This window comes from Thunnus maccoyii, chromosome 5 (assembly GCF_910596095.1).
Source record: "Thunnus maccoyii chromosome 5, fThuMac1.1, whole genome shotgun sequence".
NCBI classification, from domain to species: domain Eukaryota; kingdom Metazoa; phylum Chordata; class Actinopteri; order Scombriformes; family Scombridae; genus Thunnus; species Thunnus maccoyii.
Genome location: NC_056537.1, coordinates 3,908,229 through 4,022,573, shown reverse-complemented (window position 1 = coordinate 4,022,573; position 114,345 = coordinate 3,908,229). Strand labels below are relative to the sequence as shown.

Sequence of the window (114,345 nt, the reverse complement as noted above, 5' to 3'; positions counted from 1 at the left end):
ATTAGCTACAGCTGATCAATCTGTCTCTCATTTTAACCAGAGACAGTTAGCTAAACACGAGAAGCTGCTACCTGCATGTTTTCTATTGATCTTTGCTAATAAAATACAGTGAGGAGACATAAAAGCTTTGATGAAGAGATATTATTTATTTTACAGGTCCCTTCGTTTTATACTGATTTCCTGGACATTTTCTGAGTAATTTGCTGGTCTATAACTGTTGATCTTTGGGACATTTTTACAGAGAAGATGCTACAATTTGGTACAAATTATAAGGAAAAACAGAAAAAAGTGTTTAGTTGTTCCCACTCATTATGTTTGGGTTCATATGTAGTCGTTAATTTGAAAAAATCTTAATAATGTAGACTTTTGACAACTCTTTGACAGAAAATACTCGTACACTTATGTGTCAAACGATATATTAGCACATTATTTTTTTTCCCAATAATTTCCTTAAAAGTATCTGCGGTGTAACTGTTAATTCTTAGGACATTTGTTGTTGTGCAATTTCAAAGTTGTGCAATTTGGTGGCGTTTTGAAGGAACAACCTAATATGTAGTTTGACACAAAAAAACTACACACTGAAAACTTACCAACTAAACCAACTTAACACTTTCTTCTGTTTTTTCTTATCATTTGTACCAAATTGCACCAGCCTCTCTGTAAAATGTCCTAACAATTAACTTTTAAATACCTGATAATTAATCAAGGAAATTAGTATAAAATTAAAGGACCTGCAGCAAGAGATTTGTTAGTGTTGGACTGGAACCAGCTATCAGAGTCGATCCTTATTTAAAACTAATTTGTATCAAAGAATATCAGTTTATCACCAGGTGGGACGCTCACCATCATGGTCTTCCACATCCACCTCAGGGATCGGTGCTGAGTCAGCGATCTGCACCAGCCGGTCCGCCACTGTCGTCCGCGTTGTGTCCGGAAATTCATCTGAGAACACATTAAACCCTCTGTTTTCCTCAAATATTACAATAGGAACTCTATAACATAGAGTAAATGTGAGTACTAATACCAAGTGTTTTGATATGAAATTATCCATGTGGAAAAACTCAACTAGTCACTAAACAAATACAACATATATGTTCACGTGTTCACTTACCACTTTGCAGCACTAGTCTCTGAGGCTGGAAAGTTGGCTCTGTGTGGTCAGCAGAAACAATATAAATGTTTTGGACACATTGATCGAAGCAGAACATCGTTATCATCATAACGTACACCACTTCGTTACTGATGAGAGTTCATCCAAACAGACAGATACTTGCAATTTGGTTTTACAGCAGAACCAAAGTACAAACTTTGACTGTTTAAATCTTCTGTATACTGCTCTGTAATACGCCAACAAACATCAATAAAGAAGAACTATCACACTACACTGATATTTTTGAATTATAACCCTAATTATATACTTTCTATATTCTATAATGTTAAAAAAAAAAGAATAAAAACTGCTGTTTACCTGTCCGTCCTGACCTGAATTCCGTCTCTCCGCTTTCATGATCTGTTTCTATGTGCGTGTGATAAGCGCCGCTGGATAGGACTAACCCCGCCCTTAACCTCCGCTGTGACCTCTGCTGTGACCTCTGCTGTGACCTCCTGGAGCAGTACTCCTCGAGCAGCAGCATCACGTCACTCTTCTCCATGCCCCCCGCAGCCAACCTCCACGCCATTTTCAACAGCTGGAACACAGAAATGACACCATGAAGCTGCTTTTACTCAAAAAGTCAAGTCAACCAAGATGCTTTACAGAGAAATATAAATATAATGAAACAATTAAAACTAAAATAAATAGATGACTGTAATGACTGTAAAACTAAAACAACTGTATCTTCATATTTGTAACGTCAATTTCAGTTTGAGTCACTTGGTCGCCTCTTTAGTTTGTAGTTTTAACACGTTTCTACAACCCACTGAAGGTTACCCAGAAATCCACTCAGATCAGATTAATCGTTTGTCTCTACAGGTGGACATGAGTAATCCTCCTTATAGACAGCAGGAACGTATCTCACATACTAAAATACGTCTGTAGTAAACAAATGTATAATCCAAATAAATGTATTCCAAAGGTCTAAATTAACAACCCAAAAAGGCTGCAACACCAGCAAGGCAACCTCCATCCTTCAATAACTGCTGAATAATGAGCTTTTTACATCTGACCTCTACATTACAACACCAGGAGGCGCTCTTTACCAATAATGACATAGTAATACAACCACAGTATACTAACAACTAACCGCAAATACTAACACAACTAACTTTAACTGTAATTTACAGAAAAAATATTTCACAAGATTCAAGATTTGATACAATAGTTAATATAACAAGCTTTTAAAATACAACACATTGTTAAAGATGAAACCAGTGGTTTCCAACCTTTTTGGCTTTTGACGTCTTACAAAAAGCAGTGTGTAGTCGGGGTCACATTTCACATGTCTATGAGTTGTTAACAGCTCCACCAAATAGTGATTTTTCCCTCTAAACTTCTCACATGCTTTCATTTCAATAAATGTTCAAATGATCCAATATTTCAGCAAAAATCAAAGATTAGAGAAAAAGTCCAAAAACTGAAAACAGATTTGTGTATCAGAACTTTGTTTTTTCTTCTTTCCTCTCCCATTAATCATCTCACGACCCCTCAGATTTATCTGCTGACCCTTTGGAGGGGCCCCGACCCCTAGGTTGGGAACCACTGGACTAAACTAGCTAACTGTATATAAAGTAGTGTAAACTAGCTCCACCTCCAGCAGCTACAACAGTAACATGCTGCTCTAACACTGATGCTTCACTATTAATAATCTAATGATGTCATATATAATAATATATCAGTCAGAGGGACCAAACCACTACTTTTACTGCAATACTTTAACTACATCAAGCTCATAATACTTATGTACTTTTACTGCAATACTTTAACTACATCAAGCTCATAATACTTATGTACTTTTATTTAAGTAGGATCTTTAATGCAGGACTTTTACTTGTAATGGAGTATTTTTACTTTGCTGTATTAGTACTTTTACTTAAGTAAACACCATGTGTGTTACAAGCTGAAACTTATCTGAAACATTAATTACTTTCACTTTACTCTGTGTCAATGAAACTGACTGTTGCGTTAAACTGAACCGCTGAATGTCACGTCTGCAGTCTGATAACTAACTAACAGCTCAAAAACTGTCAGCAGCACCGTTCAAATCATTTCCAGAGTGTTAAAAACGATATTTTTAGGTTGCACTTACGTTGAGTGTTTGTCGCCGCAGCTGTTTCCTGAACTCACAGTTATATCTGAGACAGATGCGGAAGTACGGCTCGTAAATCAAACCAAATACAAAGTCGATAGCGGCCGTTTAATCTGCAGTTCATTAACTGACGGTTACTGCAACAAAGGTTCTGCTTCCTGGGTTAAAAAGAGAAAGTGTTTACCGCGCAGATAAGAGGTGTCCAGGGGCGGATTTACTGATTAGGGGCCCGCGGGACAATGCGAGCACAAAATAAACTTTCACCTCAACATTAGCACCAAATAAAATAAGTAAATAATGCAATTAAAATAAATCCATTTACATAAACATATGGTTTCATTTCCAAAGTGTCCATTTTCTGTTAGAGGTAGATTATGTCCATCTTTGCTGTCTGAACATCAACTTGTATTATTCTGACTAACTGAATGCAAACCTCATTTGGAAACTTTTGGGAATTGTTTATAGCATAATTTTTGTTGGCAGGTGAGATTTGGCCATCTTCCATCTAAATGCACTCCTGAATCCTTGCTGAATGGTGCTGTGATGATGCAAGCAACCACAACACGAAATGCAACAATTGGTCCAAATCACAAGCGGTCTGTTGATTTGGTCATTACATGCGGAAAAGTTGCGGTAATTTAACAAAATTGCAAGCTCTCACAAATATTGTGGAGATTTCTTGAATTTGTGTTAATTATTGCAATCACAAAATTGCGATCTCCTGGAGGGACTGATATGGACTGTATTTCTGTCATTAAGCCCTACCTGTTGTTTAAACTGCGCTAACACCAACATATAGACAGGTTTCTGAGTGACATCATGAGATTTACAGGAACTACTAATGTCACTTTATTGTTTTCATTCTAACGTTACTTTATTGTTTTCATGCTGTCACTTTATTGTTTTCATGCTAACGTTACTTTATTGTTTTCATGCTGTCACTTTATTGTTTTCATGCTAACGTTACTTTATTGTTTTCATGCTGTCACTTTATTGTTTTCATGCTAATGTTACTTTATTGTTGTCATACTAGTGTCACTTCATTGTTGTCATGCTAACGTTACTTTATTGTTTTCATTTTAACGTCACTTTATTGTTTTCTTGCCGACGTTGCTTTATTGTTTCCATGCTAACATTACTTTGTTGTCATGCTAACGTTACTTTACTCTTTTGATGCTAACGTTACTTTATTGTTTTCACTTTAACGTCACTTTATTGTTTTCTTGCCGACGGTGCTTTATTGTTTTCATGCTAACATTACTTGTTTTAATGCTTCTGCACTTTCAACCTGTGCTGCTGATTGATGGTTTGGGACACTTACAGTTCATTTCACACCTGTAGGGCTAACTTTATGTAGTCTATGTAAGCACTATCACTGCTGCTTGTTACTTAACTGTCCGACAGATGTCTGTCTCAGGTGTGTGGCAAAAAGAAAAAGTTTCATAAATGCTTAAGTGTCATACAAATTCAAAACAGTAATTTTCCTGGTTTCCAGCAAGTTGCTTTATTTCTAAATACTGAAAATGTCTATATATAAGCTATTGGCTACGTATCTTCTGCACTCCTGCTGCACAAACATCCTAGATTGTAAACAGAAACCCATCTATAGACCTATTTGGGAACCAACATGATGAGAGAAAAATAAAATCATCAGAAGAGCAAAACCCCATAAAAGCTTATCAATGTGCTGTTGTAATGTTAGCTACAAGTAGGTGCTGCTGTTCTCTTTCAGACCTGTTTTTAGCTGATATTTATTTACATTTTGGCAAATTAGCTCTATTAAAAGTGCTGAATTAGCTATTACTAGCTCCTGTTCGCAATGTACCCACGGATGTACAGACAACTCTCACTGGCTTACTTTGACACTGAAGGAAACTTAAATATGTGCTGTTTCTTAGGCAAGTTCTGAAGCCTCTTTTTGCTCTAATTTCTAAGTGAGAGCTGATAAAATGCAGTAGAAGGACAAGAGGAGCAGCAAGTTCACTGAAAAACAGTGATGTTCAAATTACCACATCTACAAACAGGCATGCAGCCTGAATGGGGCTTTAAAGCATCTTTACTAATACCGAGTTTGACTGCACATCAAATAGGCCATGAGGACAAAATCTGATCCATTAATGCCTTGCTGAAGTGTTTTAAAGCAAAACCCTGCACCTTCTACCTTAGCTGCTCCGGATAAAAACATCAGGTAAACACAGTATGTAAATATAATGTCAGAAAATGTCAGCCGCTCCCTCACAAGTGCAGCTTTTCCAGAGACATTTGCATGCTGGAGAATGTTTCACAATCAGAAAACAAAGAGTCCACCTCCACCCACAAACAAATGGACCACCACTCTATGCAAAGTTCATCCGGGAGGGTCTCGTCGTCTCTCTTTTTCAAGTGTAAAGGATGAGGAGGAGTAACAGAGAGACTCTTCACAGCACAGAACAGACATCCATCTTCCTCCTGAAGGTCAGTTCGTGCTCAGGTTTCTGCAATTTGTCTCAATAAACAGACCGAGAGTCAACTAGATGAAATACTAAAGTTTATGGGGATGTGAGAAGCTGCATTTCTGTCTGTAATTGAAGACACATTCTGGATTTTGATGGTAAATCTGCCACCACATCGTGTCATGACAGATTGGAACATTAAGATTGGAGATTGACAGGTTAGCAACAGTAACAATTGACCTTAACGGAAGGTCAGTTGTTGAGAGTCAGAGAAGTAGATCTGGGAGTCATCTGCATAGAAATGAAAACTGAGATGATTTTTATACTGTAAATTGCGATTTATCTGCTTTAACTACATATAATAATGAGATGTTTAGTTTCGAAACCACGTGTGTTGTTTACAGGGGCTTTAGAAATATCACCCGAGCTCCAAATATGCTAAAAAAAGTTCTGCATGTATGTGTTGATGTCTTTAACTGCATAGTGCGGAGCCCAGGAGCTGTCACGGCAACTCTGTCTCCCAGAAATTACGTTCATATACGATTAATGTTTTCTTAGAAACGTAATGTAATTAAGTTTTCTCTCAACATAATAAGAAAATGTTTTTAAGTAATGTATTTGGCAAGTTGCAAAAATGTTGATAGTGGATGTCTGAAATGGTTTTTTTATACTAAAATATCTGATCTTGCAGTACAATCTCTGCCAGTAGAAACAACAGCAATATTAAACTTTTTATGGTTGTGTTTAGACACTGGCAGCAGGTTAGAGAAAGATCACGGACTTGGTTCAATACAGAAAAAGTCTACAGTGACTTGAAGCAGGAGACATGACGTGTTTATTAATATTCAAGCCACACCACCATCTTTAACCTTAACCAAACTGCTGTTATTGTTTAAAGAGTGCTGGATCTTGCATCTATCTATGTTGGATTTAATATAGTTTGATTTGGCCTTAGATCTGTGATATACTTCAGGTTTTGGTTGTTAAACACAATCTTGTGTTTCATATGTGTAGCATATGTGTAGCATATGTTGTAGCATCTTGTGTAGCATATGTTTAAGGGATCTTCGAGATCCCTTAAACATATGCTACAGAATAACAGACTCACAGTGAAAACTTTGATCATACTGCGGATCATCCAGTTCATAAAAATGTAGCTTCTGGAGCACTTTATGAATGCTTTGTTCATCGTCGTCTTCAAACTAATGTCTGACTGAATGCGCCACACCAAAGACATTTGATGAGGGAAAAATATATAATATAATATTACTGGAAATCAAGAGAATGAATTACCAAATCATAAATGATTATTGTGCCCTATGGAGAAACTCTATAGTGAATAAATTAATAACTCCCTCTTCCTTCTAGGAGACTCATCACGATGGGAAACCAAAGCACAACATCAGTGATATCGTCCAACAATGCGAGCAACATCAGCATCAGCGGCAATGATACTCTCGGTGGAGGCCAGGCACCATTTGGCATCCCCTCTTTTTGGTCCTTTGTTTTCTCTACGGCCAGTGTCACAGAGGTGATGAGTCACTGTCACTTACAAAGTGGCAGAATGAGCTGGTTCGGAATCAAGATCTTCTTGCTGGTGAGCGCCCTGCCGGCTAACGCAGGTCTGATGTGGATGCTGATGAGCAGGAAGGGAGCGATGACAGCGTCTGAGGTTCTGGGCGTCAACGTCTCCGTCATGGACATCCTCTACTGCCTCGGCCTGCCTCTGGACATTTACACAACCGTACACGAGAGCTCTGAGACGACCCACTCTGTCAATGAAGCCCTCTTCGCTCTGAATATCTTTGGCTGCCCGCTGCTGTTGACCTTCATGTGTTTGGAGCGTTACATGGCGGCAGCTCGCCCCGTCGCCTACATGAAACTCGGGAGGCGGGAATACCGTGTCGTCTTGTGTGCTTGTGCCTGGCTCCTCACCGTGGCCGTGGCGCTGTTAGGATATTTTGTTGGCGTGCTCACCATCGCTCTGTACCTGTCCATCGTTATCTCTGTGCTGTTCCTGGTCATGCTGCTGTGTCTGCTGGGTATCGTGCGAGTGTTGTGTCAGAGCGGGCCGGGCGAGGGTTCAGGCGCCAACGTGCCGCTGAAGAGACGAGCTCTGAAGAACATTGTGGCTGTGATGGTGCCGTCAGTGGTGGCGTATTCTCCTCTGATAGCTCTGGTTCCGTTCATGGCGATGAATGTGTCCAAACATTCGGAGAACATCAGCCCTGAGCAGTGCAACATCCTGCAGTTCCTGCTGGCATTCCCAAACTTCGGCCTGTACATCGGCCCGATGTTCTACCTGTCCCGCTTCAGACAGGTGAGCTGCTGGAGGAAAGAGAGGCAAACACCAAACTCCAAAACACAGGCAGAGTAGAAATAATTCAGATCATAACCTCCGAAATATAATATTATATAATGCTTTGCTTATTTAATTCAATCATATTATGTAAACCAGTAGTCATTTTAAAGGAATTGATCAACATTTTTTGAAATACACTTGAGAGTGACATGAGAAGATCAATGTCATGTGTGTGATCAGTACAAAGTTGGAGTTAGCTTAGCATAAAAACTGGAGACAGCAACTCACTGTTTAATCTGTACATAGTCAGTGGTTAGCCTAGCTTAGCATGCCACTCTGGAGGCAGGTGGAAACAGGTAGCCTGGCGTAGTCTAAAGTGAAAAAACGCCTGCCACCATCTTTATAGATCATTTATTTACATAATGCATCTTGTTGACTTGTAAAAGTACAGATATTTATACTAATTTTTTATTAAAAAATAAATAAATAAAATAAAAATATGCAAAATGGCCCCAGAAGATAGATCTAATTTGAACAATTTATACTGTTGGTAGTCTAATCTATGACAATGCATATTTTATAAAGTGATGTGTTTTACGTATGAAGTAAAGTAGAAATATCTAAAAACTGTACTTAAGTACTGTACTTGAGTACTTAGTTACTTTCCACTGCTGGTATTTGACAGATTGATAATAGATACCAGTAAATATTACAGCACCTTAATCTCTCTTAAACCAGAAACTGTCTTATATGTGTTTATGTACGAGTAAAATAGATAACATACATCAGGCTAGCTGTTTCCCTCTGCCTCCAGTCTTTATGCTAAGCTAGGCTAACCATATCCTGACTGTGAGAGAGAGGAATAAAGTGTAACAGTCACTGGACCTCAAACAAAGATGGAGAGAAGTCACGACGAGCTGAGAACAGATCACTTTAGAGATATTATACATAGAATATTATACATAGATAACAATATTCATAATATATACATAACTATACAATATGTATTATTTATAAATGATAGATATGGACAACAAACAGAAGTAGGTGTGATATGACGATGAGGCTCATAGTTAAGTTTCAAAAACAGAAATTTTCTTTTTTTCACCATGAAGTTTGTACAGAAAAACTTTATTTAACATCTTAACAACCTACAATATAAATAACCTCAATGTAATGTAAATGTACCTTTGTTTGTGTTTGTGTACATTTTAAAATAAAATTAATTATAACTGAACTTTAACAGATTTTATTTTATGAGCCTTTTTTTTAATTCATCCTTTAATTTTTTTTTTGTGTTTTATTTCTGAGTCAGGAGGCAACGGACCTGGAAAAATGTTTTACATGTAATTCAGGGAAAAAATGCGTCATCTCCGACCTGCTCAGCTCACAAAACCAAACATGCAAATATTTCCTCTGTAAAACACAAAGTGGGCGTCATGTTTCAGGCTGAGCTGAAGTCAGATGAGAAAAGCTGCAACAAAACAAACTGAGGTTTAACTGTGGCGAAGAAAAAAACAGATTATTTTATTACCTAATAAATGTTTGGTTATTCAAACTTCTGTAACGGTTTATTTTACAGGTACTTTTTTTATACTAATGTCCTGGAAATGTAAATGTTTTTCAGTTACTTGCAGAACAGTTTGGTGCAATTTGGTTTTAAGTTGGTTTGGTTGGTAAGTACCCAAAATATATATCTGGGTTCATATGTGGTCCTTAATTGCAAAAAATCTTAATAAAAATAGATTCTTAAAGGATTTGGCTGGTGATTTATATTTTTTCTAATAGTCAACAAATCTCATGTTTGGATCCAAACCAACAATGAACTGATCTACTAACAGGTATTGTGTGTGTATCCAAAGCCTGATATATCTGATTCCTCTGTGCCGTAGACCTCCGTTGTTGTCCAGAAACTGTTAGAAACACGTCAATGAGACAACGCCGCACTGGGTGACATGTTCCTTCACCCTGAAGAGTGTAATTACTGTAGTCTGTTTAGAAATGTCTACAAACAGCACTTGCACTGGCTTTAGCTGTACTATCTGTCAGTTAAAGAACTGTTCAATATCTGCCAATTACACAGAAACTTCCTCCCAGTGAGTGTCTTTTCATGAATTGTCTTCGGTTTCAACACTGGCTGACTTAACAACACGTTTATTTAGACATTTCTACATGAATAAAACATCCCTTTTCCTCAGATCTCATCTTAAGTCAAGTCAAATATTTCTTTGACCTCTACGCGTCCGTCCTCCATCACCGTCTCCTGCAGCTGGGGTCGACACAGCGCCGTCCACAGTCGCTGCTTCAGCTCCAGCGTCCGTGCGACGTAGTCCTTCAGACGAGACAACGTCAGACTTTAATGTTCTCTGCTGCAGGAGCAGTGACAGCAGAAACACTCAGAATGACAACAGAGCTGTATCATAGGAGACTCTTTTCAGCCAGAATAGATATTTGTGGGCGATATAGCAGGAAGTAAGTGCAGAACCACCACACAGCATGGTCCCAACACACTTTACAGTTAAAAAGAACAACATACGGCAATCAATTAACAATAATAACGATTAAAAGTGGAACAACCACAATAAAAACATCAATGTTAAATAGATGTTAAAAGGTGATTGGCCCGGCTAAGATTTAGGGGAGGCTGTAATGTAGTGAATAAAGGTAGGTTTTCAGTCTTGATTTAAAGATTTGTACCGAACGTGCTTCTTTAACATGTAATGGAAGGCCGTTCCAGAGATATGAGGCACGGCAGGAAAAATGCTCTGAAGCCAACTGGTTTTTTTTGTTAACTGAAGGAACGACCAGGAGACCAGCGTTGAGAGAGCACAGAGGGCGTGCTGGTGTATATGGAGTAATTAGCTCTGATAGGTAAGGTGGTGCAAGTCCATGCAAGGCCTTATAAGTTAAAAGAGGAACCTTAAAATCAGCTCTAGCTTGCACCGGTAACCAGTGAAGAGAGGCCAGAGTGGGTGTGATGTGGTCAAATTTTCTGTTTTTTGTCAAGATTCTAGCTACAGAATCCTGGAAGGCCAGAAAAAAGGACATGACCATAATCAAGTCTGGAAGATACAAATGCATGGATTAAACTTTCAGTGTCACACAGTGATAGAATAGGTCTGATTTTGGCAATGTCACTAAGATGGAAGAATGCTGTCTTGGTAATAGTCTTGATATGAGACAGGAATATGAGACGAGAATCAAAAATCACTCCAAGGTTTTCGACGGTCGAGCTCTCAGAGATATTGATATATCAATATTGACACTCAGGTTCTCATGCTGATGCTCATGTTTTGCTGGTCTAACAACTAATAACTAATAATGGGGTAAAAACAAGGAATAAAAAGAAAAATAGGGCTGCAACTAATGATTACTCTCGGTATCAATTAATTGGTTGATTATTTTCTTAATTAATCGATGAGTTGTTTAATCTATAAAATGTCAGAAATTTGTTGAAAACAGTCCACCACCCAAAGATATTGAGTTTATTATCATAGAGGACTAAAGAAACCAGAAAACATTCACATTTTAGGAGCTGTAACCAGAGAATTGTCAAAATGATTAATCGATTATCAAAATTGTTGGTGATTAATTTTCTGTTGATCGACCAATCAATTAATGGACTAACTGTTGAAGATCTAAAGAGAAAAATTACATTAATCAAAGCTGAAACAGGCAACTGTTCACATTGATTTTAACAATAAATAATATATGAAACAGTAAAATGTTAAAAGTCTTAACTGCAGGTTACAGTTTTAAAGGAACAGTTTGACATTTTGTGAAATCTGAGAGTTTGATTCCGCTCTCCTGTCTGTACAGGAAACAAACAACCAGTTAGCTTAGCTTAGCATAAAGACTGGAAACAGGGGGAAACAGCTAGCCTGGCAAAAGTAGCAAAATCCACCTACCAGATGAAAGAATTTAAACTATTTTGATAATCGACTAGTTGTTTGTCATTTTCCAGGTTCTCAGGCTGGAATTTGCTGCTTTTCTTGGTCTTACATGATAATAAGCTGAATATTTTTGGACTGTTCCTCAGACAAAGCAACACATTTATTGATGTATTGTGCTCCGTGATAATGTGATGGGCATTTTTCACCAAAAGATGAATCGGTCAATCGGGGAAATAAGCAGCAGCCTGACATTTTTACCTTAAATGCTCATATATTTATATTTTTAAGTCTGACTACCTTGTAATTTTTCTATAAGTTGGTGTTTTTACAGTACAGAGCAGGTATGATGACTGAAAAGTTGTGTTTTGTGGCTTTCAGCAGAGTAAATTTGGTTAAAAATAAAAGGCTTACAGCGTTCCCACATGAGGACAGAGCAGAGAGGACGGACGGCTCCAACACAGAGTTGTAGATGGCTCTGTAGCGCTCCACGCTCAGGCCGTGGATCAGCAGAGGCTGTTGGTCGTTTGAGGTCGTTTCTGCTTCTTCGTTCACATCCAGTCTCTGCTTTTTCCTCAGCTGTGCTGAACAGCCGGGACACGTCCTCCGTTTAACCTGCCGCACAGGTTTAAACCTGCTCGTCTGACATTGTGATGTCCCTTCCTGTTCAGTGGAGAAGCAGAAGCAGAACATGCCGGTGAATGAATGAACTACTCTATAAAAAAACAAACAAAAAAACCCCAAAAACAAATAAAGTCTACACATGCAGCCAAACATGACCACACGTGTGCTGACAAATGACATCTTCACACGCCAGACTGCTGCTGCTGCTTCATTTAAACATCAGCTGAAAACACATCTGTTTAAACTGGCTTTCAGTATCATACTAGTTTAATTGTTATTTACATACTGCACGGATAATTCACTCTTAGTGGGGGTGTGGAGTTAGAAAGAAGTGAGATTACCAGACCTCTGTAGTAACTAAGTACATTTACTCAAGTACTGTGTTTGTACTTTACTTGAGTATTTCCATTTGGTGTTACTTTATACTTTCCACGCCACTACATTTATGTGATGTGACACAATGGATAATATAACAAGCTTTTAAAATACAACACATTGTTAAAGATGAAACCAGTGGTTTCCAACCTTTTTGGCTTTTGATGTCTTACAAAAAGCAGTGTGTAGTCGGGGTCACATTTCACATGTCTATGAGTTGTTAACAGCTCCACCAAATAGTGATTTTACCCTCTAAACTTCTCACATGCTTTCATTTCAATAAATGTTCAAATGATCCAATATTTCAGCAAAAATCAAAGATTAGAAAAAAGTCCAAAAACTGAAAACAGATTTGTGTATCAGAACTTTGTTTTTTCTTCTTTCCTCTCCCATTAATCATCTCACCACCCCTCAGATTTATCTGCTGACCCTTTGGAGGGGCCCGACCCCTAGGTTGGGAACCACTGGACTAAACTAGCTAACTGTATATAAAGTAGTGTAAACTAGCTCCACCTCCAGCAGCTACAACAGTAACATGCTGCTCTAACACTGATGCTTCACTATTAATAATCTAATGATGTCATATATAATATTATATCAGTCAGAGGGACCAAACCACTACTTTTACTGCAATACTTTAACTACATCAAGCTCATAATACTTATGTACTTTTACTGCAATACTTTAACTACATCAAGCTCATAATACTTATGTACTTTTACTGCAATACTTTAACTACATCAAGCTCATAATACTTATGTACTTTTACTGCAATACTTTAACTACATCAAGCTGTTATAGGAGTGAAATGATAAATCTGTTTTATAAAAATGTCTTATCCAAATAAAATTTTTATCTCTAAAATCACCTGAGAACAAGACTAAGTCTGTGCAGCCATGTTAGCGGCTCTCTCTTGTTTCCTGTCTACATCTGTCTGCTATCCATTAAATACCTATATAAAAAAAAATCTATAAAAAGTAAATTAAATAAAGTGTGGCTTAAATGGTGAGATGTATGATGTGTCTGACCTGCGGCGGCTCACTGGCAGCTGCTGGCTGCAGGTCACAGGAAGCTGCAGCAGGTTGGACTTTGCTGTCGGTCTGTTTCTGTGGAGGGAAATTATATTCAGGTGTGTTTCAGCTGCCATTTATCCTGCTCGTCTTCATACAGCGAGTCACAACGATGAGCCACCGTCTCACCACGAACCACCACAGTGAGAACTCTCTAACATTAATATTAAAAAATAACAATAAAAGGTGTTGGCAATTTCTTTCCCACTGCATTAACATACATGAGTGGGACAAAATATTAGGAACACTTTTCAATATAATGCACTACAGTACAACAAAACCACCCACTATGACCTCGATAATAAACATAAAGTAGAATTATCACCTTTCCAAAAACTGAACATATATAAGCTTCGTAAAAGTATAATTTATGGCAGAGCTGCTGTATTAGATTGAATCAGATTGAGCAGGTGTTCCTAATAAAGTGCTCTGTGAGTGTGTGGTTACATACTGTACACACACACTCATACATACACAATATCACACCTATATGTCTGTGCAGTCACACACAACACACGTACATTATCTGATTTATCTGTCTTCTTGTTTTTATCCTGATTCTGTTTGTTTTTTGGGTTGTTTTTGATAGTTTGAACGTTTTTTTTTTTACAGTTTTGGGCTGCAAATTAGCTTCAGCTAGACGTTGTAGACGTAGAGTTTCTGTATAGTTCCTGTTAAATAAACTAATAAAAATAAATTAATAAAATACTGTTAAGCTTTAAGCCTACAAATAATCATTGTTGAAGTTTGAGCACATGTTGTTTAAATATTTTAGTTGACTGTCTTTGTTGTTTTTAAATAAAAACATATTCTGACTTTAACTCAGGTTAGACTAGTTACCTCTTGTACCTTATTATATATTATATTTAAAATAAAATAAACGTATATTTCCCTACTTTTTAACATCAATTTATAATCTATATGTTATCATGTTTACTTCACGTGTGCACACTATGTTGTTATTTCTTAAATTTCAGACAAACTCATACAGTTCCTCCCTGAACACAGCTGCTTAACTTTTAGTGAAATATATTTTTATTATCGTTTTATTAGAAAGTTAACCAGAGAAATCACTTCAGTGTTGTGTTGAACAGTTAATTAAAGACTGAAGGACATGTTGTCTCAGATGATACAGACACAAGAACAAACAGATAATCAAAGTATATAATGATATTTAGCTTAAATCACTTTGACATCACAAAATCTCCATTTCCATGTTGGTTTGTGGATCTCAAGCACGATTTCACGCGTTCGTTATCGCTATTAGAAGATTTTTGCTCAAATTATAACATTATTTTTCTTACCTTCTCCATTTTCTATCACTGCCTGTGAAAATGTGGCTGCTTGTGTTTGACTGATTTTATTTTTTGAAAAAACACAACAACAAATAAAAACATATAAAAACATTCCTCACTGAATGTTCTAGAGAAGCCTGGTAGTAAAAGTTGTGTGCAGACTTCAGAACAAAGATTCAGGATTTCTGAGGACATGAGACAAAACTCACAAACACAACAATCATCTAAACAGCTAAATTAACACAGAAAAGCAGGCAGCAACAGCCTTTTAATGGAGTTCATTGTTGTGACAGAGCGCAGAGCGGCGCAGGATCTCTGAAAGTAACAATGCACCGTATCATTTAATCAATACTCTATTGTCAGGAGATCCCCGCACTCTTTCATCCTCCTCAGGACACGGCGGTGAAATATGAGGCAGAGAGGAGTCTCCAATAATGTCTGTATTCTCCTCGGCAGCCACAATGAGGCAGAGAGAAAAACAGGTGAATTAGGCTTTCAGTTGGATCAATAAGTGCCACCGCAGAGGAGCTGGCTATCTGTTATCTCTGCCCTGTGGCCATCAGATGCCATTGTCCTGGATTTAATGAACTCTATAGTCTTGAGTGTCAATGTGTGAGTCCTCTACACACACACTCAGACACACACACAGAGAGTCACTGATGGAGATGCACCAGCAGGGGGCGATCACGCACAGAGCACTGCACCCAATGACATGTGTCCAAAAGTATGTGGACGCCCTGATTTAACATTATAGTCAAATTTATTCCATCAGGATAAACTGTTGCTTCGTTTTAGAGAAACTCATTAACAGAAAAACAAAAAGAAAAGCAGAACAATCCAGATTTAACAAGCTGGAAAAGCTCTATTCTCTTTTTTTCTGTCATAATTTGATTTTGTTGATGAATATACAAGTAAAACATTCAACACCTGCCTAACTGCATAGTGAAAACTTTAATAAACTCCTGCAAATTTACATCAGTACTGACATTTTGTTTTGATATTAGCATTTATTAATTATTATCTTTTTTGTATAAATATTTTTTATTTGTTTTTAGCGGTGAAGTAAGACAAACAACAGGTGATAAAACAGGAATAGACATAACATAACGAATATACAACAACAATATACAACAGTCCTGAAACAAACAGAGAGTAAAGCTGACATTGTGTAGAGGCAGAGTGGATGTGCATTTACTGTCATTTCTTTATATGTGTGGTCGGTATAATAATAATAATTTGCATAACAACAGAAAGAGATGTTTATGTATTATTATCATGCTGTATATACACTCAACAAGCATTTTTTTTATTAGCAACACCTGTGCAATCTAATGCGATCCAATAAAACAGCTGTGACGTAAATTCTACTTTATGCAGCTTAAACATTTTCAGTTTTTGTTGACGTTGTCAGAAAGGTGATAATTCCACTTTATGTTAATTATTGAGGTTGTAGTGGGCGGTGTAGCACAGTACTGGAATACAATATTTTGCCCCCCTTCATGTATGTTAATCAGGTGGACAAAATATTAGGATGCTTTTTAATGTATTACACACCACCTCCCACTACGACCTCGATAATAAACCTCAGGTAGAATTACCAACCAATCAATCAGTCATTTATTAATGAAAGCACGACCGGATTGGTGGAATTTGCTTTCGGTACAGCCTGGAGAGTAAGTTCATTTCAACAGTTATCAATAAAACCAAACAGACAGATATCAGCATCATATTAAAAACTCACGACCAGCACAACAGATAATATTCACCGATTACCACAAGACAGAAACCGCAGATGTCACGAACTTGCTCAGAGTCAGCGACAAAAGAAAGGGAATCACACATGACGAAGCCTCTAACATGACATGTGTTGTCAACTTGAGAGATAATATAACAATATCAGTCGGCTAAATCAGTAAGGAATGCAAATTTGTGGACGAGTGAAGTATGTGATACGTGCAAATGAAACAAAATCTGGCTGGTGGGAGACCTGGAAGGAAGAGAAGAGAGAAGAGAGGTTAAGAAAGAAGACACCTAAATAGGCTGGAGGCCCGAAACTACCACCGGGTGCAGGTAGTTCACTGACGTCCTCTCCAACCCCGCCCACTGGTTCCTGAGCCAAGAACAAAGCAAAAGGCAGAGAGAGAGACACAGACAACATTTACAAGACTGACCCACAGGTTTTAAGTGCAGGTACACGTGTCAGGGTCAGTGAAAAGAGTTCAGAGTCCTTATTTGCAGGATGATTTGGTGGGCAGAGACCTGTAGCGCCTCCTAGAGGGTGTCAGCCGGAAGAGGTTTTTTGCTCTTTTGATTGTGTGTTTGTGATAGAGTGATTCAACTGATTGGAGTCACCAGTAATCTTGGATGGTTTATTGACCGTGTGCAGCAGTTTTTGCGCGTGTGTGACTGTCCGTAACAGACTGTTATGGATGACTGAGTATGCTCTCAGTGATGGCGGTGTAAAACTGAAAGAGGTTTTGTTTTACTTTGATTTTTTTTTGAGCTGTCTTAGGAAAAAAAAAAACAGTCTTTGCTGGGCTTTTCTGATAATGTAGTCTGTATTGATGTTCCATTTGAGTGTGTTTCCTGATGTGTGTGCCAAGAAAGTTGAATGAATCAGTGATGGTTGTGGGTTCTCCAGAGATGTGAACGTGGGGGGGGGGGGGGAGGGTTGTGCCTGAAGTCTATAATGAGTTCTTGTGTTTTAGATGTATTGAGCTGGAGGTTGTCACCAAGGCACCAAGTGACTGCTCAGGCTTCCTGCTCACCGTATCCGTCTTTGTTGTTGACACTTATGAGTCCAGTTATGGTGGTGTCGTCTGCATATTTAAGAAGGGAGACTTTAGCTGTGGTGGGATGTGAAGTGGTTTGTGTAGAGGGGGGAACAGCCAGAATGACAGGAAACCTGGGGGGGGGGGGCTCCAATGCTGAGGGTCAGAGGTCAAAATGAAGGCTATTCATCTTAAACCAGTCGGTTAATCCAGTGGCTTACACAGGGGTCAATATTCATGTCCAGCTGTTTATTGAAGAGATTGTCCGGGTCTATTGTATTGAAGGATGAGCTGAAGTCGATGAATAGGATGCAGGCTTAGGGTGACTCTAATTGTTGTAGTGTCTGGTGGAGAGCTAAGTTAACAGCAACAGCAACAAAAACTGTAAATGTATAAACCTTGTAAAAGTAGAATTTATGGCACTGGATTACATTTGATTGCACAAGTGTTCCTAATAAAGTGCTCGGTGAGTGTATGATCTGGAAACTTGACTATTGTTAAAACAGAAAAGGGACAAACACAAACCTTTTGCCTACAGTATGAATGTATCCCTCCACCGGAACTAAAGATGATAACCCATAAAGACACATAAAACAGCCACAGACCAAAAAATACACATAAATAAACAGACAGGCTTTTGTCCATACAGTATATATAATGCATGTTTCTAATACACATGGTGTGAAACATATATGAAAAAATATACAGCTTAAAACTCCTCATCCCTCCTCATCCCAGTTTGTAGATGACATGGTAACTCAACACCGCTCTGTTTACAGTTTCTGAGAAAGGGCGTGCAGGTTTGGGCTCGCAGCAGCAGGAGAAACAAACAGAAGCAAGTAGAGTTGATGACCTTCTTCAGGGGGCATGAGCAGGTTGTTCCACTTCTTTCTGAGAACATTTGCACCAATGTGGAAAGCTCAAAATCACACCTTTTTCTGTAAATCTTTGTCAGGCTTAGTGTGAAAAAAGCCTCAACAGAAACAGCTACACACCAAAATGTCAGTCTAAGCATTGTTTAGTTTGAATTTCACCCTGCTGTATCTTAGACAATAAACTGATAGTGAAGCCAAGAAAAGTGTTGCACAACATGTTCCAGGACTTAATCCAGGACATAATAAAGTTTGTCATGTTAGTCACCACCAGTGTGCAGTTTTCAGCTAATGTTCCAGTCAGAGGGTAGATACATGACAGAGAACAATGAAGTCTTATTTTCAGCCACAGAAAGCCGTGAGTAAACACTGTAATGTAAGATAACAACAGCAAACACACTGCAACAACATGAAGAAGAAATCAATACAACAGCAGACATGCTGCTGATAGTCAGTCAAGCCAGCCAGGTACTGAATAACAAGGTCACCTGCAGTACAGTACAGTACAGGAAAGTACAGGACAGTACATTACAACACAGTGTAATACAATACAATACAATACAATACAGTACATTACAGTACAGTACAGCACAGGACAGAAGAGGACAGTAGAGGACAGTACATTACAGTACAGTACAGTACAGGACAGTCCAGGACAGTACATTACAATACAGTACAGTATAGTACAGCATAGTGCAGGACAGTAGAGGATAGTAGAGGACAGTACATTACAACACAGTATAATACAATACAAAACAACACAATACAGTACAGCATAGTACAGTACAGTACAGTACAGTACAGTACAGTACAATACAATATAGTACAGTACAGTACAGTGCAGTACAGTATAGTACAGTACAGTACAGGACAGTAGAGGACAGTACATTACAGCACAGTTCATTACAGTACAATACAATACAGTACAGTGCAGCATAGTACAATATAGTACAATATAGTACAGTACAGTACAGTACAGTACAGTACAGTACAGTACAGTACAGTACAATACAATATAGTACAGTACAGTACAGTACAGTATAGTACAGTACAGGACAGGACAGTAGAGGACAGTACGTTACAGCACAGTACAGTACAGTACAGTGCAGCATAGTACAATATAGTACAATACAGTACAATACAGTACAGTGCCGGACAGTACAGGACAGTAGAGGACAGTTGAGGACAGTACATTACAGCACAGTATGGTACAGTGTCTGATTGTACATACAGTAAAACAATGCGTGTTGGTCGAGTATTTAATGTAGTTATAAAAAATCTAAAAAGTAAACACCATTTATCTTCATGCTTGGCAGTTAGAAAACAAACTGTAAGCAAATCTTCTAGCAGAACTGAGTTTCTGTCTTTGAATGGAAATATTATTAAAAACAAGAAGCACAGAAATCATGTTATTTTTGTTTTTTAATCATCTTCACACATTAATTTTTCAAATTTTTATAAACTTTGGAAAAACCATTTTGAAGTATTTCCCCCGCAAAGTGATTAATATTTATCCACATGAATCTCATAATTGTGTTAGCAAAATGTTTTTAATGTATTTTTATTTACAATAAACAAAACCAACGATGAAAATGTCAATAAAGAAGAAGAAAGAAGAAAGTAAGATGGACGTGTGCAAATGGCAGCTTAAACACAGACATGGATTTAATTGACATTAATTGATCTTCTCCCTTCTTATCCTGCAGGCTAATTAAATTCTTCCACACCAAACCAGTCTTTTGTAATATCACACACGCTGGAGTTTATTTTTCTCTAAATTATCATCACTCAACATTTAATATTAGGAAATCTGCAAGTTCATGAATTCATATCAGTGTTTTTTTTAAAAGTATTTTTCATTTCATAAGTGCCGCTGGGAGTCTCTGAATCTTCTGTTTCGGGTTTTATTATCATACTGCTGGTGATGTTTCAGTCTTCTCTCCGCTCCGCTGCACAGATCTGAGACGCTGCGAACATCCACCTGCCGCCCGCCTGCATGCTCTCCTCCCCGGCTCTCTGAAGCTCTGAGCGGCGCCGCTGCAGCGGTGTCGGCGGCACGGAGGTCCCCGGGGACCGCCGGTAAACAGCAAGAAATAGAAACAGGAGGGAGGAGCACACACAAACACACACACACACACACACACACACACACACACACACACACACACACACACACACACACATACACACACACACACACACACTGCTGCTGCTGCTTCGTGCGTATTGAGTCAAGTCAGCCACAATGAGAGAAGACGTTTCCGGTCATTAGTTCGTTTTCCTTTGATAGAAATAAAATAAAGATAAGAATGTATTTTTAATAGAATTCAATTTATACAAAGATTATTTGAAAGTAACGAGTAACTATGTTGACATGTTATTCCAGTATTAGTCTATTATGACTATGGGAGCAGAAGAAGTAGTAACATATCTAACACTATACTGCATTGCATTAAAGGACCAATGTGTAAGATTTAGGCGGCTCTATTGGCAGGAATGGAATATAATATTCATAAGTATATAGTACATAATCACCTGAAACTTTCTTTTCACTATAATTTCATCAACAAGTAACACAGTGATAGAAACTGTCCTATCTATGTGGGGTGAAAAGTCAATGTGCAGTAATAGCTGCAAAATATATTAAGTCTTGTCATAATCTGAGAGAAATAAGCTCTGTAGTAAATGTTTCTGTGTGATTACATCTGTAAAAATGCCTTTTATTATATTGTATTTAATATTATTGTTTATATTTACATATTATTGTATAATTATTAATCATCTGTCAATGTTTATAATTTTCTGTACTGCTTTGGCAATGTAGATTTCTGATCTGTCATACCAATAAGGCTTATTTGAACTGAATTGAATTGAATTGAATCTAACTGACAGAATGTATGGCTATTTTGGTCGTCGGTTTCATACACTTTCTGTAATAAAACATCTAAAAGCAAAAATCTTATCAGATGGGGGTCCATGGTCTAATTTGTGTCAGTTTAAAGGTCCTTGACTTGAAAACGTTTGAGAATCACTACCTTGGAATGAGCCCTTTATATCTACAGAGGGAGCAGGTTCCCTTCCACAGAGACCACCATGTTTCTACAGTAGCCCGGAACAGACAAACCAAACACTGGCTCTAGAGAGGGACTTTTGCATTTTTTGTGAGTTTCACAGCCACCATATTCTCCTACACGCTTGGAAGGGAGGGTTAGGGGAGGGGAGAGGTATTCATTTGATTGCAATCTCCAACATCACCGCTAGATGCCACTAAATCCTAAACACTGGTCCTTTAAAACAACAGGTGTACTTCAAAACACGTGAGTCAGATGCTTTCAGTGTGCCTTCTTATTTCTTATTTTCGTGATAATACACTAATTAAAATATACTTGTGAATATAACATTCGATTTCAGTGGAGTCTAAATTCTACACACTGCTCCTTTAAATAGTCTAAACATTGCAAATGCATAGTTTTATTTTGAAGGCAGGGAGTTGAACTTCCGGCCTTCTTCTTCTTCTCCTCCATGAACTTGACGCGCCATCTTGCCCGCTCCGCCTCGCCTGTCCTCAGTAACTCAGTTGCGGTTCTCTGCCCGCAACTTTGGGCGTTTTCTCTCCCCTCCTGTGCACTTTCATCCCTCAAAGCCTGACATTTCAACGTTTTTGTTTTAAAAAAAAACACGTTAACGCCTCCGCCCGCTCGTCTTGTCACCGGTTTGCAGCCGTTATTTATTTATGTATTTTTTTGTCTCGAGAAAGCGAGGTCAACAAACCCGAGAGGAGCTGAGTTTCCAACGGACCGGTAAACTCCGCCGCCTGCGTCCATGCTGATTTCCACACAGGTGAGTGAAAAAGGGAGAAATAATCATCTTTGAAACGTTTCTTTTTGTTTGTTTGGTGCTTATTTTTTTTTTTTTATCCACAACAGAGATTAAGTTCACTTTTCCCCTTTAGCTAAAAAAAATCGCCTCCGCTCAATCTGCCCACATCGTTTTTAACGTGAACTCTTTCCATTTGGCATCCTCCGGTGTCCCGTTAGTCTCCTTAAAAAAAAAGGACAAAAACGTTCCGGTAATATTTGTAGGGGAGTGTGAAGAGTCTCTGCGGTGCTTAACGGGCAGTTTCTAGTGATTTTTATCTCAGTTAATGGAAGCTGAAAGTGAGTTCATGTTGACATAATGGTGCTTAATTGTGTTGTTAATAATTAGTTAATATGTAAAACCTGCAGGCTCAGGTATACAAGTCACCTGTAGTTATTAACTATGTGATATTAATGTTTTACTCCAGCATGAGATAAGCTTTCATTTGTCAAACCCAGTCTGCTGGTAAAAAGCTGTGTTTACACTCACAGGTGATGCACATTTGTTGTTTTTTTCTGGTCGTTGTTGTGTTGTTTTATTGTTGAGTCATTGCTGGGTTGCAGTTTTGAATTTAGTCCCCTGATTTTATACTTATTCTCTGTAACTTTTTTGAGTAATTTGCAGACATTTAATTATTATTTTTTGGGGACATTTGGTACAAATAAGAAGAAAATGATAAAATGTTAATTTGGTTAGTACCCATTCATTACAGGCAAATTGGTTTCATACATAGATGAATAATTAATACATTTCTTATTAAATTAGACTCTTGACAATTCTTTATCTGTCTGAAAAGACTGTTTTTTCAGCTCAGAGTAGTTTTATGCTTTTTCACTAATTTCCTAAAAGTAGCTGCTGTTAAGACATTTCTTTGACAGGGTCATGTGATTGGGTTGTACACTGGGAGATGTGCTTGTTTTAGAGCTTTTAATATGCTAATATGTAGTTTGACACATAAAAAACTACACAAAAAAAACAAGTATTTTCTGTCAGTCAGAGAAAAAATACCAACTAGACCAACTTAACGCTTTTAAAAGTTATAATTTCTACCAAATTTCACCACCATCTCTGTAAAAAATGTCCTAAAAATTAACTGTTAAACATCTGCAAATGACTCTGTTTTAGATTTTATACTCATTTCCAGGAAATGAGTTGTAAATTTGCATACAGGGAATTGGAAGCTTTGATAAAACAACAACACAGAGTCACTGGACTGAACCAGGCGGGTAAAGATAATATATATAAGAATATAAAAGCCCAAACAGAGCAGATCTGTTGCAGTGTTTGCATGTTTCTCTGTGTTGACTGAACAGATAGAAAACTACTGAGGAGGAAAATCAATATAAATCTGGAAAACTGAAGCTGGTTTTGATTGTAACAGTGCAGGAGGAGATTGAAGCTGTATATGCTGGATACCAAGTGCTGGATAAAAATAAAAAAAAATCCAAGTGGAGAAGGTAAAAGGAAGAGTTGTGTTGGATGATTCTGTTTACATGCACAGGATACGACAGCTCCACCTGTCTGCTCTTAAACCAATTATTTCTGATGGTTGCAGCTGCTGGTTGCAGCTCAGCTCAGCTGCTCAACAGTCTAACACAGTTTGAGTTTTTTGTGTGCAGTGCGTCGTGATAAAACCCTCATATGTCCAGAAATAGAGAGAAAATGGAGGCAAAGTTGATTTGTCTGAACTCGCCGGTGCACATGTGAAGTTGTATTTTGAGCTCAGTTGGAAATGACTCTTCAAATGATTTCTACTGTAGAGCGGCTCTCTCTCTCTCCCGGTGGAGTGGGAGTCAAATGTGCTCAACCATGACTGTTCATCATTATCTCCAATTTTTGTAAAAAAAAATAGATGTCAGAAAATAGTGAATAATGTGTATCACAGTTTCCCCGATGAATTCAAAACGCCTGTTTTATCCATCCGACAGTCTAAAATTAGATTTCCCCAAAAATCTTGAAGAAAGAGCAGAAGTCTGAACGTGGTCGGAATAAATTTACACTTCAGTTTGTAACAAAACCTGAATGTGGAGCTGCGTTATACAACTTAAAGTCATATTTAGTAGAGCTGCAAAGATCAGTTGATAGAAATTTAACTCACTGGCAAATGTTTTAAAGTGAAAATGAAAATAATTGTTAGTTTTAAAGCTTTCAATTAATCTGATGATTGTTTGCTTGATTAATTGTTTTGTCTATAAAATGTATGAAATGAGTGAAAATGCTCGTTATAATTGGAAGGAAAGTCTTTAAATGTTTTCTTTAACCAACAAAGACATTCAGTTTACACCTGTGAAGCTGAAACCAGCAACTTTTTTTTGACATTTTTGCTTGAAATATGAAAACAGTTGCCAGTTAATTTTCCAATAATCACTACAAGTTCACTACTAGTTAGTTGTGACACTAACATTCATTCATTCAGTCGTTCATTCGACCTTTATTTATACAAGGTGGACCAGTGAGAGCAGGATCGTTGTATCCTGTTCACACAGGACAGTAAAAACAAAAATGTCACGAAGCAAAAAAACCAAAATAAAACATTAAGACAACCATTAAAATGTAAAAATGCCATTAGAAATAGAGATATAAAGGTAAAAAAGATAAGAACAGCAGTAAATGTATTAAAATGCAACAATAAAGGATAAAAACCAAGTTAACACTCAGATCTGAGCAGAGCAGGTTACTTTGAAATCATAATGTTTAGAGATGAATATATACACACACACACACACACACACACACACACACACACACATATATAACATACATATATATACACAATACAAACAAAGTCTGAAAAGTCTGAGTTAAGGGATCGAACTCAGTATCAGCAGATAATCGACATTAAAGGACTCATCAGGACATTGATCGATAAAATAATGAGATAAATTGATGATGAAAGTAATCGTTAAAGGGGAAATATTATGCTTTTTGTGATTTTTCTGTCATTTATATTCTGTTATGATGTCGGATGCTAAACATGCTCAAAGTTCCAAAACTTGTGGTGAATATATGTAGAAATGTTCCCTGCAAGTCAAAAATCAGGGTTTCAACCTGCTGAATGCTTCGTTTGCATCGTTTTCTTTCTACCTTGCCGACGAGCTGACGTCGGCTCGTCACACATGCCCATAAATGGCTGTCTGTTCTGTAGCTTTGGTTGCTATGGTTGTTGCTAAGGTTGTTGCTAAGGGTTTTCCATGTGTTGTTCATGTTGTCCACTCATATTTAGGCTTGAACGTGTAGGGATGTTTTTGAGAAGCTGAGAACAAGAAAAAGTAGTGAAATCTTGCTACTGTAGCTTGTTTCATGGTTTGTTGATGTAGCCGTGACGCAGCTTCCTGAAGCTGACCAATCAGAACAGAGCTGGCTCATCGGGAGGCGGGTCTTAAAGAGACAGGAGCTAAAACAGCCTGTTTCAGACAGAGGCTGAACTGAGGGGCTGCATAAAGGGCCAGTAGAAGATAAATAAGGAGTTTTTAACTATAAATCATGCAAAGATGTTCCAGTAGAGCCCCAGAATATAAATATAGACCTGGAAATGTGCAGAGTATGTCCTCTTTAAGTGCAGCTCTGATATTTGGAGACATACGATTGAAGTCCGAATCAAATCGTCAGGTTTCATGGATCAAACATCACGAGACATGACTGTGGATTCCCCCGATCGTCTTTATTCAAGAGTAAAACATCCACAATCTGCAAAGTGGGTTTTTTTTTCGAGGCAGCAGAGGATTGAGCCTCATATCCACCTGTCACACCGAGAGGAGGAGGAGGAGGAGGAGTAGGAGGAGGAGGAGGAGCAGCAGGACTCATCTGTTGGTTCCTCCTCATCTCTTCTGTCAGAGAGGAGGTGAACGAGCTGCTCTGCGATCGCGCTGAATTATTTCTCTCCTCGGAGCTATAAATAGCCGACTGTCCCGAGCACCTCGCAGTGAATCAAAGCAGCTCGTCGTCACCGCCCGCAACACACATCTTCCTCTACTCCTGAAGACCCTCAGTGACATAATCCATCTCCTGAACCCCTCAAACCCCAACCTTCATCTCTTCCAGTAACGAGGATGACTTCTCATTTGGATTCAGAGACAAACTTAAATATTGTCAATCACTCTTTATGGTTATTTATTTTTAAAATCATCCCTCTAGTGTGTTTATTCTGGTCTGAATCAGTGCAGGAGTTGGAAAGATTGAAGATGAAGAAGCTGAAAATCCTGCGGCGTGTTGAGTCTCATTAAGGAGACAATCAGCTGTAAAATGTGCAGAACACACACACACACACACACACACACACATAACCACCTGCCGTTAACGGAGGGAAAGATTGTCTCCAAAAATGAATTCCAGCCATTCCTGATGTAAATCTCCATCCTCTGGGAAGCTTTACATGCTGAACAACCAGCAACACTTCCAGTGTCTCGAAGCTACAACACTGTTGGCACTTCAGCTGCAAATTTCAAAATTTCAAATAGCCTTAAAACGACCGAGGAGATAGATTTGAGTAATTTTACATCACAGGAGGCTCCCACCATCACCCTAATCCATCCCAAAGCTCTTTTTTCTTGTTTTCAAACATTAACAGCCCTTTAATTCCTGTGTTTGCAGACTGCAAACATTTATCTTTAAAAAGAAAGCAGTGACAGACGCTGAGTCAGAGCGAGGACAACTGTTAAAACAATAAAGTTTTATTCACTTTAGTCCATTAATTCATCATTTACCAGCCTTGAGTTTCTATAATGGATGATAAAGTGGTTGAATCTCACTGTGTATTAGACTGTAGCCTACATTACATTCTTACATACATTTATTAAGCTTTAATCTGACGGAGACAAAACACACGGGGCAGCAACTGAAGGTGAAAAATATAGTTGGATATATGATTCACAAAACTTAAGATGACATCCAGTCCACAACCCAAAGATATTCAGTTTATTGTCATTTAAGACTAAAGAAACCAGAAAATATTCACATTTAAGAAGCTGGAATCAGAGAATTTGGACGTTTTCTTCTCTTTAATAATTGGCAACTAATCAATTAACCGTCACAGATCTATATATATAATAGATATACAATAATAATTATAGTGTAACAGAATATACAGTGATACATATAGGATTAGTAGGATATATATAAAAAGTGACTTTATAACAGTTGTTTTTGTGTTACAGCAACAATAGTTAAAGTGACAAAGACTTTTTCAAAGGATGTTACACAAAATATAAATATGATGTTTGACTTGATGTGCATCTGTACAATTATATAAACCACTAAACTTGTGTTATAAAGGCTTTATATTTATCTATACAGCTGTTTCTATACTCTAGGCGTAGTGTGGTACTGTGCTCATGGTGCCCTCTGAAAACAACAGTCGTCATGGTAACAACAACAAGAGCAATTATTACCAGGGCTTTTATTATCGATTACTCTTAATTATTTACTTCTTAAATCGATTAATCGTTTAGTCAGTGAAATGTTAAAAAGTGAAACAATGACATCACGACGTCTTTAATTAGCTTGTTTTGTCTTTTTTAACAGTTTAATTAGCAAAAGTCTGAACGAGGAATAAATTCATCCAAACACTTCAGTTTGTAACTAAATCCAAATGTTGAGTTCCTGTTCAGTTGTTTTATACAACGTAAAGCTGCAAAGATCAGTCGATCAGTCAGTTGATAGAAATTTACTGGCAAATATTTTGATCATTGATTCATCGTTACGAATGTGAAGATTTGCTGCTTTTCTTTGTCACGTATGACAGTAAACTGAACTGATTGTCTTTTGGTTGGAATACGTCTCCTTGAGCTAAAGGCCATTATATCACTGTACTATTCTGACAATTCATAGACTAAATGATCAATCAAGAAAACAATCGTTAGATAAAAATAACAGTTAGATTTAGAGCTTTCAGTTAATGTGACGGTTGTTTTCTAGATTAAGTATTATTGAGTTGAAGGTTTCTGTTTGACCAACAGTCTAAAACCAAAAGACATTCAGTTTACTGTCATATGTGACAAAGAAAAGCAGCAAATCTTCACACTTGTGAAGCTGAAAAAAGCAACTTTTTTTTTGGCATCTTTGCTTGAAAAATGACTTAAAGATGAATCAACTATCAAAACAGTTTTCCACTAATCACTACAAGTTCACTACTAGTTAGTTGCAACACTAATAAAACCAAAAGATATTCAGTTTAGTGTCAAGCAGGGACTTTTTTGGCATCTTTGCTTGAAAAATGATGAAACAGAGATTAGTTTATTATTTAAAACAGTTGCTGATTTAAGTTTGGACTGATCCTTGCAGCTGTGGTTCTTACCTTTAGTACATTTCACCACTGTTTACAGTAAAACTTAGAATATCAGCACACCTGGTATAAACACATATGTGACATTATAATAATAATAAAGTGTGAAAGCAGTGTGTGTGCTGCAGTAACCTGCTCAGCTTAAGTAAAGGATTATACAGTACGACTATATCTCCTGTTTAAAAGAACGTGAAGCGTATCACGGAACGTCCTCGTGAGCAGGACCGGAGGCTCCGTTCCAGCTGTACTCTGTGTGAACCGCTCCTTCACTGAACCAGTATTAGGATTCAATTACCATAAGCACCTTTAATCTGAACATACAGAGGAAACACTATCCCCTCCGCCCACGCTTAACGAGTAAGAAACCACACTCACCCTCCGTGTCAAATAATCTACAAAGGGTAGTTATTTCTGGGGTGGGACGCATTAATTATACATTAAAAAAAAAAAAAAGACACCTTTGCTTCCAGAAATAAAGGAAGTGGTGCTGCAGCTTTGTAGACTTTCTTCCCCTGAAGGTCACGGCTGTTTGTCAGCTCTCTCTCTCTCCTTCTCTCTCTCTCTCTCTCTCTCTCTCTCTCTCGGGTCGGCGTGATGTTGATGTGACTTGGCCTGTTATAGATGGATGTTTGTAATGACTTCCTCCCATCTCCAAAGAAACCGGACTCCAGGGACCCCCCACCATGCATCTTTTAGCGTTATGCTAATGGGAGCGTAGATGCTTTTTAAAACAAGCGGATGTGCAGCAGTTTGGAGCTCTCTCTCTCTTTCTCTCTCTCTCTCTCTCTCTTCTCGCCTCTCTCCTGCAGTCTGAGGCTGCGGTGTTAAATATTGTTATTTGAGTCGGATCTGTGAACGACCTCCGAGAGCTCAACTGGAGAGAGAGAGAGAGAGAGAGAGAGAGAGGAGTCTGGGAGCATGAATGGGGGCCTTTGTGTCGTCTCATTTAGCAGGCGGTCAGCGCTGCACTCATGGATAGGTTATCAAGGCCCCTAATCAGTCCACTTACATTCCAGTCATGGAAAACTTTGTATTGATTAACGCCGCCATCAAATATTTGGTGATTAAGAGGTCATCTGTCGCCGGTGTGCTGGAAAAGGATTAGTGACGTTAATGACTCGGCTCGTTAGTCGCTTGTTTATGATTTTGTGATTTTCATTGTGTGGATGAGTTTTATTGTGAAAGGACAAGATTTTTTTAAATGTTTTTCTTATTGTCCACTAATCTCATGTGAACTGATCTAGTATTATGTGTGTATCCAAAGCCTGATATATCTTATTCCTCTGTTGTTGTCCAAAAACTATTAAAAACACATCAGTGGACTCTATTGTTACACTTATAATTGGAATAATATCCCAGTCGGAATAAAAGCGGCTCATGTGACCACCTCGATCGGAAGAGACGTTTGATAATCCGTTGAATAGGAAAAATGTTAGCGCCTCATAACCATGTAAACCTTTAATCTGATTGTTTCTCTCTCTGGTTGGAATAAATATATATTCTTTCTGTGCATGTTTGCCCCACGTGGGGGTAACAGAGAGAGAGAGAGAGTGTGAAGTTAGCAGCTGTGAACGTAGCACTGCAGTGTGTGTTCAGTTATAAATGCTACAAGTCCTCAAGACTCACCTGCCACCTGCTGATTAAAGTGAAGGGAGTTAGCTCTGAAGTTAGCGACAATGTGTTAGCCTAACCTGACCAGTTCACTTAAGGTGGACCAGAGCTATATATACACTGTTGTCACACAGCTGTTGTGATTAAATTCATCGGCTCATGTAAACACATATTAGATCACATCCTGTGTGAACAGTCGACCCCGAAATCTGCAATCGCAAGGATTTCAATCAGTATGAATGAAGTGAGCATGTAACCGCCGCACTGGGTGACTGAGGGGGGGGCTGAGGTTGTCACTGGTCCACCTTAAAGGTCAGTCCACCTTAAGTGAGCCTGGTCAGGTTAGGCTAACTCACCTCCTTCACTTTAATCAGCTGGTGGCAACAAGACACAGTAACTTGGTTTGTAGCATTTATTCACTGACAAACAGCCGAAACTGTGATGCTGTTCACTTCATACTCTCTGCTCCGCTCACCAGTCTCACCATTACTCATGATACTCTCTCTCTCTCTCTCTCTCTCTCTCTCTCTCTCGCTCGCTCGAATTCAAATTCAAATAAGCTTTATTGGTATGACAGATCAGACATCTACATCGCCAAAGCAATACAGAAAATGATAAACATCGACTGATTATTAATAATTTTACAATAACATGTAAATATATATATAATATATATAAAGTAATATATATATATAAACAATAATATTAAATACAATATAATAAAAGGCTTTTTTTATACAGATGTAATCACACAGAAACATTTACTACAGAGCTTATTTCTCTCAGATTATGACAAGACTTCATATATTTTGCAGCTTTTACTGCACGTTGACTTTTCACCCCACGTAGATAGAGACAGTTTCTGAAGATCAGGGAGGAGGATAAACTCTCTCTCTCTCTCTCTCTCTCTCTCTCTCTCTCTCTCTCTCTCCACAGCACACTCACTCTGCACACAACCTACGCACTGAGCTACCCCTCAAAGCAGCTACACTACTTGTACAACACTATAGTAAGTTAGTTTAAATCATCCAACAGAGAAACGGCGATGGACTCAGCCAGTCGCCAATTACTGATATATCCGTCCATTTGCCCAAAACCCCCCCAGTACATAGATCAGACTGACACATCTCCCAAAACATCACACAACTGACCGTTTACTTTCTGACAAAATATCTTAATAAAGTGTCATAATCTCCACCATCGCCACTGGTTGGATGTGCAATGCATTGTGGGATATGTTCTGTTACTTTTCAGGTAATGTGCTCATTAAACGCACACACAAAAACACATCCAACAGTAATTCTTCCTCCTCTCAGATATACAGTATTTGTTAATAAATTGAATTCAAATGCTGCTTTTGAGTGAAATGAAATAGAAAGAAAAATATAATAATTAAAGGTGTTAAATTGATGCAACTACAAGTTAATTACGGTGACAAACATGCAGTTTGTAAAGTCGTTTTGCTTCTTTTAGGAGCAGTGAAGCCTGTTTGTGTTGGAGTGTGAAGTGAAATCGTTTCTAAACACAGATGCTTTTAGACAGATTCAAAGGTTTCGGCAGTAATATCATCATAATCATCACTGTTATAGCGACCGTGGTGCTTTCTGTTTGAAAACGGGGGGGAAAATGTGGCTTTCATTTTTGTTCTGCAGCTTAGCAATAAAGAAAGAAGGAGCATAAAGAAGGAAAATGGGTTCTTTTCACCGGCTGTAATGGTTAGTGAAGACTCAAGTCACAAAAGGAGAAGCGGAATTTGCTGAAAATGATTTGGCAATAAGTCTTCAAGAGTTCAGGAAGAGGCCAAGGACGTTTACTTTGAAGCCGCTACTCTTGAGAGTCGTGTACGCCGGGAAACGTAGCGTCCACGGCGGGAAATTAGAGAGAGAGAGAGTAGAGAGAGAGAGAGAGCTCCGGGGACAAAATGTCCCTCATTGTCCCTGAAACTGAGGTGACCTGAAGAAAAAAAAATGAAAAATTGATTAACTTTTTGCAGCTTTGCACCAGTTATTACACACAGCTGCATGTCTATTGGTTTTTTTTTTCTATAATTGCTGACTTTGGAAAACATGTTGTACTCATTTTATATCAAGGACTTAATTAACACAATAACTCCCGACAATTTCCATCCCTGGATTTCAGCGACTACAGTTTCTACATCAGTTGGTATTAATTTGTTGTGTGGAGTGAAAGTAATTTACATCAACAGTTAAATTAGCCTTTCGCTTCTTGCTTATTTCTCCCCTTATTCTCATAAAATAATAATAATAATGATTATGAGACGGAGCTACATGTCCGCTCCTCAGAGGAATGTAGTTTCTAGGTCAGCGCTGAAGACGCATTAAAGAGTCATACAGTCGACACCTCAACACGGTTTAGATTCATCCAGTTAAAGGAGCAGTCTGCTGTTTCTCTTCTTGACAACTAAACAACAACGTGTTCGTCCGTCTCTCACTTCTGTCCTACTCCAGCTCAAAGCCCTTCGGTTCCTGCTTAAATCTTTAAAAACACCTCACAAATGTGTAGTTTCATGTTTAGACTCTAGCGGGTATATGAGGCCGGTCAGAAAGCTGCTAGTATTTGTCATTTAGGAATAATCGAGGCGTAAATCTTCTAGTTTTATCAAACAAACAGGAGGAAATGGTGCATTTTTTTGGGGGGACTATTTTCAGCAGCGGATGAATCCATGTTGTGGATGGTGTGTGTGTGTGTGTGTGTGTGTGTGTGTGTGTGTATGTGTGTGTATTAGGGATGTGCAGAGGGTCCAGTATTTGTATCTGTATCTTTATTTGTTGAGGCAGCAAAATTATTTGTATTTGTATTCGAATAAAAGTGGAAAGAGGCTTAAAATCCTGTTTCTGTTTTTGTTTTTATTACACTTTTAATTTTAGAAAATTAAAGTGTTCATGAATAAACTACCTTATGACGGAGGTACCAGAGTCTACCAGATCATAGACGACTCTGCTGACTACTGAGCTGAAACTTAACTCATCACCTTATTGCAGACAGACCTCTAACTAACAAATACTTATAAAATATTTGCATGAAACAAATATTTGTAAAAAAACCCCACACTATTTGTGCTTTGCTGAATAGCGTATTTGTATTTGGGCACACCCCTAGTGTTTGTATGTGTGTGAGTCGAAACTACAGTGTGTCTTCATGTTCACTCAGTCTAATGGTGTTTTTTTTTTTTTTACAAATAATTGATTTGTTTGGACAGAAAAGGAATCAGGAATTTTATTTTTATTCGTTTCAGCCATTTTTGTTTCTAGCAAATATTTAAAACTCTTGTTCCATCTTCTCACCGTTGTGACAGTAAACTGAATATATTTGGGTTTTGGGACTTGGGTCGAACAAAATAAGACATTTAAAAACGTCATCTTGAGTTATAAGACATTTTGTTAGATATTTTCAGAATTTTCTCACATTTTATGCACCAAAAGATTGATTGAGTTATCGAAAAATTGATTGAGGATGGAAAAAAAATCATGTGAGTAATTGTTGCAGATCGATGGAGCTCTGCGTCACAGAGGAATAAGATCTATCAGGCTTTGATACACAATACTTGTAAGTAGATCAATTGATTGCTGGTTTGGAATTATTGATCTTAGATTAGTTTACAACCTGGTTAAGTCTAATTTATTTATAGAGCAAAAGGGGTTGACCAACGTTCTTTACAGAGACATTTAAGATGGTTAAATAATTCAAATATAACAAAAATAAATAGATATACAAAGACAATATTATCATGATATTAAGAGGTGATTTTATAACGGTGGGTCTTTAGTGACCAAGAATTTTGGTGTTTTGGATCCAAATAATCTGAAAAAGTTTTGGATTTCAACAGTTATCTCACCACAAGGTCCATTTAGTAGCTGTTCTGGAGCTTTTGATTGTATCACATGATCTTCTTGAGCCGATCAGAGCTCAGCTTTGAATCCGACGTGGAAGAAAATGAAAATTTAAACAGAAAAAGTGGAATTTTCTACAGTTTTATGACAACCGGGCTTCTCCATTCGCTAGTGAAGATCATGTGATACAATCAAAAGCTCCAGAGCAGCGGCTAAATGGGTCTTCCAATTCATTTTCCTCTCCTGTTGAAAGTTACCTTGTATATTATTATTATTATTATGATGATATATATTTTTGGAAGCATTGTTTCAGGGCTGCAGTTTTCTAATCTTTAATGTAGCACCTACATTATAAGTCCTGCCGGATGATTGCAGAGGACAGACGTACAAGAATAAAAAAAAATATAATATAATCAGGAATATAATCTGTAAATCCGATGAGTTGATAAGCCACCTCCTCCGCCACAATAAAGGGCCTGTAGCCCCTTGGACGTGAGCTAAGTAGATTAATCCCCTTTTCATTCCCTGATGAAAACATAATCTTATTGGATAACGTATACTGAAAACTCGCTGTGTATTTGTTTATTACGATGACATCCTGTTGTGAGGCTTCAAGGTGAACAGAGGTTGAGTGTTGAACAGCTGAATCAGAGAAGTGGGGGGGGGTTTGAATTAGGTTTAATCAGTTTATAATAAAAAAAAAAGGTTGAATTTATATTCATTTTCCTCCCTTTTTTTTTACTCTGGTGTGTCTGTGTTGTACGTCGCTGTTTGGAGGTTTTTATTTAGTTTGTTGTGCTTCAGTCAGACAGGTGATGATTTTCTTAGACATATATATCAGTTAATTTAATATCTTTTGCTCTTAAAGCAACATTCAGGCTCTCATATGAACATTTGAACAGGTTTTGCTCGCTATAATCATTCTGCTGCTCATACCGACCATTAAGACTTCCTAATATGCTTCTAACATAAGTAACCGAGGCCAAAATGAGTCAAATGAAGTTAATTTGAGGCTTCAGCAGTCTGGTCCTGGTCACAGTGTTTCTGTGTTGTCATGGAGAGAAAAAAAGACTTTTCAATGCATTTTCACACAGATTGAAGGCTGAGGATTTTGTTTTCTATCACTTCTATTGAAAGCACAATAAGAAGGGTTCATCCATTGATCAGTATGAACAGGAGGAGTTATTACAGCGAGCAAAACCTGTTTCACTGCTCATTCAGGCATCTGACTGTTGTTTTAAGACATGCTCAGAATAATTGTGAACCTTCCTTTTAATGCAAAACCAATGGATTTTATGCAGGATTTTGTGTGACGTCATTACAGAGCGAGTTTCTCCGTGTCTCTGAACGTCTGAAGGTAGCGTTAGCTGTAGCAGACTTCACCTTTAAAAGACGGGTCGGCCATTGAAGCAGAAGTCAGCGGACAGCGGCGAGCGTATTGTGATGAACGACTCCCTGGCTGTGTAATTTCCTCTGACCCTGTTAGAACAGAGTACAGTATCACAGCCTTCTTCTCTCTCCACCTTGCAGGCAGCAGCCTGCTCGGGGAGCGAGAGGAGAGATAAGCTCCAATCCTTTCTGACATTTTTGGGTCTCCGAATGTTTGTCTTTTGTTCAACTTTACACAACTTTGTGAATATTCACGGCGCGTCGCAGCTCCCGGCCGACTCCCCCCCCCCCCCCGGTGTGTTATGAAAGCGGGGGAGAGCTGCAGTCACAATATTGATACAGCGCGACACGTCTGAAGCGGTTCAATATCACCAATCGTTTCCTATTTCAGAGCGCTGATGAGCCACCTCGGGGAGGTAGCGTTTGTGGATAGAGTGCGAGAGACGGATGACGCTCCGGCCTCGTCCCGTGTTTGTCTGCAGGTCGTCAGACACACAGACGGAGCGCGCTGCAGACAGATATTGATCTCCGAGTGAGTTCTCCATCTGTCATGTTAATCCAGGCACCGCGGGACTCTCAGCCGGTAAAAACCTGATCAAAGTGTCCTGGGGCCCCGGCGCAGCCACAGGCTCTGAAAGGTCAAAGGTCAACAGGCGATATGTTTGACTCAACGAGGACGCTGAAACCTGATTCTCAGACAGGATTACAGACGTCCATCGCTTTGATTATTTTTCCAAAACTGTGTTGTGGAGCTGAAACAATTAGTGGAGTCAGTTTATTTACATAAAGACGAGAATGACAATAAAAACAGACATAATTATAAAAATCAATAATTAAGTGTAAGAAATCTTGGATAAAACCATAAAACACAAAAGACGCTTTACACAGAGAACAAATAAAACGTCTTCATGTTGATAATCAAAAGGCTGAAGACAAGAAATGAGTTTTATTTGTTTGGATTAGTAGATTACTTGATTGACAGAAAATTAATCCCCAACCTCTTTGATAATTGATTAATTATTTCAGTCAGTGTTTTTGTGTTTTTCAGGTCCTGAAGGTTTGATGCTTTTCTTCTTCGTCACAAGTGACAGTAAATCAGGCGACGTATTCAGACGTCGTTCTGATCGACCGACAGTCAAAATCTAGAGAATTTACAATCATATGAGACAGAAAAGCAGAAAATCTTCAGTTTAAAAGACCTGAAAACAGAATATTTGGCATATTTGCTTGAAAAATGACTATTACAATTATTGTAATGGTAATTCTTTGTCAATCACCTCACATGAATTGACTGATTGTTTCAGCTCTATATGTAGCTGCGAGCTCATGTGGTGTTTTATATCACTGTAAATTGAATATATTTTGTCATTTGAAGACATCGTCATCATCATGGGAAATATGGAGGCCATTTTTCACATTTTATAGGCTAAAATAATTAATTTTTTTTGGTTATGTGTAAAGATTTTCCTGACACTCTTTCTTCTTCCTCCTCCGCCACGTCTCTCCTTCTCTCTGCTGCACTTGAGGACGGTTGAGATCAGCGACTTTACATTGAAAAGGTCAGGTGTGAGCGTTGTCGGCCGCACCGCCTCGAGAATCAAACCACTCACATCCCCAAGAAAATGAATATGATCACAAACTAGGCTTTGATGAAAAAAAGAGCGAGTCTGCCACTAAATTTAATCAGGACAGTGTTTTGATCCTTGTCTGATCTCCATCTGGTCATCAGTTTGGTGGATTGAGTTGCTAAATATTTATAATATTATTAATACTCTTTTTACACCACAATTAGCGCGTATATGCAGGTTTTTTGAACGTAAACCTGCTAAAAGTAGGTAATTGACTCCTTTACCATTGCCATAGACCGCAGGGTTAGTAAACAGTAGAAAGCAGCATGGAGGCCAGTGACAAATGTTACGGTGGTTACTTTTTATTTCTTTTACTTGAGCCTGCTGCTGGAACGGAGACGGATGGGATTTGTGGCTGAGACTGACTGTAAAAAACAATAATGTTCCCGTCTATTTACACACCAACGTCCAACGTCCAGAACTTCAACGTGCGTCATAGCATCGTGCCAGAAAAAGGGCGAAAATGAGCGTTTCCATCCGGGTGTCATGTTTACATTACTGCCGATCAGAGCCGGAGCCGATAAATACCCGAGACTAATGCAGAGTCATTTGACCCGGCAATGAATGCCGATTGTACCCTTTACTACTGAGGACAATAGCCAGATGTTAGTGGCTTTTTGCTCAGTGTTAAAGAGCCTTTAGACTTATCTTAACTACCAGAGTCGTCCTGTTTTGTCGTTGTGTATTGTTGAGTCTTACTGTGAGTGTTGAAGTTGCAGATCAGTACTTTTTGCTAGTGAATGATTGTCTGCAGCTTGAAAAGATTCTCACTCATCAGGTTGACTTTTTTCTAAAAGTAGCTGTGATGTGAAATTACCATCACATTTACAGAAAGAGGTGCAGGTCTAAAAGGAGCTTTGATTGGATGTTATATTGTCTTGTGGGTAGTCAGATCAATAGACAAGGCAAATGTATTTATATAGCACCTTATCCTGCACGGAAATACAGAAAAACAGTAGTCTGTGTTGCTGTGACTCATCAGTCAAAGATATTGTAGGAGGAAAACCTGCTGCAGACACATTGTAAGAGCTATGAGGAAGACACGGGATGCTATCGGACGTGTTTGTGTCTGGCGGTTGGCAGAGTTTTGTATTTCCTGCACGTTACCTCAGAAAGAAGCTGCATCTTCAGTTTGAGCTGTTGTGTGTACCTTTGAGTGCTGAATCATCACAACTCCATCGCGGATTCACAGGTGGAGCAGAAAAATGACTTTGGGTTGTTTTGAGAGCAGATTTGTGTGATTTTTGTGGAGAGTTATTGTTTTTCTCTCTGGTCTGTATTTTCCTCTCTTGAGCGTCTTGGATTTACGCAGCCAACATTACTCGTTAATGTCAAGTAATGTTATTAGTGTGAGAGCTCGTTATCTTCATTCTTTAAGATACACACACACACACACACACACACACACACACACACACACACACACGGTGTCATTTCCAATTTTTTATCTTTTTATCTTCATCAAAGCAGGAAAGTCAGAATGAGCCAGGCTTTCAAAATAAAAGCCCCCAACAATCACTGTATGTTAATAGGTAACTAGGGATGGAACTGGTTTTTTTCAAAATAAAAGACAGTAACTGTATCTTAATAGGAAATTGGTGAGTTTTAGGTCTGATATTTATACATGGAATTTCTTTTTTCACAGTTAAAGTCATTTTATTTCTCCTTCCAGCTTTGACATCATTTCCCTTTTAGATGTTTCAGCAACGTTTCAGCTCCCAGCTCCAGTTTTACATTTCAGCTTCCAAGTTTTCAAAGCAATGCGTTTCAGTTGATATCACCTGGTTTTTCAGCCATTTTCAGCATTGCTTTAGTAATTTCTTTCAGCTTTCAGCTTCCAGTGTATTTCAGCTTTCATCATTCACAGCAGCTGGCAGCAGCTGGGAGATGCAGCAGCAGCAGCAGCAGCAGCTAACAGCTTCCACCTCTCACACGCATTTTCTTCAGGAAATGCAAATGTTCCAGTTTAAAGATGTTCTCTCTTAAAGTCATCCAAAGCTTTTCAAATGACAAAAACAACATCACCCCCCCAAAAATTTTACAAAGGTTTTGATGCAGCATCAAAAAACACACAAAAACAGCAACAATAAAACAAACAATTTAAAATCATGTGCAAAAAACAAGAAAAATGAAAACAAATCAAATATAAAGATCTGAAAATAAGTGAAATAACTCAATATATTAAAAATTAGACAGTAGAAACTTATAATAAAAACAAAAACAAAAGTAAGCAATAAGTAAAAGTTGCATCTATGCAAGAGAAAAACAAGTAACTTAACAAGTGTGGTGTGTTAATTAGGGATGGGCATCGATAGGATTTTACTCTTATCGATACTCTTCATTTAATGGGATGTGCTCTCTATCAATTTATTTTATAAAAACTGTGAAGTGAACATGGACGGCTGTTAATTGTTGGTCACTGGGAGGGAGAGTGAATTAAAGGTTGGTTTATGGTTGTTGTTGATTTATTTAGTGTGTTTGAGATCTAGACTGGTGACTGACTGACCATCAACCCCCAGACAGGAACTCATGTGTTAACAGCAGTAATTCAATATATGCACACAGGTAGTGTTAGCGTTTAAACGTTAGCTGGCGCTGTAACTTTCAAATGTTAATGTTAGCGTTTAAACGGTAGCTGGCGCCGTGACTTTGTAAAGTTAATGTTAGCGTTTAAACGTCAGCTGGGGCTGTAACTTTGTAAAGTTAATGTTAGCGTTTAAACATTAGCTGGCGCTGTAACTTTGTAAAGTTAATGTTAGCGTTTAAACATTAGCTGGCGCTGTAACTTTGTAAAGTTAATGTTAGTGCTTAAACATTAGCTGGGGCTGTAACTTTGTAAAGTTAATGTTAGCATTTAAACGTTAGCTGGGGCTGTAACTTTGTAAAGTTAATGTTAGCATTTAAACGTTAGCTGGGGCTGTAACTTTGTAAAGTTAATGTTAGCGTTTAAACGTTAGCTGGGGCTGTAACTTTCTAAAGTTAATGTTAGCGTTTAAACGTTAGCTGGGGCTGTAACTTTCTAAAGTTAATGTTAGCGTTTAAACGTTAGCTGGGGCTGTAACTTTCTAAAGTTAATGTTAGCGTTTAAACGTTAGCTGGGGCTGTAACTTTCTAAAGTTAATGTTAGTGTTTAAACATTAGCTGGGGCTGTAACTTTCTAAAGTTAATGTTAGTGTTTAAACATTAGCTGGGGCTGTAACTTTCAAATGTTAATGTTAGTGTTTAAACATTAGCTGGGGCTGTAACTTTGTAAAGTTAATGTTAGTGTTTAAACGTTAGCTGGCGCTGTAACTTTCTAAAGTTATTGTTAGCGTTTAAATGTTAGCTACCTGATGCTATGACTTTCTAAAGTTAATGGCAGTGGAGTTGTTGCATCTGATAAAGAGAGTTACCTTGACTTGAGGTTGACTCGTTGCATTAGCCTGTTTATAAATCAGTCACCAGTTAGAGCTGGGGGGAGCAGACTGGACTGACTGTGAGGAAGCAAGCCTCTCAGAAAATCCAAAACACTGCAAATACAATATAAACCAGTTTAAGACTGGTCCTCAATAACCATTGCAAGTATTAATAGACATTACACGTAGCATGAATAACAGAGGCCTGGGTTTTAATTTAGCCTCCGCAGTTAGCCGTAATAAATGGTCATGCGTCTCTGTGATATGACATGAAAAAAAAAAACAACACATTTTGTCAAACAGGCTCAAGATCAGAAACAGCATTAATTCAGACTCCTGATGGAGCACAGAAAACAGACAAAATGTGGATTTGTGTCCCACTTTATTATCATGCGCATAGTTTTCAATAGCAACAAAAGAGGATCCTTATGAAACCAATACAACTGTGATAAAAGACGTTCTCTATTTCACTGCACTGAGAGCAGAATCCATGTCAGTCATCCCAGAGCAGCGCCGAAGCTCCTCTAAAGTTTTTATCTGAGTGTGAAGTCGAGGCTGAGAGGAGCCGCTCATCCCCGCAACAAAAGAGCTCCTGAGACTCGCTTCATTCCATCACACAGTAACTGAAAGCTGGTAATTAGGTTTCATGAAATATTTTGGTTGAACAGAGAGACGAGCTCGTCTTTTTAAATGAACAAAGTCATTATAAACTGACTTTTAGTTTCAACTGGAGACTGATGATACTGTTGCTGCTTTTAAAGCTGCTTGTGTCAGACATGCGTAGGAATTAGTTATTGTTTATTGTGGGTTCAGTTAATATAATGTGAGTGTTTAATCCTTTCATTTATTTAAGTAATTTTTCATTTAATGGTTCCAGGTTTTCAAGTGTAAGAATTTGCTGCTTTTCTTGGTCTTGAAATTTTTTAATAAATATAATATTTTTGGGGTTTTTCATTGTTGGTTGGAAAAAAACAACATTTCATAAAGATATTTCAACACTGCAACGGGCTTTAGGAAATAGTTACAGGCAGTTTTCAGTGTTTTTTGACGTTTTATAGACCAGATGATTAATCAGAACAATTATCAGCAGATTAATCGATGATGAAAATAATCATTAATATATTAACAGACAGTGCAGAGGACCAGTTTGGTTTTAATAGTCAGAAAATGAACTGTAGATTTGCTGTAGTACCGGATGTCTCTTACTGTTAAATGAGGTGGAGTTAACAGGTGTGTTGGCTGACCGCATGAACTATAAAACGAACGCACCTCCCTGCCGTCCGAGGAAGGAAAAAAAGTTGTGGCGTGCGTCGCTTTGCTCACCGTGACAGTCGTGTCGATGATGAACACTGCAGCATAAAAGGAGCTGTTGTCTGGCGGCTGTCCAGTCTCCCTGAAATTCAGTATGAAACATAAATGGCCGTTAAGATAAACGATCATGACGAAGGTCACCCCTCAGCGTAGAAAAAGTGCGGGAAAGCCATCATTGTCCGAGACACTGAGCAGCTGAAACAGACAGCCGGTTATTTTCTTCCCTCCACCAGAGTTGATGTAATTCTTTTAAGTGCTGCAGTGTGTGATGGTCAGCCGGTGTCGCTTGTTACTGCTGGAGATCGCTGCTCTGCTCCTTTAATGTTAGTCTCATGTACTTCACGTTCATCTCGCAAGGGTGATTATTTAGTCATTAAATTTAAAAAATGCGCCTAAATGCCGCTGAACTACAAGATAACTCTTTCCGTGGAAAGGTCAACTTTATTAACATTTTGAAAATTTTTGATACTTGTGAATTGATTGTAGAAGATAAAGATTGCAATTTTGTGAATCAGTCTTTTTCACCTTCCCCTAATTACCTACTTCCAAATACTGAGAGTTAACTGAAGGACTTACAGCATTAGTGTGACTCTCTAGGCAGTTCAAGCCCCCAGGAGGCGCGCGCCATGCTGTGAAGCCAATTTGACATAGTGGCACAAAAAGCATTTTTCCTGCACACAATCATTTGAGCAGCTGTTAAACCTCTGCGAAATGACTCGTTTCCATTTGGTCCGATCACATTTGGAAAGTCTATAAGAGTCGCACGATTAAATCATTTTATCTCCATTCCAGTTGGCGAAAGGCTAAACCGGACGTTAGCCGGCTGCGTCCAGGTGATTTCTTTACAGCAGGAAGTGGCTGAAAAGTATTCGTTTTTTGGCTTCCACTGAGCAACTTTCATAGGAATAAACGCGGCCCAGTCTCCATCACTGTATCCAGCTCTCTTCATACATCCATGAGGCTGACACACACACAAAGGGAGTGGGTGAAGTGGAGGATGCTGAATCCACGGACCGGTCGGAGGTGTCAGTGAAGCTGAGAGTGGATCCGATGCCCAGAACAGTCAGGAAAGAGAGCCGATGTTAGGAGGTAGCAGAGAGCAGACAGGTAGGGAAACAAATGAGGTCATGCAGAAAAACATGATGTAAGCTATTTCTGAATATATGCTTCCACTAGCATCAAAAAGTGTAAACGTTAGCATGTTGATAAGCCTGCGGTTAGCATTATAACATGGATTTCATGAAATATCCATCAGGTATTTGTTGATAATGATGTTAAACTGACAGACGCTGCTAAAAAAATAGTGCAACACGTGCTGTTTTAGAAGAGCAGCTAAAGGCAGAACAGGAGCATGCTCAGAAAGGTCGGCTCTGTCCTGCTGTCATCGTACATCATAAGTGTGCACTGAAGTAATCAATGAGTTTATGAATCACTCAGCTGAACGAACATTGATCAGAGACGTGAGAATGAATCGTCCTCTGCCTGCCAGGACCAACAGGGGGAACAAATCAGTGCCAGAAAGAAAAGAGATCCTGGATTCCAGTCAACAGGATGAAGCTGAATAACAGGTGGAGATCAGCTGACTGACTCCAGTTATGGTCAGCTGACGTAGTGACTGCTGAGCGAGCGTGTGTGTGCATGTGTGTGTGTGTGTGTGTGTGTGTGTCAGTGTTGTTGTTGGAAAGATTGTGTCTGTTTTTAGCCACTAACACATTAGCACGACAAGACACCTGCCATAAAAACCTCAACCTGGCTCCAATGAAATTTGAAGCTAAAGCTGCAACTAATGATTAAAGATTTTCATTATTGATTTTTCTGTTGCTGAATCATTTCGTCTAAATGTCACAGATCTAAAACATGAATCTTAAGCATCGATTGGTCGATGAACAGAAAATGAATCTGCTATTTGAAGTAACTATTATGTAAAAATGTCAAAACATTAGTTGGTTTCAGCTTCTTAAATGTGGTAATATTATGCTGTTCTTCATCAAAAATGATAGTAAACTGAATATCTTTGGGTTTTGTAGTGTTGATTGGACAAAACGAGGCATTTGAAGACGTCACCTTTCACCTTTTTTGGGAAATTACAACTGGCATTTTTAAGAAAATGTATTATATGAGGATAAACCGCTTGAGATGTTGTTTTCAAGGGGGTCCTTGAAACACTCACAAAACAAGTTCAAGTGTATTATATGTCCCAAGTGGGCAATTTATGCTGCAGCGAGCATAAAAACACACAGCAAAACGTTAAAAAAAAATACAATACGGCACAAAAACACACAACAGTACAGAGATAAGTATCAACCATAAGCCCTCAATTCCATGCAAATCATAATGTACTGCCCCTCAACATTAATAATTGTCTTTGTATCATTATGATCATCATCATCATCACCGAGGTAGTGGGCTAATCATCATCAGCAGCATCTCCTGCCAGCAGCATTTAAGGCTCAAATGGAGACAAGGATGAAGGAATTTTTGACCTGTTTATGTGGCTGTTGAGGAACTTAAACGAAGGTCAGATGGAAACATTAAGAGGACGGACGGACGCTCTCTGAGTGAACGGTCATAGTTTTATTAAGCGCCTGCTTGTTGAATATGTGAATCAAACTACCAAACTGTGCTCCCACCATCTTAATTGCCACTTTCACAATCTTATCAAGAGCATTTTTCCCGTTGGTACCGAGGTTGCCATAACAGCAAATAATAGAAAATGAGATAGTAGACTCAATAAAAGCTTTAAAGAACATTAGAGGCATATCAAACTAATGGAACACAAAGCTTAAAACACAATAATACATAAAACACAACATCACAACAGAAGAAGAAAAAAAACCGGACAAAAACAGAGCAGAGTTACAGCCAGTGTGTCCCCTACCATTACCTCGGAGGGACGGCCCGCCAAATAAAAACAAATGTCACGTATACCACGTGCGAGCGTGATAGGCTCGCACGTGTTTATATGTGTGTGTTGCGTAGACGTATATACAGCTGTTAGCTGTAACTCTACAGCAGTTTCTGTTGTAGCTTCTAGGAGCGCTCGTTTTGTTTCCCGTTTGAACATTGAGACGTATGAGGCTGTTACTGTTAACACGGACCAACAAACCGCCGCCCACTCGTGCTACGCCGGTTTCAAAACAAACTAACCCTCCGTGCTGAAGCTAGCAGGCGGACCGGAGCCGCCGCTGCTGCCATCAGAGGATCATATATGATATTAACTGACATGTGTGGTATCAAATCATAATGTCAGACAAAAGATCACAAAGTAAGCAGCTCTACAGTGAAAAGCTTAAAGTTTTTAAAATTGACTGACTTGACTGCTGCTTTCATTCCCACTGTGTGTCCTTTGTCCACAATTACTGTTATTAAAACGTTAAAGTTCTGCTTCATGCTTCACTCAGACTTTTAAAAGGAAAAGCTTTTTATATTTTCAGAGCGAGTGAGTGAAGGAATCAGGAGAGAGGAAACAGAAGCGATGAAGAATTGCAGGATGTAACGGTGTTGAAAGAAAAACAAGGAGAAAGTAAAGAAGTGATTCAAAATGTGCAGCTGATTCAAGATTTAAAGAAAACGTTTAAGCAGCCCAGACGTCAAGTTGATGGAGAGACATGATTCAAACAAGGTCTGACTTCCACCTGTATGTAGATGAATTACTGCTCTGTAAATATCTTTAAAAGCACAATCTATTATCCAAATGTAAACTAAAGGACATCCTAACAAAATAAAAGTCAAAGCACAAGATTAAAACCTGCAATAACAGATCTTTGAATACCTGCAATAACATTACACAACACCTCTATTAACACGATGTTTCCTTCAGCTGTTAAAAGGTCGTTGACCTCAGTAACTGCACTAAAACTGACAGATAGTTTCAGTTATTAGGAAACAAAATGCTGATTCATCATTCATCTGACTGTTTCTTCTGTTGGCTTTAAGTTTGAGTAAATTAATTCCTCCATAAGTCAGTTTTGTTATTTTGTTATATTACAAACATTGATCTATATTAAGGACGATATAGAGACTGATCGGTCCATCTATCATCTATCAGGACTACGTTTATTTATGTGTTGTAACTTATTTATGTCTCCTTTCAGCTCAGTGTAGAGAAATACACCGATACAGACAACTTATTATTTATTCTCTTACTTTTATTCTCTTGTTTTATCTGTCTTATTCCCTTTTTAGCTTCTTTTTACTTCCAAATGTAACACTTTTTAATTGTTTTTATACGTCTCTTTACTTGTGTTGCTTTTATATTCTGTTTTAATGCCTTTTATGCTCTTTGTAAAACACTTTGAATTGCCTTGTTGTTCAAATAAACTTGCCTTACTGCACGCGTCTATGGAAACACTGACAGCTTTAGGCTACATACAAGAAAAATGATCTATAAAGTAACAGTCAGTGGTAGCGTTGTGTTTCAGCATAGAGCAGCCAATACTAAGTACAAAGCTGTCATTAATTCTCATGTGGAAGCGCAGGGAGCTTTTTATATTTTTAGAGAACTGGAGACGCATCCGTCATGCCAAAATGAAAAATAATAAACTGTCCAACCGCTGCTTCATGGGTGGAACCAAACCCAAAAGGAAATACAGATGAAATCTTCCATACTACATCAACAATCATTGATGTTTTTAGACTAATACACTGTGTGTATATATATGCACAGTGCGTCTCATTGTGTTCACAGCGGCTGTTTAGAAATATGAAGTAAAGCAGCACTATCTGTTACTTGGCTTTTTTTTTTAAAAAAAATCCAGAATAATATGATCTGATAGAGTCACTGTTTCTGTGCCTTTTTAGTGCTTGATGGAGCCTTAATTAAAATAATTAATCAATCTGCGGTCGTCTTGACACTTTGTCTGGCAAACAAATGATCTCAGAGCGGCGAGGTTCAGCTCTGAGGGCTTAATAGAGTGAATCATAAACAAAGATAACTTCCTGTTTTCCTCTGGTGTGACTTCAGTCAGAATTTTTTTTCCAAACTGAAAAGAGAAAAAGCTGCGTTTTATTTTAGTCACTCTGAAATCTTATATTCCCTGTGATCCAGAAGTTATTTAGATCTTTGATTTTATTAAACGACACATTTGTTAGTGTTTATTTCCCAAACTGGTTTTAGACTCGTGTTTTCTCTCCTTCGATTTCTAATGAGAACGCGCGACCAGCTGAGATCAAAACGCCGCCGAACGAACCAGGAGAGCATCATGAAGCCTCGGAAATTAATATCAGCACAGCCTGCAGTGTGAACGTGTGTGTGTGTGTGTGTGTGTGATTAGAAAGAGAGAGGTGTGTATGTGTGTGTGTGCCTGCAATGCTTATTTCCATAGCTGTAGTCACACCTGCTGAGAGAAGCTGTTTGACTGCACTCCTGAGAAACAGATGTTCCTTCCTGCACGGCCTCATGGGAGCAGGAAGCCTGTAGTCAGCAGAGTAAAAAAAAAAAAAACAAAACACACAGATACAACAGCGCGTTAAACACTGTCCTCCTCCTCGCAGAGCGGTTTGTTGTATCATCTTCCTTTACACAGCGTGAACCTCTCCCTCGGCTCGATGTATCGCCGCCCGTCATAAATCAGGGCGATGTCGAGCCTGCGGTTTGACTCGCCGTCTCTGCTCTTCCGTCCTCCATTAGTCTCGTAGAGCGTGATCCGCTCGGTCACGGCAGAGCAGGACGTCGGTGAACTGCTGCCAGACACCATGAGAAGAAACTTTAATGATCCCTGTGGAGAAAAACGGGGTCAGAGCAGCAGGATGTACACAGGATTTACTGTATATATGATACAGCACAAGAAATGTCACTTAAACTGGCTGTAATCTATATTTTTATAATAGAGTTGTGACACAGGAGACACCGCCTGTCTGTCTGTACTTCCATTTAAACATTTTCTTTAAACAATCTCCTGAATGTTACTGAACACAGAAACTCTCACAGATAATGTAACGATCCTATAAGTAGGTTTCTTATTATGACCAGTTTCCATTACTTCAACTTTTGTTTCTCAGAAATCACATTTTGTCCGTGATTTGGGTAAACGGCTAACAAAACCCATGCCAGTCTGAGCGGTGATGAATTCAAAAACGCTTTGTTGTTGAAGTTGTAAACAAAACGTGACGCCAGAGTCGCTGAATTCACTCAAAAGTGACACAGAAATGAAAACAGAATCGATTCACCCTGCAGATTGTAAAAAACTGTAATATTTAGCTGCTGCCAGCTGTTAGCAGCACACCTGACTAGATTTTAAGCTCAGTGATTGGATGTTTTTTTTTTGCTGAAATGCACCTTGGGAGCTGTCGTTAACTTTTGCACCAAATTTTTTATGTCCACAGTCCACTGATGATTTATTTGGGAGAGTTTCCTGCCAATCCAAGCTGTAAAAGTGCTCAAACTGTGAGTCACTTAAGGTTGTTTATGGGAAACATTAATGAGATTTTTACTTCCAAAAACAGGAGCACCTTAAACAGCTCCTCTTACTTCACAACTCATCAACTGTAAAATAAAGAGACAAAACCGGAAATGGAACAAGCAAACAAAGAGGCTGTCCGCATGAGGTCAACAACACTGTCTGAGCTGTCAGTGTGTAATGTGTTGGTTGTGGTTCGTAGTGATGAACCTACAGAGAATTATCAGTGACTCTGCAGCTCCTCACGGCTTTACGGAGCTTTATAGTGAGTTTCAGCTCATTGTTTATCTGTCCGGCTGCAACTTTACTGTTTTGCTTCACTCTCAGCGTCTCTCATAGAGTCATTTCAGCCGCAGCAGGCAGCTGTTTTCAGAGAAAAAGCTATAAAAAGCCGCTGTTCACTACCTGCTCAGCACCAAACGGCAAACAGACACAGTTAGCTGTAGACTAGCTGGTGAACATAGTGGAGCATTTAGCAGCTAAAGAGCCTGATATTTCCCTCAGGAGTTGGTAGAGAGTAAAAACAGAGCTAAAAGAGAGTGAATATTGGACTTATATTCACCAGAATTTCACAGAAATTAGCTACACACAAAATTAGCTAAAAAAAGATTTTTTTTTTCATAATTTCCTGACTTTTAAGTATCTTTTTATTTATTTTTAATCAAGTATTTCATATGGTAAAATATTTCAAACTTGACATGCACAACAGCATTTCCATAAATCTCTTTTACTATTTAGATTTTTATCAGAATAAAAGATCAAAATGAATCCTGACTCACTGAACACTACTGAAGAGAAAAGTTGATCAAAAGTTGAAACAGTTTATTGATTAGTCATATGACGTAAAATGAATCGGCAACTATTTTAATAATTGATTAAACATTAGTAATTTTTTCAAGCAAATTTGATAAAAATTCTCTGGTTCCAGCTTCTTAATTTTGAGGATTTTCAATGTTCTATCATCACTTAAGGCATTTTTGACAATTTTCTGACATTTTATAAACCAACTGAGAGCTAACTGAGAAAAGAAATCATAAAAAGTCAGTATAGAAATGCTTATCTGTGTGAGACAGTCGATATATTGTTTATAGATGAGTCCTGAGGTCTAACTCTCTCTCTCTCTGTCTCTCAGGCTGTGCGGTCAGGGCTGATCTGGGATGAACCAGGTGGACTTTAGGCAGCTGGAGGCTGCGTGTGTCCGGAGGAGGCTGCTGTCTGCGGTCATGAAGCTGCCCTGCTCCCTCTACTGCTCGCTGTGGTTCCTCCTGCTGCTGGGAGCCGGATCGCTGCTGCTGCTCGTCCGCCTGCAGGACCTCACGGAGATGGTCCAGCAGCAGACGCCAGGTCAGTGCAGCTGACGTAACGGTGTCGCAGTTTGACTTTTAGTTTGTTTTTAGGGGTTCCGGTCGGGTCTCTCTTATAGCGTTTAAAGTCCCCTCAAACAGAAATATGTCTTTTTACTTGTTCCTTCAGTTGGATGTTTGAGCTTCGCTGTACATAATAGGGATGTCACGTATCAAGTCATTTGTTTTAATTAATTTGCACACAAGTCATACACTGTAATGTGTTGGAGATACAATTTACTGTGTGGTGTTGTGTCTTTAGATTGCACTGTGTCAGACAAGGTTGCAGAGTTGATGTAGCTCTGTTCGTTGTGTGGTAAGCTAGCTGCTGAGTCCTCGGATTTGTTGTTTGTCGGCAGCTACTTTATACAAAGTTGGCAAACAGCCTCATCTTTGCTGGTAATTTTGCCGTCTACAGCGCGGAAGCCAAACTACTTCCGCACTCTGCCTCTCAGATGCTTCGGTGTGTCGTGATTTTCCGATCAGCACGGCTTTGCTCGCTAGTTTTTATTTATTAGCTTAGTTTACTGACAGGTCGAAGAGCGTGCAGCAGGTCAAGCTGGATCACGAGGCGAGGTTAGACTTATATACTGCATGTTTTGAATTCAAGCAGGTCATTACAGTTTGAATATTTAATATTTCCCTACATTCGAACAAAAGTGAATAAAAAGTGACAGCCAGAGTACAGAATCATGTATGTGTAGACTTTGTTTTCACATTCATCTGCTGAAATATTCAACTTACACAAGTGTGATGTGGAAACGTGAAGCCTCCAGAGCACAAACACTGAGAATTGGACTTTACAGAGAAGTGTCCAGCAGGAAAACTTCTGCAACTAAATGCATTTGCATATTTATAGACTCTGGAATTTTTAATTAGGGAGAAGGAATAGATGCCATTTTAAGGAACGTTAACGTTGTTTGTGTCAGACACACATTATTATTCCAAGCAGAGTGTTTTTACATGTCTTAATACATGTCTGGAGGGGATCTTTAATATTTTTTATTTCTTTTAAATAGGTTTTAGTCAACCGTCACAGAGGATGCAGGCTTATTAAGAAACAACACTTAACAATATACACTCGACACACCGGATTAACCTTAATGGCAAAAAAACCCCAAACAGCAAAACAAAATCTTAAGGCAATAATAATAATAATAATGCATGTGTGCAAAATGTGTTTATAATCCCCCCCTAAATCCCACAGCCTCTGAAGAATACTCCAAAAAACTCAGAAAATAGTCAAATTAAAAGTTCGTTCCAGGTTTTCCCATTTAAATAACAGCCTAATGGTTAAGGTGGCGGACCGGAGCACCTTTTGTTTCCTTGCGTTCCCCGTCTCCCTCTGCACTGACTGTCAAATAAAACCCCAATAAAAAGTTTTTACTTCCAAAAGTCAGCCAGTGAATCCAGTCTGGTTTTATTTATCTGCTGGTAGCTTGAGAGCTGCTGACTTCCTGTAAACAAAGCGGGGAGAGAAGACTGATAGGTGGGAGATGGGGGGGAGTTGAACCTCTTGATGTGAGCGACAGTTGCCGAACTGTACGAGGGATTAAACAGCCTCACTTTTCTTCACTATCGCCGCTAATGTCTTCTCCTCTGCACTCAACTCTCTAAACTGAATGTCAGCCAAGATAAAAGGAAAATGGTTTTGAATGCTGGCGCGTACCAAGGAACAAATCAGTGATAGACGACCCTGCGTTTACTAAATAAATAATGTGACCCTGAAAGGCACAAGTGATGGTGACGGTGGAGCGAATTTATCAGGGTCAGCGGTAAAAGAGAGAGAGAGAGACGCCTCACAGACTTTATAATCAGGATGTAAAATGTGACTGGTGATGGTTACTCTGTCTGCTCTGCATGTGACCGCTCGTCATTTAGAAGCAGGAAGATCAGATTTCATTGATAAGCTGATGTGATGAACTGTCTCCCTTCAAGTTGTTTGTCTGTGTTTTGTCTGTTTTAATGATATAATCTAAATAGGATCTGCTTTTGTGTTGAAGGATGACTCGTCTGCGAGTCTGGGGTGTGTCGAGGACTTGTTTCTGTGCTACAGTAGTTCATGAATAATGCAGTTATTGTTCGCAGTCTGAATAGAAGAGATTCTTTTCTTCAACAAGAAATGAAAAGCAGTGAAAGTGTTTTAAGCGGCGGGCTGAAACAGTCGCAGTGTGGCAGGACCGACGCTGTTTTCGAGGTTGTTTAATCTTGAGTCGATGCTGCGATTCAGACTTGCAGACACACGGCAGCTTCGTCAGCAGTCGTGTTGCTGCTGGATTTTAAAGAGTCATTAAGGACTCTTTTTAAAGTCCTGTCTTCAGAACCCCGTTCAGACCGAGGTGGTGTGATGTCAGTGTTACCTTTGCTGGTCAGTGACTAGTTTCATTATTTTCATTCGATTATTTTCTCAATCAATTAATTAGTTGTTGGTTTCTGAAGAGCGGTTTTGAAGCTCAAAGCGAGCCGCTCCGGCCGTCGCCATCTTGGCAGCGCGTGACGCTGCCTAACTCCCAGCCAATCAAAAATGGGCAAAGAGGCGGGCCGAATGGCTGAAACAAGCCACCTAGCGGCTGGCGGACCTGTCACCCATGAAAGGGGAAATTAGCTATAGAGACCAAAACTGTTTTTTGTACCAGGCTGTAAACATGTTTATTTCTGCTGTAAAGTTGGGCATTTTAACATGGGGGTCTATGGGGATTGACTCGCTTTTGGAGCCTCAAGTGGTCGTTCAAGGAACTGAAGGAACTGCGGTTTTTGGCACTTCCGCATTGGCTTAATTTTTCAGCCCCGGAGGTTACCGCTTGGCTAAAACGGCCTGTTTCAAACAGAGGCTGAACTGAGGGGCTGAATAAAGGGCCAGTAGAAGATAAATAAGGAGTTTTTAACTTTAAATCATGCAAAGATATTCCAGTAGAGCCCCAGAATATAAATATAGACTTGTCCCATTTAATGTTTTGGGGTTTCAACCTTATATAGGAGATCTATAGTTGGCGCAGCGTCATTGTCTGTTACAGGAGCAGCTGCTGTAGTTCATCTGAGGCTGAAAAGCCAGAATCCAGAACTTTAATTATGAGAGAGGAGGGTAAATATTTGATTCCCCACCCCCCTCTGTGATATTAATCCTGTCTGAATGGGCCTTTAGATGTTCTTAGTGCTGTAATTTGGACTAGAGGCTGATCGTACTGATTTACTTTTTGTTTTAGTTGTTTAAAACCAAAAATACAATTACTATATACAGCATGTAATACACATATTTCATCAATAATATACAATACAGACATTTCCAAGAACTGAAAAAGAAAACCTGGTGAAAAAATTAAGATTTAGAACGTGGATGAGTTAGTAAATTAGATTTCACAGATCAATATCAACAAATAAAGTGCTGAGAGGTTGTTTTACATGGTGTTCGTCTGTGTTTCCATCAGAGCAGAACGTGTCACGTCTTCATCGGCTGTTGGCTCGGTTTCCTTCTCTTCACGAGTCAAACAAATGCAGATTTTGTGCTGTTGGGAGGAAACTGGAGTGGAGGATGTAATTGTTGGAGTGTGAGCGTTCAATAATAACAGCTGCCATTGTGTGTGTGTGTGTGTGTGTGTGTGTTCATATGAAAACTGTGTGCTGTCAGCAAATCAAATGATGCAAACAAGAGACTCGGAGAGAAACTGCTCATCTGTTTATCAGCACTGTGATGATGAGAGCCGGGTAATAAGTTCAGTGTGACACTCACACAGTCATTATAAAGACTATTAATAGTTATTTTTATCTTTTGAATAATGTGAGTAGAGCTGCAACAATTACAGAAACTTTACATGCAACTATTTTTATAATCAAATAATCATTTTAGTCATTTTTTTTTAAGTAAAAATGCTAATTTTTTTCTGGTTTCAGCTTCTCAAATGTGAAGATATGAAGCTTTTCTGTGTCATACATGATATTCAGGTTTCTGCCCGAACTAGGGCTGGGCGATAAAACAATGTTGATACGGGATCGCAATAAAAGTAATGTAGATTACGATGATAAACTTAGGACATTTTTAACTCAATATGGATAGATCTAACAGACACCGCAGAAATAAATGTGACAACAGCCGGTCAGTCTCCATTTTTTTGGCTTGCACGTCAAAGTACGCGCCCATTTTCTACAGCAAAGCGTTGTATAAGCCACCGGTAAAATGAGTGGAACCGAGTGGCACAAAAGCGATATGTCGGAGTCCGTCCCCTGGGTGAACAGTGAACCCAGGCTAGCGAGGAGGGACAAACGCCGCCGCATCTGCTGACAAGGCTACGCTAGTGCTAACATCAGCGGGACTACAGCTTGGAGTGCCTGTCACGTCTAAAGTAACCCTCGCCGAAAGAAGAAGAAAGAAGCTGTGCTAACTCATGGACATTTTTCTCTAGTAGAGACATCCTGTCTGCAACTGCTAACTGCTTAGCTAACTGCTAAGCTAGGTAGCAGTTGAGAGTAGCAACGTATGGCTAGTTACCCGCTAGCACTAGTGTTGTTTCATAAAGAAAACTAGCTGATCAAGTGACGTGAACTAAGCACAGAAAATAACGTAGTCAGTAAGATAAATGAAGAGGTTTATATATATATATATATATATATATATATATATATATATATATATATATATATATATATATATGTATGTATGTAATGTAATGGCTGGTTTACAGTTTTGCCCTTTTTACTCAGATTTTTACCTCTAAAACTTAGAGATGTCCAAAGGAATTTGATGTGATTGTAGTCCTAGCTTTTAGTTTTATTTACAACATATATAATTTATTATCAAATTATAAATCATACCCTACATTGAACTAATGTTCAGACAGCTACGTTTGAACTTAATTATCTGAACATTTCAAAGGTTGTGGTGACTGGTGTTGCTCTTTCTGATCATTCCTGTGTTGTTTTCTATCTCCGTGAAACACAAATGTTCAAACAGAGATAATCTGAAAACGGTATATCACTGAAAACACCAGTGAAATATTTATTCAGGCTTTCTCTTCCACACCTGCCCTTTATTGGGTCTCAGTCAGTGAGCTTGTAGATAATTCAATTCTAAAATTACAAATGTTATTGATGCCATTGCTCCCACTAAGGTGAAGATTGTCTCTGGTAAGAAAAGATCTCTATGGAGAGAAAAGCTCCACGCTGGTCAGAATAGAAAAAAAAGAAGAATGAATGTCTTTTTATATTGCCTTGTGTTGCTTTCACATTCTGTCTTGATGCCTTTTATGTTTTATGTAAAGCACTTAGAGTTGTCTTGTTGTTGAAATGTGCTATACAAATAAACTTGCATTACATTCATTCTTATTTATCAGTAAATCAGATGAATACCAACAACTGCAGGTCTTCCCGGGAGCTATGTTGGATCAGGTCCAAATTCTACTCTGTCTAATCCGGCCGGATAGAGTTTTATTGTTTTACTGATGAGAATCTTGGGTCTTTATGTCAATATGTCCAAATGCATGAGTGAATCCAAATGGAGCTGCGCGTACGTCGTATCAGCTCTGATCATGTGGTCACAATCACTGTGGGGGGAAAGCTGTGTGTTTTGAGGCGAGAGGAGAATATTAACTGTGGAGCGAAGAGAAAGATTGAGGTGTTCTTTGTCGACGTGAGGAACAAGCCTCTATTCTTTGTTTATTTTTATTTTTTCCCATTTTTAACTGAGGGCTAATGGTCGCCATCTTGGCTACGTAGCGGAAGGGGAGGGACCACTTTTCAAACTGGAAATGGCGGCCGGGGGCGTTGTAACTACGGTGAACATCGCCACATTATACAAATGTAAGTTATACATGTGTTTTTTAGCACTAAGCACCACTATACTGTTGTCAGATATAAGCCATCAGTATGTTTATTGGGTTAATTTATCAGTCTGTAATGATTTGGTAGCGCGAATGATAACGCGAATGCTAACGCTAGCTAATGCTAATTTGCGATCATCATATCCGGTAAGTGCACAACGACTGTGTTTGATTTGAGACGACACTACCATGTCAAAATTCACACACTATGTCAGTAATGTATAGTGTACACAGTGTACTACATGAAAGTGTACTAACAGAAGTATGTGATTTGAGACACAGCTTAGACGTCCTTTATTTGTTAACCACACATGATAAACAGTAGATTTATGGTTGGTTGAAAGTTCTGTTGTTGTTGTCTTAGAAAAAAAAATGGCATCAACAGTCCAGTCCTGTTAAATTGCCACCTGTTTGTGTTTGTGTTGAACAAACTTGTAGCTCAAATAGACTAAAGTTGTAGAATTACATCAAGAATTCACACATTAAAACTTCAGGAAGCAAAAGATTTTTGCAGGAAGTTCGGATTTGATATACGTCATCATTTATTCACTAAGTCTGTTTATGTTGCACTTTGTCTCATTTTACTTTTATCTTAACATTAACTTTTACACTTCTGACAAACGTTCAAACTTTTTTGCTCTATATTAATTATATCTATGTGCAAATTGAAAATGTGAATAAAATCATGTGGAAGTTCGTGTGATATTTTGCCTTCCTTTCAGGAATATAAACATGTTTCTCTACAAAACCCTTTTCACTGAACAAAAGAATCAAACGAATGTTAAATGTGTTAAACACAAGGAGCCACAATAGCTGGAAGAAAAAAAAAAAAACTGCAACTACTTTGATAATTGAGTAACTGTTTAAGTCATTTTTTCAAGCAGAAAGGCCAAATATTCACTGGTTTCAAGTTTATTGTTGTTTTCTATCGTCGTAAACTGAATGTCTTTAAGTTTTGGACTGTTGGTCGAGACACATGAAGAAGTCACGTTGGGCTTTTGGAGGCTGATGAGCATTTTTCCACTATTTTCTGACATTTTATAAAGCAAACTATTAATCAGTCGATTGTTAAAATAATCAGCAGACTGATGAAAAGAATCGTTAGTTGCAGCCTTGATTTTTCTAATTAAAATGGAGACTAAAACTGAAATCAGGAGCTGTCTGATCAGTGAAGATGATGATGAATCTGATGCTAAAGACACTACACTGAGCTTTGACACTCAGCTCTGACTTCTACACAAACACACTCTATAAACAGGAAATGCCGCAATAGGCTACACATGTTTTGTTCTTTGTTTTGATGTGTGCTGTCTGATGTTTATTATATTAATTTATTCAGTTATTTTTGAGCAGCTCTGATGTTTCTCTGTGACAAAACTGAGTTAAAAATAAGAATCGGCTCCGGACTTTGATCCAGAAACATCTAAATGTGAGAGGAGCGCTCGCTTGGGCCGCAGCTGTCCAGATGGTGGGAGGACGACAGTGATGAGCCGGTCCAGAGAGAGATCGATACGTTATCCAGCCAGCGGACTCTCACCGCCTCAGACTTCATTAAGTGTCTCTCTTGAATGTGCACAGTCACTGTGGAGCAGAGAGGTGCAGCAGCAGGAGGCCTCTCCGACACATCAGATGTGGATCAGATAATGAAGGGAGCAGCGTTTCATCCCACAGTGATCCACTGAAGCCTCTTCAGACCTGATATGATTTATTGAATATCAATGTGGAACAAATCAGCATTTTATAAAAGTTAACTCAGCCACAGATATACAGCTTAAACCTGCACACACACAAACACACATTCACCCACAAACAAGACCAACCAAGAAGTTTTTGAGAAAGTTACATAAAAGTACTTAAACTCTGTCTGTTAATTTCACGTGTGAACTAACACCAGTCACTTTATGTAAAAGTCTCCCTCAGTGAGGCTTGAAACATTTCTGTAATATAAAAACAGCCAACTCCATCTCCCAGAAATTACTTTTATACTTCTTCATTTCCATCTCAAATACATTTTGAGGGAAACTTAATGCCAACAATTTGAAGTTCAAAGCTTCATCTCATATCAGATCAGTCTATAAAAAAACTATTTTCTCCTTGTGAGGCGACCGCTGCATTTTTACGATCGGCTAATTTCATTAAAAGGCCCATTGACTGGCAGTTTTAGTTCGTAGGAAGATACTGATTGATTTGTTTTGCTCCTGGGTGTTTACTATTTCAGCAATACTAAACATTATTGGTCAAATCATTCAATCCCTTAAATTTATGAGCGCTGTCTGTGTTTACTGAGCAGAAAGGAAACTGGAGTTCAACCACATTACTCCTGTTATTGTTACTGTGGTGGACTTTTAGTTCTTTAAAGTGAGCCCGTTATCCATGAATGTTTGTTTTTTGACCCATAAATAACTTTTAACTATGATGAGAGCAGGTAAGATGCAAACTCTTTACTAGGGCTGTAGTCTGCTGGTCGACTGGTCGATTAGTTGGTCGATGTGCTCTCTAAATTGGTCTCACTGGTCGAATAATCTCCGTGTTATTTTCATAAGGATAAAAGTGCTACATCAGTAGCTTTCCAGGATTAATCCATTATTTCCTGCGGCGGGAGGAACAGACTAACATATTACCTGTGGAAACAACGGGGGTGTATTCAAAACACCCCCGTTGTTTTCACAACTTTGAACTCGCCCAACCAGATGGAGACTGGTGGGTCTAACGGTTCTCAACGTTCATTGACCGTTACTGAACGTTTACCGAATCTGTGTTTCTCTATAATGACACAACGAGAACCCCCGCCACGCCAAAAAAATATTTTTTAATATTTGATATCGACATCGTTTGGGAATCGCTGTGCAGCGCTGTTCCGGTACGTGCGTCAACCTCTGTGTCGTTGCCTGGGAAACCACTGGTCGCGTGGCTCCGTTAAGGAGTATGTTTGCGTAGCGAGTAGGAAAGAGCGAGGGGCAGAGAAGTGACGGTGGATGCTAGCGGGCAGAGGAAAAGGTTAGTAGTAAGTTGTCAGTCTGGCAGTAAATGTACAGTACAGACTACAATGTGTCAGTTAATAAATGCTAAAAAGTCACGTCTGTTGTTTCGCTAAGTGCTGGAAAAGTAAAGGAGGTTAGCTCCAAAGTTAGCAACAATGGGTTAGCATAACCTGAAGACACAAAACAGAGAAATACAGAACAGAGAAATGTGTGGCTATTTGAAGATTATGTACGATTTTAGTCGACCAAGATTTTCTTTTGTTGACTACAGCCCTACTGTTTACTGCTGGTAAGTTTCTATGTCGTAAATCTCATCACAAAATATTCTGTTTATTAAAATATTAATATGAAAATATGAACATTCGGTTGTGGTGCATGTGAACTTTATAAAACTCTCTAATATTGTTAAAAGTATCAGTGGATTCGCTGTCTTCATTAAGACTTTAACAGCAAAATAAGTTTTAAAAAAATCCATCAGTGTTGCAGCCTGACAGAGAACAAAGACACAGATTTACTTTTATATCTTAAACCCTCAAATGCGGTTTATATTCTGACCCCTCTCAGTATCCTCTCATATTTAGTCTCTATACTAAACTTCTGAACTTCAAATTTATATTTAATTCATAAACACCTCATCAGTTATTAATAAATGTCTGATTAATCCTTAATGAAACTTTCAGAACAGAGCCGTATGTGAGGGTTAAACTTTTTAATTATCTGATCTCCAGCAGTGTGTCTCTTTCTGTCATCGTCTTAATGAAGCTGTGAAGATGAAGCAGCAGTGCAACATGTTCCACGTCTAAAAAAAATGGATTCACGCATCAAAATCTGTGAAACTGAACACGTATGATTTTCTGATTGTTCTTTGAACATCGCGTTCATGTTGTCTTTCATACAGATAAGTTGGGCAGGTTTCATGTCCATTCACAACTCAGAAGACAGTTCAAACATACATGATCGTCAACCTGAAAGGGAGCCTTTTTTAAAAAAATCCTTTAAAGTTTGATGTCTTTTGATCATCCAGCAGCAGCAGCAGCAGGTCTGCTGTTTTATGTGCCGTCGCGCTCAAACACTGAATCGTAGTCGTCCTTCCAGAGACATCAAGTGTCATAAAATAATCATAAAACATCTCCTTCAACCTGCAGCTGCACAATCCATCAGAAAACTCCTGAAACTGGATTATTGATCACGGCAGAGCTCACATGTTTCAGGTTTAATCGTTTGTTATTAATTGATTTTCACACTTCAAGTCCTCCTCAGTACATAAACATGTAATAAACATTATGACAAGGACATTTTAAAGTGTTTATTAATGTATAATATTTGTCAACGATTATAACTTCTCCTATGAAGACATATTTTATATTATTACAGCTGTGTTTTATTATAGTCATTACTTCTGGGTGTCACAGGAAGAGTTATAGTTGTTTACAAATATTTTAATGTGAATTTAGCTCCTTGAGAGGTAAGAGGGTCCTTAAAAAACACAAAATACAGAATATAACAAATACATACAAAGTCATTGTTACATAACAAACATACACTACAAATACACAGATACAGAGAGCTCACTCACCGTCTCCCACCCACACCCCCAACCCTCAGCGGTTATATAAGAAACTAGATACAAGAAATGAGAAATGACCCGTAAAATCAGATCAGTCTCATCAGCACACAAAATAAAAGCATGAACAGGTTGTTTTAAGTCCTGAAGCAGCGGAAAGAGTTAATAGATCTAAGAGAAAGAGGACGTTTATCTGCAGACAAATACATTACATAGTGTGTTATAAACCAATTGTTTAATGTTTATATACTGATTATTTATGATAAATAGATGGAAGTAGTATTTTTTAGTTCAGATCTTTATTGTCCCACAAGAGGAAATTCTTTTTTTTGGGTTAAAAACACAAAAACATGAAACACAATGCTGCTGCTGTGCACACAGTTCAGAATAAAATATAATATATAATACACAAAGAAAAAAAGCAACAAGAGGAATAAAGAAGATTCAGTTTCATTGCAAAGTCAATCTGTATTTTTCTCCTTCAGACTATAAAAAGCTTGTTTTCAGGTATTTGAAGTGGATTCCAGTCTGTTTGGTTTAGTAATGTCTTCCTAACTATTGATTTTTGTTCTTTTTTATAAATATATTAAATAACACATTGATTGAAATATTATGTTCCTCTTGAACTAAAATTAGAGCCGGCGTCCTCTGTCATTGATCTGCAGCTCGTCAGCTGTTGCGTCTTCTTCATCTTTTCTTTCAGAAATGATTGAATATCACTAAAACCCGATTGAATAGCAAGCTATTGATTTCAGCGCGCACAGAGTGGAAGAACTGCACTGTCAGATTACAAACAGCTGTGATAATTTACACGGCGTTTCGGATGATTGTTCTACTTTAATTAAATCAGCGGCTCTCAGTTAAAGCCGTGAAACCGGATCCCCCACTTCCCTTCTCTGCTCTGTAATAATCTAATAATGTTTAAGTTGCACTCCAGTTTCTGCCATTCAAGAGCGGGAACAGAGATTATTCCCTCGCAGCTCTTAATATGAAATGTATGCCACAGTTTCCTTCAGGCAGAATAATACAACAAGAACATCCTCCTCTACATCACTAAAAAAGGATATAACACTTGAGCACACTTCTGTATTTAAGTGCAGGTTTAAGGTACTTCAAGGGGATATATCCTGCTTTTTGTGATTTTGTGTTGTTTTTATTCTGCTCTGATGTTGGATGTTAAATGTGAAAATGCTGCCTGTGAGACAGAATCCAGGGCTTCAGCCTGCTGTGAACTGTGGATGTATTAAGAACGGGATTCTGCATTCAAAGTTGGCACCCGTGCATTTCTATGAAAGCTGCTCAGTAGCGCAAGAAGCCAAAAAAAGTCTTCATGTTTCCGTTTTGGGCCAATAGAGCATGCTCAGTAGAGTCCCTCTCCAGCCGAGCCAGCTGACTTCCTGTTGGTACCTCGCTCACTTGAAAGGGGAGCTTGTTTAGACTTTCCAAATGTTATTGGACCAAATGGATCCTTGTGATGGCATCAGATTGCTTGTTCCCACAAACTGCCGTCCGTTCTGTAGCCTTTGTTGTTGCTGATGTCGTCGGCGTCGTCCACTCGCATATTTCAGATAAGAAGTCTGCGGCTTCCTGACGCTGGCACATCAGAACAGAGTGGGCTCGTTGGGAGGGCGGCTCTTAAAGAGACAGGAAGTAAAAACATCCTGTTTCAGACAGAGGCTGAACTGAGGGGCTGCATAAAGGCTCAGTATAAGATAAATAAGGAGTTTTTTTTTACTGTAAATCATGCAAAGATATTCCAGTAGAGCCACAGAATAGAAATATAGACCCCTTTAAGCAGATATTTGCTGGTTTCAGCTTCTCCAATGTGAAGATATGAAGCTTTTCTGTGTCATACTTGATAATAAACTGAATATTTGAGGATTTTTGGACATTTGAAGATGTCATATTGGGTACTAGGAAACTATAACGGGCATTTCTTTTTAAAAACTTTTTTTACTTTCTCTGCGCACTTTACAGGTTCAGAATTTAATAATTTTAGACAAAGTGTATCATCATGACAATTTTGCAGATGAATCAATAATGAAAATAATCATTAGCTGCAGCCCTACACAGTATAATGATCATAAACTGACAAAAATAAGACAACATGCACAGACAGTTTATATTATGGCTTTATACTCCACTACATTTCATGGAGAAATGTTGAACTGTTTACATTAGAGCTGCAATGATTGTCAATTAATGAAATTTATCTTCAGCTGTTAGAAGTTGTGTCCTTAGAATGATCATATATGTACACAGCAAACAGCCTTTAATCATTCATTAAGTTCTGAAACCTCCAAATTGATTATTTAGAATATGAATGTCACTGATACAAACACCAAATGAGCTGAAAGTCAGTGTTTTATCTTGTTTGAACTCAGTGAAAAGCAGATTTTTTTTTTAATTACACAGTTAGCACAGTTGTTAGCAATAATTAATGTTATTATTAGCGACTTAAGTTACTGTGAGGACTTAAAAGACGACAGCGATGAAAGCCAAAAATGTTAATATGTGAGGATATGAGATACATTTAGGCAGCTCGCTGCTGATTTTAACTCTAACAGCTGCTGACTGAGTTTGTGTCTGTTTAACGTTTACAGACACAGCGATAAAGTCAATTTGAGAGCAGAGAAAGACTCTGAGAAGAAGAACATCAGACGGAGAGACGGCAGCAAAAAAACACCAAAGTAGAACAAGGAGAGAAAATATCAGCAAATTAATGTAGAAACATTTTTGGATGTTCTTTATAATTGTCTTTAATTTCCTTGTTGGTAAAACTTTATTATCGGTTCAAATCTGTCAGCGAAAACCAAACGTTATGTCTTCATTTAAAACATGCAGCTAAATCACCCCCAAATGTCCAATTTGCTTAAATTCAACTGAATCATCACTTTCTGTGAAGCCTCAGCTGATCTCAGATCATCCAGAGAACTTCATTAAACCTGTCAGGATTTTGATATTATATATTTAGATTAATTTAAGGGTGTCTGTTATTTTGACATATAAAAGAAAACTCTACTGTTTATCTGTTATAATAACCTGAATGTCAAAACTTTGAACCTCAATATATCAAAACCACTCAGACTGCAGATATAACCTGATAATCCAAGGTCACAATCAGTCAATATTCTCCGACGTGTCTGTTTTCTATCATTATAAACTGATAATATTTGAGTTTTCGTACAGAACAAGACATTAGAAGACGTCACTTTGGACTCTGGGAGATTATAACAGACATTTTATTTTAACTATTAATTTAAATGATACTTTAACTACATGAAGCTGATAATACTTGTGTACTTTTACTGAAGTACCAGCTTGAATTTAAACTTGTAATGGTGTTTTGTTACACTGTAGTTTCAGTACTTGTACTGTAGTAAAAGATCAACACAACACAAATAAAAGCCAGAATTCAACTGGAAATAAAAAAACTACTTTAACCGTGTAGTAATCCCACAGAAAGCTTCTGTCAGACTGTTTTATTTCTAGTTTAAATTAAAATAAATTATGTAAAATTGGTCTCAGCCTTATCGTTGTTGCCCCAGAGAAGACGTATGTAAATATGCATTTTGTAAAAAAAAAAAAAAAAAAAACGCAGCAGCTTCCAACAAAAGATAAGTTGAGCTTGAAAACATTTTTTTTTTTTTTTTTCTTTAAACGCAGGATGAAGAGACGCAGCGTGACGAGCTCGCTGAGGGAAAGCACATTAAATTATATCAGAGCTGCTCTGTGTGTGCTGCAGATTCAATTTCCTCCCTTAAGTGACCTAATGCAATTTGAAAGTTTGGCTGTGGGTGTGTGACATTTGTGATGTGCGGCCTATTTCAGTCCAAACAAAAACATGTCACAGCAAGCCAACGCCTGATTTGAACAGTGCACTTTAATTACTGTTCTCAGGGGGAGGTCTAACAGTAGCACAAAGCTGCTTTAACAATCACTCCGCCTGCTTTCCTTCAGAGAGAGAAAGCTTGTTTATGTCGGCATAAATAACATAAATAAAAATGCACATTATTCTCTTTGGTCACAGAGTTTCTACTTAAAGCTCTGCGTTGTTTTACATGAGTATCATTTTCTCTGAGAACCTTATTCCTCTGCACTAAAGAGGATGTTAAAGGCAGAGGATAACTGCAAATATTTGTCTTGCCACATCCAATCAGCACTTCCTGTTTCCCACTGGGAGACTGGATGGACTGCTACAACCTGCCAGGTGATGCTCACGTGTACCGAGACCCGAACCTGGCTGTGCAACCCGAGACAGAGGCTTTATTTGTCTTATGTCTTTCTTCAAAGACAAAAGTTATCTTCTTTGGTGAGGAAAAGACTTTCTCACACACAGAATATGTCACAGACGCCCTCCAGCGCCGAACATATTTAAATTATACCAACTGATTAGGTTTAGTGACGACACACGCTGCAGTCGACTACCAGCAGAGTTTAACGGTTATTGTATTTGATCTTTTGTTAAAGTCACCCTCAGTTAAAAAAAAACAAACATTTTTCTTGTTGTTCTCTTCTCTGAGCAGAATGATGTATGTGCAGAGTTTGTTTTTTCTCATTCGTCTGCTGAGAGGAGGAAAGTTTCTCTGTGTTCGTCTTAAATCTCAGTTTAACACCTGGACGTACCAGCAGGATTTATGACATTGCAACTAATTTGGAGCCTCTTCCAGTTGCACAAACACTGAGAACGGACTTTACAGTGAAGGAGGAGACATCTCGTGTCCAGCAGGGAAATAATATATAGTCATAGATTCTGGATTTTTACATGAAGGAGAAGGAGGAGATGATATAAGATTTTTAACACAAATTATCATTCAAAGTAGAATATTTTTATATGTCTGTAGGCTGTCTTTAAATAATCATGACTCCAAAATTAAACAAGGAAAAGAAAAGGGAATGAGAAGCCGGTCAAACTAAACAAAAAGGAAGAACCTGGGCGATCCCCCCCCCACATCAGGCTGAACCAGATACAGCTGAAGCAAAACTGCACATAACACCCATTAAAAATGTAAGAGATGCAGTTTATGACCAGCATGGGGGGGGGGGCACAAAACACAGTACAAGTAACAAGACTTACCAAAACACTGATGCTTCAGCTGTTTCTGTCGGTCATGTGACCCGCAACTTGTAGGTCGTAGCGGTCCGTCGAGAGCCTCCCTATTTAAATCTTTGTTAATTTACAGTCGTGAAACATTCGCACACTATAATGAAACACATTTTTCTCTACCAGCTGGTCTGAAATTGAATTTGTCCAACAGTTTTAGAGCTGAAGCAACAATGAAGCAGCAGAGCTGTGAGCGTTTTAACAAACTGATGATGATGATGATGATGATGATGATGATGATGCGTCCGTGCCTCTCTGGGAAACTTAATTAACAGCTGACAGGACAGGACGGCATCTGCGGATCAGTTGGAGATCTGTGACCTTGTTGGTTTGTAGCTTGTAGATATAAACTCAGTTTATCTGAAACTGGATGTCGCAGCTTCTTTACTGCAGCTTCTGCTCTCTGGGCCTCGTAATAATTCTGTGAACAGACACATTTACAACAGAATCAGTGGTTTAACACACCGCACACATGAACTTGTTGTCCTTTCATCTCTGTATGTGACATATTTTCAGTTTAGCTGCTCTGCCTTTTTTGTTTGCTTGTTTTGGACACTTAATTTGTGATTGTCATCTTAGAAGAGACAGTGAAGTGGTTATTACGACCAATTCACTTAACATGGATCATGTGAATCAAAGAAATCTGCATATTTAGGTGTTGAAACTCCACCATCTAGTCAAGTCAATTTTATTTGTATAGCCCAATATCACAGATTTGCCTCATGGGGCTTTACAGTGTGTACAGCAACAAACATCTCCTGTCCTTAGACCCTCAATGCAAATAAGGAAAAACCCCTAAAAGTCCCTTTAACACAAAAAAATGGAAGAAACCTCAGGAAGAGCAGCAGAGAAGGATCCCTCTCCCAGGATGGATAGACGTGCTATAAATGTGTCTACAGAATAGAGCACAAATTACAGAATACTGTATTGAACAGAGTAACAAAATTACAATGGATTTATAACATATATATATGAAGAATGTGATGAAGAGGATGTCAAGCAGCTTTCAGGTGCCACCAGAACAGAATAGGACCTGACCTCCATCACCATGGAGACCTGGGAGGAGGATAGACTACACTTGCACACAGGGGAGACTCACATCACACCTTTCACACACACGGGAGACAAGAAAGGACATCATTCACACACAGGAGAGGAGAGAGAGAAGGATAAAGACGTCATTCAGAGAGAGAGAGAGAGAGAGAGACAGGAGGCGAGGCTGAACTCCTGCAGGATTGGGGGAACCAGATCCAAAAACCTCAGGAAGTGCCGCCGACAGCCCGGGAAGCAGAGCGGTTCCAGGATGGGTGCCGGTGTCCAGCAAGAGACGCCTGAAAGACAAGAGAGGACAGGAAGAGGAAATAGGGAGAGAGAGAGAGAGAGAGAAATCAGAGAGGGGAACACAGCTCGGATGCTCGTGTGCTTGTGGAGCAAACAAACAGAAGGTTGAAGAGATGCAATGAAACCAGACACTTACAGAAATAACAACCTGTACAGCTGCAGTGAGCTCATCCCACACTTTGTCTCTCACAGGAAGATGACATTCTTATTTTACTCATTTTTAAGTTCCTTCATTTATAGACTCATACCTTAATGCTCAATTCCAATTTTTTTTGTCTTTATGGTTCACATTCATGTTTGTCAGTTACAAGTTACAAGTATCTGGCTCTGGCTCCACCGTTGAGGTCCTAAACTTACAAAGACAAACTAATATTTACCTGAAATGTGAGCCTCATGCGTACAGGAATAGCAACGATAACATGAAATCATAAACATGCATGACGTGACAGTGCCAGCACACACATCCAGGATTATTTGTTTTGGATGTCGGCAGACAATACGGATAAGGATGATGTCGCTGTTGTTGATCCCCTCCATGTTTATTTTTACCAAGCTGTGAGGTGTCGACACTGAATGATGATGACAGGCGATATGTGCGGAGAAGTGAGACGTTAAAAAAAAACAAAAAAAAACACATGAATTCCAGTCTGACCGTTCTGACAGCGGTCGCAGAGCCAGAGATCACATATGAATCAGATCTAGGACCACATATGCAAGTGGCCCAGATGTGATGTGAAAAAGTCACATTTGGTTAGTGAGAATCAGCCATATATACTATACATGCTCTAGGAGGGAAAAAAATGGAAATAGAAATGTAATTTCTTAATGTCCAGATGTTTTCAATCCAGCACAAATCATCTCCATATCTGAATGGATAGAGGTGATTATCAGGGTGTTATGTGTTGACAGCAGCTGGGGAGGCGTGTCGGTGTCTGTGTTTGGTTGACAGCAGCTGGGGAGGCGTGCCGGTGTCTGTGTTTGGTTGACAGCAGCTGGGGAGGCGTGTCGGTGTCTGTGTTTGGTTGACAGCAGCTGGCAGGCTACTAGTGTTACACCGTACAAATGGAGACAAAGTAAACAAACCGCTGTAGCTACAAGTAATAGACAGACAGCGTGTCGCTAACAGGGATTTTGAAGAGCAACGTGTCATTTGCAGGTATGTTTACATGCTGTTTAGTGTGCTGCAGCAGCTAATTAGCTGTATAGCTGCTAACTGACATCAGCGGTGCATTTTTCCCCGGTGAATGAAAGCTAAGCTGCAGAAAAGACGTGTGTTTATATTTGTAAGTTAGATACGAAGGAGAGTTTAGCAGGAAAGCTGTTGTTGTTCTAAAGAGTCTGTGTTGTGTAGCAGGATGCAATCAGGCTCAGTGTGACCGTCTGCTCTGCCGATGAGAAAACGGCACGTTATCGCTTTATGCAAGATTTGATTTGCTGTATCGTAATAAGGACTCCAGCTATGTAAACAGATGATGGAACAGCGCTGGTTTCTGATTTCAAAGGAGAACAAAGGACAAGTGATTTACAGAGCAGATTTGTTGCTGTAGGGGACAAAAAAAAAGCAATTTAATTTCAGTCGGACTTTAAGGAGACTGTCCTCTAACAAGGAGGTCACAGGTTCAAAACATACAACAGAAAACATGTCAGTCAGCAGTCACACGTCCTGTCAGAGTGTCCTTTATCAAGACACTGAAAACGTCCCGAACCTGATGTGTCAGCTGAACGCCTGTACGTTTAAAATGTAAAAGATAAACAATAATGTTTCCAGGAGGTGATGATGTGTGAAAGAAGAAGGAGCCTTTGAAAATGAGTTTCTGATACATCACACAGACTTGGAAATATATTGAGGTAGAGACCTCATTTACAATATAGCCGAGCAAAGCGCAAACAACACATCCTAGATGCCAAGAAACACAGATTACATACTTAGATAAAAAAAAAGTCGATAAATTAAAAAAGAAAAAAGGCAAAAGGAATAAAAAAAATCTAAATTAGTACAAATACTAACCTATTCAAAACCTTAGGTTAAATAAAGCAATTAAACTTTACAGCAAATGAGTCAGTTAAAACAAGAACAGTTGGAAGTGAAATGAGATGAAATTTAAAATTATTAAATTGCCTTCAGGATAAAATGAACTACTGTTACTGATATGAGATGTCCTGATGAAGTGTCTTTAGAGCTGCAACAAATGGAGGATTAATCGATTAGTTACCAACTATTAAATTAATTGCCAACTATTTTGATAATGGATTAATTGTTTTAACTCCTTAAACTGCCAAATTCTCTGATTCCAGCTTCCCGAATGGGAATATTTAGTCCTCTATGATAATAAACTGAAGCTCTTTGGGTTGTGGTTGGGACAAAACAAGACATTTGAGGACGTCACTGTGGGCTTTGGGAAACAGTGATCGATGTTTTTCACCATTTTCTGACATTGTATAGACCAAACGACTAATTGATTAATCAAAAGAATAATCGATAATGAAAATAATTGTTAGTTGCAACCCTAGCTTTCAGCCACAATGCTGATCTGAGTCCAATCTGATATTTAATCAACATTTAGATAAATATAAATATGTATCTGACACATTAAAATAACAGCTGTTGATACGAAATGTATTTTTCAGGAACTACTTGATCCAAATCCTGAAGGTGCTGCTGTAAAACTATTGATTGATCAGTGTACATGATCGATCCGATCTGAAGGAAAGTTGAAGTGGAGAATGTGACCGTGATCGTCTACAGAGAAGACGACTGTTAGAGTTATTGGATCTACAGAAATCGACCGATTGTACGGTGGTGTCACAGAGTGGAGCCTCTTCCCTCATAAATGATCTTTGGTCGCATTCAGACACACAAACCAACAACAGACGAGTTTCATTTCGTCATCGGGTTTCTCTCAGAATGAATTTGTGACAGCTGACATGAGCCGCCACCTGAAGCGGAGACATGTGGAGTTGTTGAAGTGTAGAAGCAGCCGTGTGTTAAGAAGCTTCCTGCAGCTCTAATGAATAAAAATCTCCGGACGGGATCATTCTTTGTGAACACTTTTGATCTCTGTTCAAAAAGAAAAACTCCCACGCATTAATTTTTTTAAATTTTTTTTTTTTTTTTTTTTTTTTTTGACTTGCATGGTAATGTGCTGGTGCGGTTGTAGTGCCTTTCCTTCCTTGAATTTATAGTTGCCATGGTAACTGATTTACCTGTTCAAGTCTCTTACTATAAAATTCACAGAACTTGGGAACCGCTGAGACCACACACACTCTCACACACACTCCTCGGGTTCTGAGGAACCTCGGTGGCAGTTTTCATCAGGGGACAAACGTTCTTCAGCTTTTTCTTTTGTTTGATGTTGTTTGAAGGCAGAAAACTACAGACCAGCTGCTGTCTGGAGTATTTTTTTTTGAAAAAGGATAAGGCTGGTGATGATCTGTTTTTTAAATCTCATGTCCGGAGCCAAACCAACAATGAATCAATCCACTTAAAAGTATCCAAAGCCTGATATATCTTATTCCTCTGTGCTGTAGACATCTGTTGTCGTCCAAAAACTATTAAAAACAAGTTAATGAGCCACACAATTGTACTGGGTGACATGTTCCTCATCCAGGAAGAACGTGGTTATTTTAGTTTGTTTAGAAATGTCTCCAAAGACTAATAACAGCATCAAGAAAGCATTTCTGTGTCAGGAAGAGGCCACCATGCATGCAGATATCTTTACAGTAAACATACAGATTTTTCACGCTCATTGTATTGATCAGACTCTGATCAGGACATTGTAAATTTCTCAAAGAAGTACAACAGGTGACAACAGACGGTGGAGAGTTTTGGGACAAGTTAGAACCAAATTCACTCTTCAGGATGTAGTTCCTCTCTGAGCTGCGGCGGAGGGATACATTCTGGTAGTGGTGTGTACATTTGTTGATGTCACCAGCTTTTACAACTCAGAATGCTCAGAAGAAATTTTGAAGTGCATTATTTTTCTTTGCAGATTTGATATTACAGCGGGAGTGTTTTTGCAGTCTGGCAGTATGATTGCTCTGAGAGTTCCTGCTATTCATTCTAGCTCAGCCTCTTCCACCTAAAATAAAAGTGCTTTTCAGTCTAAATAACTGCCTGTGGTTTTTGTCTGTAAAAGTGGAAGCAATATGGGGCCGTAAAAAAAAAAAAAAAACATAACCAGTGAATAGCTGCCTCAAGTTTGAAGATGATAGTGCACAGTAAGTGTCTTTTTCATGAAAAGTCCAGACGGATTTCTAAAAAGGACATTTTTAGTCTCCATATTTTTGTAAACATGAGATCTTCCTGATTACAGCAAAACCACAAGAAAGAGAGAGAGAGCCAACCAGTAGATACATGTGTGCTGGCAGTTAATGGGGTTAAAGTGCAAAATGTGATTTGATGGTCAACATGTCAAACTGTCTGTCTGACTTTGTGTTGCTTATTGACGGTGTTAGGAGTGATAGGTAATAGATAAATAGTTCCTCTTTTTACTTTTCCTAAACACTTTGGACTGGTTTTCATTGAGAAATAACGAGATGACGTCACTACGGAGTTATCTAATGACGTGATGAGGCTCAGCTGTAGGAGCACGGCGGTTAAATGACTGGTAACGAGAGACACTAGTTTTTTCACACCTTAAAGCTTAACTGAACTGAAAGGCCCAGATGAAGCTCGCCGCTCAAGAGAGCAAAGACCAGAGTTTGCGAGGCCTAGTCTGAGGGACTGACTATCTGCTAACGGGCCTGTAAACTCGGTAAGCTAACCCACCTCATGGCTATTTCTCAGGCGGCAACTGAAGCCAATGCAGAAGTGCCAAAAACTGCAGTTCTTTGAATGGCAGTTGGCAATACAGCTAATTTTCCCGTTTAAATTTAATTAAGCCGTAAAGTTATGCATAATGAAGGACATGGCTGCTTTGAGTGACAAGTCCGCCAGCCACTAGGTGGCTTGTTTCAGCCATTCAGCCCGCCTCTTTGCCCATTTTTGATTGATGAGGCAGAGTCACGCACTGCCAAGATGGCGACGGCCAGAGCGGCTCACTTTGAGCTTCAAAACTGCTCTTCAGAAACCAACGGGTGACGTTATGTTGACTATGTCCATATTTTTATATAGTCTAAGCTATTTCTCTAGTCTTGGAAATCGGTCCAACAGTTTCTGTTTCCTCCTTTTTCTATACTCTCCATGTTCAGACTAGTATTGATATGTAGCTGTTAACCCTCAGACCTGATTAGTCTGTAACAGACGGGTTTTTGGACAACAACGGAGCACAAGGAATAAGATATATCAGGCTATGATACACAGCAGACTTTGTTGTTGGTGTTGCTTGTTTAAAGTATCCAAGGTGATGTCTCTGTAGTGCACCTCCCTCACCTTGTGTGCCGCAGCTGCTGTCAACACACACACACACACACACACACACACACGCATACTCTGAGTCAGCAGTGATCTGAGGTCAGGGTCTCCTTCAGAGACTTGATGAAGAGATCTCTCTGTGACCCCCTCTCAACCTTCCAGAAGCAGCTCATTGGTAATCAAGAGGCCGCGGCTCATTTTGTCCCTGCCAACGTTTTCATAATCTGCATAAGGTTATGTCCTATGCTGATCTGATGTCTCCGGGCCACATGTCCCCCCTGAATATGAAATATTAATCTGGGTTGGACTGTGCGTGGCTGTGATGTGTGTAAATGTGCGCCGATGTGGATTCATTAGGAGGAAATGTAGAAGATTGGAGGTCCTCCTGCTCTGAGTCCTGATGATACAGCATCAGCTTTGTTTAGAAGAAGCCGCCCACAGAAAGAAAGGAAACACTGAGAACATTGAGATGCGGCCCCGAGGAGCCATCTCTGCCGCTGCTGCCCACACTCTGCTGCCGCCGCCGGGGAAAAGAACGTCTGACAGCAGGCCGCCGACTCCCACCTCCTGCTCTGCTGCATGCGAACTAACAGTGAGGACAACTGCTGTCACTGTGTGGCCTCACCCTCCAGCTGTCAACATGCCGCTAGCTAGCATGGCGGCTTCGACAGCTAGTGCACACAGAGAATACAGAAATGCTGCTGAAAATGGTGAAAAATGACCGTTATAGTTTTCCAGAGTCAAAAGTGATGTAACAAATTATTAATATTGTCAGACTAACAGCCCAAAACAAAAAGATATTCAGTTTAATGTCATGTATGATAAAGAAAAGCATGAAATCTTAAATCTAATCTATAATCAAAATAGTTGCAGATTCATTTTCTGTCGATTGACTAATTGACTAATTGTGGCTGCAACAAATGATTCATTATTTCTTAAGCTATTAACCATTTTTCTAATAAATTATCTGTTAAATCACAAGTTCCCAGAGACCGAGGTGATGTCTTCAACTTTTTATGTCCAAACAACCCAAATATATTCAGTTTATAATCATTTAAAATGGAGAAAAACAACAAACCGTCACATTTGGATCATTTATTGGTCAATAAATGATCCAAATCTTTATCTGTTAAATGAGGACTAACTGTTTGAGCACTGCTGTGAAGAGAATTCATTGTAGCAAGATGAGCTGACAACTAAAGATTACTTTCGATCATAGTTATAATCAATCATTCAGTCTATAAAGTGACACATGTCTATGACAACTTCCCAGAGTCCAAGGTGACGTCTTCAAATGTCTTATTTTGTCAGACCAACAGTCTAAAACCCAAAATATTCATTTTATAATGATAGAAAACAGAGAAAAGCACATAAATCCTCATATTGGACAAACTGACAGTAGAGAATGTTTTAGTATTTTAACTTTAAGATCATCTGAGGATTTATAAATGATTAAACTTGTCAGTTGTTTAATCAACTGTTTTAGATACTATGAAGACATTAACAGCACATATTGATGATTCCTCAGGGTTCACACAGCTGCTGTCTTGGAGTTCTGCTCCTTAAGGACCTTTCATCCATATTGACTGAAAAGTTGAGATTTATTCTTGCGCTGAAGAAGACTGTGTGATACGATTGAAAGCTCCAGAACCACTACCACATGGACCTTGTGAGGAGATTGTCTTTATCACAGTGATTTGTCCTTCACTCCAAAAATCTTTAAGTTGTGCAGAAATAAATAAACACTGAATGCTGAGCACAAACATCTAATAGACATTTCTAGAGCTGCAATGATCAGTCGATTAATCACTTAGTTGCCAACTATTGAACTACACTGATAATCGATTAGGCTAATTGTTTTGAGTCATGTTTTAAAAAAAATGTTCAAAATCTTTGGTTCCAGCTTCTCAAATGTGAATATTTTCTGGTTTCTTTAGTCTTTTATTACAGTAAACTGAATATCTCTGTGCTCTGGGAAACAGTGAACGCCATTTTCACAATGTTCTGACATTTTATGGTCCAAACAACTAATTGATTAATTGAGAAAATGCTCATCAGATGAATCAGTGCGGCCCTTGACGTTTCTATATTTAGAGCCAGAGAGTAGTAGAAACTTTAAGGGTAACTACACGGCTTCCTTTTCATGGATCAGCATCAATAAAAGATGTTTTAGCTTTATTGCAAATTAGGAAGCGTCCGCTGCAGATTGACATGGGGTGGGAGGGGGGGCGTGGCAGTTATCATAAAAAAGCAGCTAAATGTGCTTTTATAGACCAAGCAGAGCAACACTTTCTCCTCTGGCAGAGGAGACACTGATCCCAAACTAATTCTTATTCTCAGCTCACCTGAAGCTGAATGCAGCCACTCAGACAGATGATGGAGCTTTAATGGGAGGGAGGCTCAGCACCAGGACCATCCACATTTCTCTTGGTTTTGTCGTGTGTGTGTGTGTGTGTGTGTGTGTGTGTGTGTGTGTGTGTGTGTGTGTGTGTGTGTGTCCGTCCTAGTTGTAAAGAGTTCAGTCAGAGTTCAGCATGTGGGAGGATACAAACCCGCCAAACGCTCACTCTTCTTCTTCTCCTCCTCGTCTTCAAATAAGTCTGCTGCTGAGTCAGACGAAACGTGACAACGGCAGCTGCACGATCCAGAGAAATCAGGCTCAGCATCTTCTTCATCATCCTCATTATGAACATGTTTGTGGAGCTATGTCTGCCTGTCAGTGTGTGTGTGTGTGTGGAATAATTGTATGTATCGTGGCGTTTGGCGGAGGCTAAGATGTATCGGTGGCGGTGACGGTGGGGGTCATGTTGTGATGTTTCGGCGGCTGGATTAGCTGATTAGAGCACACTGCGCTGTAATACATTCACTCCTTTGTTTCCCTCTTTCTCTTCAGCGTGAGACGGATAATTATCGTCTAACGTCGAGTCTGCCGTTGTCTCCCGTTTATTTCCCACAGAGCGCGGATCCTTGTGTTCGTCTCTCCGGGTTCATTAATGGTGTTTTGTTCACATCTTCATCATTCATTAGTGAAAGGTTAGCCAGATGGCATTTAGCTTTGCCATTTCACTCACTTCACTTATTAAAACACGACTCATTCATTGTGTAACATGAGCTCATTGCACACAAACAACCTGCAGACAGACGTGCGTAAAAAAAATACAGTTTTCACAGTTTCAGTTGTTGGTGTCATGTGATGTTGAGAGATAAGACAGGAAGTGTGTGTTTGTGTTAAAGAGTCTCACTGTCACTTCATTATTGATTATATCTGCAGATTATTGTCTTAATTAATTGTTTTGTCTATAAAATGTGAGAATCACATTCCTACAGTTCATAGAGCACAACGTGATGCCATCAGATGTCGTGTTTGTCGTCTGACAAACTGTCCAAAATCCCCAAATATTCAGTTTTCTGCAACATAAGAAAGATAAAAGCAGCAAGTTTACACATTTGAGAAGCTGGAACCATCAAATATTTGACATTACTGCTTGAAAAATGACCTGAATGATCAATCGATTAAAATTTTCTGTTAATCGACTAATCATTGCAGCTCTACATCACTTACAGGTATCTATATATCTATATTTAGTCTTTTCCTTCAGTTGACTACGTGTCAAACATCAACTGGTGTCTACTGAGCTGCAACATGAAACATAAGTGTGAGTGAAGCAAACTGGTGTTGATGAAAAGTCTCCTTCTGGTCTTTTCATGCCTGCACTTATAAAACACACATACATAAACCTCATTATTATTATTATTGTTATTTTTCAATGAAAGTCTATTCATCTGCACTGTATTGAGGTGGAGTTTAGGATCCTTTAAACTCAAATTAAAAACAATCTAAACCATAAAAGTTAGTTTCCTGCTTCAGACTCATAATGTGCTTATAATGACAAATCTTTATACCAGCAGGACTTTATTTTGAGTGAAGTTTCCTTTCAGGACAGATCTTATGTGACCCAGCAGTAGACTCAGCCTGCACTATATTTCAGAAACACCTCATGGAGCCATAATAAGGGACGTGACGCACTCTGAAATAAAAATAATAAAAACCCCACACTGACCTCAGAGCAGATATCACGGTGACGTCAGCGTGTGCATCAGAAACCTCCTCGTTAGCTGAGAGGTGGATGAACTCTGATCCAGCAGGAAATCTTCAATTTGATGCGTCTCTTCATGATGTCGACCTCTGACCTCTCAGAAAGCTCATAAGTGCTTTTTTTTTATCCCTCTGGTTAATGACGAGTCCCTTCACACTGTAAGAAATGTAAGAAATGATTCATTCATTATTTTTTTTAAAAAGTTCCAGTCATAAAGATCTATCTTCAGCTACAAGACTAACAAGGAGTCCTGCAGCAGATGGTCTCTGATCTCAACATCATGGAGTCAGTTTGGGATTAACATGAAGAGACAGAAGCAGCTGAGACGCAGAAGTCCACAGAAGAAGAAGAACTGTGGCGACGTCTCCAAGACGCAGGAACAACCGACCTGCCGAGTACCTGAAACACTGAGGAAAACTGCTGCTGATTGAAAGACAAAGCTGCTCGCAGCAAATATTGATTTACTTTAGGTTTCTGCTGTTTACTCAACTTTGGATCAAGTTAGTTGATAAATAAAAACTAGTTATGGTCTAAAGTTTGTACAGTACTTTATATAAAACAATATTTACTCTGTATACTGAACATCTTTAGCACAAACATTTACTTCAGGATATATTACGTTCTGTTCTTTCATTTAAATATCAGATTGGACTCAATATTATAATAAAATTTCAGAATAAAATGAGTCTTTTTGTGTCGACCAACAGTGAAAAACTATAGATTAAATGTAAAAAAAACAAATTAAACTGAGAAAAACTTTGATAAACTGTTTTGATAAATCATTTTGTTTGATAAAATGACTGAAATGATTAGTGGATTGTTAACTTCTTGATTAGTTTTCTGTAGATTAACTAGTTAATTGATGGACTAATAATTTCAGCTCTAATAAAACGTTATGAAATGTTCTGACATGAATAACTACAGATCAGAGGTTGATTTCAGTCGTGACGTTCATACTTGAAGAACAGACTAAAGTGCTTCTTCTTCCTCCTCTGGTGTCACACACACACACACACACACACACACACACAGTGTTCAGATTAGATCATCGGGATGTTTTTATAACCTCAGAACGACCGGGTGTGATCCATTAGTCTTACGTTATCTCACGCTGCTGTCCGCCTCAATAAAAGGCTTCCCCGCAGCTCTAATTGTCTTCCTCACCTTTGAGACTCTCAGCCATGAATTTAATTTAGAAGTTACAATATTCTGTCACGAATGTGTGTGTGTGTGTGTGTGTGTGTGTGTGTGTGTGTGTGTTCACGGAGCGCAGTGATGATTTCATCTCGCCGAGAAAAAAAAACATCCATTCATATTTGTAAAAACTGTCTACTATGACCTCATGTTTATTAGCTCGCAGCTGTTTTTGCAGAGGCTCATGGGAATCGGAGTGTTTTATTCTCCTCTGATAATAACTGCAGGTGTATTTTTAGACGCTTTCCTCACTACTGCTGTTGCTGCTGCTGCTGTGGCTGTTATTTCACTTCTCCTCGTCACGTTTCTCCAGACGTGTCTTTGAATAATCTGCACTAATTAGAGAAGATGTGATGTATATATATAGAGCGAGAGAGTGAGAGAGTGTGAGGCTCTATATGAGACGTGTGAACAGGAACATACAGAACAGTCAGTTCATCATCTTTATTCTTCTTTTTGTTTTGAAAGTGGCAGCAGGAAGTAGGAACCTGTCAATCCAACATCATGTTTGTGTTCTCTTGTGCACATTTCTCTTCTTAAGAAAGAGATTTTGATCTAAAAATGGGCTGCAAACAACAATTATATTCCACTATCGAGTATTCTGCAGATTATTTATCATACTTTTTATGATTTTCTGTCATTTATATACTGTATATACTCTGTTTAGGCTTCAATCTGCAGGCAGATGTCATTCTCTCATTAATAAGTGATGGAAAACAGTTACAGCTTATTTTAATTTGGGTAAAAAATGCACTTTGAGACTAGAGATTCATTCATGTTTAACTGAAAGTACTGTTGTTATAGTTGTTGTTGTTGTTGTTGTTGGAGAATAAATGGCATCAACACACCATTTCTGTTCACAACCAACTATTTGTGCATGTGAAAAATAAATCTTTTATGGTTGAATAGGCTGGAGTTGTGGAATTATTAAAACGGTGTTGGAATTCACACATTAAAATTTAATTTCCGGTAGGTTTATTAGATGTAATCTCAGCAGTATGCGCTGTTCAAATGGTGCAACCACGGCTTTAATGGCTCTCCTCCTGTGGGGACAGTATAGAAGAACACTGATTTGGATTTATATGAGCCTTGTGTTTATTTTGTTACCTACAGTAGATCCAAAGTAGCTCCAAAACTTGAGGTTGTAACAGTTTGGTCCGTGTTTCTTGGTTGAGTTAGAAGAAGACAGTTCTAGGCAACACAGTGAGTCTTAAAGATACATTTCACAATTTCGACTGTTACAAGGTGAACTAAAAATGCTCCCTGTAAGTCAAAAGGCCAGAACTTCACCCTGCTCCGATCGCTTCATTCGCAAAGTTACCTCTACTTCCTGCTGGTGATGATGGCCGATTGTTCGCACATGCCCACAAACGACGTCTGTTTCATAGTGTTTGTTGCTGAGGTTGTTCTATGGCTTGTTGTCTGCTCTCATATTTCGAATCCGATTTTCCATTTTCAGTAAAGAACGAGAAGAAGTTGTGAAATTTTGCTACTGTTTGTTCACGTAGCTTCCTGAAGCTGACCAATCAGAACAGAGTGGTCTCATCAGGAGGCGGGTCTTAAAGAGACAGGAGCTAAAACGGCCTGTTTGAGACGGAGGCTGAACTGAGGGGCTGCATAAAGGACCAGTAGAAGATAAATAAGGAGTTTTTAACTGTAAATCATGCAAAGATATTCCAGTAGAGCCCCAGATTATAAATATAGACCTGGAAATGTGTGTCATATGTCCCCTTTAATAGTTTGATCTATACAATGTCAGAAAGTTGTTGAAGAAAAAAGGCTATCACAGTTTTCTTAAGTCCAAGGTGACATCTTCTTGTCACGTACGACAAAGAAAAGCAGATAATCCTCGCCTGCTATGTCCACAGCAGCTGCCAGAGACCATCTGCTGCCCGTCTATCCGGTGTGTGTTTGTCCACAGAGTCCGTTTCTTTTCTCCACTCCATGATCTTTATGACTAGAGACTATTTCTGCCGGACCTGCTCGCGTCTCTGAAGTGGTGAATATATATATATATATATGTAAATGTCTGTATTTATTGACAGTTCACTTAAAGTTACAGTTTGAATGATGTGTTTTATTTGTCAGAAGTTGAGTCTCCTGCTGCTCTCTATGATCACATCATTGTGTTTTAATGAATTCACTATATAGTTGTTTTTCATTTACATATTTTTCTGTTCCTGTTGTCAGATGTCAGAAGTGCGAAACTTCATCATAAATACTTCTTGTTAATCGGCAGTTATTACCAAGCTGCTGCTGCTGCAGATTTAATCATTATTTTATGATCAGGACATCATCTAATAAAATGAACAAATCCAGGTTAATGACAGCAGCTGAGCCGTGAAATCGACTGTATTGACATTTAGAATGATGACAGAAAAGTTAACAAAGCATCTGTTAGCATCTAAACCAGCTGCAGACGTGTATTCAGTCTGCTGTAAAACAAGAAAAACATCTTTAAAACCTCTGAACCATAATAGACATGTGTCTGCAGAAGAGCAGACGCTGCTGAGACGTTAAAACAGCAACGCAGCAGCGTCCTGTGGAGCAGTTACTGTAGAGAAGTCAGAACTACAGAGAACATTTAGCATTTTAGCTTGAAAAATGACTTAAACTATTGTATTGAAAAAGCTGCTTATTAATGGGTTAATGGAGTAATTGTTGGAGCTCTGTAGACTCAGATGAGTCCTGCAACATCCTGCATTAATACCTCAGAGACCTGCTGGTGCACAATAACACAAACTCAGCACTGTAATGTAAAACCTCATTTAAGTTTTAGCAGAAAAGAGAACAAAACTTTCTCAACACATGCTCTGAGAAAGAGAAAGAACACAATACTGTTATTTTACACATTTTGTGTTCATTAAAGAAGTGAACTGTGAGCTTTAGGTGCTGCTGCTTGTGATTCGCTGTCACACAACTGACCAGTAACACAGTGGAAACCACTTATATTGATCATGTCTGTCTGGCTCAAATTGATCACTATAAGCGGTTGATTATTATAACCGATTTTTTTTTCATTTTCTTTATTTCTCATGCAGATTACCATCTAATTGGCATTTGTATATTTATTACATGAATATAAAGTAATGAAATGAACAGCATCACTATTAACTGAATTTTATTGACTGTTTCATGATACAGTACAAGTCTCCGACTCCTGAATGCTGTTTTTTTAATGACTTTAGTCTTTGTAACTGATCTACAGTTCGACATTACTTGCTGGGCCTGATCTCGGCAGTTTGAACCACTGACAGCCGCCGTGTGGACGCCACGGCACGGCTAGCGGCGCTAACGGCTTACCTCATGTAATTGCTGGATTACAGCTGCTAGTTGTCAGAAATCCAAGGCAGCGCTTGAAACTCAGTCGTAGGTTATCCACTGCAGAGACTGTATTTTCCAGAGATATGGTGACGGATCCTGAGCTGTCCAGGGTCAGGGCAGAACTCTGAACCACTGAGAGCCTGATCAGCGAACTAGTTAATGCACTCCTGCTTGGTTGATCTGGAGACTACTTGATCACTGTAAACTAATTATTTAAACAGCGTTTGTGTGAGAATGATTCTGTCCTGAGCTTTTTGATCCATATAAGCGGTTGATCACTGCAACTCTGATCACTATAAGCAGTTTCCACTGTACTGAGATAGATGTTGTTCTGTTTCCACTGTGTGTAGTTTCCAACTAGAGCTGAAACAACGAGCTAATTAATCTACTAGTTGATTGACAGAAAAGTAATGGCAACTATGATAATCAACTAAACATTAAAAGGGAAAAAGCTTCTAAAACATTCATATGCAATGTTAATACGTCATCAATATGACACACATACACAGCACTTAAAAAAATGCTGCAAGGTGAGAAAAAACAAATGAATACAGAAATGTGCTGAAAATACAAAAAAACAAACCAAAAAACACAAACGCTGCAAGTTTGCAACACAACACAACGACGGAAATGAGATGGAAAAATCATGCCTCAGTAAAAACAGAGAGATTTCTGTTACGTTGTGTGTGTGTGTGTGTGTGTGTGTGTGTGTGTGTGTGTGTGTGTGTGTGTGTGTGAACTTGTCAAATTGATGAAGGTGCTTTGTTCATTTGCAGAGTGTTGAGCTTTCAGGGCCACCGTATTAAACACAGCTGACACGACACAACCGCAGGTGATGCTTAAATGGTTTTAAGAGAGCGATGGTCGAACCTCCGTCTGTTCAAAAACAAACCGCGGGTGACGTGAAGCTGAGAACTTTGTCAGTCTGTTTGATAGAGAGTTAGTTTACAGGTGAGTCTTTTCTCTTTTCTTCCTGTTTGTTTTCCCGCTGTGCAACAAGCTTTGCTGTGGCATCGCTCTGATTCTCACAGCAACCCATCCACAGGTTTACCTAAGAGGATGACTTCTCCGCTACTGTTTTATTCATCAGGTTATTCTCTGCAGCAGCATGCCCGCTACTGGCATCATATTGCTTGTCATTGCCTTGAACTGACGCAGACTCGACCACAACCCTATGAATAACACAGAGGCCCGATGAATAATACACTAAGCAGGGAGAGCTGTGTGTGTGTGTGTGTGTGTGAGCTTGACACACACTCCCACATACTATAGCTAACAGAAGCAAAGTACAGTCGGAATAAATTACCATAAAACACACTGAACCTCACTACTAGAACATGAGAATAAACAGTGAACATGCTACAAACACGGATCAGGAGGTCCTTCTACATCTGGAAAAGTCAGAACAATTAGTTTCCATCTGTTATCATATATTGCCCATTAGTAACCTCCTTCTGGTGGGAGATTCATAAAGTTTTGCAGAAAGTACTCAGAGGTGAAAAAACAGATTCACATTAGAATCTCGATGCTGATCTTCTACAAGTCTGAATCGATTCACAAATACCAAAAATGTAATTTTTGTCTTAACATTAAAGATAATAGCCGTGTTTCCATCAAGCTAATTTTATGCACATTTTGAAGTATCGCATTAAAAAAGCTTAACGGGAACGCCAAAATACGAAAAAAAAACTTCTTCAATTTCACAAAAATGTTTTTACGCTCACTTGAGTTGGATTTTGGAAATGTCGAAAAACAGTTTATGCGTAAAATGGGTAATGGAAACTCATTTATCTAATAAATAATGACGTAGCGAACGTTTAACTCACATGACTGATCAGCTTTTTCCGCTCTCGGCGTCTCCAGATAGCATGAAGCGTTGTCAGTACTAGCTGACATGAATGAACAACTTGCCCAGTTGAAACTAATTTCTGAAGACCTTTCTCCATTTTTCTCTCGTCAAGGCAATATAACTATTTGTTTTGTTTCTGGTTGGCGACCTCTTCTTCTTCTACTCTGTTTACTGGCGGATTATTTAAACCTATACCGCCACCTACTGATGGTAGCCTAGTTTATTCACTTCAAACCAGTTGATGGAAACGCACCTAATTCGCATTTTCCTTTTTGCAACATTTCAAAAGTTCACTTAAAATTATCTTGTGAATCTAACGGAAACACGGCTAATGTTATGTTGAACAAAACAGGAGGAACTCCAGTCAAGAAGCCCCTTTTCACCCAAAAGTTCCAGGTACTTTGGAACCAGAAGAACTAAACTCTGAACTAAAAGTCTCTACCTGTGTTTCCACTGGAGGAACGAGGGTCTAAATGAAGTTTCAGGGAGATTTACTTTCCAAAAGTTCAGGAACTTGCAGGGTTGAGCGTCACTTATTGGTCAAATACACAGTGCGGCTGCTTCAACTTGTGGACTGCCTCAGTCATAAAACAAGGCAATACTCTAGTATCGATTTAGAACAAGGGGAAGACATTTCTCATCATTTGGTAACGTTAAAAGTAAAGTTAGGTTTTGTTGTCAGCTTAAAAAAGAGAAAAAAGGAGAGAGCACAAGCAGCAGATAGAGAGTGAATGAAGAGAGGGAGCAGCGGTAGTGAGAACAAAGCCAATGAATGAGAGAAATAAAACGTTATTTTCTGATTATTTCATGTCGTTACCTTCTAAAACAGAAATAAATAACCATCAAACACTCTACAGATGGTTTACTGTGACAGACGCTCTCTGCACTTCTCCTTTTCATTCATCCAGTCATCACATCCGACTCATCTAACAGCGAATACAAAGAACAACAAGACAAATCTGTGAGGGGTTTTTTCCCTCATGTGTTAATACTACGTTTCAAGCACTGCTGTCGTTTTTTTAATTCCTCATGGATCTAATTTGCATCATCCACCTGGTTCCTCAGATGTGTTGGAAACACAAACAGGACTGTACAACGGGGACTTAAACTTCCAAGTTTAGTTCCTCTGCTTCCAAAGTATCTGGAACTTTTGGTTGAGGGGAAAAAACACAGTCCTGTTGTTGTTTGTATTTACTGTCGCATGAGTTGGATGTAATGAATATTCACAGAACAGTAGTGGATGGAGAAAAAAAACAGGATATTTGGTTAAATTTTGCATAAAATTAGGATGGAAACCTGGCTTGTGACGGCGGTGCAGCACCTGGACGGTGATGCATTTTTTAACAATGTATAAGTAGAAAAAAACGTTGTAAACTGAGCGTTCAGAGCATCTGAAGCCTGAGCTTCTACATACATACATTTACCTCATTATTTGACATATTGGCCACATTTAATATGAACATCCGACATTGTAACAATATATAATATACTGTATATGACTGAAAATAAGGAAAAGCTTAATAAGTCCCCTATAAGTCTAATATGCACTGTTTAAGGTCAGTATTGGTGCATTCACATTAATTTTACAAACATGGACATTGATATGAAAATAAATGAATATCAACTCCTCTTAGGTCAGTTCATGAGTTGTGTCCAGAAAGTTCGTCATTCTTTGAACTAATCAAATGTCAAACATCAAAGTCATCATGAAGCACTGATATTGATTGATTCAATGACCTTGTCATGAGTCCCTTTTGATCCAGAGAACAAAAAAATATGAATAATCAGTCTCTTTGAACAAAGAACACAGAAAATAGCCTAATTTATTATTCCAAAGTTGCGATGTGGTAACTGAGTGAATATATGTGACCCCACAGTGTTTTTATACTCTATAGACTGAGAGAAGTACTGTCTGTATAAAAAACTATAAACATATAAAAAACCTTTCATAGATGATAACTAACAGGAGATCATGTGTCTGTTTTCCTACTGTGAAAAAGGCCCAGTTTGAGCTGCATTGTGGGTAATGTAGGCATCAGGTACTTACATCATCATTTCAATCAGGAGAGAAGTAAATGATATTTATTGAACAGCATGATAGATGAAGGTGGAAAAGTCTTTGGCGTTTAGACCCCCATCGTGATGTCGCTGGATATGAAAGGGGGGAGGTGAATGCAAGAGTAGTATAGGATAACCCCACCCCCCCCCCGATGGAGTCTAGACACTGGTGGTGGTGATGAAGAGGCGTAGATCTTGGTGGTGTGGTAGCGGCTTCTGGTGAACTCGGGCCTGGTGCTGAAGTAACGGAGTGGAGAAGGCGAGATGGTGATCTGGGATGAGGAGGAGAGAGCTTGGAGGAGGGTGGAGGAGGGTCGTGATGATTGCTGGCGGATTTTAAAGTTTGACAGGTGAGCCGTGATTGGTGGTTAGAAATGGTGGAGCGATCTGATTTGATCACTAGGAGTGACGCCCCTAAACAGCTGATGCGAAAGCGGGAGGAGCGGGGAAGAAAGAGAGGAGAGGGAAATGAATGAACAGTTAATGAATTTACGCTAAGCTTCATAACTTTTTGTCCATAAAACTTAATGCTTCCTTCTAAAGTCATTTTTTCAAATAAATTGCTTTAGAAGAAAGTAATTTCAACATTTTGAATCACTGCCGTCTAAAGACTCGTCTCTGTCTGTTATTACAGATACGTCTGAAATAACCACACACTCCACTCCCTCATGGATGAGCCGTGACATTTAGCTCACAAACATCTGGGACTTATGGGATATCGTGTTCCTTAAAACATAAATATTAAACAAACAATATTAGTTCGTCTTTCTAAAAACTATCATCCAGCGAGCCACACGACGTACTGTTGAAGGTTCTGGATGTGTAGTTATTTAGTGTTACACATGTTAATGTGATTATCAATGAGGTTTTCTTACTTCTGGAACAGAAACTGGAAGTTCTGGTTTCACTTTGGTTCTCTATAAGATGAAATGCAAATAAACATTTACTATCAAACTGCTCCAAACTGAACACCAGACAGATTTCAAATATTTTCTCCTCTCAACTTTTTGGACAGAAAAGGACCAACTCTTGTTTCTAAGCAACTGCTGTTGCAAGTTGCTGTTTTTTTCAGTGATTTTTCCATTACTTTCTAATAGCTTTTCTTCTATTATTTTATATAATTTTATGTAATTTTCCTATAAAACTTTGGTTTGTAATCTGCTGGTTAATGTGTTTGTGTGTACTGCTCTGTACAGAGTGTGTTCAGTTTACACAGAACCATAAATATAAAGTGTCACAAAGCAAAAACAAACATTAAAACATCAATAAAATGTAAAAATGCTAATAAGAGACAGGGATACAGCGGTAAAAGGATAAGAACATGCATATGTGTGTGTTTTGTCTGCTGGATGCCTGGAGCTGAGTTTGACAAATATTTATGTTTAAAATAAACCTTTGAAATAAAAAAAAGAAACACGAACGTAGCTGAAGACAAAAATATCAGCAATGAGTTGAGTGTTCAGAGTTTCTCTGTGTGAGAACTGAGACCGGTGTGAACAGCGCTCACTAACAGACAGCTTCATGAAACCCTCTTGAGCAGCTCGAAATAGAAACCAAATTAAATCTCTTCCACGGGGGCGAGAACTGATGGTGTGTGTTGTGTAGCATTGGCAGCAGATGGAGGATGGTGGATGGTGGATGGAGGATGAGGTGGGAGGGGGGGGTGGGGGGGTCGTAGAGAGATCAAAATGTTGATGGATGCGGTGCAGAGACGTTCCAGTCGACGCGTTGATGGTGAAGGAAGTGACGGAGCGAAGCGCCTCAGACATCCTGAACGGGAGGAACTGACTCAAATTAAACTCTGCAGAGGACAGACTGTGAAGCTGACTGACAATTCAAGCTGCTGTGAGTTTGAGAATGAAAACAGTTCGGTGAATGTTTGGTTTCTGTCTTCTTTATTTCTGAGACTTTATTCACAAAGGATTTTATGTCATAAATAGGCAGTGATGGAAGACGTATTCAGATCCTTTACTTAAGTAAAAGTTCCAAACAGCAATGTAAAAATACTTCATTACAAGTAAAAGTCCTGCATGAAAGATCCTACTTAAATAAAAGTACAATATAAGTATCATGAGCTTGATGTAGTGAAAGTATTGCAGTAAAAGTAGTGGTTTGGTCCCTCTGACTGATATATTATTATATATGACATCATTAGATTATTAATAGTGAAGCATCAGTGTTAGAGCAGCATGTTACTGTTGTAGCTGCTGGAGGTGGAGCTAGTTTACACTACTTTATATACAGTTAGCTAGTTTAGTCCAGTGGTTCCCAACGTAGGGGTCGGGGGCCCTCCAAAGGGTCAGCAGATAAATCTGAGGGGTCGTGAGATGATTAATGGGAGAGGAAAGAAGAAAAAACAAAGTTCTGATACACAAATCTGTTTTCAGTTTCTGGACTTTTTCTCTAATCTTTGATTTTTGCTGAAATATTGGATCATTTGAACATTTATTGAAATGAAAGCATGTGAGAAGTTTAGAGGGAAAAATCACTATTTGGTTGACAGGTGACTTGTCTGTGTCAGAAAATGTGAACTGAAACAGTGACACTACAGTAGCGTGAAGACGGATAGATAGCGTCAGAGTGGGTGAGTGGAGCAGGTGGACCCAAATGCAGAGACGGTAGGCAGGGACAATCCGATGCAGATATTTTTTAATGAAAAAAGCAAAAAGTCATCGGAACAAACCAGAACGCAGGAGACACAGGAACATCGAACAGGAACATCAAACAGGAACATCGAACAAAAGCAGAACAGAAGCAGGACAAAAGCAGACAACTCGACAAAGACTGAACTGAAAACGGGACTATAAATACACAGGGAGTGATTGCAAATGAAACACAGGAAGTAAAGTGATCAGACACAAGGAGGAAGTATTACAAAATAAAACAGGAACTAAAGTAAACAAACAGGTGACACAAAAAACACAGGAGGAACACACAAGGGGACAGAGAAAACCAAAACCAAGAAACAAATGCAATGCAAATGAAAGAGCCCCTCAAAAAGTCCAACTAAAAACAGAAAAAGTCTGAGGGCATCAGAAGGATAACAAAAACCAAGGAAGTCAAAAAAACAAAAACACAAAGAGTCCAAAAAACAGAAAAAGTCCCAGTAGGACGTGACAGATAGAAGTTATTAATTATATATTTTATAAACCAGGGATACTCAAATACAGGGCTTAGTTGTCCATTTAATAAATTTCCACCACATCAAAAGTCCAGTAAAGGTGCATTACACAATGATATTTCAGTTCAAAAACTCCAGAACGCTGTACGTGAACAGCATTTTGTATTAATAGGAGACGTGACAAAGCATAAAAAGGTGTGAGAAGGGCCAGATGGAGACACTGGTGTTCATTAGTGAGTTCTTGTATTCATTGTTGAAAATATTTGGTTTTACAATTATTTTGCTGAAGTGTTGATATCACGACTTCAACTGGTTCAGTTTTGTGGTAATTTTGTTCAAAACAGGCATGTTTGGTGTCATGGTGGCATTTTGTGTTGCCACTCTTCATTACAGCCACTGTTTCACTACAAATAAAGCATGTACTGTAGGCTTTGTGCTTCCCTCAGGCAAAATGAACACATATTTCTCCGTCCACTCATCCTTAAATGCATGTTTTTCACTGTCAACCTTTCTTTTTTTCAGTATCAACTACTTTTGAACAAAACGTTTTACTTTATCAATCAGAGCTCCTACATTCACAATAGTCTTGTTTAATGTGGCGACTAGTTTGGCGGCTGATTGATGACGTGATAGCGATGTGTCACTCAAAAAATATTGTTCCCCATCTGGACCAGAGTCCACCAGTTGAGTAAAGTATGTTATAAACTGTGTGACAGATTTCGTACATGAACCAGAATAAAACATTTAAGCTGTTTAAGATCATTCTAGGATGAAGAACGTGGTGACACTCAGGTCAGAGTCACATCTGGACTCTGTGCAAAAAATATGCACCACTTAACTTAAACAATAAACCCTCAAACACAGATAACACAATTAAGTTTAAATGATTTAACACTTTGGCTCTGCAGTTGGATGATTTGATGTGTTTCACATCAGTGGACACTGTGTCCTTTTTGACATCTTTCTGAGATACAGACATGTTTTAAGATGTATAAAAAAAACATCCAACCAAATGAACAAGATGAAAAACACATATTTGAAGTGGAAGAGGACTTTTTAACTCAAACTGGGACTTTGAGGGGAAAAAATATGTTTTAAATAAAGTAAATGAAGTAGTACTTAAACGCACAATATGTAATTTCAGCCGCTAGGGGTCTCATTCAAAACAATAACAAAAGACGGAGTGTGATGACGGTATGAAGTAGCAAGGGATCATGGGAGTTGTTGTCTTCGTTGTTAAATAACCAGCTTCACCGGGATAGGATTACTCCAGTGTTAATCATTTGGGATGTTTTTACCTGCAGAGGTCTCCTCCTCTCCAGAACAAAAGGACCCGGAGATTACAGGTAAAAACACTGATTAAAGCTGTTTCACCTAAAAAATCAGTGTTTCTCTGACGATGTACGGCGAGCACCAGACGTCCGGTACGAGCTGTTAGCCGAGCTGCTGCTAACGTTTGCCCAGTTTATTTCTCTGATAACTTAAGATCCAGACGTCCAATGACTAAAATACTTCTTCCGACTAAAAGATATAGTTAAAAACCACCTAAATTTATCATGAAAATGTGGCTTAAAACTGAATAAAAGTCAATTTATAACAGTTTGTGTGGAACAACCACAACGCTGATGTATTATCTTGTATGTGTGTAAGTTACTCTTTGGTAGACGCCATTGTAGCGGACAAACACAGCGCCGCCGTATGCATCTGGTGCGTGTTTACTCTTTGGTAGAGGAGGTATGACGCCATTGACAGGCGACCAAATGAAACAATCCGTTACTTTGATTAAATTACAGATTTCTCTGGGTTTGAAATTTGTTGGAAACATTTGGGATAATGTAAGAACACAACTCAACAAAATATATAATATAGGTCTAGTTGTTTTTAGACATTTTAATGTGGAATAATTACATATTATAGCTTTAAACAATGAAACTTTATAACACAGTATAATCAGGACTGTGAGATAAAGGAGCTAAATGTTGTCATAGCAGAGATTGTTCCTCCCTGTGCCAAACCTCAGCAGATAATATCCAGTTTTCTAAATGAATATCACAAACTACAAGTGAACAGAATGACAACAGACACAGAGCAGTTTAATGTCAGCCAGATGACTGTTTACAGAACATTTCCTGCAGACTGAGCGGTGCTGGCTGTGAACGCGAAGGTCGGAGCTGCCATCTGATTGTTAGAAAGAAATCTGTAGCGTTGCTATGCGGGGGTGTTTTGGTGAATCATTCTTGGCAGGGGGATATTCTCCAGAGTGGTCGGAAAGGCTTTTCACCTCTTTACCTCCCTCTGAATCCCCCGGCCGCATCTCTCTGTGCTCTCCTTTCTATCTTCACCAAAGGCCATGTTTTATTGATGGAAAGGTTATGAATATTTGAAGCTGTTTCAGCGTGACTTGAAAGTCTTCCAGAGCGAGCTGGTGGAGAGAAGCCATCCTGTCACACTTTGTCTCACTCTGTGCAGAGGGGAATGAGCTGAAGCACTTAGACGGAGCGAGGCAGCGTCAGTGACGGTACACAGCATGTCGACTTCAAAGATATGAAGATACTTTAAATAAACTCGAGCTGCAGCTGCGTGCGGTGTGGTCTCCAAGAGAGATCTTCACTTTACATGGAACAAAGCTTTTTAGCCGGCAGCTAGCAGCACAGGTTCACACTGAAATATCTCAATAACTATTTGATGGATTGTTATGAAATTTTATTCAGACGTTCATGTTCCTTAGAGGATGAATCCTACTGATTTTGGTGATCCTCATGACTTTACCTACAGCGCCACCATGAGGTTGATATTCGTGGTTTAGAGACCAGAGCCCCTTTCAGACATGCAGCCCTTCACTTTGATCCGATGACGGTTCAACATGTCAGTCTCTATTTCCGACTAAACGGCTCGACATCGCTTTCACATTAAAGTCTCGAGTCAATCTTCCTCAGCGAGACCTGAAACGTTTCTGTAACACTTTGAACACGACACAAGTCTGAAGTGAAAGCTGTCAGATGAACGTAAAGACCACACAAGGTAAAACATGCAGGGAGAGAAATGTGTTTTGCCTTCTAACATAAAATGTAAAATCTCAATCATCATTTCCTCTGCACAAAATCAGTTTAATCAACAAGCAAACGCTGTGAAAGAACCAATTTGAAGGCGTTGAGGAGATTGATCCTTCAACCAAAATCCATATTTTACATTTTCATTCCTAAAAGCTGCACGGATGAATAAATGAACATCCAGCTTAACATACAGCATCTGAGCTAACAGGACGGAAACTGAACGTCATGTGCATGTGGGACTTAATAAAACTCTTCACATTAAAAGATGTAGCTGACAATATATCAGTGGATTCACTCTGAGGAGCGCCGGAGAGCGTTTCAACAGCAAAATAAGAGAACAAAGAAACTCTCTGCTGCTTTTTATATCTCTAAACTTTTTAAGTGCTGCTCTCTCTGTCTGCCAAATAACATCAAACATAAATATCTTTTTCTATAAACATCCTGTCATTGTCTGAATGAAAGTGTGAAGAACTTTAATGTAAAAGTCTCCTTTGTCTCAACAACAAAAAGCATCTCTTGAACAGATAGATGAAGCCAGAAATGTTACAGTATTGTATTGTTAAAGGTATTAAAACTATATACAGGGGCAATATATCCACAAATAGTCCAGGTAGCCTGCTGGTTAAGACGCATGTCACATAAATGCGACGTCCTCGGTTCAATTCCAGCAGCGGATCTTTGTTGCATGTCATTCTGTGTCTCTGTCCCCTCGTTTCCTGTCATATCAACTGTTGTTATCCAATAAAGACATGAAATGCCCCCAAAAAATATATTAAAAATAAAAAAAAAAACAGTCCAAAGTGATGAACATGTGGTTTCATCCTGAAGATTTACATTGATATGAAGAAGAAGGAGGTCATCTGGTTATTGTGAGGTTATTTAGAGATTTGTGTCAGCCTCTTTAAGCCTCCGGACAATCCCTCAAAAAAAAAACAATAAAGTAACACAAACACACGGAGAGTCGACCACGCTTCAGAGGATTGGGAGGAAATTTAGTTCCCGTATTCAGCATCCTTCCAAACACCGCTGCTGTAATCTCCTGCACATTCAGGGTGAACGCACTAATACAAAAAGTCTACTGAAGATTTGAATGTGTGTCACAGTTTCAAACGTAATCTGACTTTGGAACTGGAAATCCTCGCCGCAGAGGGGAAACAAAGAACTCCCAGAAGGTTCAATCTTGACTGTGATTAGGCAGAAACCAATCGAGCGGCGGGCTGAGGACATGCAGAGGGATTCATTTCTCTGCGGTGAAATATCACTAAGGACCTCTTTATTTCTACTCGCTGATGCAAAAGCATCGAGGCGCCGCCGCCGCCGCCAACCTCAGCAAATATGAAGCCAGCGGACCACAGCTGAAGACATTATAGAGGATGTTTGGTAGCACCCGTGAGCAAGCGGGGGGGTAGGTGGGGGGGTTGATTATGTTCCTCCTGCTGCAGCACGTGGCTCTTATCTTAACAAGATCTGGCGAGCATTTGTAAGATTTATGTTTGGTTGAAGGATTAAGACGTTAAACAGATCCACGGCCTTTACCGTGCAGGTATATTAATCCCTGTGAAATTACAGTAAGCAGCTCCTGAGGATTTTCTGGCAGTTTTGACACCTCGCTCAAGCTTTAGATGTTGGAAAGAGCTGAAGTTGTTTTTTTTTGGTGGATCCGACCTCAAATCTCAGACAGATCCTGGCACGAAGCTGCTTCAAAGAGCTTCGACTCCTGATTGTGTTTCAAATAAATTGAGCCTTGACTAAAGAGGGAAGTTTGGATGTTTGTTGTTTAATTACAGTATTTAATTCTGTCAGAATCACTGTTAAATGATAAGGCGATTTTTTCTGTTTTTCTCATGTGCGGAGCCAAACCAACCGTTGATTGATCTGTGTGTATCCAAAGCCTGATGTATCTTATTCCCTCTGCGCCGTAGACCTCAGTTGAGACGTGTTCCTTCATCTCTGCAGACCGTGGTTACTTTAGTTTGTTTAGAAACGGCTCCAAAGACTAATAAGCATCAAGTTTTCACTCTCTGGAAAGTATTTCGGTGTCAGGAAGAGGCCATGCTCGATTTTCACACTCGTCGCATTGAGACTAAAGTTATATTTCTGCTGAACAGAGACGGTTTTCAGTGTGATCAAATATAAAATATATGCCAGATCCTCTGATGTGGTCCAGATGTCCTGAGCTGTTTGTTTGTTTTCTGTTGGCAGAGCAGATTTGCTCGGCTTACTGTGAGAACATTAACGTGCATCCGATTTGAGTCGTTTCCTGGTTTTGACCCTATTCAGGACGACTTCTGCTGCGTTTTATCTCTCTGCAGGATTTTTAACTTCTTCACGTCATTGTCAGAAATGCAACAAGTCATCTAATCTGTGGTTTGTCCAGGAAGTCAAGAACGACACATATAAGTGTTTTCTGATCTGATGCCCCTATCAGCAGGACCACATCATCTGTCTGCACCTTCCAAGAATATCAATACAAGTAAATTATAATACAAAATTAAAATACAAGTCATGTTTTACCAAATGAGTATTAAGATAAACTGCTGTAACTCTGTTAGGCCTCGCTAATGAGGATCTGGATCTGCATTTGAGCAACTGAAAGCAGCAAAATATTAACATTTTTACTTAAAAAATGACTGAAAATGATTATTCGATTATCAACATAGATGCCGATTAATTTTATTCTTCAATGAATTCAAAGAAATAGACAAACGTATTGAAAACATGCAGGTTTGTAGTTTCTCCAAGCCTATCAAATGTTTTTCCAGTGTTGAACCTAATTCCTGATCCTGGGGTTCAAAGGGTCAAAGGGTTAATATGTTTCAGGTGTCTGAGTTCAGACTGGCTGCTGTTAATCTCTGTGAAGCTGCTCTGGTCGGTTATTACGATGTGATTGTGTTTGATGGGATTTAAAACCTCTGAGTTTTCATCTCTCTCTGTTAGAAAAGCTGCTGTGTGTCGAGAACATGTTTAAAGGGGTCATATTCTGCTTTTTGTGATTTTCTGGTCATTTATGTACTGTTATGATGTCAGATTGTGGTCAAATTTCCAAAACTTGAGGTCAAAACGTGTGTAGAAATGTTCTCTGAAGGTCAAAAGTCGGGGCTTCAACCTGCTCTGAACGCTTCGAAGTTTTTTCTACCTTGCCGATGAGCTGCTGTCAGATTGTCTCGGATGCCCGATGCTTACCTATGCCCGAACGATCATCCGTTCTGTAGCCTCGGTTGCTAAGGTTGTTGCTAAGGATTTTCCGTGTGTTGTTCACGTTGTCAACTCTCATATTTCGGCTTGAACATGTACAGACGTGTTTAAGAAGTTGACATTTCAAGTAAAGAAAAAGTAGTGAAATCCTGCTACTAGAGTTTGTTTCATAGTTTGTTGATGTCAGTCGTGACACAGCTTCCTAAAGTTAACCAATCAGAACGCAGGAGCTAAAACAGCCTGTTTGAGACAGAGGCTGAACTGAGAGGCTGCATAAAGGTCCGGTATAAGATAAATAAGGAGTTTTTAACTGTAAATCATGCAAATATATTCCAGTAGAGCCCCAGATTATATAAATATAAACCTGGAAATGTGCAGAATATTTCCCCTTTAAGGTGAAAAAAGCAGCTTCTGGCTGTTTGTTGATTTTAAAAAAAACAACAAATAAATGTTTTATAATTTCATGCTTCAGGAGAGATTTTGATGTTTCAGGTTTCTGAAATGGACCGTGAGAGTAACATGAAGTCAGTCATTTAGTTTGAATGTGTCCAAACAGGAGCTGATGTTGATCCCAGAGGGACTCTCAGAGTTATAGACCAAGCAAGATGAGTTTATATTTGATTGTACACGGTCCTGTGAGTCTGACAGGGCCACTAGTGAGCCACTATATGGCCAGAAGTATGTGGACGACCTTGGTCTCGCAGGGTTTAGTCTGATTTTAGTTCCAGTGAAGAGAAATCTGCAGCACAGAATATTTAACACCAGTTTTTATCTCTTTCCTGCTTCAAACACCGCCCCCGCACACACAGCTCCATAGATGTTTTTTTGGTCTCAGATTGTAATTCATTATATATATTTGTTACAGATTAATATGACAATTATTTTCTTGATTAGAAAATGGTGAAAATTGTCGATCACTGTTTTAGAAAGGTGACGTCCTAAAATATCTTGTTTTGTCCAGAACAACAGTCCATAAAACATAACAAATCGATTTAATTTACTGTCATAGAAGACTAAAGAAACAAGACAACATTCACATTTAAGAATCAGAGAATTTGGAGAAGCAATCATTCAGTTATCAAAATAGTTGGCTATGAATTTTCTATCATTGCAGCTCTAGTTTACAGTCAGGTGACGCTGTAGCGAGGCTTGTTTGTCTACAGGTGTAACGTGGGGGGTGTCCACATACTTTTGTCCATGTATCTCTTTTTTTTCCTTTATGATCCTGTGCAGGGCTGCAACTACTGATCATTTTCATTATCGATAAATCTATTTTCACGATGAGTTATTGCGTCTAAACGTCTTCAGTTTTGTGTCTAATGCTCTTATTCGACCTGTGACGTGAGCAGGTGATGTTATACCATAAATAAATAAACACAAGTTTCAAGTTTTAAGACTATAAATAATAATTAATATAGTATAAATAATGAAAAATGGCCCATTATAATGTAGTTAAATACCCGAGGCGACGTCTTCACATGACTCGTTTTATCTGATCAACAGTCTAAAATCCTCTAAACAGCAAATATTTAGCATTTTACAAAACAGGAATATTAATTTTCTGTTGATTGACTAATTGATTAATTAGCTAATGGTTGCAGCTGTTTCCTGTGTGTAAATCACTGAGCATGTTGTTCCTGTTGGTTTTGTAAAGGTTTAAATAAAGGTTTAAATAAAGGATCAATAACAATAGTGGAAGGATCACCTGCTGTTTTAATCTCTTGGGGTTATGACACTCTCAAGAAATACTGTCTTACAAAATAAAAGCTGAGAGCAGTATTTTCATTTTGAGTGTGCAGGAAGCAGAGCAGGAGGACCGCAGCAGTAGCTGCAGCAGCAGCAGCAGCAGCAGCTATCCTCCTCATGCTATCATTAGCGCTCTACATTCCCAGGTCACCCCGGCCTCAGCTGTGCTACGCCACGGCTGCCGGGGATTGGCTGCAGCAGGTGTTGAGCTCAGCAGGCTGGGTAATTAATTGGGTTCCTGTGGGAGGCAGCGCCACCGCCGGTCCGGGTCAGGAGTCAGTAAACACACCTGTACGACCCGAGAGCCGCACCGTTCTGCTTTGTCCTCACTCAGCTGCCGTTCAGCTAAAGTTAGCACTTCTCGGGGAAAGCTGTCGTCAGAAGCACTTTGCGGACTCGCTGAGGCAGGAGAGGAAATCGGGAGCACAATGAGACGAGAGAAAGGAGAGAGTGAGGTTCACACAACACAATGGAGGAGAGTCTGCACGCCGCTGCTCTGCGGATCTGCGCTGCAGTCCTCACATGAATCTGCTGCTCGTCACACCGTCCCTTCACACCTCGTATCCAGATTAGAGGTCCTAATAATCTAGATATGATTTAACCTGATTACATTTACACCTGCTATTAATATGTGTCTCCAGGGATGCGATCACTCCGTCCAACTCAAACAACTGAACGTCACATCCTCCTCTTGTTTACACACGTCCAAAAAACACAACAAATAGAAAGATGGCAGCTATCCATGAAGCTTTTGTTTGCTTTTAGAAGCGAGGGAAGAGGCCGACACTTGGTCTCGTTTTGACTCCATCCACGAGTGTCATGACTATCCAAAGCTTTCTTGCTGCTTTCCTGCTAGTAGCTGAGCATGCTAACTGGCTAATGGCTGCTACCTCACTGGTTTACCCATGTAGTTGTTGTATGTTTGTATGTTTGTTGTTGTTGTGTGTTCAGTGGGGTCACAACACATTTAAAACACATTTTAATGCAACATGTAAAGGGAGTCACACTTCCAGTGGTGGAAATTAACTAAATTCATTTACTTGACTACTGTACTTAAGTATAATTTTGAGGTACTTTTACTTTACTTGAGTATTTCCATGTGATGCTACTTTCTACATTTCAGAGGGAAATATTGTACTTTCTACTCCACTACATTTATTTGACAGCTTTAGTTACTTTTCAGATGAAGATTTGACACAATGGATAATATAACAAGCTTTTAAAATACAACACATTGTTAAAGATGAAACCAGTGATTTCCAACCTTTTTGTCTTTTGACGTCTTACAAAAAGCAGTGTGTAGTCGGGGTCACATTTCACATGTCTATGAGTTGTTAACAGCTCCACCAAATAGTGATTTTTCCCTCTAAACTTCTCACATGCTTTCATTTCAATAAATGTTCAAATGATCAAATATTTCAGCAAAAATCAAAGATTAGAGAAAAAGTCCAAAAACTGAAAACAGATTTGAGGATCTGAGAGAAAATATGATCAGAGAAGAGTTTAAAATGAGGGATGCACACTTGAACCTAAACGGATCTGATATCAGAGCTCGTCATTTCTTTTTCATTTTAAAACCTGGAAACTTGGAAACGGAGCCGATCAGAATAATTCTTTGTGTAGAGAAGCGTAAATAAACAATTATCAGTTTTTTGTTTGCTTTGTTGAACTCCGTGAAGAAGAGATGAAGAATATTAAAAAGAAGGAAAAAAAGACAGTAAAGGAAATTTGTGATGCTGAAAGTGTTCAGTAGTTTAGAAAAGAGCTGTGTTTATGTTATTATAAATCCCTCCCTTCTTTAAATTCACCACCTCACTGCAGCAGCTGCAGGTCTAAATCTTTTCCTGCTCACAATCATCTGCTGCCCTGCTCTTTCTGAAGCAGCTGTCGCCCGACTGACGAGAAGATGAAAACTTTACCTCTGTGTTTAGGATGCACCTGCCGACACACCCCGCACCCGCACCCCCTCCTCCTCCTCCTCCTCCTCTTCCTCCTCCTGCGCACACAGACACTAAAACCAAACACACCCTTCTTCAAAGCCTCCGCTGAGCCAGGAGCTTCAAAAATCTGCAGCTGCTTTTAAATGTGTTCACGCACACACACACACACACATGCACACACACACACACATGCACACACACACACGCACACACACACACACACACACTCGGTGTCAAATCCTCTTTTTATTACATGCGTCCTGTTTATCAGGAATGTTGACAGAGCAGCAGTTTCAGTACAATTTCAGTTTGAAACCAAACAGCCTGTAAACATAATAACACATAATCACAGAATGAACTTAAGATATAACATGTTAATATGTGAGCTTTAGAGGTAATGCTAAGCAGTGATGGAAAGTAACTAATTACATTTACTGAAGTACAATTTAGAAGTACTTTTACTTTACTTGAGTATTTCCATGTGATGCTACTTTATACTTCTACTCCACAACATTTATTTGACAGCTTTAGTTCCTTTTCAGATGAAGATTTGACACAATGGATAATATAACAAGCTTTTAAAATACAACACATTGTTAAAGATGAAACCAGTGGTTTCCAACCTTTTTGGCTTTTGACGTCTTACAAAAAGCAGTGTGTAGTCGGGGTCACATTTCACATGTCTATGAGTTGTTAACAGCTCCACCAAATAGTGATTTTTCCCTCTAAACTTCTCACATGCTTTCATTTCAATAAATGTTCAAATGATCCAATATTTCAGCAAAAATCAAAGATTAGAGAAAAAGTCCAAAAACTGAAAACAGATTTGTGTATCAGAACTTTGTTTTTTCTTCTTTCCTCTCCCATTAATCATCTTACGACCCCTCAGATTTATCTGCTGACCCTTTGGAGGGGCCCGACCCCTAGGTTGGGAACCACTGGACTAAACTCGCTAACTGTATATAAAGTAGTGTAAACTAGCTCCACCTCCAGCAGCTACAACAGTAACATGCTGCTCTAACACTGATGCTTCACTATTAATAATCTAATGATGTCATATATAATAATATATCAGTCAGAGGGACCAAACCACTACTTTTACTGCAATACTTTAACTACATCAAGCTCATAATACTTATGTACTTTTACTGCAATACTTTCACTACATCAAGCTCATAATACTTATGTACTTTTACTGCAATACTTTAACTACATCAAGCTCATAATACTTGTGTACTTCTCCTTAAGTAAGGGGTCTGAATAACTCTTCCACCACTGCTGGTAGGTGGATTTTGTTCCTCTTGGTCAGAGCCATTATAGCTGTTTTCTCCTGTTTTTACTCTTTATGCTTTATGCTCCCAAAATGTGGAACTTTTGCTTCAAGGAACCAAAAGTTGAGAGGTGGGAGGGAGGCTGACTTTTCCTACTTTCGGGGACACTAAAGACCAGTTACTTGGGGACAAAAACTGTGTCCCCAATTGGGAAAATGCTGATTTTTGGGTCAGTGGTTAAGGTCAGGGTAAGGGTTAGAGTTAGGCACGTAGTGGTTATTGGTTAGGGTAAGTCTCCAGGAGATGAATGTAAGTCTGTGTAACGTCCCCAGAAGTGACCTAAGTAAACGTGTGTGCGTGTGTGTGTGTGTGTGTGCGTTGGGTGTGTCAAATGCTGACCTACACGGAGGTCGTCCACCATCGATTAGATGCCAGATCCTGCTGCTGCTGACGGACTGAACTCAGAAAGCAGCCAAGTCAAGCTGACAGAGTGTGTGTGTGTGTGTGTGTGTGTGTGTGTGTGTGTGAATGTGTGTGTGTGTGTGTGTGTGTGTGGAGGTTAGGGGAGCTGCAGGAGCATTCGGCGATACATCATGGTCATTCCTGCAGTCTGTGCTCAGAGGCAGTTTTCAAACTGAAGGATTTCCTCTGGATTCAGTCGACAGTGCATCATCTTCCTCTGAGGAAGCTGCAGTGAATCTCGGCTCCGCTGATGTTTACAGGTTTTATTACTGTATGAAAATCAGTCAGGTACAGAGAGAGAAACAGGCTGCTCAACAATAAACATGTTTATTATCATCATAAATACCAACACAAATCTCAATTTAGGTTAATGTACAATCCGGTTTGTTGGTTAATAGACAGAACTGTGCAAAAGTTTCAGGTACTTTAAATGTTTAGATTTGTATCCATAATGTGACGCCAGCAGAGAGGCGTCTGATTGGTCCTGAATGTCCAAACATCCATCCAGAGTCATAAAGATCTATCTCCAGCTACAAGAACAACAAGGAATCCCCACAGAGTCCTGATCTCAACATCATGGAGTCAGTCTGAGATTAACATGAAGAGACAGAAGTAGCCGAGACGCCGAAATCCACAGAAGAAGAAGAACTGTGGCAACGTCTCCGAGACGCAGGAACAACCGACCTGCCGAGGAGAACTGCTGCTGTTTTAAAGACAAAGCTGCTCACAGCAAATATTGATTTACTTCCTGCTGTTCACTCAACTTTGGATCAAGTCAACTGATAAAAACTATTTATGACATTATTTTTGAAAACATCCTCACTTTACTTTCACTTCCTGCAACATTTAACCAGTTCTGTTCCTGACTCACAGATCTGATACTGGATCAGTGTTGACTCATAATAATGAATGTAACACTAGATATTAAAGGTTTTGTTTTGCATGTGTAAAGACATCTGTATGATGTAATGATGTAATACACTGGAACACAGTTTATTGCTTTGAACTAGAGTCAATTAGTTGATCAACAGAACATTAATTACCAACTATTTTGATAATCGATCAATTGTTTTTAGCCATTTTTTAATAAAAAATGCTGAATCTCTCTGGTTGCAGCTCCTTAATTGTGAATATTTTCTGGTTTCTTTGGGTTTTTTTATCACAGTAAACCAAATATTTTTGGGTTTTGGACAAAACAGCAACACATCTGAGGACGTGACCTTGGTCTTTGGGAAACATTTTTGACCATTTTCTGACATTTTATGGACCAAAAACCAAACAATTAATTGAGAAAATAGTCAACAAATGAATCAATAATGAAAATAAGCTGCAACAATTAGTCAATTAATTACTCACTCAGCAAATAATTATCATTTCTGAAAGCAAAAATTCCAAATATTTGCTGGTTGAAGCTTCTCAGATGTGCAGATATGAAGCTTTTCTGTGTCGTACATAGAGCTTCAACTAACTATTGTTTTCATTATTGATTAATCTGTCGATTATTGTCTTTATTAATTGATTAGTTGTTTGGTCCATAAAACATCAGAAAATGCCAAGATCACGTCTTCAAATGTCTTATTTTGTCCACAACCCAAAAATATTCAGTTCAGAGTCATAGAAGACCAAAGAAACCAGAAAATATTCACATTTAAGAAGCTGGAATCATTTTCTTCTTTAAAAAATGACTCAAAACGATGAATCGATGATCAAAAGAGTTGCTGATTAATTGAATAGTCGCTCTATGGCTCTACAATTATTTGGAGAAGTGAATAATCGTTTTAGTCAAAGTTTAAAGCAAAAATTCCAAATATTTGCTGGTTGCAGCTTCTCAAATATGAGGATGTGAAGCTTTTCTACATCATATATGACAGTAAACTGAATATCTTTGTATTTTTAACTGTTAACCAGACAAAACGAGACATTTGAAGACAAAACCTTGAGCTATAAGGAAGCTTTAAAGACAAAACATCATTGATAATAAACAGAATCGTTAGTTTCAGCTCTAGTTTGCTTTGTGTCGTGTGCAGCCGGTGGTGAATTGCAGGCTGGGTAATAAATAACCAGCAGAAGAAGAAGCGGCGGCGGTGGCTGACAGTCCGGAGCAGGGTGCTGCTAACCTTCGGTGTCAGGAAGCTGCTGAGAGGCCATCTGGAGTGTGTGCGCATGACTTTGTGTGTGTGTGTGTGTTTTGTGTTTGAGATCACGACTTTGCCTCTAGTGTGAGACAATGTGAAAATATGTGTGTAGCAGTCCTTTCTCTTTGTTTGCGCGTGCATGCGTGTGCGTGTGTGTGTGTGTGTGTGTGTGTGTGTGTGTTTCCTATTTAAGATTCAGTGATGCTGCCAGAGTTATTTAGAGCATCGTTTGCCTCCTGTTGAGTTCTGTCAACAGTGTGTTGTTTGCATCGTCGAGTCCTTTCACAGAGCAGAAACTCAAACAAACACCACAGGAAGGAAGTTTCATTCAAAATAAGAAAACTTCACATACAGTCTTATGGAGGCTCATGTTTGTAATGCAGCGTGAAAAGTTATGAAAACATTGCAGGGTTTGTTTGTTTGTTTGGGGGGTTTTTCACTCAAGAAACTCAAGATCCAAAAATCTCTGAGAGTGAGAGTTTTTACTGGTAGCCTGGGAAATACTGCGACTATAGTCTGGCTCAGTGTGAGCCGAGGAGAGCAGCAGGTGAGCCGGCTGTCAGTCACAGCTGTCAATCAACACCCACGTCAAAGCTATTATAAGTCTTCAAATCTTATTAACAGAGCTATAATTTCCAAAATGACCACCAGCATGTTTATTAGAGGGTCTGAATTTAGAGATTGAGACCAGAATGACTCGTTGAAAACAATGACTGACTCAGTATTTGAGGCTTTTTGAACGGGAGTCAGTTGGAGCGTCTGGTGTCTATCAGCAGCCTCGATCAGATCAATGATTCACAACGAGACAAAACGGTTTTATGATGTCACAGAGAAAATTGTAGCGGTGTGATCTGGTTGGTTGCAGAGCATCTGAAGCCGCTGCCTAGGGTCTCAAAAGACTTACCTTGTCAAACCGCCAAGTGCAGTTTAAGAGCAAATCAGGAAACAGCACAGGCCAGTACGGAAACATGGCGGATTTCATGGACAGAGGACGACCGGCTCATCCAACTTTTTGAAGAACAGCATTCAAAAACAAGGCCCTCTGCTCAATTGCAAGCTTCCTGTTTGTGTCCTGTAAGCTACGTCTTGTTCTTTTTCATTTACATTAAGCTAATGTTTATGTAGTAAGTTAGCTAACGTTAACAAACAAAACACCAGCTAAACAGTGGTAACGTTTAATCTGTTCTTAGATGCTAACGTAGCTTGTAGGCTATAAAAACAATCCACTTAATATAATGTATCAATGCAGAAGTAGTGTGGTATGCTAGTGTGTTGTTGCTATGGAAACAGTCGCCTGTGTCTGTTGTTTTACTTTACAATCAGACGTCTTGGGATTCTTTTACAAGTTGCATCCAGTCTCGTTATGAATCATTGGTCTGAACTGGTCCTTCAGCCTCAAGCTGTGATAGTCGCCGTTTGGTTTTTCCTCTTTCTGTTCTCACATTTCAAACATTTCTTTAAAATAATCTCCTCAATGTGACTGAACACAGAAACTCAAGACTCATCTGGATCATGTGACCATCATACATGTTTATGTTCTGACACCAGTTTTAATTATTTTACACTTTGTTTCTTACAAATCAGTTGGTTTTTTTCTCTGTTAGTTTTCACGGACGGCTCTGAATACTACAATACCCATGAGCCTCAGCTAGCTGTTGCTACGGAGAAGAAGCCAGCCAGCGGTGTAGCGAACTCAAAACGCTTTCTGGTTGCATCGTAGTCTTTAGCTTCAGTTAGCGAGTCACGTGACAGAATTTGAAGCTCTGTGATTGGATGTTTGTCAGGAGGCAGATTTTGTGCAATTTCCTTAATTATTAGTTGTTAATTAACAGTAGTCTGTTAATCGTCAACAATTTATGAAAAGCAGTGGATGTTTTTCCATGTTACCACAAAAAGCAGAATAGAAAAAGAACTGATTGAATAAACACTGACTGATATTCACTGTCGACTCAGAGCGGAGTGAACTTGTGTTTCATGCTTCTTCTTCTTCTTCTTCTTCTATTTTTAGTTGTGATAAATACTCAACATTATTACTGATGTTTCCTCTACAGCCTGCAGACTCTCACTTTAATGCTGCTGTTTATCATCTGTGATGTGTGAAAAGCATTATAATTCCACACAGCCGTGGAAATAAAAAGTGTGCGTCCTGGTGTTAGTTCAGTTATAATAGCGCAGCGCAGACATCCCTGATTGGCTGTTGACATCGCGGTCAGCTGAAGACGACGGTTGTACCAGCGTCTGGTTCCAAATCTGTTTATAATGATCTCAGTGTTGTGTCAACTTCTTCTTCTGCAGCACAAAAGGAAAATATTTCATATCACAAAGGCAGGAAGCAGATAGTGAACAAGCACAAATACTGATGGAAAAGCTTTGAAGTAGCCAGAAGCAGAAAGGGTTTATGGGAAACGTGGTCTTGGCTTCATTAATAAGTTTGGCATGAAACAAAAGCAGAAGGTCAGAGGAAGGTCAGGTTAATGGACAGTGATATATTGATCTGAAACGCACATGTTGGACCTTTTTAACTTGACCTTCAGGTGACCTTTAACCTGTGAACTTTTGCACCTGTTGTTGCTGCGGATGCCTTTTAAATGTTGAGAAAATACCAAATATATCTCATCGTTCTTTACTTTACTTTACTTAAAAATGTCAAATAAACAAAAGGATCAAACAGTTCAATAAAGACAAATCATGTTTGAGGCAAAGTTTCAGTTCTGTAATAAATGTTTGTGTTTGATAGTTGATGTAATTCAGCACCAAATGAGCAGCGACTGTAGATTCAGCTGAAATCTGTTTATGGATATTTTTTATGCTCTACTGGCTCCTGCGTGGTTTCATGTGATTTTTTTTTTTTTCCAAATGTGTTTATTTTGGAGAATAATTCAGCATTTATTGTTTGTCAAAACAGAAACGTTTCATAATTAGTTTCAGTGTGAGCACAAAAGACAAAGCAATTAGGAGCGTTCACTGGGGCAGTCGTACTCGGAGCCATTTATAACAAGAACAAGTTGAACTTTGTGAATTATTAACACTTTGATGAAAGTCTTTAAACTGAGTTAAAGCTGCAGCAGCCGAATGATAAATACATACAGGCCAGACAGATGTGTTTCTATAGCACAACCGATGCAGGAGAAAGTCTCAAAGAGCTTTTTAAAAGGAAATGGAAACAAACTTTTAACTTTATTTTCAGTATTGATTAATCTGTTGATTATTTTCTCATTTAGTTTGGTCTGTAAAATGTCAGAAAATGGTGAAAAATGTTTCCTAAAGCCCCAGATGACATCCTCAAATATCATGTTTTATCCACAACACAAAGATATTCAGTTTACTGTCATAGAGGACTGAAGAAACCTGAAAATATTCACATCTGAGAGGCTAGAATCAGAGAATTTGGACATTTTATTCTGAAAAAATGACTCATTGGCAATTCATTTAATAGTAGGCAGCTAATCGACTAATAGACGGAATAAAAGAAAGTGTGAACGTGCACAAATCTGGAGGAAACGCTGATATGAACCAGAGAATGAAGACATAAAATAAAAGTGATAAACATTAGAAGGCAGCAGAGGAAGCCAGAGTCAAAGCACGCTGCAGATCCTCTATTCATTTATTCCACCTGTGTGACTGAATGAAGCTTCACTGATGTTTGTTCTGGTCTGTTTAAAACTGTACAGGCAGGTCGGTCACGTTTCGGGCCGTTTAGAGGTTCATAAAGAAGAAGTAAGATGATGAATCCTGCAGCAGCTTTTCAACAAGCTGCAGTTTATTAAGATGTTCTCTTCTTTGTATTTTTTAAGATAATAAAAGTGTTGAGTTAATGTGGATGTTCAGATGTGTTAGAACGAAAAATAATCTGCATCTATTCTGATAATTAACTGTTTCAATCGCTTTTAAAGCAAAGATAAAGACGACTGCCAAACATTCTTTGCTTTGTATCGATGTAAACTGAATATCTTTAAGTTTCGGACTGTTGGTCTTACAAATTTCAATATAATACACTAAAGTACAACACCACCACTCAGAGTATTTGAGTATATAATAAATATTGCAATGGCTCTTGAATATTCAGGTGAAGGTGAGCAGGAAGATGATAAAAGATGAGTTTTTGAGTCTTGTGGGGAAACACACCTTGAACCGGATATAACATTTATTACACTGTTCCCCATCCACCATCAGTCACGCACACACACACACACACACACACACACACACACACACTTGGCCTCTCTATCAAAACCTAATCTCAGCTCTTGTGTCTGCAGCAGCATCTGTAATGCACACCGTCTCTCCTGCAGGCCCGCGGCTGCCTCTCCAGAATATTTCAGCTCGGCTGCACAAACAGGTTTCCCCTGTGTTGATACGAGGTTTAACTGTGGCGGATAGCAGCAACCTCCGCATTTAGCATCCAGATTAGTAACATGATCGTTTTTCTTTCATTCCTTGTATATAATATACAATCTCTGCAGCCCCATCCTGATTTACATGCAGAGACCAACATCTGCCTGACATGAAAAATATCCGAATATCTAAATAGCTGTTTACAATATAAACTATGTTCCTGCACGTGCTCAGTGGCGTCTGCCTTACACAGAACTACTCTCTTGAGAGTGAAAATGTCATCTCTGTTATTAGTCTTTGGAGCTGCTTCTAAACAAACCAGCATCACCAAACTCTTCATAATGAAGGAACATGTCACCCAGTGCAGCAGTTTCACTCACTGACATGTTTTTTAATAGTTTTTGGACAACAAACGGAGCTCCACAGCACAGAGGAATAATATGTTTTAACTCACTCCTCCATCCGCCGCCTCCTCCTCCTCCAGCCTCCACTCTGCTCACTGCAGACATGTTTGCCTCATTCTTTACTGATAAGGTTTCTGCCATCAGTATCCAGTTCTCTGAGCCTGACCGACTCAGTCTACTGCTGCTCTCCTCTCGTTCTCCCCTCTGACCGAGGAGGAAGTCTCCAAGCTTCTGCTGGACTCTCGTCCATTTGACCCGATACCATCCAACCTCCTACAGACCATTTCCCCCCCACACTTAATCCAGCAATCACCCACATCATCAGTTCCTCACTTACAATAGGAGTGTTCCCCGCTGCTCAGGAAACTCGCACTCAACCCAGCCCAGGTTGAAAAGTACAAGCTGTTTCACCTCTGCCCTTCTTATCAAAAATACTTGAGCGCACAGTCTTTAATCAAGTCTCTTAATTCTATGGCTCAGATCTCGTCATGCCTTGGCGATATCTCAGCATGGATGAAAGAACACCACCTGCAGCTTAACTTCTCTAAGACCGAGCTCCTCGTCATCCCAGCCAGTCCCTCTATACAACAACAGATCACCATCCAGCTCAACTCATGCCTATAAAGTCCACCCGAAACTTGGGCATCATGATCAATGACCAACTAACCTTTAAGGTTCACGAGGCCTTGATTGCTCAGTCATGTTGATTTGCTCTGTACAACATTAAGAAGATCAGACCCTACCTGTCTGAGCATGCAGCACAGCTCCTGGTACAGGCTCTCGTAATATCACACATTGATTACTGCAGCTCCTTACTGGCCGGCCCTCTTCCATGCATGTTCAAACTTTTGCAAATGATCCAGAACGTGGCAACACAGCTTGTCTTCAACCAGCCCACCATCCCTCCGCTGGCTCCCAGTTGCTGCCCGCATCAAATTCAAAACCTTGACAATTACTTACAAAACAGCAAATAAAACTGTTCCCACCTATCTGAACTCCCTCATTCAGGTCTACGCTCCGTCCTGTTCACTACGCTCTGCCAGTGAAAGGCGCCTGGTATCACAACAAGGCCCTAAGTTGCTAACCAGACTCTTCCCTTCTGTAGTTCCCCGGTGGTGGAACGAGTCCCTCTCAATCTTTCAGAAAAAGCTAAAGACCCAGTTCTTTCGCGAACACCTCACCTGATGGACTTATCCTCTACGCGCTGCCTGTTGGCACCAACATCCTATCAGACCTGAGCTTTGCTTTATGGCGCTTCCTCGCGTTGTTCTCTCCGGACTAGATCCTTGCTTATGTTGTATTAACTCTTGTGTTTACGTGGCTTTGGATGAAAGCGTCTGCTAAATCAAACTCTAACATTGTAACATAATATCAGCCTTTGGATACACAAACAGTACTTGTAAGCAGATCAATTCATTGTTGGTTTGGCTCTGCACATGAGACTTGTTGACAATAAGAAATATATAGAAAGTCAAAAGTCACCAACCTTAATTTAAACTTCTGAGCTTCTTCACTTGTTCCAAAACAGGAAATATGTAGTATGTACTGAGTATTGAAAGCCAGAAATCAACAGCTGCTTGGTTGGTATCTAATTTAATTCCCCTCCTGACATGTTTTAGGACATAAAAATACTCTGTGTGGAACAATAATGTGTGTCTGATATGTTTTTTTTCCAAAAAGAAGAGCATAATTACCACTTTAGAATCCCTAAAATGACATCTCCTTCCTCATTAAAAACAATCCTGAATCTATGAATATGCAAATACAGTGTTGTTGATTTCAAAAGTTTAACTACTAGACACAAGACGTCTCCTACGTCTCTGTAAGTCCGTTCTCAGTGTTTGTGCGCTGGAGGCTTCAGGTTTCCACATCACACTTGTGTAAGTTGAATATTGGACCGAGATCGGCTTCCAAACTAAACCAACCCCCAAAAAAATCTGATTTCCAGTGAGCACAAACAAAACTTTCAACCTTCAGTAGATGAAAGTGAAAACAACCTCTACACATACATCATTCTGCACAGTGAAGCTCGAACATTCAACTGTAGGAACAAGAAGAAAAACACATTTTTGAGTGACTTTAAACCTTCAGTGTGGAATTTTTACATATAAATGAACGTCCTTTACATTCAAGACCTAACGAGGTCACACAGTACTGATTAAGCCACCAGATAAATCTCTCTGTATTTCACAGTATAACAGAGTTTTTAATGTGGTGTTGGGTTCCTGCGCTGGCTAGTTGAATGCATACTGCGACTCTTCTAGACTTTACAAATGTTATCGGACCAAATCGAATCAAATTCTGACAGTGAAACGAGTCATTTCACAATTGATCCACTGTTTTACAGCCACAACAGTAGCGACGGAGGAGCCTATAATGTAAACATGTGTCGACAGTGTTTGTGTAATTAATCTCACTGCCAGAAGGGGGAGACAAAAGTCCTGCACTGCAGCTTTAACTAGATCAGGTTAATATTAATGTTTATTAAAAACAGATTATACTCAGACTAATAGATACACTTAATTTCAAGAAATATCAGATTAATCAATATAGTAAAAATAATTCCTGATCAGCTCTAGTAAAAAATCCACAAACTCATAAGTGAACCTTTGTCTATAATTGATTAGTCAATTAACAGAAAATGAATCAGCAACTTTCTTGATGATCAATTAACTGTTCCAAAAACTAGGAGATTTTTCAGTTTTCTGACATTTTATAGACTTAATGATTAATCAATAAATTGAAACAATAATCATTAGTTGCTGCTCTACTGAAGAATTAAAGTAAATCTTTTTAACATTTCTTTCTCCTTCAACTTTATCATGTTTTACTGGGTTTTTTTGTAAATTTACTTGTAAATTTACTTTTATATTTAATAATTTTGTACATGTGTAATAGAGGTGACGTTTATTATAATAAACTTTTCTCACAGGTGTCAGTCACAAACTCACTATTGATTAACACCCTCTGCTGCTCACTCTGTGTTACGTGTCTTATGTTCCAAAAATGCCAGAAAATGTTTGAAGCCAATCTAGGATTCAAACCAGCAGTTTCTCAATGACAAAGTATTTAAAGTAGGGTGAAGGACACGCCGACTCCTGAACAGCTGCTGTCTGTTATTATCAGCTGTCATCGGATGTCTTACATGTTGTTTGTCTCGTCTTTGTGTTCTTTGCAGGCATGAATGTCGTGGTGGCTCCCAGGTGGCCGATAGAGAAGGTGAGCCAAACTGCAGCTCTGCCAGATCTCAACAAACTGCTCCAACACAAGATCTGCACAACAGGGAGATGCTGCCACCTGCTGGACTGTCACAGCATCACAACACCTGCATATTTCAGTCCTGTGATGTGCAAATTGATATTTTTTATCATTTAAAACTTAAAGGACGGGTTCACGATTCCTCAAGTGTGTCTTAAACCAACAGTCAGGTGTCCATATGAACAGTGAAAGAGGTTTTCCTCGCTGTGATCATTCCTCCTGTTCATACTGGATATTAAAAAATCCTTCAAATGTGTTTTCAATGGAAGTGATGGAGGCCAAAATCCACAGTGTGTCCACACAGTCATTTAAAAGTTGATGTGAAGCTTATATGAGGCTTCAGCAGTCCGAGTTAGTCATATCAAGTGGATATCTGACACATTTACAGTCTTTTTAAGCATCAAATTCCCTCTTTGTGTTTCCTCGGACAGTGTTTCCCTGTTGAGCTGCAGGTGGAAGTATAGTAACAAAAAGAGGAACTTTGGCACTAAAAAGACTGTAACGTTGAAAGATATCTACTTGATTTGACTCATTTGGACGCTGAAGCTTCATATTAGCTTCAGATAAACTTTTAAATACATTTTTGTACAGAAGGAGGACTGTGGATTTTGTCCCCCATCACTTACATTGTAAGGTCATTATGAAGGGATCTAATGGTCAGTATGAACAGGAGGAATGATTACAGCAAGAAAAACAGGTTTCAATCTTCATTTGGCTTCCTGACCCGTCCTGTAACGACCTGAGATGGATCCTCTAAAAGAGTCAAAGACAATTATTAACAAATATTAACAACAATGAAAGCAAAATTAAAAATATAAAATGCAAATAAACACAAACTAGTGATAAAACCCTTTATCACAGTATATGTCATTTCATTAAGGCTGAAACTATCAACTATTTTAATTATTTCATTTTCATTGTATAGTTTATTCTATAAAATGTCATAAAACTGAAATATGAAGTATAATTTTGCAAAGCCCAAAGTGATGTTTTAAACCAACATTATAAATATATTTAGTTTGCAGCAGCTGATTCTCACATCTAGCAGGATGAAACAGAGAATTTGTGGCATTTTTGCAACGATTAATCGATTATCAAAGTATTTTAACTAATTGTTTCAGCACTAAATGTTTTATCACAATGTAAATCAATTGAGAAATTATTAATGGATAAATGACTAAACAGGAGTGTCTGTTTTTGGCAAATCCAAGAAATCTAAGTACTTCATCACAACAATGTCAAACTTAAAACAAAATAAAACATGTTCTGGTTTTTAACCAGTTTGACGTCATCATGACGCGTCATCCTCCATCTTTTATACACTCACATAAACTGGAGGAATCAACAGGCCTGATAAAGTTCAGCCAACATTTAATAAAACATCTGCTGTATATTAAAGGTGTTAAATAAAAGCAGGTGATACTTTTTTATGACTGAACCTTTAAATCTCTCTGCGTTCGTGTCTCAGTGTTTTGTCTCTTTGTGTTTCAGGATTTGGTGACAGGCAGCACAGCTGATGCAGAGCAGAGTGAAGACGTCGCTGCAGTTAAGCTTGAAAATTCTCAACCGTCTCTTCCTGATCGGTTATCTGACCCTCTTGAAGACGCAGTGGTCGGCTCCAAACAGCCGGTCACCAAACGCCACAGGAAGCTGCTTCTAAAGAGCAGCATTGTGTCGTCCAGCGCTCCTGCTGGCGAGGTTCAACAACAGCTGCTGCAGCAGAGACAGAAGCTGGCGAGGACGCAGGAGTCCCGTCGCCGCCTGCTGAGTGAGGTTTGTGCCAAATACCAGCCGAGCGTCACCGAACAGCTGGTCTCGCAGCGGCAGGTGTCGCGGGTTTACGTGGAGGACCGGTCCAGGCTGCTGTACTGCGAGGTGCCCAAGGCCGGCTGCTCCAACTGGAAGCGTGTGCTGATGGTGTTGGGCGGTAGCGCCGTCTCGACACGAGACATTCCCCACGACGTGGCGCATTACGCCAACCACCTGCAGCGACTTGAGAGCTACGACCGCGCCGGCATCGCTGAGAGACTGCGCTCCTACAACAAGGTGCTGTTTGTGCGAGAGCCATTCGAGCGGCTGGTGTCGGCCTTCCGGGACAAGTTTGAGAGTCCGAACTCGTACTACCACCCCGTGTTCGGACGCCCCATCATCTCCAGATACCGTGCCAACGCCTCTCGCACCGCCCTGCGCACCGGCGCCGGCGTTACCTTCAGGGAGTTTGTGCAGTACCTGCTGGACGTGCGTCGGCCGGTGGGGATGGACATCCACTGGGAGCCGGTCAGTCAGCTGTGTAACCCCTGCCTGCTCCGATACAACTTCATCGGTAAGTTTGAGAGGCTGGAAGAAGAAGCCAACTTCCTGCTGCAGAGCATCGGAGCGCCGAGGAACCTCACCTTCCCCGACTTCAAAGACAGAAACCCCCTCGCAGAGAGGACTTCCTCCTCCATCACCCAGAAATACTTTGCACAGCTGAACTCCACGGAGAGGCAGAAGGCCTACGACTTCTACTACATGGATTATCTGATGTTTAACTACCCCAAACCCTTCAAAGACCTGCACTGAGCTGTGCAGGAGGAGGAGGAGGAGGAGGAGGAAGGGGGGGTCTGAAGCCAAGTTTCTTTGCAGTGAAGAACTTCATCGCCTCAGTTATTATTTTTACAGTTGGCCTTCTTGTTTTTATGGAGGTGCACAGACTATGGCCCATAATGCACTGCAGCGCGGCCGCATCCAACCAACAGAACTGGTTTTGACACTCTGTTAACGCACCTGATGTGACAGGAACACGTCCGCCTCTGTCTGTTTTCTATGCTGCCCTTGAGACGTTTTTCAGGATGAACTCGTGTTCCTGTGAGCTTTAAATATGCACTATAGTCACGTTAGATGTGTGTTCGATGATTTTGTTGGTAAAAATCATTTTTTAAAAGGAGGTGACGGTTTTTATTTTTCTGATCAGCAGAGTGAAGTTCGAGGCTCATCAGAATAACGTCTGAACACCAACTCTGATCCACAGTTTTTAGGGTTCGTGTCGCGTCGTGTTGCCTTCTGGCTGCTGGAGCCAATCACAGCTCTTCTCTTCAAAGTCTGAATGTCCACCTGACGTCGCTGCGTCACGTCAAACTAGACAAAACAAAAAATGTAACAAAAAAAGCTGATGTCACGATGAAAATGGTGCTTTATAGAAGATTTGTTGGATCGGCGGATAATTTGATGTCGGACACAATCCACTGCACACGACAATATTTTACATTGTTTCATGTATGAAATCCTTCACGCTGCGTACAAAATATATAAAATATTAAAATCTATCTAATTGATTTTAACTTCTTCTCATGCTGCTATGTATTTATGATTATTTCTTGCCATTTAGATGTCACATCATCAAACATGTTAGATCTTGTAAGGACTCGGGCAGCTGCGGTTGGGACCAAATGGATACAAAACTCTCAGTCAGAGAAACAACTATTAGAAAAATTATTAAATTGAGGGACAAAATAAGCCAATTAATCACACAAATCACAAAAAAGGTGGTAACACTTAATTTTACAGGTTCTTTAATTTTGTTACAAATTCCTGGAAATTTTCTGAGTAATTTGCAGGTATTTAACAGTTAATTTTTAGGACATTTTACAGAGAGGATGGTGCAATTTGGTATAAATTATAAGAAAAAACAGAAAAAAGTGTTAAGTTGGTTTAGTTGGTAAGTATCCACTCATTATATTTAGGTTCTTGCTCCATGACACAACTCTCTGCAGGATTCATCTTCTCTATATATAAATAAAAGTTTTAAAACCTTTTGATCTCGGCTGCATCTGTAAAGAGGCTACAATCAATTTTTCATGACAGCAATATATAAAAGGACAATGCGTGATGGCTCGTAGTGATGAACCTACAGAGAATTATCAGTGACTCTGCAGCTCCTCTCGGTTTTCGGAGCTTTATAGTGAGTTTCAACTCATTGTTTATCTGCCCGGCTGCAACTTTACTGTTTTGGTTCACTCTCAACGCTCTCATAGTGTCGTTTTCAGCTGCAGCAGGCAGCTGTTTTCAGAGAAAAAGCTTTAAGAAAGTCACTGTACACTACCTGCTCAGCACCAAACAGACACAGTTAGCTGTAGACTAGCTGATGAACATAGTGGAGCATTTAGCAGCTAAACAGCCAGATATAGTTGTGTTCACTACTTGTTTCCGCTGCCCCCTTGTGGCCACAAAAATCACTGAATGCAGGTTTAAAGATTTTTTTGACCTGATGACCCAACTGCAACTGAAATGTCGTCTCCTTATAAATTCGTGGACAGTTGGTTTGCAGGTGTTAGTCTGCGTCCCTCAACGTCACCTGAAGACCAATGATGATGGGTTTTTTTTTAACCAGTGAAACATCTGATTGGTAGAGCAGAAAGAGTTATAAATGATTTCTGATTAGTTTGAATATGATGTCTGCAAACATCTGAAGATAAAAGCTTCACTCTGCCTTTTCTTTTGCTGAAGCCTTCAGTTGACTTGATTCTAACTCCATTAAACAGCCGAGAGGCGAACAACATGCAAATGTAATGACTTCTGTGAAGTTTATTTAAATCAATTTCTCTAAACGTGTCAATCATATAAATATTGTCACCTTAAAGTTGTTGTTCTGCAACAAAGAAGAAGAAGAAGAGAGACAAGTGTAAATCTGGACTGTTGTATAAATGAAGCTAACATCTGCCAAGTTAAAACTGAAACGAGAGAAAGATCTGATGGTAACATTCAGTTTCATTCATGAATCAAAACTTTCTGCCTTTTGGAGTCTCTTGTGTGACCTCTAAGCCTTAACACT

General features: G+C 39.1%; 3 protein-coding genes across 9 annotated transcripts in view; 2 read left to right on the top strand and 1 right to left on the bottom strand.

The window, feature by feature from the left end:
* The window catches only part of LOC121897091 (apoptosis facilitator Bcl-2-like protein 14), a 7,607-nt gene extending 3,488 nt beyond the window's left edge, over positions 1–4,119 (bottom strand). For 3 of the 4 annotated variants that reach the window (XR_006096178.1, XR_006096177.1, XM_042411385.1), the window contains exons 1-4: positions 3,568–4,119; positions 1,469–1,688; positions 1,112–1,150; positions 844–942 (exon numbers count right to left, since the gene is read on the bottom strand). Coding sequence is in view for 1 of the 4 variants with exons in the window: in XM_042411385.1 (XP_042267319.1) it covers positions 844–942; positions 1,112–1,150; positions 1,469–1,688; positions 3,568–3,600 (391 nt within the window). In the remaining 3 variants the exon portion in view is untranslated. The other variant, XR_006096179.1, reaches the window with a different exon arrangement.
* Positions 4,120–5,614: 1,495 nt separating this feature from the next.
* LOC121897090 (P2Y purinoceptor 3-like) lies at positions 5,615–8,378 on the top strand. The gene is made up of 2 exons (XM_042411384.1): positions 5,615–5,699; positions 7,046–8,378. The coding sequence occupies exon 2, from the start codon at positions 7,059–7,061 to the stop codon at positions 8,052–8,054; it is 996 nt and encodes a 331-aa protein (XP_042267318.1). The 5' UTR covers positions 5,615–5,699; positions 7,046–7,058; the 3' UTR covers positions 8,055–8,378.
* Positions 8,379–22,409: 14,031 nt separating this feature from the next.
* LOC121897083 (carbohydrate sulfotransferase 8-like) lies at positions 22,410–113,464 on the top strand. 4 transcript variants are annotated; one of them, XM_042411370.1, is made up of 4 exons: positions 22,410–22,716; positions 49,730–49,941; positions 109,456–109,496; positions 111,027–113,464. In XM_042411370.1, the coding sequence occupies exons 2-4, from the start codon at positions 49,755–49,757 to the stop codon at positions 112,095–112,097; spliced, it is 1,299 nt and encodes a 432-aa protein (XP_042267304.1). In that variant the 5' UTR covers positions 22,410–22,716; positions 49,730–49,754; the 3' UTR covers positions 112,098–113,464. The 4 variants fall into 4 exon arrangements, with proteins under 4 accessions (XP_042267304.1, XP_042267307.1, XP_042267306.1 ...); XM_042411373.1 differs by lacking the exon at positions 22,410–22,716 and adding an exon at positions 42,614–43,767; XM_042411372.1 differs by lacking the exon at positions 22,410–22,716 and adding an exon at positions 45,654–45,821.
* The last annotated feature ends 881 nt before the right edge of the window (positions 113,465–114,345 follow it).

What these genes read in the sequence shown, in the direction of transcription:
- LOC121897090 (XM_042411384.1), top strand. Translation starts at nt 7,059, where the DNA reads ATGGGAAACCAAAGCACAACATCAGTGATATCGTCCAACAATGCGAGC.
- LOC121897083 (XM_042411370.1), top strand. Translation starts at nt 49,755, where the DNA reads ATGAACCAGGTGGACTTTAGGCAGCTGGAGGCTGCGTGTGTCCGGAGG. An exon ending in GGTCCAGCAGCAGACGCCAG is followed by an intron (nt 49,942 to 109,455) that starts GTCAGTGCAGCT and finishes TGTTCTTTGCAG; the next exon opens with GCATGAATGTCGTGGTGGCT. An exon ending in CCAGGTGGCCGATAGAGAAG is followed by an intron (nt 109,497 to 111,026) that starts GTGAGCCAAACT and finishes TTTGTGTTTCAG; the next exon opens with GATTTGGTGACAGGCAGCAC.